This window comes from Echiichthys vipera (genome assembly GCF_963691815.1).
Source record: "Echiichthys vipera genome assembly, chromosome: 16".
Taxonomy (NCBI): Eukaryota; Metazoa; Chordata; class Actinopteri; order Perciformes; family Trachinidae; genus Echiichthys; species Echiichthys vipera.
The window spans coordinates 7,831,601-7,975,779 of record NC_139841.1 but is presented as its reverse complement, the minus strand read 5'-3'; the positions used below and the strand labels follow the sequence as shown (position 1 = coordinate 7,975,779).

Below are 144,179 nucleotides of genomic sequence, written 5' to 3'. Positions count from 1 at the left end.
TTTCTGTTCTTGAATGTAGTGTGGCGAGCAACAGAGGTGCGCTACCCAGCATGCCGATCAGCGGTGTAACAGGTAATAGAAGTCCCCTCTCAATACACCACACAGTGTGTGCACTACCAAAAAATGTGTCCCATAGAGCTCAAGAACTTACTTTTAACACTGCACTTTGGGGGGTCATCAGCAATACACCCACAAAAGTGTGAAGTTGATCGGGTGAATGGTTGACAAAAAAAATCCAAAGGACAGACGGAGACTACTTCCATTTTAGTTAGATATTATTAAGTACGATTCCAGACAGCGCTCTTTGATAAGGGTTCAAATTTTAATATTAAACCCTGAAAACAATCTTTCCCTAACTTTAACTTTATCTAAAAGAAAATGAACGCCTTTCACACATGCACTGCAATCATAAAAAATGATCTGGAGATTCTCCAGATGAGCTGTATGTGAGAACATATGTCCGAATCAGTTGGATCAGACACTAAACGGACTCAACCCTTCCAAACCATTGTCCAGAGAATTCCCAGTGAGCAAGTGGGTGTGTTGACGATGTCTATCATGGAGCTCATGAGAAACTGGAAGAAAACAAACATCTGAGTGTGAAGAGATAGGGTGATTTACACAAATACTGCAATGATGTCTGAAATGAGAAATGACGAGATTCAGGAACTTCTGTCAGTAAGGACAGACACAGAAATCATCAGACAAATTCAAGAAATGGCAAAAGACTTGGTTGTTTATGACCAAATTAAAAACGTGCTACAGTGACTGCAGTGTAATCCTCTTCATTTCCTGCCTAATGCAAGCTCTACCCAATCACTACCCCTTGCCTAAACAAAAGAGTATTTCCAGTCAGAGAGAACGCATTTGACAAGAACCACCTCCAGTTCATGCTACATGTGAGAAAGGGCAACTTCGGACAATGTCTGCACCCGATTCGTTGGACCTTGTCTGGAGTTCATATAAGAAAACAGCTATGGTTTCAACCTGGCCAGTGGTCCAGATATCTCACTCTAGGCCAAAGTGTTGGACAGATGGATGGACAGATTCTTAGGCTCTCATTCACATCATTGAGGCAGAAGTACATAGATGGTTTTTGAAAAATCCCAAAATCAAAGACATAATCATCAGCAATTGTGATTGCAGCTCTCTTCCCCGTTCCCCATGTGTTTGTTACATGTTACAAATGAGTCACTTCTATCTATCACTTCTATCAGCCTGATATCACCAATCCCACTTATTTAACTCCTATTGCCATCTCATTAATTATAAATCATCTGATCCTATTATTTTTCTCATCCCGAAAACCGTTTGCGAATGCAATTCTTAATGAAAATAACGATAATATCTGATGCATACACATTATATAGAACAAACATTGTTTGTCACAGTGTTTAATGATTTTGCTACTTGCATTTGCAAAAATCATTAGTGGTGTTATTTGCCTGCTGTGCTGAGGTGTTAGCAGGAGACGGCTAATATTAGCAGTGAGTATGCAAAACCATGCTCTCTCTATCAGTCTTTGAACAGTGTGTTGTCTTTCCTCACGCCACCAGCTGAGATGCACATCCACTGTCAGCATCAATTCCCTGCCTGATGAAGTCTCGCTGTGTGTGTGTGTTTGTGTGTGTGTGTGTGTGTGTGTGTGTGTGTGTGTGTGTGTGTGTGTGTGTGTGTGTGTGTGTGTGTGTGTGTGTGTGTGTGTGTGTGTGTGTGTGTGTGTTTGTGTGTAAGTGTGTGTGTGTGTGTGTGTGTGTGAGTGTTAATGTGTGTGTAAGCCTTTGTTTATCATTAGGCCTTGGTAGACAGCTCAATATGTTTGCTCCGGTTGACATCTCTGTTGATGAGCCCTGAGGTGATCATGTGATGTTGTTTTAGTATTTGTGTGCATTAGTAGTTAGACATCATATATCCACCCCCTCTCAGTCTCCTTTTCACTTGCTTTTTCTATTGTATAATTAATACAGAGAGCCAGATTTAAACTGGAACTTCTAGGCTCTGTTCAAGAAGTAAGAAAACCTCATTTAAAATCACAAAGACAGAACTCCACGCTTACAAAATAAACCTTCTCAAAATTTTGTTGTATGATCCACTCCACTGTTCTAGACAGGGACAGTACAATCATATAATGTGTTTGATTTGATATTTTGCTTTTTAGCACAAGCCCAAGACATTGCAGGGTATGCTTGATCATTTTAAATGGATTTGTTATTTCGTTTTCAGGATCTTATATTGAAAATGTACTGCACTGCACAATAACACATTGTATTATGTCAGTTGTTCCTAATCAAATTTCCAGCTGCTTTTAATTTTTTTCCAGCTATGAATACATACATATAAGGGTCAATTATGAGAAAATGTATGGCATGTTGGTAGTCACAGGACAAAAACTGTGTTGTCTACTGTCGGTAAGGGCAGACGCCAAAATTGTCAAACAAATTCAAGGAATGGCAAGAGTATCGGTTGTTTATGACCAAATTAAAATATGTTACAGTACATGACCGTGGTGTAATCCTTCTGCATGATCTATTCAGGCGCCACCCATCATCTAAACCAAACAGAGTAGTTCCAGTAAGTGAGAACACATTGTCCGGGGGTTCATATGAGAACACAGCTAAAGACTCCTATTAGCTATGAATATAAATGTGTTGCATATTTTTAGAAGAACCAGGGCTAATTGATGTAAATAGTTGCATTCAGAATTTATAATAGATTATATACACATAGAATTTAGGTTTGCTATGAATGCTATGAAATCTGGCAGAGGTTTTATCAAGCATCATGATCACTATCCGAGGTAACGACCCTGCGACCCTCCTGATGTGATCTGACTGCCTGTCGCTAACACTGACCTACAGGATTCCCACTAAAGCAGGGGCGGATGCAGTTTGGGGGGTTAACGAGATTACTTGTTTCAAACATCATTGTTGTCTTAGGAAGTTTTGAGATGGATGCCTTGAGTAATGGGCCATTTTTCTTGGGTCACTGATTGTGCTAATTTGGATTTCCTGTCTGTCAATAGGATCAGACACTGAAATAATGTTTTTCATTTATTTATTTATTTTTTGCCGTTCTATGATATTCTGATATCTAAACTCACACAGGCTACAATACAATCTGATGTAATTCATTTTTATTATTTGGAATCACATCATAATAAATATAATGAGGCATCTGTGCCCGTTCACGGTTCACAAATCCAGTGGATGTCAACCCATTTATTTTGCAGAGAGTGGCTGTATTCCCCCTCTTTATTATGTTTACCATAAACACATTGTTTTGAGATATTAAAGGAAGTATATTGCATTCTTCAAGTGTCAAGGGGACAGTCAAACGTTAGTACATATTTAAAAAAATGATTCAGCGCTCCTCCCCACCCCAGTAATTGTCATACAGTCCCTAGGAATATCGGTAAGTAGCAGCCCACTCTGATATATCCGAGGGAAAGGTTTGAACAAACATAGCTGCCACTGGTAGCTACCACCCTTAAGATAGTTTGAACTTTTTCCTTTAGGGTGGAGATATTGACCCCCCAGGGTCAGGTGCAATCAAACATCCCTTTTACTACGTACAATAAAATGACTTAATTTGCACTTCAGCAATTAATTTGCACCCTATGTGCTTACGAGCAAGATAGTCCCTGTCTGACTGCCTTATGTTTTCTTTTTTTTAAAACATACATTTATTGTTAATTTTACTGGTTTTAATTTGTTTTTACTGCCATTACTCTTTATAAGTGATATTTTTATTCTCTTTTACTAATCTATGAGTCTGTTTTAATGTGCTGCAAGCTAAATTTCCCAAGTGGAACAATAAAGATGGAAATTAACTGCTTTTACAAGCTGATCATGTTTTCTTTGTTAAATCTTAACTGCAACTATAGTTGTAAAATAAAAGTTGGGGAGAAAGAAGTCAAATGTGGTGGAGTAGAAGTATAAAGTAGCATAGATTTTTCTCTCTTGTACTGTCTTGCTCCAAAAAGACAGACTCACTTTGTTAAAAGGAGCATTATAATCAAGTTTGACTCAACTTGACTTCCATCATTCTCTTCTTCTCTTTCCCAGCTGAACTTAATATCCCATTTATTTGATCAAATCACAGCAGAAACATTAATGAATTCCAAGGAAAGGTTTATTTTACAAAACCCTATGCCCTGCTGCTTGCTTGTTTTGAGTAACTCAATCTTTGAATTTACATTCTTTGTTCTATTTGGAAGTGAACAGCTCTGTTTGGCTTGATCTCCACCTTTGCAGATTCTGCTGTTACACCCATGAGCCTTGTGATGACATCATGTGGAAAAAACTCAACTCGCTTCCCAAATAACAGTAAAAGTCCAAGCCACTCATAGGCAGGACCTCAAATATCATACTGTACCTCACTGAATCTGCCCAATAGTCTTGGTGAGAAAACGTGGACCTCAGGGTTAAAGAGGTTCATCCATTCTTTACTAGTTATTTATGGGGCGTCGAGATGAGCAATTTATTAGCCGGCTGATCTTGGCTTGGCAAGTGGATCAGGAGTCTGCCTACCTGAAGTCAATTTTTAGCTGCCATCCTCCTAAAAGTATTCTAAAATTCTAAAATACAATCTAAGCCGTCCGGAAATTAATGTGGAGTGTCCAGGATGATACGGGCCCAGTGGATTTTTGCAAAACAAACAACAAGCTCTAGGTGCACGTAGAGGCACATTCTTTTTTTTAAACTGGATGATTTATGTTGTTTTATCGGAGCAGAGTGTCAGCTTCAGTGAAACAAATGTTGCCAACTGCGACTTTAAATACAGGAAGATGTAGAAATGGCCCTGCTAGCTGATGTGTCCAAAAGTTTGAGGAGCTGCTGGACATGTAGATGCATCTGTCATGGGGAGAGGGGAAGCAGGTGTGCAATGGAGAGATCTCATTGCAGCCGGATGAAGAGAAGTAACCAGGGGTGAAACTGTCAATCTACCTGGAACGTTGGCGTGTAGCCAATAAGATAACACAAAACTGAGCAAGTGTTGTGTGTTGACCAATCAGGTAGCCTATCATTGCTAAGCAAGCCCCGCCGTTTTCTTGGACTTTCAAAATAAAAAATGAGAAGAAGAAAATAAAAAATGTGGCTGCATATTGCTGGCGGGAAGAGGCCGCTGGCTGCAACAGAACAAGATGAGGATGAGGAGGACGATTTAAAAAAAATATATACATAAAAAGACGTTTTAATACAAAGTGGAAGTGGAAAGAGATGGCAAGGTTCGCAACTGGCTTGTGTGCGACGCCACAACAGAGGAGATGCACTGTTTGGATTGCCGTGTGTTTGGAGAGAGGAGGAAGCAGAGGGAAGGGTCTGCTCCTCCTCCTCTTTAAGGACTCAGAGCCTCAGTCTATGTTCTGTGCTCTGTGAAAGGGTTTTTTAATCAGTGTCTGACCTCCACAATACAGTGTGATGGAGTTTGGTTTCTGTTAATTATTATGATTTTTATTGTTGTTGTTTATCTAAATGTTTTTCATTTAAAATAGTCAAAATACAGTATGTCTTATCATGAAAGCAACATAAACTCATAAGTCATTATGATTGTAAAGTTTATTGTTAACCTAAAGTTTAAAAGGATTTTTGAACCTGGATATGAAATGACACTACAGTGACAAAGACAAAGTGACTAATGGATTGCAATAAATGAGACTAACTAACTAGATGAGTATTATTTTCTATTCTAAATGCCTGCCACACCAGGTCAGATACAGTTGTAAGTCATTATGTAGGTCTAGTCATTAATGAGATTAAGTTGGTTAATAACTAAACAGCACTTTAATGTGTATTCTGTACAAGTTCAAGAACCATTCTTATGCATGTTCTGAGTTGTTCAGCTTTATTTTAGGATAAAAAAAAAACTTGGCTGCTAAAAAAACACTGTGGCTGGTGGATTGTGAAATCCGCCTGCCACAGTGGCTGGTGGCCAACAAAGTTAACTTCAGGCCCTGGAAGTAACATTGAGTTAGTGGGTAATTCTAGTAACATGATTTGACCTCTGCTTTGCTGCGGAGTTTTGACTTACATGTTAATGTAACGTTAATGCTATCATCATCTCATTCATTGTAAAAGCAAGCATTGGCTGCTGACTTGTTATCTAGCATGAACTGTGATGTTGCCGTGAACATCAAGCAGTCTAATAGCATAGCTAACTGTTTTTGTTAACTGCTGCAGCTGCGGCTGACGTGAGGTCAGAGGCTAGCGGTTCAGGGGCTGGCCCTGCAATGTGTTTTCTTGGTGTTTGCTTTCTTGATGTAACATTTTAAAAAATGCATTAACCCAACATGGGACACCACTGTACATCACTGTGACAGTCAAGAGTCTCAGAGCAATTGACTGTCTGGTGCACCGCAGGGCTACTTGTGTGTGTGCGCATACACTGCCTGTGTGGAGCACTAGGACATGTGAGGTGATGGCGTCGGCTCCTTATTTGATAACACATTGGGAGTCAGCTGGTGTAGGGAAATTGATCTGTATTTCAGGAGCACATTTTACAGCTTGTTCTACACATTCAGTAGATATTTAATGGATAGAGTACGGACAGCAGTCGGACGCTCGGTTGCTGTTAGGACACGGAAGATGCTTTCTAAAAATGTCCCTCCATGAGGAATCGATCTTCCCTTAAGGAATTCATGCTATCACTCGATCTGGGATAACTTAACTCATGCCCATCCCTAGTGAACAGTGTGGCTAAAGGATGGTTTCTCCAAGGGGGTGGGTTTTAAAGGGTTAATAAAGGGAATAAATGAATTAGTAAAAGAAAAAGAAAAGCAGTGCGTCATCTTCTTTAAAGCGCCCAGCTCAGGCGTGGGGTCATGCCCCTCTTTCTGAAAACTCTTTGGCTCTAAACAGAGCTGAGTGTTAGGGTCGGGTAAACTCTCAGGGAGAAAAGACTCTTTTGAAATGGTGACGAGTCACAGCTTTGGGTTCAATCGCTAGGATATAAAATGTAGCTAGCGTCCTCTCACGGAGCTAACGAGAGCCAGGCTACGACCTCTGACCCTAGTGTGCTAAAGTTCACCACGCTCATGTGAAATTAAGAGCTATTAACACGGAGGTCGTTGCTAATGAGGACCCCTGTCTAGATGTCTAAGGAAAGCTCTGCCTGTGGAATGTGGACTCCTCATGTGCTCTGTGAGGAGTGAGCACCACTAGCTCTTGTGACACGGGACAAGGAGACACTACATTACACAATACGCTGCTTTTCAGGAATTTTGCCACCACCACAGGACTAGCAGTGAAGGCAGCATCTCATTACAAACAGCAGTAAGGAGTGTGAGGAGTATTACCATCATGTTGGAACAAAAAAAACCCAACATTTTGATCAAGAAGATATCTTGACGGCTACTGGCCAGATCTCCATGAAAGTTGGTGTGGAGGTAAATGTTTCCCAGCAGATGATTCCTAATTCTTATGGTGACCCTCTGACCATTCCTGTAGTGATATCATCATCATCAACATCATCATCATCATCATAAATTTCTCTTTGACCAGCATTACGGTCAATGACTCGGTATCTCAAAAATGAATCATATTCATCGTGTCCAGAGGTTGACTAGTTCTTTTGGTATTGTATCCTTCCTGTAGCACTATCACTGAGCCAAAGATATCAGTGTACAGGTTTTGATAGGTCCACTCGTGTCCTAGTAACTGAGACTGTGTCTATTTTATCTATGTCTTATAACTGAGTGGATCCAAGGAGACTCTCCTTCAGCTCCAGTCACAAGGTGCATCATCATCATCACAGATGGCAGACTGCAACTGTGAAGTGCAGGACTAATGACTCATTGACTACTGGAGCATTACACTGCCTCAAGTTGGTGTTGTCTCTCTTTTAGCGTCAATTTGGGTTTTAACTGTTTCGGACTCCGGCTGTTCTTGTATCACTTTTGCATTTGGTCTCCCTCTCTTTTTTGGTATCTTTTATGCATAGTGCATTTGGGTAAGTTTTCAACTGCAGCACAAGGCATGTCAAAGTCATCTTTGATGGCCAGTTTACTGGAGACCACTTTTTGCACATTTTACTACTCTTGGGCCTGACTCAGCCCCTTGCTGCTTTGGTCTTGGTCTCAGCCCGTCATGGTCTTTATCTTAATACACAATGACAGTCGTTTGCAAACTGGGCAATATAAATATAATATTAATATAAATGATCCATGGAGGTATGGTCTTAGTCATGACTTGGTCTTGGTTTAGGTGGCAATGATTACAACACTGCTGGTGGCCTAGGTGTTTAAGGTGCCGCTCTATTATTTATCATTTCTCTTAAGCCAAAAGTGCAGGAAAAACACAGGAAAATTGTCATTAAAGTTGCAAGCATCCATCCTTCCAGGGTGATAAACCATTCTGATTTTAATAATTTCATAGCTTGTTAGGTGGTAACATCCTGTATAGTTCATGTTTGTATTGTCGGGTGTAATAACTGGTTGCAGACTTTAAGGTTTCAAGTTTTTTTTCTAATCAGGAAGGGGACTTGGTCAGGGTTGGGATGATAACCAATTTGATGTCAGAATAGATGATCATAAAACGGCTTGTTGTGTTTGTGGTTATGATTGAATTTGCTCCATCTGAATGTGGCTGAATTTGGCTACTGTCTGTGCTGATATGAGTTAACTGGATTCCAAGTATTTCATCTTGATTATTTAATTACAGTTCATTATCCTGTGAACTCATGCATCCCGTGCTGCTGAGATTCAGGCAGTAAGAAGCACTGCAGGTCATATGGGGGTCTATAGCAGGATAATGACGATGTCATCTTTCCTGAAGGCAGCGGACCTCTGTTGTTTTAGAGAGTTCACACAGCAGAGAGGGAGGTTATGGAAACAAATGCCACAGATTATGCCATAGAATTATACTTCCTGTAACAGTCAAATGCTATCAGCACATATATGTTAGTGCTTAGTAACTGAAACCAGAAATACTGGTTGCTAAATACACAAAAGTCGGTCTGTAATTGTTTGTGGAGTTGTTTTTTACTTTTTGCACTGATGTCGTATGTGGTGTACTGAAATTAATTCCACCAGGCCAGCTGTGTGAATAAAAGAAACTTGACACAGACTGTGCTGTTGCTTCTGAGAAAGAGCACCTGAATGTGAAAACCCAGACAATGAACTTTTGGCAAGCTTGGCTTAGTACTGATATGTAAACAACTGCAATGAGCCAAAAAGATGACACCACACAATACCCTGCCTTTAGGCAAAACAAACACATGACAATTACTGCAGAAGGTCAAACAGGAGGCCCCTGTTCCTGAAGTTTGGCCAGGTTGGCCTTAGTAAGACAGAAAGTAAATAAAGATCTTCCTGATTGATGCTACTTTAATAGTGAAAACAAATAGCCAGAACACTGTTATGGTCCCAAAGGCCAATCACATAAGACAAAATCAGGTTCAAATGCAAAAATGATTTATTGTGTCCTGACAAAAAGAAATAAACCTGGAACAAAATAAACAAAAAGGGTCAGATGGGCTGATGAAAAAAGGGATAACAGGTGCTCTGGCCAACCACACAATGGGCCGTCAGACCAGAGACTCTGAACTGCCTAAATGAGGAACTAAACTTTAAACAAAACCACAAAAACACTAATGCCAGTTCCTTCCTTCCCAAGCAAAAGAAGATTAAATTAAATGAAAACTACATAAAGAAAAGTATGCAATGAATCCAACCAAACCAAAACACCAGGCTGCTGCCATCAGTCTGAGAAGGAAGAGAGTGACCAGACTGTGAGAGCCCACAGCTCTCTTTATAAGCTGAGGCCTCATTGGGCCAACATGGTGCAGCTTGGGGCAGGAGCCTTCATCAGCCACCTTTACCACTCTTCAAAGAGAAAAAATATAGGCTACTATGTATAAATTATATAGCTTTCAAAACATCAGATAATGAACAGAGCTTCAAAAGGCCAAGCTTATTTGTGCCCAATCTACAGGTGAAAAAAGAAGAAAAATTGGATATGTAATAGGCCCATAGGCTACTGCAAAGGGCGTTGAAAAATCCTGCCAGGCATGAAAGCTAATATGACCCTTTCTATGCATCAGTGTTTGGAATTCATTTCAAAGTTGGCCAACTGATTCAAACAGTTTTTTTTTGGTGGAACATGCTAGTAGTAGGAGATCTGGTTCATTCCAATCACCCGTGACTAGCGAACCACCCCATGAACAACTCTTATGGTGTTAGCACCAGTGTCCCGGCAACAAGTCTTAAATCATGGGGCGGCCGGTGGCTGAGTGGTTAGAGCATTCGCCCCATGTACAGAGGCGGAAGGTCCTCGAGGCAGAGGTCCCCCTCTCTCCTGCCCCATTTCCTGTCTGTCCTATGTAATAAAGGCTTGATAAACTGTCAAAAAAGAATCTTGAAACACACAGATAATACCTGTATTACTGCCCCGGGTCCATGCCTATGTTCCCACAGTCCTTTGTTCCCACAGTCCTATGTTCCCACAGTCCTATGTTTCCAAAGCCTTATGTTTCCACGACCTTATGTTTCCACAATCCTATGTTTCCACAGCCTTATGTTTCCACAGTCCTTTGTTCCCACAGTCCTATGTTCCCACAACCCTATGTTTCCAAAGCCTTATGTTTCCACAGTCCTTTGTTCCCACAGTCCTATGTTCCCACCGCCTTATGTTTCCACAGTCCTATGTTCCCACAGTCCTATGTCCCACGTTTGAGATCCATCACACGGTGTGACGGATTAGGGATGGCTTTTTAACCCTAACCCTAATACATAGGACCTAATTTTGAAAATAAATCTTATAAATGTGGGAACATAGGAATGACCCTATTGCCCCAAAGAATAAATTGGTAAACTTTTGAATGTGCAAATGCAAAGTGTAAAAACAATGCTAAATGGGTAAATAAAAACCCTGTTCAGAGGGAAAATGCAATACAGTTGTACAGCAGTACAGCAAAATAAGCTAACACTGGCATTGGAATGCTTTGGGGAAAATGCTAGCATGTTAACATGTACACAATTCCAATGCTAGCTTGCTGATGTTTAACAGGTATAATATTTTATTGCGTTTACTATCGTAGTTAACCGTGCCTGCATTTGCATATATTCATTTTGAGCACCAGAGAGCACTCTGGCGCAAACTGGTAATGTTTTAACTCTACCATTCATTCATTCATATAGATAGCTCTATTTCTTCTTCTTACTATTTTATGTAGAGCGTCAGACTGGATTTGTGAACACACCCCTTATTAGTATGCTAACATTACCTAAGTAGCTCTAAGCCCAGCTGAGAACGGTGAATGTGAGTTTTGCTAGTCTTCGCTAGTATCAAAAAAGATAGAACCCAATTTACAGTCAACTTTTCAAGATAAATATAGTACAGTGTAGTGTAGTGTAGTAGTGGAACAATCCTTCCTCATGATCCGTGACAGAAACCACTAATGGATGAAACATGATTAGAAACATCTTCATAAGTCTATTGTGTAAAAGGTAAGGAGTGTTTAATTGATGACAGCAGTGCCCCTCTTTAGCCACTAGATAAGTCACTGTTTTCATTCTCCAGTTTTCAGACAATCAAGGTTCATTAGTTTACGTGTGTGGGGTTAGATATCAAGAGGAATCCTTCAGTAGCTTTAGTTTTGTAATCTCTGCTTCAGTTACATGTGGGGCTGAATTCATTTGATACAGTAACATGTATACAAACAGCAGCACTGTTTTTCTGTCACTTTTCAGCAAAGCTAATGTTTAAAATAACTGGGAAGGCCTGTAAATTTATTATGCTGTTGATTTTTCTTTTCATATTTTCTTCCTTAATGGTCTTACTTTCCTCTCAGGAGTATTTAGTGCTTTGGAAAGTTTTTAATAGCTTCCCTCCAATCATAGAGCCTAAGCCAACCACCTTGGAGCTCATGCCCATCCAATTGGCAGCATCCATTCAGATGGCATATGCCCACCCCACAATATGTTGTCTGGCCATGCTACTAGCTCCATGACTAGCACTTCCCAATAGCTGATGCAGATTCTGTTCCTGTCTCTACACAAGTTCATTTATACGGGATAATATTCATTTGCAACAGCAAATACACAGATTTTGTTGCTCTTTATACTAGGAGTCACCACCTAACAATACAAGTAAATATGGGCCGTAATAAGCTATAACATTTCATAACATGCGCCTGTCCCTGTTAACAACAGTCATGTTATTTTGGGAATCATTGGCAAACAATTTATTTCTGTCGTTTAAGAAGATGTTGGAAAAAAAACCCCGCTGCCAATGAACATAAACTACAATGTACGTTTTAGAACGTAATTTTTAGGAAGACAGGTTTGCGTTCCCTTAACCTTCCTGAATAACCAGTAATTAGACCCTCCAGATACAGGTGTATTTCACATAACTCCATTGAACTTGAAATACAACTTCCAAAAGCAATTGGCTGAAGCAGTGATCATTAAGCAGTCCATATCCACGCCCAGGGTAATTCTGACTAGTGTATTATCAGTGTATTTGCTGCTGCTGCGTCTGGCAGTTGCCACATAATGGATAGCCTGGGCGGCAGAGTAAACAGTTTGGGGCGTGAGCTGTGTGCAGGGGAGGTCAGACATGCTGATTTATGTTCTCTGTGATAAATCACCTCCTCTTTCAGGAAGGAGGTCACCATCAGCTCCTCCTGACCGAGGAGCATCTGTGGATTCAGCTGTGGCCTCCATGACCTGCAGGTTGGACTGTCGATGCAGCCTGGAGCCTCATTGCCGATCCCATATCCCTCATACACCTCGTCACTCGTCTCCTCTTCATCCTTATTTTCTTCCCTCTTTCGCCTCCTCCCACTCAAGTACTTTCCTTTTGCCATTTATCTTTTGCTCTCATTCTTGTGTTCCCTATTCTCCTCTACTCTTCCATCTTTGTCCCCCTGCTTTTATTTCTCTGAGGTTCACAAACCTCTTTCTTTCTCATCTTCTGCTCCTTCTCCTCTTGCTCATTTAATCTTCCCCTCCTTTTAAAAAAAATACCCCCCCTTACTATTTTACCTTGTGCCGCTCCTTGTCCTTTCATTCCTCATCCTCTTTCACCAGTCAGCCTCCTTCATCTCCTGCTTCTCTTCTGCCCCCTTCTCTTTCTTCCAAATACTGTAATTGGATGTATTAAAGTTCACTCTGTCATCATTTAAGTGCCTGTTGTAAACACCTACTTAAAAACAGACAGGGTGGGAACATGCAACACAAGGATATTTACTAAGCCTCTCACAAATTATCATGAGGGATGCAACGTTTTGCAGTGCAATTTTTCAATTCAGTGGAATATTCATTAATAGGCCCAGATGCCGTTCATCTGATCTGATCTTTTTTTTTTCATTTTTTGACACTTTACACTTCTGGAAAATAATGGAGCACAAAAGAAAATGTTTTCTGCTGTTGAACTTGGAATATTGCTTGAGCTTGCAAGTGTGCATTCATCACTCAAGAACAAGGCTTTGTGCATGGCAAGAAATATTTAATACTGTAGCGAGATGTTGCCAGCGCTGACTTTTGGTAAAACTTTTCAACTTTTTTGACAAGACCATTTCTGTAATAAATAACATTACAACAGCCTAATTAATTACTTCAATCATATCACATCGGACTGGAACTGCTGTGAGCTGTTGAGAAGTCAAGAAATATAGTAACTTTATAATGTGTTGGTCTCTGTCAGTGTCTCTTACACTTATTCGACTTGGCTATAGTCTCTCTCTTTCTCTGTGTATCGAACAAAAGAGTAATGCAGATTTTACAGCTTTTCCATCCACTAATAATGCTCATGATTACACCAAACCTCTGCAGTAGCATGATCGTACAAGCATACACATTAACTGAAGCAGCAACAACGTAGTTAGTGAACCCAGAGTTTATTAAAAGAGTGTTTTGAAAGACTTACCTACTGGCCCCTGTAGCAGCTCCTCTTGTAGGAAGGTCCATTCAAGTCAATTAGCAAAGTCAATCCAAAAAGAAAGAGCCTATTGGTGCTTTTTTTATGTGTAGAGACTCTCGTAATGCCACTGCAGAGGTTTGGTGTTATTTTGAGCAGTATTAGTGGTTAAAAAAGCCATTTTAATGCGCTCCCCCCAGCTATTCAGTGTTAGTCGCATTTGGCTGTTAGCAACTGTTAGCGACTTTCCGGGTCATCTCCGTTAATAGTTGTCACAATATAATAATAATAATAATAAAAATTGTCTTGATGGCTTATTTGATGAGTGTTTTTGCCGAAATAAAAGACCCTGGGATGATTTTAAGAAGTAATTTCACTTTTAGTTATGTGGTTTGAGTTAAATATTAAAAAAGCAACTATTTCTGAGAATATTAACTGTAAATGTAACACTTATCTTGTCTTGTCTTATCTAGATTTTGGCAACTGGGCAGTCTGGACATACAGTATATTGATTTGGAAAAAGTGGAAATTACTCCATTCCCAGTGGAAATCATACCGTTGAGAGTATGGCATGTTCACACTTTCTTGGCAGTCCAGACTTGGACAATCAATTTGTAACTGGCCCAAAAGCAGTTTGGGGGGGTGTCAAAGATCTATTTAACTTTAACTACTAAGATTTGTACATGTATGAAGCCAAGAGGAAACTACCATCAGCCAGTCCAATTTGGCAGCAAGTATCTTCCAAAAAAATGTTGTCTTATATTTAAAAGACTACAGAGACAACAGTTCCACTAGTAAATGACTCAAGTGCTGGTCTTGATAAGTTTGTTCTTCCCAGGGATGACCATGGATGATGACCAGTCGGGCATTTGGGGAAGATTTTCAAGTAAATGTTCGGCACAGATTGCGGTAGAAGTATTATTTAGATTAATCAATTAATCTACACTGCAGATCAAAATTAGAGAACAGGTTATTAATACTTGATTTATTCTGAAATACTGTAATTTTTTGTTGTTCATCATTTCATAGAATATCTGCACTTCAACAAAAACCTTTATTTTGTGGAAAAAGAAAAATCTGTGATCAAAATTAGAGAACTCTTTGAGATACCTTCCAGTGAGTGCTGTTAATCTGGCACCTGGTGACAATTTACTTAATTGTTGAACACAGCCTATTTACAGTATTTGGCAGCTCTCCTGGTCACTTTGCAAGATGGCAAGCTGCTCTAAGGTGACTGAATCCCTGAGACAGCAGGTTGTCCAGATGAAGGTCAAAGGGATGAACCTCTCAGCCATCAGAGAAAGGTTGGGAGTTCCAAGTCTGTGATTTCAAGAATATTGAAAGGACAAAGATTAATTTTAAGTCCCTTAAAAAGGCCAGTCGTCCACATAAAACAAGTGCATGAGAGGAAAAGATTATGCAACGACTCTCAATGGAGAATTGGTTTAACACTGCAGCTGGAGTTGCTCACCAAGGATCTGTCTCTGCACACAGTGTCTCATGGTTTAAGACAATTTTGACTGAAAGCCCACTCTGCAGTGACCAAACCTCTCTAACCTCCTTCGGCAACATGCAATACCTTCACTGCAATTGCCCCTGTCACACTGCAAAACAGGTTATGCAGTTCCTTAAAGCTCAGAATATTGAAACAGTGAAATGTCAAGCCCAGAGTCCAGATCTCAACCCCATAGAGGATCTCTGGGAAATCCTTGGCGACAAAGTTTTGGCTCAGAAACCCACCACAATTACTGAACTGTGGAAGAGACTGAAGAAGAATGGACCAAGATCAAACCAGAGCAGTGTGAGAAACTAGTGATGTCCTGTGGGCGCTGATGTGCTGAAGTCATTCAAAGCTGTGGCCTCTACACTTCCTGTTCATTTTGAATCCTATAGCCCTAAGAAAACATTTTAAAAATATTTTCTTCTGACACAATGGTTACTGTTCTCTCATTTTGCTCACTGTTTTTTTCACAAAATAAAGGTTTTGGTTGAAGTGCTAGTACAGCATTGCCACAGTGGATATTCTATCAAATTCTGAACAATAAAAAAAACAGTATTTCAGAATAAATCAAGTGTTTATAGTTTGTTCTCTAATTTAGATCTCCAGTGTAAATCGTTAATTTCTCACCTAAAAAAATGTAAACTTCGTTTGGTAACACAAAAATAGTTGTAGTTGGAAAATGCCACAGTAACTTATAGGATACATTTCAATTCCCTGATCTGCATCCACATCCGCCCTGTGTCTTTTCATTGCATCTTTTCAGCGAGAGGACCGAGGAATTTAGCTTGTTTTTGAGAAATGACATGAACCATCCTCCCAAGCGACGGCCATTTTTGATGACAAAGGCAGAGCTGGATGAGCCATCAGTTAAATTACAGCTCAGTGGGGACTTTTGTTGGTTTGGAATTTGTATTTGCATATATATTATACAGTATATTGCACTTTTCCTATACAGGGGCGTTTCAGGAAAAAATGTTCTGTTAGAGCTGGTCTGGTGGATCCTCGCTTGTGTCTCAGGTCCCCCCTCGAGCCTCGCTCCTCAGAGCAGAAATTAAAGCGTTGAAAAAGCTTTCATTATGGGTTCTGGGTTAAGCAAGGATTAAGGGACGATCAACCTACATCAAAGTCACTGGTTCATACATACTGGGATACTTGTCTACCCCAAGTCCACACAAGTCCACTCCCAAAACACCCTTGATAAACAGATTAAAAATAGATGAAATGGATTTGATTGTACTTGCTTGAATACGGAAAGTACTTATTGGACATGTCCCAAGTCCATGAGAACAAAATACAAACACAGATTTAGAATGGCTTAATGTAAAATCAAAGATGCCGTTTTGTTCCTGTGCTCTGCACAGATCTCTTGCCTGGCAAAAGGCAGTGGCAGTGTCTGCGGTACAGAGGTCAAGGTAGACAGTAACTCTTATATTTTTAGTTAAATAAAATGTACCCAAATTCACAAATATGTAGGATTTAACTACATACATTCCTGTTCTTATATAGCAATGTTTGCTGTTAAGGCCGCCTGTGGATAAGCAAATTTAATTTCCTATAAATTCTTCACAATAAAAGTCCCGTATTGCTTTGTTATTTAAAAGTTTTTATTATGAAGCAGCAAAATCATGATACGCTGGTTTATAAAAAGCGTTTCTCTTGGGTTTCTAACACAGACATGAGTTAAGTCTCACAACACTCTCAACTCCACTCCTTTAAGTATCGACTCAGCTCTCATGGAACCTCCACCGAAGTAGTTCTAAAAAAAATATCCAAAACTTTTGCAAATGGAAAACCAAAAAAGAGCAAGTCGAGTTGAGCCGCACCATGCAGGGGAAAAATGCCAAATGCCTAACCTTGACCATCTCACTGCCCAAAAACATATTGTAATCTTAAAGATATAATCTGTACAATTTTAATCCATGGTAGTTAACGCCCCTGAACACCCACACAGGTGTTTTCAGTTATTCTGGTGATTAGACCTCTGCTTGAGGTTAAAGGTGGGCAGGGCTTTGATGGGAATTTATGAGGTCATAAATGTCCGTCTGACACTAAGAATGATAAAGGTGTATTTTGTCCCGCCTTAACAGGTGAAACAAAGCTTACAGGAGACTCTGGAAGATGTCAGTCAATCACAGTACCCACACAGTCCTGAGAAAAGGTCTAATCAACTATAGTTAACTGAAAACACCTGTGTGGGTGTTAAGGGGCTTTAATTGTCTTTTAAGTTACTATCTATCAGAGAGGGCGTTTAACCAACTGTGATTGATCATGAAAACACTTGTACTCACGTCTTTGCTGTGTATTCCACTGCGTGTCTGTAGCGTCATTCCCTCTCTAGATGTTAATATGTTGCATCAGTCCGCAGCCATTGGTCTGCACAGCTGGGACTCGTCACTTTCAACTATGCTGCGTTCATTTTTACCTGGAAATCGAGAGATTCCAACTTATGAAGTAAAAGTGCAATCAAAGAGAACGTTCAAGTCTGTATACCAAGTCAGGCTCACTCTTATGCGTCTGGGACATCCCAGAGGCACGCCTACAATTACATCTTATCGCTAGAAACAACTATCTCAATTCTTACAGATTACAACTTTAACCATTCAAGGTCAATGCCTAACCTCAAACATCTTGCGAAAGTTACGCTATCTAGGGTTCTAGACACGACCCCGAATGGAGTCATCAAGTGCGCTCAGTTCCGCCATAATGAACTAGAGGTGCTTGCAGCAAGACTGATTAAAACTGATGTCTCATTTATATCATCTTTAGGGGTATGATGTTTCTGTGTAAGAGCCAGCGTCATTCATACTGTGTGATTTAAACAATGTTGTTAAAGATAATATTCACTTTATTTACTTATGTGGAGGCTACTTGGGATCCAAGTCAAGAATAAGGGTAAAAAGCACTTTTTATATCTCGTGGTGTGTTCAGTACCAGCCACTCAGCCACTAACAATTGAAAGTAGCATTCTGTGATCAATGTCCCTCATCAGTATGGAACAGGTGATCTCTTTCTCTGTCCCATTCTCCACTTTCTTATTATCTCGCATTCAGACAGAGACACAATAATGGGAAGTATTCACCCAGGAGATACATGTTTGTGTTCATGCTGTATAGTATCCCACATATCTGAGTGTGTTGGTATGAACATGTGATGTTGCGTTATGGAGAGATGGGCAAAAATCACCCATCGGTGTGTTTGTTTGTGTGTGTGTGTCACCGGACCCTGTCATTCGATTACAGGTCACACTAATCTAATCAGCCAGCTGTGAGCTCAGTGTGCAGGCGTTTATGAAAGGAACTGTAGTGCTGCAGAGCACAGACCCCAGTCTGTCACCATATTACCTTTTGCTCATTGACAAACTGAGTCTGTGCCGACTCTGATAGCCTGCAGCTGTTTCCCAGACTGATTGCTGTGGGAGTTGCTTCAATTTAGATACCTCACCAGCTCTGGTTAGCCATGTACGTGTAAACAAGGGGTCACGTCAGGTCTATCTGAAACCTGGAGGATGTCCAGGTGTGATGGAAGACAGAGGTATCACAGAGATAAAGCTGTTATCAGTGTGACTTACAGGACTGGACAGGACAAGCGCCTCAGCTCTCCTCTCTGAAATCATATTGACAGGAAATGCAGCTCCCTCCGATGAACTCTGATGCATTCGTCTGGTTTATCATTCTCCAGCCTGCTTGTGAGGGTTGGCAGCTGATACAGATTTTCTCAGGCTCAATCAGCTGAGCGGCTTGAGGTAAAAGAGATCAATACTTTTCATTTTTAACACAGAGGCCATATCGACCGCCTGAAACAGCCTCTTCAGTGGGCACAGAGAGGCTTTCTGCGCCATGATAAGAGGCATATTATTTTAATCATCATCAACTTTCATCCGCATCCCTCTTTTCTGTCGCCATTACACAGGAAGATGGTTGAGGAGACGGTGGAAAGGTGGAGTGCTGCAGAGTCACAAAGGCAAAGGCAGATTGGCTGACTAATCTCTGTTGTTGAATTAAACCCACAGCTAATAGGATGACATGCTGATGCCAGGTTGTGAAAACATGCTGGTATTCATTCATGAACATAAAGCAGCTCACAAGAGACTAAATGTAACACACTTATGTGTTAGCAATAGTACACAACAAAAATCCACCCTGCCAGAGAGCTGTTTAGCAAGGCACCAAATGGTGCCCACTGGGTGAAGAACTGCCGCTGACAGCATGTTGACCTGCCAGTGGATGGGGGCAAGTGAAGAATAATTTCATTGTCATCATTAACTTTAATAACAGAAAGATGCTTAAACATGGGACCATGTAATGGTCTCATTATCATAAGGAAAACATAAATGTATGTATTCATGACCACATCCATACTCACACTGTGATGAAGCCATAATGTTAGAGAATAAATCATGCAATACTGCACCCTGATGGAGATCACAACAGTCGAGTTTCATCACTGGGAAACAAACAAACTTGATATTGTAATTTTATTCATTGACCAAATTGGCAGATGAAATACAAACCATATTCATAAAGTGGCAATGAAAGGCAGAGGCAATACCAAGCTAATGGCTCTGCTAGCGCAGCAGGGTTTATTGTGGCACTGCAATAATAGATCTCAAGGACAAACTATTGCTCATAACTGGCCTTAATGTTGGCAGAAAATCACACGATTATTCTCAGAGATCAAATGATGAGAACTCCAGTCTGGGTATTTTTGCATTTTTCTTAAATTTAAAGTACTGGATAAACACAACAAGCCCATAAAACCCATTTTAAACTATTATTTGTCTCACTGTGATATACAGTATAAATATATATATATATATTTTTTTTTTCTTTCTTTTTTTTTTCTTTTTTTTTCATTCCTGAAAAGTTCCTTAAGTCAACTGACTTGCCTTCCAAAACGATCCATAAACATGTACAATAAAGATTAAATTAACTTTCTGCAGATACCTTTAGGGTTGATTTTTAATAAGTTAACTTGGTTATGGTTGGTGACAAATCTTACACATAACAACACGACTCTGTGCTACTGTAATGCATAAGGATACATTGTTTTATTTATTTACGTTGAACAAACAGTTGTGCAAGAGTCAAAGACAAACACATCCTCTTACTGGCTGAGCTAACATTTTGTCCACTGGAAACTTTGGCAAACTATAAAACTAGAGTCCATCTTGTGATCACACCATGTGATGTTGTATGATGGAAAATTGGGTCATGGTCGTAAATGGCTCCTTCCCTACTTCCTACCCCCCTACCAGAATCTTTTCTCGGACCATGCCCATGTTTGAACGCAGCCTAATTTTGAGCCACACACCTGTGAGGTTTCGTGACTATCCTGAACAGTTGCAAAAATACAAAATACCCAGAATAATAGCTATTAAAACGTGGGCATGAGGAGTGTTTCAGTTCCACCATGGTTATATTTAAACATTCAAAGTTGGTATCATTGTAAATGTACTTTTTTGAGGGTTTTGCGATCGACATTTTAAATATCTGGGAAAATATTTGAAAAAAATATACATTTCCAATACTACACTGCAACATAGAACTGAACATGTCATTTTGAAAAGTGACAATATGAAATAAAATTGGACATCAAATAAAGAAAACTGTCAGTGAAAAAAATGGCGATATAAAATACAGTACAGTAGTAGTAGTAAGTTGCTCAAACAAACTTTTGAAAGATATTTTTTTCCCATTTATTTAAAAAAGTTGCTTTTTTTAATCTATATAATTTACAAAACTCTAGACATGTACAGTAGATATGGCTTAAGGGAATTGCAACAAGAGAAAAAATAAAAAATAACACTCATTTGGTTATTTGTTTCCACGAGGAGACAATAGAGACTAATTCTATTAGCTTAGTAATCATCATTACATTTGGCTCATGTCTTCACCTCTCTCATCACTCCATGGGAACGAGCTTTCTGGAAGTACAAAGATTTGAAAATGCTGCTGCTCCAATATTTGAACACAAGGAACTTTCCATTGTTGATGGGATGGACTGAGCTGTGTTGTCTTATGACCCAGCTTCAGTCCATTATGGGAATCTTTTGTTTTTTGTGACAAGGTTACAATAACCAGGCACCTCAATGCTGTGGAACACTGATTACCTCGAGCTATCACCGCCAGCTCCCATTCAACCTTTCTATGAATCACGTCAGGCGCATCCATTGTGTGACACAAACCAGGGCCTGGGAGGAATTTACTTACTTTCTATGTTCCTGCTATCAGGTAAATGTCAATGTCAAAGTGTCAGTTTTTGTGGGAATGGGAAAATGTGTTATTTTCAGATCGATGATTTTCTTTCTTGAGTCCAAAGGTGGTGAAGATGCCTTTTAGTCTTGACTGTAATCATTCCGTTTAAACATGAAAGCAAAGCAAAAGCAAAGAATTAAGACAAGAGACCTCTCCTGACCCCTACTTCCACTCCAGGCAGCCTCTGACAGATTTGCCTAATAAACCTAGCTGACAATTCAACAGCGAGGGCTTTCAGGATTGTAAAGGAGATTAACTAAACAAATACATCACCTTTAGAGGCTAAATCTCTCTTCAAGGAGACTGGCGAGGGATGAGCCTTGGTGCAGGGAAATAAAGGCAATGAAAGAGACCAAGGTGTCCGTTTGTGACAGCAGGGTGATCTGATAGCTACTGAGGGCATCTGTGACTTGGAAATCACACATTTCATCTTTACAGCAATCAATGTGTCACTCACTGTTGCACAAGTGTCCTTGAGCAAAAGCTGGAAAAAAAACTCCTGTGATTTGCCGCATGAAAATAAAGACTTTATTGTGCTTTTCAAAGTGCTATAAACTTCAGGAAAAGAAATACATAACAATGAATGAAAGAATCACAATGCTTGCATGATATCCGCCACCTGGTGCTTGAAAGGAAGCGGCGGCTCTGATGGAAAAATGCAATTGAAAAGTATAAAGGAAAAAAAGAGTGTAATCAGTTCTCACACAAGCTGCATGGATATTAAAAGATATTGTCCTGTTGAAGAGTTCGATCAGATGTTTTTGACATTTTGGGAAATAAGATAGATAACACCACAGAAATAGAAGTAGAAAGGACATTCCCATTCAGATCAACAGCAGAATGGTCAGAGCAGCTGCCATTTTTGTACCATTGTAGTGTTCCAACTTCTGCACAAACTCCTGCTTTTGAGGATTAAATTGAGGATTGCTGGATTTAATTGCTTAATACGTCGATTGGTAAGTCATAAAATTCAGTATATTTAATGACAGGCCGACATTGACTTCTCATACTAGTGAGTTTGAAACACTTGTCATTATTTCGTCAACAACTAAAGATGTTCTGATTCCATTTTTTCCTTCCTGATACTGATTCTGATACACAAGCTTGTGTACCAATCCGATACCAGTGTGTTTAAATAAAATATATAATTAGTTCACGACTGAACTGTTAGCTGGAACTGTCTGCTTTTGTCTTCACTCTGCATTTGTTAATTAAATACTTGGAGGTATAACCTTCAATTCAAAACGTAAGAATACATCATTATTTTCTTTCCAGGGCTCTTTTGGAGGCCCTTGGCTGGTGGGGGGTCCCAGGTGAATGCCAGTATTGACTGGCATTTAAGTCTGTCAGTGCCGGATTTTGCCATTTATGTGTCAGAGAACTTTTCTGCTTGGCAGCTACATTATGGAGCGGGTAATTACAGGCACTTAAAGGCTACACGAATAAAAGTCTAATAATACTTGGGTTTGGTTTCAGCCCCCATTGGAAGTAATTGAAAATGAGTGTTATTAGTGCTAGGGCACTGATTTGGGCAATTAGTAACATTGCATTACAATAGAACATAATGTGCCTGCTCAAAAGTTTCTAAGCCTAGCCCGCAAGATCAACACTTAGAGTTTAGAAATGGAAGTTTTGAAATCAAATCAGGTATAAAGCTTATACTCCAATGGCACATAGATATAACTAGCAACTTGACATCAGCCTTCACTCTGACTCCTGACTAATGACGTGAACATTCACAGCCTCTAAAAGATTGGCAAGGCACTGACATTTCTGTAAGAGCATGGTCGGATTGTTTCAGCTTATATTGCTGTATTGTTCTTGTATTTAATGATTTTTTTGAAAACTCTCTTTCAGAAGTCCAAGATGATAACATACACTACAAGATGGCGCACATGCATATATTTTATGGCTCTCTCTCCACTGAGTCCTGGCCGTGCTGCTCTGCTGGGCTGGCACAGGCTCCTGTGATCCATCATTAGTAGCCACAGGCAACGCAGAGTCACCTCAGCCCTACACTTCTCTGCATGTCGTCTGCTAATTAGGAGAAGCAGAGAGTTGCCTGCGTGCCCAACGTGGAGCAATGATATTTTAGATTCAGCTCAGTGAGAGGATGTTTCAGTATGCCGTTACATCAAAAGTTTTGCCCCTAAATGAGGCAACTTCCAATGGAAAAAGCAAAAAATGAAAATGAAATGTGAACGTTTAATCCAGGAGATGTATGTTTCATATTTTTATGTAGCTCTTCACATTTGTGAAACTGCACAGATGATGTTGTGTTGTTGTATGACGTCTGGGCGCAGGCTACATCTCAACAAACCATCAATGAGACATCCATTTATTTTTCACCAGAGCAGAGAAATGTCAGTAAATGTTGATGACTGCTTTCAGGTGATCTTCAGTGTGACATCGTCTGTGTCGCCCACATACCAGTGTTACCACATGTCGCACCAACCGCTGAAATGCCATCGGTGCTACGTCTGGCAGCTGGTTCCTGTTGGCTGTGTGACAGTTCTGTGATGATTTGGTTGCTGGAAAGATGCTGTGCAGGAATGATTGGCCCTGCGCCAAACTTTGGAAGCCACAGATACACAAATAAGGAAGGGTAGAGCTGACAACTCATATTTGGTGCTCCTTCGATTTGATTGAATCCTGTTTCAATTCACATTCATCAGCTCTAAACAGTGTCATTTTAATAAAGTCCTGTGTGAACGAAACAAGCTGCATATTCTTCATTTACTATCATTCAACACTCAGAGGCAGTGCAATGATCTATTTAGCACCACAGAAACAATACCAATTTCAACATTCTTACATTGATTTATATATGAATGATCTACAGCTATACATTAGATATGAATATGCTACATAAACAAGATGTACTGTCTCTAGAGGCAACATGCAGTGTTTGTGCACCTGATACTGCCAGCTGACGTTCAGGATAAACTGGATCCTAATACGTCAGCTTCTATTTGATGTGAGGTTTAGTGATGTGTGACACCGGGCTCCTGACATCCTCATGTAGATTGTGCTGCCATTCTGAAGCTCCGTTATCAGATTGTGTTCTCTTTGTAGGAACAACAGTCATTACTGCGGGAGGGCCGTGTTTTACACAACATGGCAAAATGTATGTGGACATGTGAACTATATACCCTTATGCAATTGTTGAACATGTCATTCCAAAACCATTTGCTGCTAACAGGGGGGGCCTCTTCATCCCAAAGGTGTTGCATAGTGTTAAAGTCAGGACCCTGAGCAAGACAGTCAAGTTGCACTCTAAACTTGGAAAATGTATCTTGTTCAATGTATGTTTGTTATGTTAAAAGAGCAAAGGGTCTTCCCCAAACTGATGCCATGAATTTAAAACACACTGTTGCTTCTACAATGTTGTATACTGTAGTATTAAGAGTTCTCTTCACTAATAGGCCCAAATGGAAAACAGTCCATGTAGTGTTTCAAATGTGGGGATTTTTTGCCAGGAAAAAAAGAGTTTGCAAGGTTTGGGTGCTTGGTGAGCTTTTCATAAAATGCATTAAACAACATACACATACAAAACATTTGGAACTTGGTCTTAACCACTTAAGCCTAAATTATGGGTTCAGATACATTTTCAAGTTTGTTTTGGAATGTGGTTTACTTGAGGGGCTGTCCCCGAAGTATCACATGCCAAACTATGATACTTGAGTCATTTATAAGAAAATTGGATTTTTGTCTGCATTTTATTTTATAGCAAAGGTTTTCACTAGGTATCTTTAGGGAAAATGCTCATACTCAGCATGCAGAGTTGCTGTATAGCCCCTTTTTTTTCTAAAGACACATCAAATTAAACACCAAACAAAAACAACACAAACACTCTTGCGCCCTAATTTATTATTAATAAATTAACAAACTATACATTTATATTACTTTTTGTACATCCTGTAACAGTTAGTTGATTAATTAATTTGTCACTAGCAACAATTGTATTGATTTAAATTGCTGTAATTTTAAAGCAGGTTCCAGCTTCTCAAATGTGAATTTTTGCTGATTATATTATTATATTATTATTATTTGTATATGTGCTATTCGTCTTAGTCTTTATGATAGTAAATCAAATATATCTTGGTCAGTCAAACAAAACAAGCTCAATGATCATTTAAACTTGGCTTTAGGAAATTGCTATGGGCACTTTATCATAATTGTCTGCTACCTTTTAAACAAAACTAATACTCATTAGCTGAACTGATAATGAAAATAATCATAAGTCTTGTAGGGAAGATCAGTTTGTTTTCCAATTGTTGCTCTCTTTATGTTTGAATCTCAAGTCACTTATATAAAAAGTATCACATACTTACATCAACTCTCCGTATCGCAGTAGTTTATTTGTGTAACTGAGTGTCTTTGCATGCTCGACCCTGACATTGCTCTTCAAATGATTAACTGTTTAGTTTTTGGGGGCTCTTCCTCTGGCTGACTGCAGCCCAAGTCATTTATTTTCAAAAGGCCAGCTTTATTGAAAAGTGTCTGTTTCATTTTCACACAGATTTTCCCAGAGGGGGATCAGATATCTGACGGAAGCAGAGCTAGACAATGTATTCCCTCCTGCCCCGTCCCCCCTCCCTTCCATGACCCTGTCAGGTCGAGATCATAACCCACCAACGCGTGACCCCCCTGCCTCATTTATCCGCCGGAGAGACACATGAGCTGATGAGTCCTTCGATCATTGGTGTCAGATCAATTTTACCATGCTCTGAATGATTTTGTTTTGCCATTTCTGATCTGCAGCTCCTGATTTCCTCTTATGATCCCCACTTCAGCTTAAAATGTCTCGGATCAAAGGCCAATGATAAAAGCTGGCGAAGCTAATTTCCAGACCTTTTCATTCAAGGAAAGTGTAAGTACTGTGTGTATAATTAATCACTCTGATAAAGAGTAACTCAAAGAGCTACTCCATAGGGTAATCTCTTGCCAAGCTTTTGGATTTGTTTACAGGTCCCACACACTGTACATGATGTTTCCCAAGGGGGTGCTAATACTGGGCATTGGCTACAAAATGCTCAGTATATGTACATTTCTTTAGCACTTTCATTCTGTCTAACTTCTCACAAAATCAAATCTCGACTCCTACAGTTTTAAGAATAAGCTCTTTTCAGGCTGACCAAATTGTGTGATGAGAATGGGAGTGAGTGAATTGATCGAAAAGACAATATAGGCCGATCAATGAGCAGATGAGTGCTGGACCTTCAGCCCCACAGTGTGTGACTTCCTAAGGCAGGTCTGGCTTTGATTCAGATAATGCCCTCTCATTTAGTCGCCCACAGCTGTGACTCTTAGCTCTTGGTTGAGTCTGGACTGATCGGATCCTGGGTCTGCAATGGTCACCTCCACATGAACTGAATGAATTTGTGCCATGTACCGATTATAAGATCGAGATACAAACATAATTAGGCTGAGGGCAGAATGAAAAAGAGGGGCACCTCTTTGTCCTTGTGGAAGTTTGGGTTTTTATTCAGGCATTTGGGCATTTGAGATAACCACAGGGACAATTGGGCTTTCTAAAACATCTCTTGGCCTGACCACAGGAACGCTGATGGGCACTGGTCAACCAGGGCTGACTAGAGAGCACTTGGGTTTACCAGAGGGGCATTTGGGAAACATGTTGGTCAGTCAGAGGGGTGTTCCAGTTGACTAAAAGAGCCACATGGGCTGGCCAGAGGGGACTTGGGGATATTTTAGTTGACCACAAGACTTGGGCTGACTAGAGGGGAAACTTTTGAACTCTTTTGGGTGCTACAGGGGCTAATTGTGTGGTTGACCACAGGAGCATTCATTCACCCAGAGTGGCACTTTGGGTCACGTTAGCCAGCGAGAAGAACAGTAGGTTGAGCTGCTGGAGATGGGTCTCTGTTGGGACAAAGCACACAAGCTGCTAATGACCGTTACAGGTGGAGGACCATTATTGATTCCTTATGTCTTGAAGGGGTTGAAGAACATAAGTACAAAGGTACTTGGGGGCACTTGTGAAGTGACAATTGTGGACACCCAGTGTCAAGCATGAAACTGTCCCATTAAGACAAATGCATACACATAAAAGGGCACACTCCACCCCACCACAACAACCCTATGTACACGTCACTGTATAAATGTACAAATTGGGTAGGCACCTCCCCCCATCAACATAGCTAGCATTCCAGTGTCAGCAGCCCTCTGTTTGAATGACTTTAAGCAGGGCAGGCTCTACGGGTCACAGACATTACTTACCTACATGCAGGGAAACATCACTATGAAAACACTGATGGAGAGAAGTTTTTCCACCATAAAAACACATGAGGTGTTTGTGTGAGCGTGTGTGTGGATGTGTGGCTGTGTGTGTCTTTGTGTGAGCTTACACACACTCACAGGCTTTTGTGTGCAAGTGTGAGTTTGTGTATTTGTGTTTGCAGAGGTCATGTATACAAAAAGAGTTCAACCAGGTGCCACACACAGACCTACAAGTGCAGATTGAACAGAAATAACTCAGACCTCCCATATCTTTCTGGCTCTGAGTCAGTCTGTCATCATGCATCTTCCTCACACCCCTCCTCCCTCAACCCCTATTTCACCTTAATTTGTATATTTTTCACCACGGCCAAATCTTTTCTAAGCGAAGTTCTTCTAACCTCAACATCCAAGCCCTGTAAGGGGGTGCATGTGAGGCCAGCAGGGAAAGTTCACACTGGAGTTTTAGACAGAGCGATGAAGAAGGAGAGACAGAGGAATAAACTGCTCCCTTGGGGGAGAGATAAACATTTACTTTTCCATGAGGAGATGGTGATAGCATTACAAGCAGGAGGAAAACGGGTGAAAGAGAAAAGAGGTAAGAAAGCAAAATGGAGTCAAATGGACAGTGAGAGTAAAAGAGATAGATAGAAAGGGAAGTACATGACTCATCAATCTGTATCTAATGCAAAATGTGCTCCAATAAGAGTGGAGCACATTTTGTCCCCCATAAAAACCTTTTGAAAAGAATGTTAAGTGACCATAACCACTGCCAGGCATTAATCTGCAGTGTGGACAGGTTACTAGAACCTACTGTAGGTTTTGGGGAGGAAAGATGAAGCATTGCAAGATTTTGCTTTAAATGGAAAATTGAAATAGCAGCTGATCCCCCAGAAATGGCCTTACTCCTTGACAGTTAACCACATCATTTACCAGCAGTCACTAATGTGACCTTTATAACTGTAATTATAGATCAATAATTAGTGTCTGGCTGTACACTAAAATGTGTTTTCATTGAGGTTTTTTTTTTTTACAATGACAGGAAGTGAAAATTAATCAACACATTGATTTGTTCACTCACTTTACAACTTTAAGACCTAAAAAAACAAGTGGTGATCATCCAGTAGAAGTTTGTGGATAAAGTCCACAGGAAAAAAACAATGTTTCTAATCGAGACAGCATCTGTCGTCCACAGTGTGTGCGTTTACATCCACAGCAGTAAACTGGTCTTTCCCTGGTTCAGGGAATAATCAGATTATTGAAGTGCACCCTGTTTACATGAGTGGGGAGAATGGGAAAATGACAGAGTAACGCTTCCTCCGGTACAGTAGGTGGTGCTCCGTCTAGATACAGCTAGTCGGAATACAGCTTTTTCTTCCGGTTCACCTTTGTCAAAATCTCAACAGCTTGGAAAGCAGGGGGAAATGGCTGACTTTTGGACATAATTATGACCGAAACAGGTCTTCTTGGTAGTGTTGTATCTTACCATGGTGAAGTCCTCAGTCGGTTTAAAGGTAATGTTCGTGTTGTTATTGTTTTTTTTCTTTGTGTTGTTTCGGTGTCATTGCTTCCTGATTTATTCTATTTCCAGGTCAAAAGCCACTGCCGTGGAGTTTGGTGGTGCAGTTATAACCCATGGAGCATGCACAGATGCCGATATTACTATATATATCCTTTGATTTACTGCATTTTTCATTCATTTTTTCGCCACGTCTCTAATCATCCTCCTTACTGACAGAAAGACCTATGGTGCAATTTTCACAAAACTTAAATGAATCAAAAAATATATACAACTCAAATGATTACAGCAGGTGTTTCACTTGTGATAAGAAAAAAATAAACAATTTATTTACTTGTCAGTACAAGACAGAAATATTGAAATGGATATTTCTTTGCCGAACATGATTACAGTGTGTTTACCAGCTGCTAATGGAAGAGAACTAAGGGGCTGTAATGCCTGTGTCACAACAGAAACACTCAGTGGCACTCTGATGGGACTGGTTTATTACACACTGCATTCATAAACAACAGGGGGAAAATAGGAACAATCTGCAGCCCTCGTTGCTGCCCTCACTCTGCTCACTGTTGAGAACATCTGTGATTCAGTGTCCTGTGATAAAACAGTGTGTGATATATATACTTCATATAGAGATCTCATTCCTCTGTGTTGACTCATAAGACCATGAAAAACATTAGGATGCACCGCTGTGCTGGCAGCCCCACTGACCCTAATTTATAATGACTCCATTGTCTTGGGGAACACAGACGTATATCAGCCGTAAATGAACTAGGACAGGCACTTTAGCCGGGAAGATGAGGTGATTATAGCTCATGGATTAGTCTGCCTGGGTGAGGTGGATGATCAGCCTGACGCACACGCACTTTGCATAAAAGTGCACTGAAGCTCACACACAAAACTCTCAGACCTGCATGTTTGTGTATTCACATTCATACATTTACGGGACACACACGTGCATTCATGCAACCACATACACGACCTCACCACGGCACCCAAACAAACATGCTGTCAGGTGGATTTACTGTAAACAAAGCCCACAGGAAGATGATCATGCTGCAGGCGAGTTTGGGTTGAGCTCGCTCACCGGTTGTTTGATGATTCACAGCGTACAGCAGGTGCACGTCACTGCGGTTTACATGTTGTTTTACATCGGTGCAGGTATGGACATGTTCAGAGAGGGGATTTCAGTGAAACCAAGCTTAATCCAGACTTATTTCCAGGACCCTCTGTTTCATAAGGAGGGTTTAAATATATTGGACCTGTGTTACCTTGAGAAATCATCCCTCCAGACTTGCCTTGTCCAGGTCAGGTTAGTTTTTAGGCTAAGCTTAACCTCAGGATTAACCAGCGTTACAATCTGTCTAGTCTTTTATAGTCAGACCTATCTCCACAGTACTGTGTCAGCGTTAGAGTATGGTCTGGCTCAGGCTGTCCTCTTTCACTATTCGTACATATATCTATGAAAAGGAATGCACTGTAATTAATATGTAACCCACATATTTATTACTGTAGAAATCGGGTGATGTAGTATAAGAGTGGCAATCTCTGCGTAGGGAGGAGGTCAGGGTAGTACATTGGTTCCAAAACACAGGACTTTAACCAGGGGGGAGGGACGCTGTGTCCCGGAAGTACCAAGCTTTTTTCTTATCTTAACCAAGTTGTTTTGTTGTCTAAACTTAATTTATTTAACAGAAACAGTGAATATTAATGAACATTGCTGTAAATATGCCAGAAGTTATCCAAAAGGCTAGTTTCCATCTGTAGCCCCTGACCAGATGTTACAAAAGACTGCCTACGAGTAAGAACTACACAAGGAAAGGTAAAGATAAAACAACATTATTGGAAAAGGGTGCAGGCAGCAACTTGTGGTAAACCATTAAAAAAAGTGATATGTTACATTAGAAAATAATGACGTTGATGATGTGAGGACGATGGATGTATAACTGAGAATATAGCCATATCTTATTGCACATTTAGTAAATATTAATAGAAGCGTGCAGGCAAAAGACAAAGCAAGAAACACACGTTACTGAGAGAGCTACACAAGAAACAGCCACAATGGACAGCACATGCAAATACAGTAACTGGACAAACATGACACAAATTCACAAGCACACTGACACTGATAAGAGGGCAGCAGCAGCAGAGAGAAAGTAGTTAGACTGAAATTAAATATTAAAGCTAATATTAAACTGACCCATGGCTGTGTGCTCCAAGTAAGAGACATCTTCATCCTGTGTTCTCCAAACACACACCATGAAATCAGTTTATTAAAAATACAAAGGGGGCACAGTCAGTCTGAAGCTATTTAAACCATCATATGGAGGCTGTTATGCCACCATCTGAGTACTCCAACTGACGGAGCACTTTAGTTTTTAAAAAATAAAAAGCTGAGAATCTTAGTAGTCTCGTTGGTTTTTGTTTTAATATTCTATTTATATTATACACTTCATATGCTCTGTGGCCACAATCATCACATATTTGTCCTGAGGCAGCAGTGTGAACCACTTAGCCTGTGCCACTCAGGGAATAAAGCGTTTGATATGATATATAAAGCATTTCATATATCTACCCAGTGCCCTTTCTATTTCACTTCATTTTGCAGGCAATGACCCCAGAGCCTAGTAAAGTAAAAAACCTTGTGACTTGAAAAAGTATGTACCCATCTATTTAAGAAGCTATTACATTTGTTGCTCTGAGAATAGTTTGGAAATAAGTGTATACACTTTGGCGTCAGGGACTTAACAGATGGAGAGGAACTGTGAACCAGGCGAGATGGAGTTCACCAAGCCTGTTCAGGTGAAATAAATCAGGCTGTTTGTGAACAGGAGCCACAGTCTGAGCAGCGACGGCGACTGTTCAGTGTCTCTGGAAAGTTTACGACCCTCCTGTTGAGCCCAGCAGCCATCAGACGAGCTCCCTCACTGGTACTGCTGTTATGAGGAGGATTAGTTCTCAAGTCTGTCTCTATCTGCACGGACTCACTAATGGACAATCTCCAAACTCCGCCTGGCGATGTTTATGCTGTCTAAATACTTTTTAAAATCCCATCCAAACAGAGAAATAGCTACGATGTTCTGTTCTTTGATGCACAGTGTATCTGGTTCTCACAGAGTCACCCTGTGGATCCTCAGTTGATTTTCCCATGGCCACCACTACGTGGCGCACTGAGTCATGAACCCAAACCACTGCACGGCTCACTGTAGATCTACAACCATGAAACCTGAGGGAGGCACAGCTTGAAATGCCTGAGACAAATGTAAGGCCAATAAAAATACTTACAATTATGAAAAACTAGAAGAAGTGAAAGCAGTGTTGCTTTTGTGCTGACAATGGAAAGTGTGGCTATCCTCTGGTCATGTGATGCAGAATGGAAACTTTGTCTTTTTCCCCAAACAAGTGAAACTCTGTATTAATGGTTTGAAGGAAATATTGCCAGTTAAAGGCCCGTCTGGAAACCAGTTGGAAACTATTTTTTTGTGGCAGGACAAAAGAATACTGCATTTATTGACAAACTAATTAATGTTAGTGAATTTATAAAATGAGTTTTAGAGCATTTCAGTGTTAGAAGAAGTACTCAGATATTTTGCTTAAGTAAAAGTGGAAATACCACAGTGTGAAATACCCTGGTACAAGTTAAAATCCTGCACTGAAAATGTTACTTAAGTAAAAGTACAAAACTATCGGCATCAAAATATATTTAAAGTACCAAAAGTAAAATGCAGAATGGTCCATTTCTGAATAATATTTACTATCACATAAATGGACAGCCCGTTTTAACATTTAAATATATATATATATATATATATATATATATATATATATATATATATATATATATATATATATATATATATATATATATATATATTATATAAATGACTGTACATGCACTCCTCTGAATACAGACAGACTTATTGATATAATAATATCATAATTTATTTACTGATTATATTTTGCAGTGTTAATCTGAAGCTGTCAAATAGTGAAGTAAAAACTATCATATTCCCCTCAGATTTAGGCTCTGGAGTAAAAGTATAAAGTAACAGAAAATAGAAATGCTGAAATAAAGTAAAAGTACCTGCATTTTTTTATTTTTAAATAATACAGTAATAAATGTACTTACTTTTACCACTGGTTAGTTTGCATTACAACAGTTGAACTGTGGTTCTGGCACGTTTGAATTAAAAAACTTTTGACCCGTTTTTCATAAAAGTGAAAATAAAAGGGTATCCGGTGAAGGAAGCTTGCTGTGCATCGTGTTTATGAAATGATCTACCGGCCTGGGAAGCACAGATACCCCCAGGAGGAGGGATGCAGTTTTTATAAAACGCCCGTCATTCAGAACCCAAGCCAATGAGACCGTGCGCAACCGTGAAACTGTACACTGCAAGAAGTGTCTGCAGCTGCGCTCACTGTCTCATATGGATGGAGTCAGCCCGATTACGCATCCTCTCCTCTCGGTGCGGTGAACACGTGTGGTGTGTCCATTCTACACAAGCCGGTAAGATTCCATTCCCTCTTTCCGAGTGCACTGCTCTGGTTTGCCTGGATTTTCTGCAACCTGTGAAGCATCGCAAAGTGGAGACAAAGCTGATTAATGCATTTACATAGTACTTCATTGAGCAGTCTCTGAGAGGGAACGCATCAACTGCCAAGGCGAACATTTTTTGCAGTGTGCCCGGGCTGGCACAGTAGGAGGGAGGGAGGGAGGGAGGGAGAGATCGAGGGGGGCTTGAGGGGTTGGAGGTGGGGGGTTGGTCCGGGAGAGCATGGCCGCAGGAGCCACAGCGCTGCAGACTTGGTTGGCTTCCTCCACATTGATGACACCGCTTCTCGTGCGCCCTCGGTGATGTTGCGGAGCCGCTCGTCAGGGGACATTTAACCCGGAGATTGTGTGCGTTTAGAGGGGTTTGATTGACTGCGTGCGTATAGTTGTTCGGCAGAGCAGAAGCGCTCCGGCAGCTGCGGGTTCAACCGGAGCTGAAGCTGCGGGTTTGACTCTGCTGTTTCTCGGTTGATTCGCACCGAACAGGAGGAGAGGAGATCCTGAGCTGGAGAGAGTAACGGCACAAGGACTGTCTTTCTGCTCTCTTTATCTTCGGAACATTCACTCTGGGGTTTATATTCCCCCACCGCGTATTCCTCCTCTCTGGCAAATTGAAGGCTGAGTTGAAGAAAACTGTTCGCTGCGCTGCGCGGAGTTGAGCCGGAGGAAGATTGTTCAGGCAGAAATACTGTGGATTTACAGCGGCTGTTCACAGCTTGAAGTAGAACTGTCTTTCATTCAAGCGAGTGAAGAGTGAGCGCTTGGTGCAAAGTCACTGATCTGACTGTCAAAACGCAGACTGCTGTTTTCAAAAGAAGAGAAAGATTTTAAGCGCCCGTCGAGGAGGGAGCGACATCTGTGCGGGAATAAAAAGTGGACTGATCATAATATTTCACCACCACTTCCATCAGAATCTTTAAACCTGAACCAGAGGACGCGGACTGTTATCAACTTGGCTTCACCGGAGTTCCAGAGCAAATATGCCGCAGGTGGAAATGATCCTCTTCCTCGTCCTCATCATTGTGATGTGTGTGTACGGCCAGGACCCGGCTTCCAAGGTGGTGTCCGACCGTTACGCCGTCTACTGGAACCGGACCAACCCCAAGTAAGTACCCCGCTCTCCAGCAGGAACGCAACGGCACGGGGGCTCCCTCCGCCCGCATGAGGCGGCGGGCTTCACCCTTGACGAAGCTGCACTGTAACCGGTTGAAAGTCGTTTAATTGTTGAGTGACTGGATGCAGAGTGTGTATACTCTGAGCCCCGTTTGAGGCATCACAACTAACCCGCTTAGAGACGCTCAACAAAACATCACTGCATACCTGTTTATTCACAATTTAAAAACTAACCTGTTATTACATACATTTTCAATAACGTCTGTTATTGTAAATATGGTATTTACTTGGGGTTGCCATCATTATGAACTCTTCTCAGACACACACACACGCTTGACAAGCCGTGTTGTTTCCATTGATGGATTGTTGTGATGATTACAGTTTAATAATCCTCCATCACGGAACCATCCCTGTGATCAACCGTGCACACCGAGCAGCATTAATCATACCTGACATGGGCACAAGTTATTTGCACGCAGGCTTTCCGCTATTACGCGCCATTACGCGCTATTACGTATTTATGTTCGGTGTTCGCTGCACGTTCAGGTCGAAAATGAAATATATGAGGATTGGTACGCGACGACATAAATGCATTCGGCTGAGTTGCGCCGCTGCGTTGAAATAACTCTGAGTTGCTTTCAGTCTGCTGCCATCGATTGGAATTGACAGAATTGTTTTTGTGCCAAATGAAGACTCATCCTGTGAGACTCGCTGTCGAGCCGGAGTTTATGTGGTTTATTATAGACACGCTGTTTGCCCAAAAAGTGCTGATAAAGTCTGTTTTGTTGTGCTGGTTGACGAAAAAGTTGCTTGCTGGTTTTAATTATTACAAGTTTCCCTCAAAAAAGTCTGTTCATATGAGCTCAGATCCTTTTACTTTAAATACTAAAGTGACATTTCTTCCCAAACTCCCTCCTGAGTGTGTCAGGGCACCTCCCTGGGTGACTCAGTACCTCTCCCTTGGCACTTAAGCACATAGTGATCGAATGAGTGTGTGTGTCACTTTGTTTAATTTGGACAGGGATACTCTTGCTGTTCTCTGGTATTAGCTAGCTACAGTTTTGGCATGAGTAAAAAAAAAAGGAAAACAAAAAAGAAAATTGTATCAACATTTGCTCAGGGACAAGAAACTGGTCTGTTGGGCTTCAGAGGAGTTGAACAGGTGATACAAATGCAAATGTGGTGGTGACATCAAAGGCTGATGCAGTTCCTGTTAAACTAACAGACAGATATGTGAGTCTGATAACAGCTTTCTGTCCCTACTCGCAGGCTGCAGGTTGTTCTGTCCTTTTTCTTTTGGCCCCCAAACAGTTCCCAGTTCCCAAGTCTGGTTTCTTGGTTGCCATGCTCCCCCATCCAAGTGTCCTCCGCTACACCCCCTCTGCCCCCCTCCCAGCCCACGCTGGGGCAGACAATAAGGGGGTACACAGGAATATTTCAGCTGCAGCCAAGGCTCAGCGTGGTGCAGGGTCTTGTGAGAGATCTACACATGCTGAGGTCACACACTTGGTAGTAACCAGGCGAGTTACGGGTTAAGCAGCCCAGAGGGGACCGTTGTCAGGGTCAAAACCGGGGCAGTACCACTGACTATGGGGCCCGGTGACGGCCCCTGTGCAGCACCCCGCCTGGGCTTTGTCTCTGCAGAATAGAGGCTAAATAAATGAGTAACTCTAAATGACTGTCTCCTTTTCTCATTCATGACTTTAATCTAAACCTGACCCCGGCTGTATAATGTAAGAGAGGACCATGCTAAAAGCCTCGGGGCCCCCTGACCTACAGCAGAACCTAACAGTATTCCATACAAGCACGCGGGCCCCGGTCCCTGCTGTTTAATGTTACCATACTCAGTATTGGAGCCCTGGGATCCTGCTGTGGTACAGTCCCAACTTCCAGATGAGCTTTCTTACCCCCCTCTTCTGCCTTCTCTGCTGCATATTTGACCAAAGTGGGGAGAAATGGCATCCGGAGCAGCAGTCCATACTCAGCCATTCATGAAATCCCCTACAGGAGCCCTGGAATTGAAATGGGAAGTGAGCCGTAAAAAATGGAAATGCAATGACATTTTCATTTTTTTCTATTGTTTCAAAGGGCTGAAAGGAAGCTTTTTTGTAATTTAGATAAACGTGCGGCCATGTTTGCTGTGCTTTCATCTCAGGGAAACATCTCCCTGCGCTGATTCTTGTTGCTGATTAGACTCAGACGGGCAGGACTCTGAGCAGAGGAGGAAGCATTTACAGCCCTGAGGATGGTTCAGCTTTGCCTGGAGTTTGAAATGCTTTCACAGTGACAGCGAGTAGCTGTGCTTGTACAAGCTACTCAATGAAATTAAACTGAGCTCAGTATCAGACGGTCTTGTTAGAATTAAACTGCTGAGACACAATTGATGTAATGACCCTTAGTTGTTTTATTGATGCCAAATCCCCCCAAAACGAAGCAAAAGGGCCCCAGATAATTGTGCCATTTTGGTATTTATCTGTCAGATGTAATTCACTCTTGGTAGAGGCTGCAGTGAAAGCATTTGCATTGTCTGGTCCACTCAGAGTCAGTCCATTAGTCTGCACATAGTTGCTATGCATGTTTGTGAAGTCTGAGATTGCTCCACATTTGTATATAATCCTAGAAAAATGTACACACTTCGCAAAACACTGTTGTGACTCCTTTTAGCTTTATATCCAGAATGGTTTCAGACAACGTCATAGAAGAATAATGAAGAGTAGTGCATAGCGACTGTACTACAAGCTTTTGTTAGCTGTGTCTACAAGTTTATCAATTGTAAATACTTGGTTCCACTTTTTACTTTATAAAAGTTGTTATGAATGGATTTATTCTTGTTACTAAATCATTTTTTCATGTTTATAGATCGGTAGGAAGACATTTCTCAGAACAAATGTTTTTTTGGTGAAAAAGTAGACCCTCACCAAGGGGCTGCAGAACAAGTAGAACAAACAACTTATTGGCTTTTATAACTGCAGACTTGACTGATTACTTTGATCGAAGAACTAGGGATGTTAGTGTTGGTTGATTTTGCTTTAGATAGCCTGCCACTAATTAATTGCTAACTGCTAGTTGTGATGGAGCTTTCCTTTGTGAAAGCTATAGCTGTTTGTGGTCGTAGGTGCAGGGTTTCCACCAGTGTATTGTAAGTTGTAGATACGTTGTGGTTTTACTGTGATGATGAAGAATAATTATAACTGCTGTTATACTGTAGCCTCTGTCATATTATCAAAGATGCATTTAAGAGGTAACAAATAATTAATAACTGTTCATTCATATTGAACCGTCACAGGACAGGGTTACGGTCCAGTGCACGCAGCTGCATGCAACTGCACGCAGAATACAAAATATGTAGATCGATGTACGTAATGCACCTGGAAACTTTTAGCCATATGCCTTTAGCAACATATGCTGAGGTTAGCACTACAAGAAGACTGGTGCGTGAGTCAGTCACACAATGGTGAGTGCAAATGAAGCGCCGTAGCTGGAAGCATTGCCGCCTCCTGTCATTTCAGTGAGGTATAAAGCGGTTGTCGTCCATGTTGAACGGGCACAGATTCGGCTCTGCTGCCCACAGTTCAGTGTGCTTAAATTCAGGGGGCAACTGCTCTGCGTGTGTTGGAGTTGTCGGCCATTTTAGGGGCTGTTAATGGAAACATATCCAACATGCTAACGCACATTTGATGGCATCTCCGAGGTGCTTTGAATGTTTAACATAGCCAAGTTGGAACTGAAAAGCTATTAATGCACATGTTTTATTATTCGATGTATTTTGTATTTTCAGTTTCAGTTTTATAGCCTGTTGTGAGCCGTTAAGTATGCTTTATGAGAAAGTTGTAAATCTTAAGAAGTTGGTAGCAAATGGCTTCTGGTACAGACGCAATCCTTGTTAAGGCCATTAGTAACAATTCATAAAGCTTTTATAGTGTTTCTTAGATTAAAGGAATCCAAATATATGTCCTGTTTTTGTGATCAATACAGTGCTATTAACAATAGTCAACCATCAATTAATTCATTAGTTTCAACTTATAAAGTCTGTATTAAGTAAGCTTTGTTAGAAAGTGGCACCAAGAGAGAAACCTCCCAATAAAGACAAGAAATCAAAACCCGTAAAATAAAAACTCTAGTGTGGTGGAAAAGCTCATGTAAGAAAAATGAGCCACAGATGTTCCTTGTCAGCTTCGCCGTCTGCGTCGGCAACCAAATGATGGAATAAAGTGTATGAGCGGGGTATTTACTGCTGCTCTGACAAGGAGCTATTAGTGAATTCCCTGCTCACCAGCTATTTAGCTGCTTCATTAAAACCCACCCGGGTCCATATGGTCCGCACGCAGTCGTTGCCGTGGCCCAAGGTGTTTATTTGTTGCTGATAGGTGGGATCAACGGAGAATCAGGGCCGAGTTCCGTCCCTAATCTCCCAAGCTGTTTGTGTCTCCGAAGCCATGGAAACTGATACCCCTCGTCATCAAAGAACCTCATTGGGTGGGACTAAGGACCTGACAGCTGGGGAGAGAGGGATTCCACGATTCAGGGAGAGCACTGTCACCCCAGGGGTTCCCTTTAATCCTTGATAATTCCTATCCAAAGCCTTCCACGGCAGATGCAACATATTTCTCCATAAGACAATCAAAGAATCGTTTCAGTGGCCTGTTTTGCATGTGTGGTTATTGACTTGAAAGACCTCTCTGATGATCCAAACCCTCTCAGATTCTGGATGTACTTGATTGTTTTTGGTTGACCTCAGAAACGGGAGTAAGCTCCTTGACTTGACACTTGCACACATTTCTTCTCATAGTAGACCGACCTTCGCTATTTGCTTTTCTTACTCTGCTCTCTTTTTAATCTCCACTTAAAGAAACAATACTCCATTTTTCACTTGGTGGCGAACTGATGTTGTGATAGTTTCCCAGTGGCATTGTGAGTTGCCCCGTTTGCATTGTTCCCAGTGTTTACCCTAGCTTTCCCCTCTCAGCCTTGCCCGGGCTCCCTGCCGCTTGGTTCCGCTTGGATTAAAAACGGACACAAAAAGGCAACCACGTCCAAATATTGACTGGGTCTCAGGACCGTGGCCCTCTCCCAGCGTCGGCACAGAGCGCCTGAAAGGCAGTCATTGTTCCGCTCGTATTCAGCGGCCCATAGCCAGCTTTTAGCTGTGCAGAGAGACAGACTGGGAGAAGGAGGAGACGGGAGAGCCGGTTGTGGAGAGTGTGCATATGTTATCTGAGGTGGGGCTGGGGGATTTTAACAGGAGGAACAATACAGTCGCGGGGGTGAGAGAAACTTCCTCATAATGAGGCCAGAGGCTACGACAGAGGAACACTGTCCAGGCCGCGGAGTCCCAGGGTGGGGTCAGAACCAATGTGTCCACCCTGAGGAAGTGTCAATCTCCAAAGGCATCAAAGAGAGCTGACAGAATGTGATTTCCTGCAGAGGGTTCAGACACTATCAATAAACTGAGGATGAGAGGCTTCTTATCTGAGGTTTACCTTCCATTTTATAACAAAGTGCCGGAGCATTAAGCTTCCTTACAGCACTTCAGTCTCTTAGCTCCTGAAATGAAAGAACATCACATCATAGATAGGATATCTCCCTCATGCACTTTTTCATATCATGGCTGTTTCCTACCACTCAGTGTACTTTAATCAGTCGTACCTTACAGAATGTACTTAATAAGACTTAGCTTTCTGCAGGGTGGGGGTGGGGGGGGGGGCACGTCCTGTGTAGACGCCCATCATTCCCCATGCTCTCTACGACCCTGCCTGCAGAGAGGAGCAGCCCCAGCCCTCCCTTTACGCCCTGACTAATAAGGCGAGGCCCTCAGGCTGCCAGGGCTTGATTGACAGGAACTAGTGATGAGAGGTTACAAATAACTGCGGCCGCTTTATTGGTTTACAGGAAAGTTTCTTTCAAGTTCTGGCACAGCAGATGCACTGCGGTTGCAATCACTGTGTTGTAAGTTGTTGCATTTTTTTTTAATGTGCTATTTTTATTTTTTATCATAAAAACTGCCATCTTGCATGTAGGAGTAGTCAACCAGTTTCCAGAATTTTCTATAATTTATTGTCAGTATTTTTACAACAGAATAAAGTAAATCAGCTGGAATGAAGAAAATTCTCACTTCAATCTAGAAAATTGACGTAAAAAAACATTGCCCCTGCAGTATGATTCTTTCAAGTTTCTGATACAAATCATCTTGAATCTAGAAAATTCAGTTGCAGAAGTGAAATGGCTGCTTGCACAGCATGGTAACTTCGACATTTTACCATTAAAAATCAACTTCTTTTAAGAGTTTTCTAGAATTGAGTGTCAGTGTGTCAGGAAGAAAAAGACAGCAGATAATCAAGAAAAATCACTCTTAAATGTAGACATTCTTACTTAAAATATGTGAAAAATAAGAAGAATTTTCTAGAATCGGCGTTCAGTATCACACTTGAATCTGGAAAAGGCTTAAAATCTGCCCCTGCAGCACAAAATCTTCAACCGGTTTTAGATTAAAGTGAACTTGTTCCAATCATTTTCTGGAACTGAGTGTCTTCTTGATCTAAAAAATTAAAGTACGGTTAAAATAAATGGGAGAAAAAAACTCCAGTGCAGTATGAGGAGTTTTCTAGAAATGAGTTTCAGTATCTTGAAAGACAGAAAAAACAGAACAAGGCAATTCACAGCACTAGAATCATTTCTTGATCTAGAAAACCTGAAGAAAATCCGTCAGCAGTAGGATTATTTCAGGCTGTTTCAAGATTGGAATTGATCCTGAGTTATTCAATTGAAAGAGAAACTGTCACATGTTGACGGATGGAAACAGGTTGAACTATACTTTCACTTATTTAAGAAAATAAAACTTTTATGGCTAGATAAGATCCACTGTGTTTGGATCAGATACTGTGTGAGTTTGCTATCCTGTGTTTGATATGCGCAACAGTCAATGGATTAGCGGGGCACTCTTCAGGCCTAATCTCACAGTCTCACTCCGCTGCACAGAGGTTCACTTTTCTGCCGTTTTAATCTTTTTTTGTGTACGCTGTTTAAATGTGAGTGGTGAAATGGCATCCCCTGTGTCTTTGTAGGCACCGGTGAGGGTATTAGCAAAGAGGCTCTAAGGGGCTTAAGAGGTCAGCCATGCCTTTGTGTGGAGACACAAAACACTTCCTGTGGGACCCTTCACCCCTCTCTGTTCTCCCCTCAGAAAGCCAGGCCCTGCCTGACCATTCACATTAATCAGCCTTAGCTCCTAATGACTGCAGTAAAGCTTCTAAAAAGTGCTTCTAAAAAGGTCCTAAAGAGCCACTAAGCTGCTAACAGACAGGGCAAGGCTGCTGCTGTTTGTAGGCCATCACACAGTATCAAAGACTGCAGGGTGGGTGTTTGGCCATGCTACAGTCCATCTACAGTCTCCTCAACACCACAATATATGAGTTTTGCCAGTTTGTCAAGACTTGTTGTGGAGACTGGAGTCCAGGGAAATGTAAAAAACTAAATTTCCCCAAGAAATCTCTATAGTATTTTCTTTTTCTATGTTCACAAGATTATTTTGACTTGCTTCAAGCATTTTCTACATTTCCCCTGGCCTTTGTTAATGTCTTTTTCTTACTAGGAAATTCTTGAAAACAAGTTGATTTGTATTGGAGACGGATTGAAATAATGCTACACTTTTACAGGGTTCGTACAAAGCCATGAGGATTTATAAAATGCTTTCTTTTCAACTGTAATGTTTTATTTTTAATATGAATGGAAAATGCTTTACTTTACATCTACAGTCCCTGAAAATCTTTGAATATTTGAAATGACGAAAATCCCCACGTGATAATAAAGGCTTCAGGAGCCTGGGTATTTTTAACTTAGGTACATGGAATAATAGTTATAATAATCGCTAGGATTTTTTTAAAGCCCCATTTAAGGCCAAAGTGTTTTAATTTTAGTCCCTGCTTTTAGGAGTCATAATGGATCAAATTATTAGATAATGGGGAGATTTTTTTGCAGTGTGTAAGATAAAGGTGCTTTCTAAGTAAAGTAAATATAAAGGATGAGTGGATTCAACAGGACTGAGTGTTTGGATTATTTAGAGGTGAATATCTCCCCTCACTGTATGTGATTGTTAGGCTTCACGTTGGACTAAAAACCATTTAAAAGTATGTGGTTTTGACTTGTTAGCTGTGATGTCAGTGCAGGGAAAGCTTCGCTGTCTCTTCTGCTTTAAGACAAATGGAGGTAATGAGAAAATTGGCACGTCGGTAGGTTGAAATCATATATGATTACGGCAGAAATGTCAATTGGCCCAGATGTGATCATTCTGACAGCGGGGGCCAAACCTCAAAGTAATTGTTTCTGGAAGTATATTTGGGTCAGTGCGGCTTTGGAGGCAGGCCTGAAACTAAAAGTATGTGCACCTCCTCATCGGGGCGATATTTCCCGATTTTAAATGGCTGCTGACTCGTAGCTTTTTGTGTATCTTGGAAGAAATAAGACTGAGCTAACGCGTAAGCCCATTGCTCCTCCAGTCAAGGATTTGTGTATCATGTGTGATTCATAGAGTGAACACATGTGACTGGAAGTTTTCTCTCACCCACACAGACAAACCAAAACACGTCAGATGAAGCAAAATACGCAGTCTAATTGCTTTTGTTTCTCCGGTTCATGTGTCTTGTGTAATTGTTTAGGTTTGAGGGTTTATCTGATGATGGTTTGGAGGTGAACCACTACAGAGGAGAAGTTTGAGTTTGTTTTTTCCATATTTCAGCGCGGTGTGATATATACTGAAGGGACAATAGTTATGTATCTGCGTGTGAAGAACAGTTGTCGTTACATGAACTTGGTGTGACTTTGCGGGACCTTTCGTGTGGCTCTCTGGTCCATTGAGACTCAAAGTGTTTCCTCCTGTTGGATTTTCAGCACACTTGGTGCTTTGGGACTCATAAAATATTAAAAAAGCTGTTTGTGATCTCACGATAGAGCTTGGACAAACCTTCACACGCAACCAGGAGAAATCCAGGTCAGGACCGCCTTGACTTTAAGAGAGGGGTCGACACTATGTGGGCTTTTTCTTTTCACAACTCTTTTCCTGGCCTGCGTTCCTTTGATGATGAATGACTGTGATTAAATTGTTTTTGGTATTTTATCATCACACAACTTGAGTTGCGGGGTCATTAATTGAAATTTCAGACTGCCAAGATCTGTACACTTTCCGTAGACGTGGCTGACTTCTCCTCCTCTTCGCCTTTGCAGTGGTGTGTGGCGGAGCGGGGAGAACAGGCAGCCATTTTCCAAATTTGACTCCATTTTGTTTCAAGGAATAAAAAGTAGGTTACGAATCCTGGGATGTCACATGAGCATTTTTTGATTTTTTTCTGATCCGGCACTCAACTACTCAAAGAAATCTGTGAAATCTTCTTTCATAAATGACTCCAGAGGAAGTCAGTTATGTCTGTTATCAAGCTCTTAACGTCTGGTTTTCCTAAAATGGGAAAATATCTGGAGGTGTAGTTTAAATATTTCTGTTATGAATGCAGATCAGCTTATCCGAGGTATTTTCTGACATCACGTCTTTCTTTCTTGTGTAGTGACCTGCTCTACTCTTTTCTAGTTTTAAGTGAATATTTTACAAATCACTCATTGCTTCAGGGGACTTTCAAGACAGACATTTATTTCCAGAACATTTTTATTTGATTTTATTTTTTTAAGTATTCTTTCTACGCTGACAGCTGAGACATGTGTGAAGGAAATGTGTGTTTTAAGCAGAAAGTGATGACTGCATGACATCAACTGATGATTTTGCATTACTGAAGACTGTAAGGATCATCCAAACTTTGTGGCCACTTGTGCCTCATTTTATCACCTAACGTTCTCTGTGCAGGTAGAACGATAAAGGCTGAATATGGGGACATGGTGTGGAGCATTTAAAGACAGATTTTGGACCAGTTTTAAGATGGGATAGTGATGATTTCAGTAAAATCAACTCATTTTGTCTTTGTTTCAAGTGGATTGTTTTGCAGTGCACTGTAAAAAACAATTTCACCAAGAAATCTCTGGGTATTTTATTTTAGATTAGATTATTAGATTATTTTTGATTTAAAGCATGTTCTGCATTTTTTCTATTCTGTAGTGAACCTGTTTTGCATTTGTTTCTTCTTTCTACTGAACAGTGTTCTAACGGGTGCTGGAAATCCTTGAAAACACTTGAATTTGAATGCAGTGTTTTCAAGGTTTGCAAATTGTCCAGATTTTTAATACAGTGCTTGAAACGGCTTGAAATTAAGATGTCTTGTCTATTTACAATCCTTTAATTTGTAACTCTTCTGTAGAATGCTATCACAAAACATAATGTATTTATTAATTTATACCACATTTACATCTAATTTAATGTGATGAAGAAGTGCAATAATCAGTACACTGTAGATACTGTATGTATTGTACAATAATGTGTATTTCGCCAAAGCTTTAAGGTGCTGGAAATCCTTGATAAAGCACAGTGAAATGATAAAAAAGTGCTTGAATTTAACTTTGGAAAAGGTGTAGGAACCCTGAGTAAATTCTTGAAACAAGTTGATTTGTATGGAAAATAGGCTGAAATAATGTTTTTTTCCTCGAGACTTTTGAGTCATAATAGATAAATAATTTGAAAATAGCAAGATTTCCTTTAGCAGTGTAGAAGTTGAAAATGCATTTATGTGATTATTAAGCTTCACATTTGACTAAATACAATTACGAGTCAGTGGTTTTGACTTGTTAGCTGTGATGTCAGTGCGGGGAAAGCTTTTCTGAGAAATTGGCACATTTGTAGACTGAAATCATATATGATTCAAGCTGAAATGTCAATTGGCACTAATGTGATCATTATGACAGCAAGGGCTAAACCTCCAAGTAATTGTGTCTAGAAATATCACTACAGAACATTGTCTCATCTTAAAAGTGTTCAAAAGGACTTGATGTCAAACCACAGACATTTAAGAAAAAGTTTATTGAATTCAGTTCAGAAGTTAACAAGATCACAGCTGTGTTGCTTTTATCTTGTTTTAAGGTTTGATTTTTTTTGAGTTTTGAGTTTGAGATATGAGTCAAAAACTTTTCACTTTTTGTGTTTCTTGTCAACAAATCAATAAAAAATCAATTACATTGAAAGTTTATTAATGCAAATTGTGCGTGACAAGAGCGTTTATCTTGGATGAGGAAAAAATATTCGATTATCTTCCAATAAGGTTTAAAGACTTTGCTGAGTCGGCCATTTTGTGGTGAGCTCTGTCACTGATTGACCTACTAACACGATGATAATCGCACATGCTGCGATGTATTTGTTTATGCACAAACCCGTTGATGTGTGCCATCCCCACTGCCCTGTACGAGCTGGCACCTTGGCTCTCTCATATCTCTGGTCTCAGCAGCAGCACGGCGGGAACACGCTGGGCAGACGCTGCGAGCGCTAGCGCTGATGATCCCCTTTTATGTCTTGGCTCCATCAGGGCCCAGAGTTATTCTAGTGCATAATTGATGGAGGAGTTAGAATAGCAGAAGTAATGCGATGAGAGGGTGCAGCCGAGCGGAGCGAGGGATCGCGTGCGTGGGGCTGCAAACATTGCAGGGGACGAGAGGAGGGCATCTGGCGTAACAGGTCCCAGCGCTGAGTCGACACAGAATATGTCACAGCCCCAGCCAATCGCAGCTCTCCCCTTCCCGCCAATCAGATTTCTCCATTTGAGTGGAGTACTATGTTCTCATGAATCGGACAAGAGCACTGCTTCTCTGAGCTCTTGTCGGCTTCTATTCCTCCTCATTGGTGGTATTAAATTTGATTCTAGTGTAGAGTTGGAATAATAACATTTTACTGGAGATTCCAACTTAACTGGAAAGGAATGTTGTAAATCACCATGGGCTGTTTTTGGCTTCAGAAGGCTTTCTTTGTCTCTGCAGTGTATTTTTACGTCGACTTTGTGCTATTTGCAGTGACAGGGTGGATATCACACCTAGACGAGCAGCACAAAGGGAAACTAATGGCCCAACACGCTGGTATTGTCTGTTTAACAAAAGGGACAAGGTCACCTGTCCCGTCCTGCTTCAAAGACACTGTCCAACTCTGAGGGAACAAATAAAAAACAGCAGACAGGTTTCACCCCCAACCTCGCCCTAAGTTTCACTGTCATTTGATGTCCTGAAGTTAGCTTGTTTGAAAGAAAATATTATGTCTAAAAATTAATAGTCAGTGAAAAAAGATACATGAAACATATTGAATTATTGCAAAAAATATAAATGTGGGTGATTCTTCATGATAATTAGAAGACAGATTTTTTTTCTGTTTTACAAGTAGAAGATGAATACATTTTTAAATCCACAGGAAAGGAAAAACAACCAAAAAATAGTGAGAAGATAAGATTTAAAAATAATTAGTTAGTATTCATGTAAATATGTAAGATTTAATGTTCCTGATGATTCTCATGTTATTCTAAATTGATGGCTTTTCCGTGATAAGTTGAAGAAGAAGCAAAAAAGCAAACAAACCACATTAAAGCAGTCATTTAATCCCATACTGAACCTTCAGAATCCTAAATACAAGAAGACACTTGTTCAGTAAAAGCACTTCATTTAGGATTTTTCTATTAAAAAAAAGAATTAAACAGAATTTAATCAAGAAAAACCCAGAAAATAACTCACTTAAATATTAAAACATGTTATTTGTGTTGGAACGTGAAATTACTTTTACCTCGTTAGCAGATTATTGTCACTTATTTTTAAGAAAATATAGTTTTGGAATCAAGTGAGTTGGAAAATGTGGAGTTTTTTGCACAGCAAATCCAAAGCAAAACAAACGAAAATGTATCCTATCAGACAGAGCACGACTTCTGTTTGTTGTGTAGTCATTAGTTTTTTTATTGTGTCTTAAAATGCAAAATGTACATTAGATCTAGCTAATGGAAATGTATTTATTTCACGGGCAGTGAAAGTGTTCTTTTAATTATCCGGCGTAATGAAAACAGTGAGTTGTGCAGAGTTTTGTGTGTTGCTGGTTGTGCAGACAGTAGCCGGTGTCTGAAACGCCGACCTGTCCAGCAGAGCACTTAGAGGCCATTGGACCTAGACCGTGCCTATTAACATCATAAAATTCTGCTCATAAAGATGTTTTATTTGTTTCCTGAGTGTGCCGGCTGCTTAGGTTTCCATCAGAAGTCTTTATAGCTCAAAGCTCATATTTCTGTCTCCGAATAGAGGTGACTATTAACTTTTAGTAGACTTTTGTAACAAAAGCCTGGTCACCAAAAGTTCACTTATTATTTCTTCTTCTCTTTAATGGAATGTTTTTTTTGTGTTTTTTTTTAACCGCAACTTTGGAACCATTGTGTCGTTTTATGGCAGCAGGTATATTATCTATGTGACAAGAATAACACTTTCAAATGCAAGATTATTTTTCATTCATAGCTCGATACTGAAATCAGTCATGTTGAGGAAAACCCCTCAAAGTATCCTCAGATACAGATACACTCAGTATTATCAGATTAGCTTTACTTCAATCTACATAGATATTATTGTAATATTCTTTCGTCATGGTTTATACACACATTTTAACAATATACTTATTTACAGTGACTTACCTATAATAACCTATAAATAGTAAAGATTTGTTTAAATCAAATTTTATATTATAAGTAATCATACTTTTCTTCGGAATAAAAACACACCACAAAACATATCGCAGTGTATGTTATCACAATGTGTATAATTTGCATATTCATTTATCTATAGGCAAAATGATGTAATAATTTGATGAATTCAATCTTGAATATTGTGTTAAAATTAACAAATGTTTTTATATTAGGAAATAAATATTTCAAAATTGAATAGGTGATCTTACATTTGTCATCATTTTATTTTATTTATTTATTTTCTCCTAAAAATGTGATGGTTGAAGATCATCTAATAATCTGAAAATCATCTGATTTTATCTGAAATTAAGTCTAATGAGTGTTAAATTACTGAAAAAAACAATAATTGGTATTTGCAGGGTTGAACCTGACTTTGACGCAGCCATGTGTCTTTGGCGCAGTGCTCCACGTCCTTCACTTCCCCTCAGTTTCACTTACGTGAGCTTGTCTGATTATCAGCTGGGGTAAAGGGGAATAATTGATTGAAGAAGAAGAAGAAAAAAATGGGCCTGAAGTGTTGGAAGTTGTAGTCCTGCGACTGCTCATCTGGGTCACAAGGTTCTTCCAGAAGTAGTGGTGGTGAGGTCTAGACACGCGATACACAGGGGGGTTGGAGAAACACGCCGGCTAAGACGTCACACACATTTACCATCCACCAAGCCACTCCTGTATGGAGGCAGGCCCGTTCTAAATTTTGCCCAGCAACCCAGCAGTGTAGTGGGATATGTGGTGCTGTGGCGCTGCACCACTGCTTCAAACACTTCACGACTTTTCCAATCAGAAATCGCATTATTATAAGAATATTTTTAAGTACAGCGGAGACTCTGCATGACTGTATAGTTTGTGTTGAGATGGTTAAAATGGTTGTAATAATTATTTCTTGTGTTTAATTAAGAGATTGCGGTGCAACTGTGGAGGCCAAAGCACCAGCTGAGAGGGCTTTCTTACATTTGGTGATATCACGTCTTTGTCATTTGGAGCCAAAAATGTTCAAAAAGGAGGTTACATTTCCTTCACAAATGGATGAATATGCAAATTTGTCCCAAGCAACCCCCCCCCAAAAAAAAAACCCTAAAAAAAAAAAAAGAGAGAAAGACGAAAAACCAGGGGTGTGTCCTCTTCGAAAGTCACCAATCAGGATTAACCCATAACCCTGCGGCAGCCAATGAGCCATGGAGCAGCTGTGCCTTCATTGGCCCGTTGAGCACTGATAACCAAAACTGTGCCAGATACACCAGGGTAGAAATAACCCAGAATTCCTTTTGCCTGAAGGGAGCAAAGCTCTTAATGCAGCATGTTGAATTCATGCTGCAGCAGCCTGCTGTTTTCTGGGGGATGTAAACTGAAATGCCAACAACTATCTGAATTAATCACTATCTGTATGGTGTCTATTCATTGTGGCAAGGACACACACACACACACACACACACACACACACACACACACACACACACGTTTGCAGAGTCCGCCACAGAATAAATGTTAGAAGGTTACATGGAGCTGAGCTTGCTTTCTTTCCTGCCCCCTTGCTTGCTCATTATCTCTTCCACTGGTTCTCAACTTTGGTTCTGTGTCTTTCCCTTTCACTTTCTTTCAAGGAAGCTCACACTTTACCTAAAACTTCTGAAAAAAAGCCTATTTGAGCACTATTCTGTACAGTTTCTTTACTATTGCAACTACTAATATAGTAACGATTAGGTATGAAACATAGGCTATGGACTATGAACACCTTTAGTGCATTCAAACCCCAAAACAACAGGTATTCATGAGCATCCTCAAATGTATTCTAGCTCCACATCCAAAACTAAATAATTGTACCCACAAAATGGTTCTATTTAATACTAAAGTTTGTATACTGTACCCAGGACTTGCTGTCCAAAAGCCAAAATAGTGCATGTCATAGTGCTCACAAATCACCCAAATGTGGTTTACTGCTCTCAACGTTTATTATTTTGGATACTCCCAAAACTTGTAAAAGCGCCGCAAACGTGATGTAATAACCCCATATTTATTACAGGGCCCTTGAAACATTCTTTGCATCATTCAAAAATATGTTATAGCGCACTCAAATGTGTTATAGTGTTTCAAAACAGCGATGACAACTGCACAACTTACCCAAAGATCCCCAAATTAGGTGCTATTAAACCAACATGTATTTGTGAGGATCGCTGAATATTTATGGGCTTAAAAATGCATTTTACGGCACCAGACTCCCAACATTTGGTTTAGTAGCTCCAAAATGTGTTATAATTACAACATTTGTATCTGGGGCCCAAAAAAGCTTTTATCATGATTGAAAAATATGTTTAAGTGCATGCAAAGACCACAGATTTGGTGAAGTGTGCAGTGGTTGAAGAAGTACAAAAGTATTAGCAAGTACCAAAAGTGAAAGTACTCATTATGCAAAATGGACCATTTCAGAATCATATATATATGATATTATTGGATTATTAATGCACTAATGTGTACACCACTCTAATGTTGCAGCTGGTAAATATTGAGTTAACTTGAATTTATTTATGTATATTTTAGTCTAGATATTACTTTCCATACTGCTGGGTAGCTTGTGAATTTCCCCCTGGGGACCAATAAAGACTTATTGATATAATAATATAAAGTTATTATTGATTATATTTTGTATTGTTAATCTGAATCTGCAAAGTAACTAAAGCTGTCATTAAACGTATAATGTTTGTCTCTGAGATGTAGCAGAGTAGAAGTGTAAAGTAACTGAAAATACAAGTACAAGTACCTCAAATTAGTACTTAAGTACAGTACTTTAGTCACCATACAGATTTGTTTTCGCATCACAAAATCAGCTTAAAATATATGTTAGAAATTTAAAATTTCAATAAAATATAAAAACATGAAATTGTTAAAAACACAGCATTTATTGTATTCAACAAGAGTGTATTTGTTATAGTTCCCAAAATGTGTTATTAGTATAAAAGCAACATGTTTATAGCATCAGTAAATTATTCCAGAGCATCCTGAAAATTAGTTTTAGCGCCTCTAAATGACAAAATGTCTGCCAAGCGAGTACGCTATGGCACAATCAACACGAGTATCTTTCATATTGTTGTTTCAGATTTTTTATCAGTGACAAACAAGGAAGCTTAGAAACGCTACACGTTTTCTGCAGATTCAGGCCCCCTTAGTGCCCCGAGCTTCATTTCCACTCGGCTCTGCTAACCCCGCTGTCCAGATGTTTTTCATCCAGCTGCTGACTCCTGCAGCTCTGCTATCACATATGAGACGGGCGATTAAAGCTTCTCAGACTTCGCAGCTTTGTTCTACTCCCTCAAAAAATCCACCTCAGCTGACTCCTTCACTCTCTGCCAGGTCTGAGTGGAAGTCACTTCCTCCATGTGTGCAACATACTGTACAACCACGGGGCATACCGCCTCCAGAAAACACTCAGGCTTCAAGTTTTCTTGCAATTTGGACCTGTTTTGTGAGTGAGGACATTTTTTCTTCTTCTTTTGAGAAAATGCTTTTGGTTGTGATCCCGTACATAAAAAGGTTCAAGATGATGCACAGATGAATGTCAGCGCATTGGTGACTTTAATTTGGCAGCATGCTCTGTGGCTGCAGACACACATTTAATCTGCTGTGGAAAATGAGTCTGCAGACTTTGGGGAGACAGTGTGATCGCACATACGCGCGCACACACACACACACAAACACATACACACACACGCATACACACACACACACGCACACACACACACACACACACACACACACACACACACACACACACACACACACACACACACACACATCACACACACTTGCAAACACGCACACTAGCAAACACACAGATGCAGACTTGTGAACGGGGTGTCATATGTTTATCCTGTAAGTCAGCTGTTTGATCATAATTTGTGATTAATCAGCCATGAGAGCTTTTGAATTAAGTGCAGCTTTTCATGTCAGAGTAACTGCAGCCTAATCCGTCTGGCCTTTCCCAAATGCTTTATAGTTTGGCGGAGCAGATGACACAGAGCGGAATGGCTCAGTGTGGTGCTGGTCTGAACTGGAAAGTTGCAGGTTTTAGTCCCAGCCGTGTCTTGAGAGGACTACATTACTGACCCATCAATGAAACGTGTGTTAAGGAGGATATTTTGCACGTTGCACTTTTTTTTGTCGATAACAAATGTCTCAGGTGTGTAGGTTCAAAGATCTGCTGCAGGAAAAAAACGAAAGGAACCAAATCTCCAAAAGAAATAATTCCATAATGAGGCTAAAGTCACAAGATTCCACTTAGATTTCGAGTGTATGAGAGCAGAGTTCCTCCATAAAGAGGCAGAGGCCTTTTATAGCTTTTCATTTTACTTCACAACCATCATCAACAGCAAGTAGAGGTATCAGGACGAGCAGGTAATAAATACTAGGTGTGCTGTCTGATTGGTCAGTGTAATCAATTAGGCTGATGATGTCACAGGACTACTATCTTCCTGCTATAACCATGACCAATATATCATTTTCTGACTTTTATGAATATATAATATAAATATGTGGCTTTACTGATGAATTTTAAAAGATGGATGAAATTCGGGCTAGAGAGATCATACCACAAAAATACGCCTGATCATGGGATTCCTGCTAGGTGAAGTATAATGGACAACACGCTTGCTGTAAGAGGACGTTGTTTATAAGGGTATTATTGACATAACATTTGGATGCATTTGACATCTGAAGTGAAAATCAGTTAAACCTGATCTGTTCCGATTCAAATCCAATCTAAATCTGGGTACATTGATCGATTGGTTTTGATTGTGCTGTATTGCTGTCATAAATCGCAGGTTCAACAAAGCCTTCACTGATCTGTGGGACTGCCTGGTACTGTGCATGTTTCTCTCTATGTCTGAAAGCAACTATTTCCTACTGATCTCATGAGTATCACTGGCATCAAAATGCTTCAAACTCACCCTGCATGGCATGCCTTGGGCACGCTGTTCACTCCCGACAAATGTTTCTCCTACTGCCCTTTTGTTCCGCTCCAGAATGGAGTTGACGCGTGTGAAACCAAACGTGATACCAGGGGCCCGAGAGTTCATTATTCGCCGCTGTTCTCACGAGGCGAGTGAAAAATCACTCCTTTGTGCCTTGGAAGAAAGATCCTTCCTCTGACCTCATGGTTGCGCAGTGTAATGTCAAAAGGCCCAGAGGTTTGTGTGGTGTAGCCACACCCACTCTGTTGTGAAGCCGTCGTGGAATCCAACCAGGGTCCCCTGTCCCGGAGAGAGAGCTGAGGAAAAAAACAGCCTCTTGTAAACAAATGTTTGGATCCCACATCGTATACCACACTAATTGGACCTTGGCTGCTCACAGGATCTTTTTTTTCTCTCCCAAATCCAGATAGTGCATTTTCTGCATTCTCTCTATACTGTCCACTTCAGACCACACTCACTCTCCAATTATGCTCTCTCTTTTAATGAATATGTTAAAGATCCCTGTGATGCAGCGCTGTACAGTATCAGACTAGTTTGAATTATAGGTTTCTCGACGTCAGCGCAGTTAGGTGCTCTCCTCTGCTTGTTGACCGACATCCCCATCCGACATTTCAAAGCGGCTGTTGAAAGTAATTTCTTAAGTGCAGATCATGCACTGATGGGGGATCTGAGCAGGCTTTCTCAGAGCTTCAATCTGAATGCTACAGATGACATGATGACCCAGAGGAGCCAGCTGCTGCCTTTCTGCTGTTAATTTAAACTTTGCACACTATGCGTATACGCATGTGTTTGCGTTTGAGTATGTATTTTTGCCATTAATTCCCCTCTACACACGTACACACACACATGCAAAACTCTGTTTTGTTTATTGTTAATACATTCATTTGTTCAAGTGGATAAACCATGGTCATTTTCAGGTACTGGAATACTTGAGATACTTGTATTTTGGGTTTTCATACTGACTGTATATATCTGTCTTCACCCTGTCTGGAATGCTAAGTTCAAGCTCCTGTATCTTTAAACACCCCTCCTGAAAAAGCCTATTCTACTATGATTGGTCAGCGTTTCTGGGTCTTCCTTATCTGCGCTCTTGGCGTCTCTATCAGTATCTCAAAACAAGACTTTAGGGTCTAAAATATAAAATGAACCTGAGTGACATCTGTTTTGCAGCAGCTGCTAAAACCATCGGTACTGCTGACAAATCCAAACCCAACCCCGGACTGGAGCTTTCATAGCAAATCCCGGTAACTGTGTGACATATGATAGTCTGCTTTAATCACTCGTAATTATGACACGACTTGACCAAAGAAACACTCTCATGAGGTTGATTTTGAATGCAGCTCTGATGTTCCGTCGTCTCCCACTTCCCCAGATAGCACGGCCTTGTTAGTCAGGAATTTGGAAATGGCACATTTCTCCAAAACCTTCATGGGAAAACGTTGCTTCGTCTGTAGAGGAAGAACCCTTAATGGATTAAGTGGATGCTGTTTCTCATCCGGGGGCCAAGCCTCCATCGTACCCCGGGTTATTCAAACTAGATGCCCCCCCCTTCCATCTGCGTGCAGGCTAATAGGCATGGCTAGCGTAGCTCAGCTTTAGACCCTGGTCCTCCGCCATGAACTTGGCTTTCCTGCCCCTCTTCACCCCATTCATGTCAGCAGGTCCTGGCAGTCTTGTTGGGCTTTTTGAGTGTGTTCACTTTGGACGGCGATGAAAGGAGTCGGGGGAACACAGGATCTTAAATCATTTAATGAGGGGAGACAGGCAACGCTTTTGTCCAGCTTGTTCTGGAGCTGTGTCCAGCCAAAGGCCTCTAACGGGCTCTGACACCTTGCTCTGCTGCAGACTCGACCGTGTGTGCGCGAGTGTGTGTTGGTGCATTGCCAGCATTGCTCCGGCCTGCCTGATTTCAGCGTTCAGATAAAATTTTTGTTTTACATTTCAGCATTTTATTCGCATTTTCCTCCCCAGCTCGGCATGTTTATTTGGCCTCGGCATATTTTGTGTCTTTGGTCAGCAGGAAGCATATTTGTGTGTGGTGAGGGTTAAGTAGGAGGCAGAAAGAAGCCGCATGATGTGTTAGACAGCGGTGTTGAGGACGGGGTCGCTCCCTGCGGGTGTTTGGCCTTGGCCTACAGTTAGCATGTGCTGACTGAGCTGGAGCATGAAGGGAAAACCCAGAGAAGGAAATAAATAAACAGGTGGCAGCAGAGTTTGACATGATTGTGTTTGGTAATTGACTCAGCCTGGAAGCTTCTAACATACACTTCTGCTGATCCAGTGAACTAAACACACAAATATGTTAATGATGGGTGTATACGATCATTAAACGTCTCAATGAGCCCCAAAAGTACCTGAGCCTGTTCTTACGTTTAGAGTTTCTCCTGTTATCATGCCTGAGGAGCTTTCACACATTATTTCAAGATGGTGTGCTGCAACTAAATGTTAATATTGGATTTTATTTATTTATTTTGGTCACCAGTTGGTTGCTGTTTTTCTCACAGTCGAAAATACCATCTGACCTCAATTACAACAAGGAGGCTACCATGGTTTTTATCACTCAGCTGCTCTTATTTTTACAGCCTGTATTAAATAACTTGCGTGATACTCTGGAGAGAGTTGTTCTGATGTGTATCTGAAATGCCTCTAATAACGCGTAAAATGCTGGTACTGTTATCAGCGAGTACACCAGTCTATGCACCGATCAGATACCATGAAATTTATACCCCTGAAAAAATCAACTGTAATTTAATTACTTTTCCCGTTATGACTGACTGTCAAACTAGATAAAAAAGAAAGTTCTATGGCATTCATTATTTGTATGCATTTGTTCATGTTTTACAATCTGAGCCAGGTCATACAACAATAATAGCAATCATATCACATCCATGCACAGGGTAAGTAGTATATAGTAGGGCTGTGCGATATGGGCTGAATTTTATATCATTGTATATTGATTTATCCGTAAATTGCTATATAACTAATTCTGAATTACTGTTGAATTACTGTACTGAAGTATAAGTTTTAAGCTCTTGTTTTTTTTATTTTTATTTTTAAGTATTATCTTTTGATGCTACTTTATACTTGTACTCGACTACAATTCAGGGGTAAATATTCTATTTTTCACTCCACTACATTTATCCGACAGCATAGGTTTCTAGTTACTTTACATTCATTGCAGAGTAAACACACAGGTTTCACAGTAACAGTTAAGAACGAATACTTCTCTATCCATTCGCTGTTGAATGGTGAGAACCTTTCATTTTTTTTCAAAGTAGAGAGAAACATTGTTGCGGTGATTTAACCAGACTGAAACAATTGCAAAAGCAACAACAGGCACGGAGCGAAGCAAAATCACACGAAAAAAGGAGCCTTGTAGCCGTGCACCTACAGGAAGCGCGTCAGTAAGCCTGTATTTGATAGTTGCACAGAGATGCGAGAGAGGATAGCAGTCACCATTGGCCACTACGGCCAGAAATTACTTTTTGACCTAGACTTTCTACTCCTAGTAAATATTCCCTTGGGGGCCGGATAGGCACGTATTGTGTGGTGACGTCAGAGCTGCTCTGCAGGTTACATGGTAGAGTCAAAATCCATACCGTAGTGCAAATTCCTACCGTCCTACCCTTTATACAATTTTTACCGGTTATACCGTACATCCCGAATATATAGTTGTCAAGAAATAATTAAGTATACATTTTTTTTAATGTGCTGGTTTCGGATCGGTACATGGTATTAGTCATTACCCAACTTTAGGTGTCCAAATTGGTTTGGGGAAAATAAAAATAGTATTGAAACATCTTTCACTATGAACTTGTCTTTGACCCAGTTTTGATTTATGTCAGTCAATAACTGGGTTATCTCAATACAGAAACAAGTTTGGTTAAAAAGCCTATCAATACCAGCTCAAGTACAGCTGTATGAGAGACTGTCTGGATCAGAGTGTAGTAGCACCACTGGCATGATAAGGATCAGGAAGGCCCGGGCAGTCAGGGGTCAGCTTTGTAGTCGAAGCCTCCAGTCTGTGACATCACAGTCCAGGAAATCCCCTATTCTCCCTCAAGCTTCCTCCAACCTCACATCAGCCGCTGGCTCTCTCTCAGCTCCTCGACACCCACTGCTCCGCACTCCTCCAGCCGTGAGATGAGCTGCTCTCCCTCTCTGCTGTGTCCTCCAGTCCTAGTTAAGTATATTCACCCCACTCAATCCATTTTCACTCACTCTTAACACGCTTGCACATTCTTCACTCATGCACCTTCCTCCCCCATTTCCCTTTGACATTTCAAGGTGCGTATCAGCATAGGGATGGCTGTTTGGATTTGACACTTGCTCTCTCTCACTCATTGTCTCTCGCGGTCTACCACCACCTCCCTTTTTCTATTTCGCACATGCTACACGCACACATTTCACACATGCCCGCACACACATTGACTGTCTAGCATTCTAGTGTTCGGTTACAGGACACCCTTCAGTGTTTCTTCTCTGTCCCCCGATGTGTAAATGAGTTTTGTGAACTTGTCTTTATTGGAAGAGGAGCTTTTAGGAGGCCACTGTGGGCGCCCTGGCACCAAAACGGCCTTTGTTGAACCATTAACATATCAGCTGTAAACAGTTGTCGCTGCGGAGCGTGTATCTGTGTGTATGTTTGTGTGTGTGTGTGTGTGTGTGTGTGTGTGTGTGTGTGTGTTTGAGAGAGATTGCGTGCTGATGGTGCTCACTGAAAAGCCAAGATTTATATGGCGCTCTCAATTTAGCTTCACTGCAGCCGCTCCTTGGCTGTCAGACCTCACTGTTCTTTTCAGCTGGCTCAAGTCCGGTTCCTTTCACAGTCCTCCAAAACAAGAAGAATGCTATAAAGTTCCCATGGTAAATCACATTCACATTTACATTTTAGGCCTCATCCAGAATGCAACGAATACTATGGGAGAGGCTGTGTTCAGAACCACAATGGCACTGTATTAAAAAACCATAACAGCTTGCAGTGGTGTAGAAGCAAACTAGAAAGTACAGTTGGAAGGGTTGATATCTAACACCAACACATTTTAAAGTAGTTTATACTCCTTTGAGGCACGGTTTTATGACCCTGGAAAGTTACAGAAACAGTCATTTTCTCAGCCCTCAGTGTTTGTGAGATAAATAGTAGAACTAGCTCATGATTCAAGAGAGCTTCCTCATAGTCCCTGACAAAAGAATTACCCTTGCAAATCCACTCAGCTGAGAGATAAGACAACGGCAAATATAAGAAAAACTAAATGTAAATAAGAATCTATTCTACCTGGATTGTGCACTTGTGACAATAAAATTGAGCTGGGTTCAACTTCTTTGCAGATGATGACACTGCATTCTTTACTTTGGCAGCCCCCTCCTGTGCCTACACAGTAGTCTCAACTAAATGTCTGAGGAAACTAAGGAAGTTTTTTATGCAGTTATAACTCTGCTTTATTTCTTAAAGTGATGCCCAAGAGTAGACATAGATTAGATCATTTGAATGTGAAGTACGTTTTATCCGGTAGATTATAGATATTATTACGTAAAGTATTAATGTCGGACAAATCAAAGACCATCAACGATTAAGTCAGGCTACTTTTATTTAAAAACTTTATTTAGATGTCCAGGTGAAATTGAGGATCATTTCAGTGACTTTATTTCATGGTAAAGTAGATTTAATAAACTTTTAGTACCAAAGTAAAATTTTTTAAAATTTGTTCTGCTATCTATCTTACTAAATCTCTCATTCCCATACTACACGTCTAAAACATTACATGTCTATTAGTCCATAAAACTGTAATTTTTGTATGGCATTCTGTATATATTATAAACAGAATACTTTTGAATAGAGCTTGCAAATAAACACATTTTGGACTGAATAGGACATTTGTTTCATTTGCAAAATTTTCAGCATCAGTCTTGAGAAGTTGTACGTCTAGCCTTTCTATGGGCTTATTCAATCTCACTTTAACATATAGGATTTCTTCATAGTGTAAAGTGAAACCATAGTGAGAAGATAATCTTTTTTTTTACTCTTCTTAAAAGTGGCGCAGACTTAAGAGATATAACCATGAGTGATAATTCTGCAGCTAGTACTAATATATAGTTCACTAACCCAGTGAATCAAGAATTTGACAAAAATTAAAGACAAAAAAAGTTTAAACTTTGATTTAAACTTTGTTAAAAAAAAAATCAATAAATAATTGAAACAGCTCCTTTAGATAATTTATAATTTTGAAAATCTAAAGCAGCCCTCTAATTTTATTAGCAATAAAACACCCTGCAAAAATCCTGATTGATCTTGATTGACAATGCTTGTCAACACAAAAAAAATAAATACATTTGTGAGCTATTTATTTGTTGAATATCTTATCTTAGGAACACAACACGATGACTTGTGAGTTTGCTGAATTGTGCAGGTGAAGGATATTCAAGTAAAGTTTTTCTTTATTGACAAATCAAAAGGAATTTATCTCATGACGCAGAGCCTAGTTTCTCGAGCCACTGGTCTTCTCAGGATGTTTACTGTACTAAATAACAAGTTTATGTTAAAAAAGAAAGAACATACCGACCAAACCACAGTCCACCCAAGTGGTGGCTGAGGAACAAATCCCATTTACAAAGACTGTCATTGCCAAAAAGCACTCTTGTCAGTCCTGCCACATCTGTGCCTACTCAAAGATTTTTTCAGCTACATTCCTCTCACCAAAATATGTAGATATGTTTTCAATCAGAAGACCTTGAGCTCAAAGACAATGAGATCATGGTTTTATTCATTTTCTCTCCAAGCTCAGATTATTTCAGGTTCTTAAATTTAGCTTCATTTTAAGTAATTTGACTACATAACAGTATGTGAAAACTACTTTTGACTTTTTAGACCCCTCAGGGTCTACACTTTATTACTCTTTCATTTGTGAAAGGAAAAAAAAATAGCAGTTCCCTATTGCCAGCTGACCTCAGAAAGTGCAGGAGTGAACGTCACTGTGCTCAGATAAATATGGATTCACGCTTCTGTGACCAGACTACAAACAGACATTGTGTACTTTGCTTTGCAGCAGCTTTGCATGGTGTTTGAATGGTCGGCTCGATAGGCCATGAGCCCATGAGAAACCCCCGACATGAAAGCCGTCGTCTGCACACCAAGGAAATTCTGCTGACACCTAATCACAAAAAGAGAGGAGTGAAAAAAAATCATCCGGAGCCCACAGCGATCTCCGCGGTTTATCTTGAGGGAGCGTAACCTTTGCGACATTGATAGGATTGTACACAAAAGAAGGCGCGCACACCAACACACACAACTTCACCAACTTTCTTTCATTAGCCTTCTTTGGGGTGTGTGTTGCCGGGCTCTGAAGCAGCAGAGGTGATGGATGTCAGGTTGCCCTCTGTTGCTGTTGCTACTCCACTTGCCTTAATGGACCTTTTACAGACTTGAGTGAAATTGATGGGAAAACTAAACCCAAAAATAAAGCAGAGACTCTTTTTTCTTCTGCTCTTTTTTTCTGGCTCTCAACCGCACGGCGCCTTATCAACACCCAATATTTTACACATAGTAAAACCTCTCATAAAGATCTGGTTCTCTTTACCTCACGTAGCTGGTCACGGCTGACAGAGCTGGGAGCTGAAGTCAGGCTGGAAGGCAACCAGTGCAACCAGTCACTGCTCTTCTCTCTCACTTATTTCTCAATGTCTTTCTTTTTTCCTCATCTGACAGAGCTTTCTCATGTCAGGCCAAACATGTGATTCCCTTTAACCGCTGCCCTGGAGCAGCTGATAGCCCAGAAATGTTCTCCCCGGCTGGGCAGCCGTGAAAGCAGACAGAGACACAACTGTTTATTTTATTTACTATCTATGGAAAGCATCTATTTCTGGGGAAGGTGTAAGGCCGGCTTGATGAGGTGTTTAAATCGTGGGGGATAAAGGCCAAGCTCAGGGCTCGGTGATGGCCTCTCTGTGCCCCTGATGGACTGGGTTTACGTTTCTACTGGAAGAAAGCTGGGGTTTATACATGGTGCCACATGAAAGGACAATGTAGTGATGCATTGTATCCAAGATAATAAAACAATTGACGCAGCGTTACAACTTACGCTGATTTTCATTATCTGTTAATTTGGTGATTATATTCTTGATTCATTGTTTTATCCATTCAACCTCAGAAAACAGTGAAAAATGCACATCATAACATTTACAGTCAAAAGTAATGTCATTATATGTCTTGTTTTGTCTGTCAATCAGTCCCAAACTCACACATATTCAATTGGCTTTGATTTAGCAACAGGAAACCATCAAACGTGTGGCATTTTTTCTCCAAAATGACTCAAATATTTATCCTTAATAAAAATAGTCATAATAGCCAATTATTTTTCGGTCGATCCACTAATTGATTAGTCCACTTATCGTTGCAGCCCGGAAATTAAGATTTCAAAACAGCTCGATCGAACAGGACATCAGGATATGAATAAATAATAGAAATAATTGAACACCGATGTCCTGCCCCGACTCTCACTCACTCGGTGTGAATCAAAAATACAAAGCCTGGTTTTGCAAGAATACAAAGGGTTTGTGGTGTTCAAGGTATTCTCTGTAGGCAAAAAGTGCTGATAGATGTTCCCAAGAGCCTCATTTAAAGATGGGGTGAAAAGATGGTCATCACAGAGGGTTGTGAGAGGTGATAGGCGAACTGTTTGAATATGGGGATGATGGCACACATTTTGAGACATTCTCTGACATTCTTCTCGAAGGCATTCTTAGTGTTGTACACAGGAAAAGTGTGAGAGTTTAAATCCTGCATACTTTATCACCTTCACACGCTGTAGAGTGGGTGCAAATGACAGATTGTCGCTTTTGTTAAGTTGCAGTTATTGGTTAAGCCCCCCTCCCCCCAATAAGATGTTGGAAAGGTAGGTGTGTGTGTGTGTGTGTGTGTGTGTGTGTGTGTGTGTTTGTGTGTGTGTGTGTGTGTGTGTGTGTGTGTGGGGGGGGGGGGGGGGTCCGACGAGCACTTCTCAAGAAGTGGGGGGCAGGTAGAGCTGCATCTGGTGATAGCAAAGTGATTCCACTCTGATCTTCATCTGTCTCTGTGTCAACATTTCCACTGAGACCCTGAGTCACTCTCAGCAGACAGTCCGAGGTCCCGCCATGTGCACCGAATCAAGACCTAATCTCATGTCTGCTGCACTTCACCCATACTGCTTAGCCTGTGAGTGTGTGTGCGTGTGCGTGTGCGTGTGCGTGTGCTAAGCGTGTGCATGTGGGTGTGCGTGTGGGTGTGCGTGTGTGTGTGTGTGTGTGTGTCGGATGATTTGTCTCTGTAGTGGGTTTGTTGATATCAGTGCCAGTCTTACTTGAGTCACCACCTGTGGCGAATAACTGCGACACAACAAAACTGGCCTGATTGGAGTTACCTGAATGTGTGCACAAGTATGTATACAATGATGTTGTGTGTTTATCAGTGATCCTCTGGTTGAGAGATAAGAGGACAAACACGCACATAAGGGTTCGACTCAGCGTGAATGGATGATGTGTGATGAATGTGGGGGATTTGTCTAGTTTAAATAAGAATCACAATGTTGTCACTTAAAGTTGGGACTTGTTTTGCACAATTCTTATTCTATTATTTGGGAAATGTGCTAATCCGCTTTTTTCACAGAGTTAGATAAGACGATTGATATCACGTTCATCTGTACAGTAAATATAGCCATCAGCCATTAGCTTAGTTTTACTCAAGGACTGGAAACCGCCAGATATCGCTTATATGTAAAAAAAAAAATAAAGTTTGTTACGCTTGTGATGTTAATGTTCACATAAGAGTTATTTTCATTAATGAGTAATCGATGAATCATTTAATCTAACAAAATGTCGGAAATAATGAAAAATGTCCATCTAAAGTTGGTGTCTTTAAATATCTTGTTTTGTTAGTCCAAAATCAAATCAAAAACAGAGAAAAGCGTGACATTTTAAAATCTAATCAGTATTTTCTGCAATTTTTGCATGAAAAATGATACTCCCTCTTACTTATTACTTATATTTTTACAAACGAATAAACAAATAGTGGGCGAATATTTTTTCTGCAAATTGATAAATCGATTAGTCGACTAATCATTTGGAAACAAATGTATCATTTGGAAATTACGGCAAAGCAACTAAAACAGGAACTGTAAACTTTCCAACACAACACAAACAACAACACAAAAGTGGTGTTTGAGGGTCAGAGCAGCGGTGACAGTAATATAATGTTGATGTTAAATCCCGAGGCTATCTTTGCATGTTATCTTGTGTCCTGATGTCAGCAGAGGTCACTCGGTCTTGACCTGCTGACCTTCCATTCTTCAGCCGTCCACAAAAACGTCAGATATCGCCCATTTGATCGCCACCGACAACACGCACCCCTCTCCTCCCTCCCGTCCTGCAGCCATTGTCCAAATGTCATCTGGCAAACAAAACGCCTGTTCATACAGAGCCGGAACAAAACACAGCATCCTCCATTCACACTGCGACTGTCAAACACTCTCACAAATGCGGCCACCTTCTCAAAAACCCGGCTGCCTCATTTCTTTTCTTTTTTTTTATCGGGGGCAGAGAACTTCTCACCCCAGATCAAAGAGAGTATCATAGCAAACATGGCAGAAATCCCAACCCTGTTACCCATCCTGTGTGTGTGTGTGCGTTTGTGTGAGTGAGAGAGAGAGAGAGTGTGTGATTTGTGCATGCAGACTATGAAAAAGCCCATTGTGATCGTGCCAGTGTGCCTAATTAGTGTGTACACAACTATGTCAGTTGTCCTGTGATCTCCTCTTGTTCGACTGTTTGTGGGGCTCTATTGTGAGCCGAGTGGGAATGCTGAAGGAAATGCAGAGATCCGTGTGTGTGTGTGCACTGTATGGGTACGTTATCAGTGACACCCATCAGCATTCCTGTCTGTCTGGTTGTGGTCTCGTCTTCGTGTCACCCGCGAGCTCAGCATCTTGGACGCCTCTTGATTTACAGCAGCTCCAGGATCAGGTGGCACTGCTGCCCAGTGTGCTAGGCAGGGGCCCGAGGAGTCGAGATCAACCCTGGTTTTTTACTTTATGCCCTTTAATATCTTAAACTTTACGCCCTTATCAACTGGTCCAGGGCCAGTGTGTTTATCATGCAGCTCAGAATCAGGTTTCCCTGAAGGACTCTCTTGACATTTACTTGAGTTATTCAGACAACGCTTGTATTACCCAAAATACCTTTTTTTTAAAGCAAAATTCACTGATTAAGCCCACTTGGATGGAAAAAGAAGGAATAAGGATTATCTCTAAACAAGTTTGATGCCAGTTATTTTCACAGACATAAACTAGAGCCAGAGCGATATATTAGCCAATATTATTATTACAGTATACAGTATAGGCCTATCACAGACATATTGGTATTGGTATATGTGGTCCAGCAGAGGGTGGTCAGGACTTTATCAAAACCACAAAATAAAGTCAAAGAAGCCTTGAATTTCTTTACGTCTTCTTGTAAATTTGGTTCTAATACAATAAACATCATTTTTAATTAAAAGAAAGACCTGCAAATACAGTTTATGATTCTAAAAATCAATTCTTAGGTGGATCACGCAATGTCTCGATGCAGAAAAGTTAATTATTAGAGATTTAAAACCCCAGTTCTAGACATTATGATAGCCTGTAACAATTTTGTAGACTGGGCTGTACGCTCCTTACGGCTGAACCAACATAAACTAAACGTGTTTGTGTTCTAAGCTAGGCTACTTCTTGAGTTTTGGTGGCTGAGCGTAAGCAACCACATATGGATCAAATCTGAGTGGCAATCCCTGGCTTGAAAGCTAATGTATAATTTCTCTTCTAAGTTGAAGGGGAAGGGATAAAGATGCGTCAATAATTGTTTTTCAGTTGCATGAATAACATTGTGACATACCTAGAGATTCCCACCTGAGTTATCACTCCATGGTCTATTTGGTTGTTTTGATGATAGAATTTTCATTCAAACCTTCTGTTGATAAGGAAAGAAAATGAAGAGACTTGCATTTGAAAATGTACAAATATGCATTAAACAACACCCAGGGACACACAAACCCATTTTTTCTTTTGGTGAGACTTTCTGGAAAAATACTTTGACGTGTCCCACTGTAACAAAGCTCTGTGAGTTCAAACTGTTGGAAGATTAACTTTGACTTGATCAAATGTTTTCTGTTCCCCCTGCCCTGTTTGCGCAGATGAAAGAACTGACTGAATGGGCTTTGTATTGGATGAGGGATAAGACTATTGTCTGGATTGAGCTTGTTGGTGTTTCAGTTGCTCGGTTTCCACAACAGAGGCAAACAGTCTGGATATTAATGTTCTTGAATTTCTTTTATTTATTTCCTGTTGCGAATAAAGATCTTTTACCTGCTGCAGTTGCAAAAAAAATATGAAAATATTTTCATAATCGGTATAATTATGCTTTTTTTGTTTGATAAAAATCTTGTTTTTGAGCAAAACCTTTCATCAGAATGAAGCTTGATCTCCTGTAAACACTTTGATGTGCCCCGTTGAAGCCCCATGCTGCCCTGCTCTGGTAAAAAAATAAAAGTATGTGTGTAGTGGTCGAAGACAAAGCCACATGAAGATAATGCCGAGGTGTGTGTTATCAGTCTTTGATGCTTAGGTATGGCTGTCTGAGTGTGTCTGAGTGTGTGTCAGTGTGTGCCCTGCTTTATCAGCACACAGAGATGTAAGGGGGTCTGACCTTATCATGGTGTCTCTGCCTCCTCCTACATCCCGTCATCCCCTTCTGCTCTTAGGATCGTCAATAAAAACACACACACACACACACACACACACACACACACACACACACACACACACACACACACACACACACACACACACACACACACACACACACACACACACACACACACACACACACACCTAAACAAAGCAGATCAGAGGAAATGCACCAAAACAGTTCAATACATTCGTCAGTGACGCTCTTTGAAAGGACAGGATTGCTGCCACTGTGTGGTGACCCATCCAGACAGCCGATATTGATAAAACACTAGACATCAATATGGTGAAGGGAGTGGGACAGTCCCATCATTGACCTGTGGTTACATAGAGAGAAGAGCCCACATGGGTATGTTCTGTGGTCCTCTACAGGTCAGTACTGTACCGCAAATGTGGTGAGAGTGAACACACACTTAAAATGTTTCATCTGTGTTCCATCTCTGAAAAGAATATTTCATCTTGTCAACTAAAAATCTGTAAAACAATTTAAGATTGGAGCGGACGGTGCCACAGTGGTTAGAGCAGTCACCCCATGTAAAAAGACTGAAGGTCTGCAGCCCTTTGCTGCATGCCTCCCCTCTCTCTCTCAGCCCATTTCCTGTCTGTCCTATATCATAAATAAAGGGTTGAAAAACAGCCAAAAAATAATCTTTAAAAAAAACAAACATCGAAGATCAATAAACATATTTAATTACATTTTTAACTATCAAAGATTTTGTTAAACTTTACATACGGTAAGTATTTCTCCTTTTAATATCTCCGGTTGTATTAGGACATTGTGCGCAATGTTGCAAATCAATCAGCAGGACAGATTCATAGTAATATTAGATTTAAAGGATTTCAAATGTCTCACTCACAGAATAGAAATCATGAGATAACTAGAAGGGCACTCAGAGAGTGCAGACCTCCACCAAGCCATGCTTTATCTCACAATGTTAATGCAGAATGAATTTCTCCGGTCGGAAACTCATTTTTTCAGATTATTCCGACACCACATGAATGTCCCAATGTTAACAAAAGTAAAACATAAATTGTGTATCCACCCTGTGATTTGGATCTGCTCCAAAATGTAATGGGTTCTTCCTTGGCCCATGCTGCACCCTTCAGTTTCACAAAAAAACTGGGGAAATAGTTTTTCTGTAATGTTTCTGTAATTGTGCAGACAAACAAAGATAAGAACCGAGCTGAAGACACAGCCTCGTTGGTGGAGGTAATAAGAGCTTAGATCTTGGGTGTGACTCATGATCAGTAACGTGATACGAATATTCAACAAGTCACATGTGTTGGAGATGACAGTGGCTGGTTTGTGCATTGATGTATTTTTGTATTTATAGCCAAACAGGAAACTAAAGCCTGTAGCCTCAGACACAATCACACTGGCTTCCATACTATTTCACTCAGTACATTTCTGTAGTTGGTTGTAATTTGAATTGCTTCACAGTAAAGGCTAATTTAATCTTTCTTCATTTCACGTTACACCTCCTGAAAAGCTGTTTTGCACTGGCAACCTGAATGTTGGAATCAGTCATCTGGAATATGATTTATAGGTATTAAAAAAGTATTTGCTCATCCTGATGCATATGTTAATTATTGCTAGCTTTGATATGTCTATTTTTTCTTGTTTAACTTTCATTCCTGACATGAGCTGTTGTCATTTATTCCAGTCATACATTTTGAAATCTTCTTTAATGAACCGCTTTAGACTCTTACAATTAACATTTGATCTGTTATAAATTGTTTCCTTAGAAATAACAAGATACATATTCCAGAGTATATTCCCATCATAATTCTTCATTGAATATTTGCTGAGAGATTTTAATTGAAATCACTGTTTGGTTTTATGCTTTCATTGAATAATTACCACTCTGCTCACTGAGCAAACAAAGGGTCTGTGCCCTAAAGCGCACAGTAAACATCTGAACATTTCTGCCTAATTATATTAAAGACATCAGATGTACAGAAGTCAGAGCACATGTTGTTAGCGCTGCTTTCTCCTCTGAAGCCCTTGTAAATGGATATCATCACTCTGGTGGGATGTGTTGTCTGTAAACTTTCCGCTCATGTCTCTGGTATGAATCTGTGCCATGACTTGTGGATTTCTGAGGTCTAGCTTCCCTACCAGAAATGGATAAAGCCTGCTAGAGCGTTTGATTTAAGACGGTTATTTTCACCCAACACTTCACCAGAGGAGAAGGCCTTAATTTATGTTCTGTTTTTTACTGTGTGACTTTGCGGTCACAGCACTCATCTGTTTTACAGCCTGCAGTGGAAATCATCCTGTTACCCCTACGCACGTGTGACTCGTTAGCCAACATGGCTATTAGCCACACTTAATTCCTTTCTCTGTCTTTCCTGAGAGCGTACCGAGAGACACATAAATATCCTGAGTGGAAAACTAAAAGCAAGGGCACGTGATTCCGGCTGCTTCCTGACCACCAGCTGCCCAGCTAAGCACTTTTTGGTCATGCCAAAGTCCTTGACATACCTCACGACCACAGAGAAAAAAAAGAACCTTTCCGGGTGTCACTTGGTCTTGATCAGCCTCAGATTTACGGTGACCTGACCCAGGAAAGGCCATCACAGGGTGTCTGGAATTATCCCAGGTTGACTCCTCCAGGGACGGACTACTAGAGGTCAGGGTGAGAGACGCATATTTATATAGCCAGAGCTACACACTGCACATGCTCTTTCTCCATTAAGCTAATGGGCCCGCTGTCATAATAACTGTACTTTCAGGGAGGAAGAGTTATTGCCTCATTGTCTTCCTGCTGAAGTGGTTTGTGTTTTCTTCTTGGTAAGTTGTGGGAGCTGCAAGTCTGGTGCTTATGTAAGGGGTGCTGGGTTGGCCTGATGGCCTGTGGCATCAATGTCACACTGTGTAGTTTGATTCCTGCAAGAGCCAGTGTCCATTCATGTGTAAAGGGAGAGCATATCACGGTCCTCTGTTCCCTAGCTCATTATTGGCGTAATGTTTTTTTTCCTCGAGGTCAAATGTTCAATATATGTTTCCCTTGGGTAAGTGATGTTGAAATTACCCACTTACAGCTTATAGCCTACTGATATTACACTAGCTACGCCCTAAAATTTGCTGGCAAGACAGTTTTCTTGACTTTAGACATTGAGATCTTGGCTGAGTGGATTTTTATCATTTGAAACGTCCATCTCCCTTCTTTCTTTTTTAATTTGACCTGCAAAGATAGCCCATACCATTTTTTTACTGTGCGATACATAGTTCACACAGGGATGACCCTGTGTTGGTCCCTCCTGGCACTTCCATTGAAGACACCAGGCCTACTGACTGGCTCTGACATAATCATCTGGTGGAAATAAGTGTGTCTTGGAGGAATATGGAAAGAAGAAACACCACTATTTCTTCATACTAATATTTTCTCGAAGTGCTTTTCTTTGATCTCTATTAAAGCTGTAACATTTTCCTGGGGTTTTGAGTTCACATTCGAAGAACATTGGTCTACTACAATACGGGGAAGAGAAAAATCGACACAACCATGTCATTTTAACCATGAAAGACATAATTTTGTTAGCAGTCAACAGCTCGGGCTCCCATAAGGCTTTCACAACATGCCAGTAGCTAAAGGGCAACACACACCAGCCATGTCACGTTGTGTCATGTCATTCGACGCCCTCAGCACGCACCAAATGTGCCATGAAGACAGAAGATGTAGTGAAGGTACAGCAGTATGTGCCGAATGTGATAAAATTGTTGCCTCTCTAGATTTCTGTCTGCAGTGATATTGCTGCATGTCGACGCAAGACGACAGCTGATGGTGAGTGGGCTTACACAGAAAACAACAGGCCCTGGTGGTCTGATTCATGTCATACATTGCTGGTGTGTGTTGTCCTTAGGTCAGGGGATACCATGCAGACGAATGCTCATGAAATAATCATAGTTTTATCTTAGCTAAATTGACAAGGTGCTTATATTTTTCAAAACTCCTACAGATAGTATATTTCATTTTATGCTGCCTGGGATCTCTCAATCAAAACAAAAGAAAGAGTTTTGTGAAGTAGCTTGTGATCACATAATTTGTCTTCACCACCATTGGCGTCATTGCAGTCATTTGGTTCCAGTTCGGATTCCTTCAGTGTTCATTGTTAGGCGGTTTTTATCGAATTATCTTCAGAGTTAAAAAGCTTAACAAACAGACCAGATGATTAAAATCAGTAAAAACCCTGTATAAAGCAGTTTCACGTTAAAAAGCAGTGTTCCTCTGGCACCGTTTCTCATTTGGCTCAACTCAACAAAAGATACCATATATCATAGTTCTTGTCAGTTTTAGACATTTTATTGCTGAAATGTTACATTATACCTTTAAGTTATGCTGTTCTGTTCGTCTTCATACACAGCACAAATGTACAACACCATGTTAAAATGCCATTACTGTTTGATATGGTGACACGGGTTAGTACACTGACACTCCATGTCTGAGCCAAGTACACATGCAGTCCAACAGACAGGTCCACACAGTGAACACCTGTGCCACATTCCTCTTCCATTCGCAGACAGCAGCGTGGAAGCCTCCAGCTAACCCTGAACACTACGGATTAGCAACGCCACGCTGGCTAACTGCACAAAACAAAGTGTTGAGAGCAGCTAACAGGCCGTGCCCTGGTTGTCCGTGGAGCAGGTGTGCCGGAAAAGCATGCACATGCACACATTCATTACACTCCTCGTGCACCATCAGATTCATCATGGGCTCATCACAAACCCACACAGACAGAACATACATGCCAGATGGGTGGTTATGGATCAACACGGGCCATGTGCCAGCAAGTGGCACGGCCATTAGAGCTAAGAGGGTGACAGGCAAAGATGAGGAGGGAGGAAAAAGGAAGTAAAACTGTGAGGGAAACCTACACCTCCTGGGAGCCGTTCATCTCTCTGGCTCTGTGTATCACATTAGGAGGAAGATAAAACTTTATATTGTCTTAGATGGGATTTTAACTTTGTTTTAGACCGGGGCTCGCCCAGAATTAATGTTGGCCCCTGGACAAGCATCGAGCTGATTCACCACTAAAAATCCCCACTGAGACCGATGCTAATTAAAGTCTTTCAGGCAGTGTGACATCTCAGGTGCAGGCTGCTAAACACTGAGGGGTGCTGGAGTGAATGCAGGTTTTCTGCCAACAGCTGTTACATCAGTAAGAATAATGGATAGTAATGAACCTTAGTATGTCAAATTTGTCTATGGCACAGAGATTCTTAAAGTGTCAAGAACGAACAGCTGACATTGAATGTTTAGGCGTATTCACATGTTGTTTAGGTTTTCTTTAAAGTATTGGAGTTTAGTGGAGTTGCATTCATCAAATCGATTATAATTTTCCACTTTATGAATCAAAATCTAATGTGGTTTATTTTTTAACACAGGAGCGCTAAATAACTTAAAGGTTTCTACTAGAGCATGTTTACTTGCTTTAATGCTCAAAATATACCTGTTTTCACTCTCTGAAACACTGAAACACTCTGTTTAGCGCCTGTCCCTTTAAGAACAAGCTCAGTCTGCTCTGATTGGTCAGTATTTCTGTGTCTTCCCCATCTGTGCTCTCTGCATCTCTGCACCGTCACTGCAGCCGAAGAATGACTGTAACAGCACTGTAGCAGCACTTTCTACCTATATATTGTATATTTGTGACATCCCCACTGTACAGAAGTCCTGATGGCTCGTTTAAAGGCACAGTTTCTGGATATGGGCTGTGTGCATTTCTAACACAAACCCAGAGAGAGAAAAGGTTTTACATTCGTTAGCATCAGAATTGAGCAAATCCATGTATCAGGACAAGATTTTTCATTTAGGAACTTTGGCTTCTTTAGTTAACTGTAAAAAGAATGTGATTTGTAGAAAGACAAGTTTATATCCCTTGAAGTAAGGAATCACAAAAATAATTACATTGCTACCAAGGTTTCATATTGGCTCCAGAATCCAAAAATTTCCAATGATACCCAGCCCCAGTAACACATGAAAGTGTGAATTTATTGCTTCAATTTATTTTTTTATGCGTGTGTGTTTCTCTGTGTGTGTATGTGGAGTGTTTATTTAGGTAGTAAATCCCTAGCGGCAGGGCCGAGCCTGGCAATACGGCTGTGTGTCAGGGCTTACTCATCGGTGTTTGGGGAAGGGATTATGAGGGATGAGAGACCTACATCCACACAAAACAGGATGAAGGGAGAGAGAGAGAGAGTCAATTTACTTACAGCAGGCATGTTCTCCTCCTGTCTCTTATTCTCTTTTGTTCTCCTGTGCTATTAAGTGAGCGCTTTTATCCAAAGTCCCTCACCGTACCAGGCGTGCATACATTTTTAGCATTGGTGCCTCCACTAGGATTGCACCACCAGTCTCCTCTCAACACTGCCACCCTGGCGGAGGGGGTGCCATGCTCTGCCAGTCGAGCTATGCGGGACCACACATCTCGTTCCTCCTCAGTAGTAGTCTTTCTATGCTTCTGTAAATTATTAGAGCAATGTCCTTTTTCGTGACAGCTGCCTCAGTCATGGTAACACCACATGTGCGTGTGGACTGTACGCACTGTGAAAGGCTGCTGTGTGAAGAAAGACTTGCATCTGCAGATTCAGTTTTTCTGAGTTTTAGGCGTCTGTAATAACAATGGATCAAATGACTGTGTAGTGTTAAATGTGTTGTACGTAGTGATGAGGATTACCACCAAGCCCCTAAACTCTACAGAGCTTTACGGCGTCTTTCAGCTCGTTTTTTAGGTTTTCAAGCTCGCAACTTTACTTTTCTTGGTTCATGGTAACATTTAGCCGCTCAAAAAACTGGCAACAAATGATATTTCCCTTATTCACTGGGTGGCACGACTCCAAATCTTAAACTGTATAAAATTTGGATGTAGTCTCTTCGATGTCACCCATAGGTTTATCCAATGTGAAACTCAGCGTGTGCAGCCCTAGCCATCGACGTCTTGCTTCAAAAGATCAAGGCACGATTGCTTCTTGCTCGTACATGTGCAATCGCTCCCAGGAAGTGTTCCGGGCTTTGAAGCCTATTTGACTCAGTGGCCAAACGAGGAAAATACAACTTCTGTGTCTCTGAGGCGATGCCATTGGGCCCCAAAATACTTTTCCCCATTGACTCACATGGCAAAAGAAACTAGGGATGGGTAAAAAAAAAAAAATGGATTCATGTAAAAATCCGATTCCTATCTTCTAAGATTCACAATCGATCCATAACTTCCAAAAATACATTTTTAAAACTCTTTTTCCGTCTCACCGTGCACATTGTGCATTATTGGGAGGTGCGATAGAAAAGCTCCAACAAAGTTCATGAAAGAACCTGGGGCCCTAAAAGAACATTATTTTTTCTTACACAAAATCTACACAATAAGATCCATTTTTTAGCCCATCACAGTTCTGTCAGTGGTGTCTAATGCAGCGTGTGATGAACGATTAAAGGACACTGGACAACATGCCAAAAAACATGGCAAATGGAAGGCATCTTCTCCCTCTCTATCTTTCTTTTTTTCCCTCCATCTCCTCCTCCATCACTGTGTCGCAGGTCCTCCACAGCTCACCCCGAGCTGTCAGGCCCAAATCAGGGGAACAGATGAGAAACAAATGGGTTTTGTCTGGCACACATGAGGGAGGGAGATACGCTTATCAGGGCTTCAGTGGTGGGCTTTACCCAACGCACCTCCGCTGCCCCGAGCTCACAGCTGCCCCCTCAACTTTCCCTCCCTCCTCTTCTTCTCTACCTGCCATTTTATCTGAGGAATGTGGGAATGCAGCGAGGCCATGGATGGGGGGGGGGGGGGGGGGTAAAGGGGAAAGGATGGAGTCCCTAGGTGCTGACAGACCCACTCTCCATGCTGACACCTTCTCCTGAGCACAGGAGGATTAGAGCCTCAGTAAAGGGCCCTCCCCCATGACTCCCAGCCACCCATCATCCCTCGCCAGTCCACCCTTCTCTTCTAACGGCCTTTTGGTTACAGGAGGGTGTATTGGAGCACACCTTGTGTGAAAACCTTGTGTGTGGCATTCTGGTGGATTTCAGCTGAAAAGACACTCAAGCTGGAACATCATGGCTTAAAATAAAGATGGTTCAGCAAGTTTCCTGCACTTTGTGATGGCCAAAATAGGTCATTGAAAAGACCCCAAAGTTTTTATTTTATTTTTGCATTGCTGTCGCACAGTTGAACCAGCTTCATGCTTCAGCAGCATTGTAAAGCCTCTCTAATCGTTTTTATATAGAGTGCTGAAGTCCTAAAAACCTGGAAATGAGTTGACATTTTTGCTCTTCTGGTTCTCTTGTATTTGAGTCAATGGGTTTTTGAATGGATGTTTGGTCAGCTGCCTTAAATACTGTAAGGTCTGTTTTTTTGTAATTTTAAAGCGTTTACATGTCTTAAAAAGGCGGTTGCTAACAGGTGGCTAAATGAGACTACAGAGGTTGTCAGGGACATTAAACATCATCAAGCCAAACACATGAAATCAGTTGGAAGCTAGCGGTGGTGCTTAGCATTAGCTTTTTGTCGTCTGGTGACTGCATTTATGCTTCTATAAGCACACAATTGGGGTTCATTTTTGAAGATTGGATTTTGTTCACCACAGAGCAATTTTCAATTCCACTGGCTATTTATGGAGGGAACCAGTGTGATGCTCACTTCTGGGATGGCCTATAAACATAAGGAATCCCTGCGGCGCTCAATTACCTCCTCTTTAAGTGTTTTGATACTTTTCAAAACATCTTAAAATCAATACTGATATCAGAATTCAAATGAATCATTGGTTTTCACTGTTTCCGTTCACTCCTTCCTCTCGGGCACATGCGCATTCTTTTACCACTGTCAGCAGTGTCGGAGCAACCTTTTGGACAAATACTGACGCACTGAGCTGAGAAATTCACTCGGGGCCATTTAAAAACTCATCGACTGTAATATCATCCTATTGTGCAGCGTTCACTGTCAACACCATCCACTTAGCGTGGCCACAGATGCACATCTCGGCCGTTGCTGGCACAAAATCTGTGAAATGTCATTTGCGGGACGGTCCCGCTGACCGCTGGGCCACCCCGATGCTCTCATCCATTTACGGCAAGGCAGTGAGTGCTTCAGTCATGACGAGAGGCCCAGAGGCAGAGCTGGCAGAGCCCGAGAGTGTTTGTGAGAGTAGGTTAGTGAGTGATTAAACGCAGCCCTCTGTGATGTGTGTGTCAGAAGCGGAGAATCGTGTCAAATACCGGGAGATGTGCACGCTGATTCTGATGAAAGAATCCTCATTTGCGACTTGCAAGCTTTCAGTGCTTGTGCATGCAAATATCTGGGGATGTGTGTGTGTGCCATTGTATGCATACATCTGTGAACTTCGCTTTAGTGTTAATGAGAAGCAGTTCTGCCTGGAGGTGTGTGTGTGTGTGTGTGTGTGTGTGTACAAATATGAGCTCTCATCTCCGGTGTCAGATCATCGCCTTATAGAGAGGAAGCAGAGAGGTGAATATTCATTCCAAAGAGGGGAAATTCTTCTTCATGAAGACGAATGCAGGTTGAGACGAGGCCAGAAAGAATTTGACTATTAAAGACCTTCCTAAAGATTTATTAACAGCTATTAAGATGTACTAGTTTTAATCAACGAGGTCATGATCTTCCATCTCGTTTGTTCTGCGTTACATTTGAGAACAATGCAACGCATACAAGCTGTCTGACAAGCAAGCGTTTTATGATTAAAGCATCGATTCATCACCAGGAAACATTAAATAGGAAGGAATTTGTCTTAATGATGCCGCCACAGGGACTTTCTGACAACAGTTTATACAGAAACATATGGTTAAATATAAACAGGACCCCGCATACAATATACAAAGACATGGCAAGACATACTGTGCCATGCAGAGTAGACTATACATACATTGCTACATATAAATATTCAATATTCTGTAACAGCGCGCTTATTATGGGTCGTATAAACAATTTAGTTGACAAGAGCAGCAAAAAGTCAATTATCTCTGCTCTTTCGTCCGTTATCTCCCGTTATGTTTCTGCTCCCTACTTCTGTTGTCCTCCTACGTGATGAAGCCAAGTGAGCACAGCTGCTTTGTGACCGTCCGGCCCTCCTCTGTTTGTACCTCGGGGAGAAGAGGGGACCGTCTCAAAGAGAGTGCTGTACTTACACACTAAGGCACTCATGTGCAGGTGCCAGAAGTTTGACTTTGGTTTCAAGTGGAAGTTTGATCTCGTAAATATGTGGTACAACTTTGATACCATAGAAAACCACACTGTACCGAATGCCGGGACCTGATATTTAGTGCTGATACTGAAACAATGACTCTATTGAAACAATTCCAAAATAAATGATCCATCATGGATTCAGGAGGTGACACTGAACCCAGTCTGATAGGTGAGAAAGGTCAGATAGGTAATTTACATTCCTCTTGTGCCGTCTGTCTGAAAGCAGCTTCACATCTGCTGCTGAGCTGAAAAGAGCAATGTTGTTTCTACCAATTAAGACCCTTCGACACACAGATCACCACCACCAGCGCTGCCACTGACTGATGTGTGGCGATGTGTGGTTTGGCTATGTCCACCAAGACGTCACTCTTTGTCCGACTGTACTGTGTGAATACAGGGTCATTACTGCCAAATTTCACTCAAACAAACTGATCAAACCCTGAATTATGGACCTGTTTGTCCTGTTACCAAATGTTTTATCATCGTAAACCCTTATATATTTATTTCTTTTTTAAATCTCAAGTTTTATTTTTGGTCAGACTATCCTAAGAAACTTAAATTTTTTGAACAGATAAACATTTCTGACGTTGGTGCCCCCAGTGGTAGCATCAGAACAGACACTGATCTCACATGTGAACAATAATATAAACCATTTTTTTAAAGTTGAAAACTGTTCTTAACCGCCTACACAACATCATTCCGTGTATTACGTAGCTATTTACTGAATAAATCAGTAGTTTAGCACAAGCTATTGCTTTTTAAATGATTTTATTGATTTTAAAATGGTCCTCCGGAGTCTATGATCAGACCTGTGTCCTTAGCTGTGGTTGGCTATTCAGAAATAAGAGACCGTTCATTGCTGTAATTGACCAATCAGAATCGATTATTCAACAAAGCATTGGAAATAATGGCCAGTAATTTGTTTTTGATTTTTCTTAAATATCAATATCAGCTTTAGCCTCAATAATCCAGGATATGGTATGGAACTTAAGTTAATGTTGTTTACGCCTCTGGCTACAATGATTTTATTGCTATATTTGCTGAAGCTCAAATTAAAAAAAAAGGACAAAAAGTTCAATTGAGAACAACAATTACAAACCAGACTTGGATGCTGCATGTGACTTTGATTTCCACCTTAAGATGTAGAATTTTGGAAACAAACTCAAGTCTTGCGGCTCCAACAGCCACCAGCCTCCAACCAGCTCCGGCTCTTGTCACCCGACACCATCTGCATGCTAACAGGCCTGTGAGAGCCTCTTCAGGCCGGCCTGCACACACTGCAGGGCCCTGATGTGCTGCCCGGTGACAAGTGCGGAGGAACGAGAGCCAGAAGGCACACAGGAATGTGGCAGACACTGTGTGTGTGAGTGTGTGTGTGTTTGTGTGTTGTGTGTGTGTGTGTGTGTGTGTGTGTTTCTCCCATTCCCTGTACGAGTTAAGAATGGAAGAACTGCTCTCACTAGCTTGTTGAAAGCTATTCTTTCTGTTTTCTAAGTTTGTTTGCCTCTGGCTAACTAGCATCTCTTCCAGAATCTAAAACAGCATGCTGAAGAAGCCGTCTTTCACTTTATCTCGCACCACTCTTGCCCTGTTGCCTATTCCTCCTTTAGTGTCTTGATTATTATTTATTATGGAAAGATTTTAATACTGACTTGTTGTGTAGTATCAACCTAGTTCACATGTCAAAAATCACTTTTATTTAGGGACATAAGAAGAAGGAAATGAAGTACAGTTTCTTGGTTAGGAAGTCAGTTACATAAATGTACAAAAAGGAGTTCCTGAGTGCCTTGGAAGCCGAGTGGTTAGCACATGCCATATACACTAGCTGCAATGTCCTGGGTTCGAATCTGGCCTTGAGACCTTTCTTACATGTAATACTCCTCTCTCTCCTCCTTTTCTACAGTGTCCTCTAAACTAAAAGGGAAAATACCAAAAAAATCCAGTTTCGACAAAAGAAAAATAATGGACGAAGTGCAGGTTAAGAACGCCATTATATTCAACATCAGTTCACAGTTCATTATCAAGCCTATGTCTTTCACACCTACCAATGGAAAAATGACAGGCTGCTGCCATAAATACTCACCAAATTGCATCAAATGTGTATACATCCACTGATGAAAGTAGTCCCTAACAAATACACTATTTACTCGAGTAATGTTTGAGTGATGTTAATAAACTACAGTAGCAAAATGTTTTTAAGGACGTCACGCAGCCTTTTTTTTTAAAAATAAATAAATCAAAGTTAATATTTATGTGCTGTTTTCAAAGATTTTTGCCGCCAGTAACAAACCAATGGTTTTGGGGCTGAATGTCACAGATGGTACAGTAGCAAGTACCAGTAATAGGAAAGTGTCGCAAGATGGGTAATAATGTAACACTGGCAGTTGTCTTTAATGGCATTTGTTGACAATTGAAATATAAACAACAAAAGCAGCCTAATGTGTATGTAGTAAGTATGTATTTAGTCAGTTTAACCCGTAGTTTAGTTAGTTTCACCATTTGCCACCAGTAGTAACTTGTAACTTCAGTGTCTTTGCTATAGTTATCTGCAGTTGAATATTCCTCGTTTTTGGTTTGGTTTATTAACAACACTCTTATATATTTTTAGGATAAAAGATATCATACTTTTCAGGGATCAAATGGTAAAGAAGATGGTAAAGGCTCAGACTTATTTCGATCGTAGCAGACAATGGTGGAAGCAGACAATTAGAGACTTAGACTTAGACTTCTCTTTATGGATCCCTTTGGGATGACTCCCGCAAGGAAATTGAGTAATCTTTTTTTCAAAGCAGATAAGGTAGACAGCATCCTGGACATGCCAACAGTTTATTTACATCGTGATTTAGAATAATAGTCACACTGCTGCTCAACAGGCCTATACAGTTTAATTGGATACCTGCCAACCAATCAGAAACAGTGTATTATAAGTTAATCTAAACGCTAATTCTAATGAAATTTCCATCTCTATTACTTATCATACGAATGACCTGTCGAGCTTCATTAAAAAGCTCTTCTATTGTACCTGTGTGTGCTGTCACTCCTGACCTGAGCTTAATCATTTCAAGGATTATGGGCATTTGAGTCTTTACCTGCCGTGAGAAAAGGCGACCTAATCAGTCTGGCTGCAGACCGCCTCATGTCGTATGAAACCTAACAGGTCTGGACATGTCACACACTCTGAACGAGTCACACACACACACACACACACACACACACACACACACACACACACACACACACACACACACACACACACACACACACACACACACACACACACACACACACACACACACACACACACACACACACTGTCGGACAGGGACAGACACACTGTTTATCAAATGTGTTTCCTGAGACCTCATACCACCCCAATACACACACAAATACACACCTACTCAAACACAGAGCGGTCAGTAAAGCCACCTGTGTGTATAGTGGTTGGGCCGAAGCAGTTTGCTTTACCTGACTGATGATCGCTCAGGCTGTCAGGGCAGCAGAAAAGCTTTGTTGAGGTGGATTAGCCGCCTCTAGGGGCAGGGCTCGGGTTACTCACTGGGTTGGGCTCAGCTAGCGCCTAATGACAGAGGAAAGGTGCACACTGTGACCTGTAGGTGTTAAACTGAGACCTCTTCTCAACTGTGATGACCCGGCTCTGCCATCGGACAGGTTGAATGTGCTAGATGACATCTTAACTCTCAGCACATAACTGATTTCCCATGTGAGTGACCTCAAACACCAGCAGTAATCCTACAGACGATGTGAATGCTAGGATGGAAAGACCTGCTCCTGTGTGATACTGCTCTTGAATAGGTAAAGAACAGTAGTTTATATCTATGTAAGCAAAAATGTAAAGTAGTTCATTCAAACTGAACTTTAGGGCGGCTGCTTCTCAGCCGATTACTCAACTAATTGGTCATTAGGATCTTCAATCGACCAAGAAACCCTGAGTAATTTTTTTATGGTCTAATTATAGGGAATGAGCTATTAGTCAATAGTCATTACAAGAAAACCAGATTTAAAAAGATTGATCTGTGAAAGGGGACGTGAGGTCACACTTTGTTTTAGAGCCCCAAAGTTTTCTTTTGCTTCCTGCATAGGACCCAGTATGTAAGTGTGGATTCTGGGGATGGTTTCTAGAAAAGACAATGTCATTTGGTACAAGTTATAGGGAAAACTGAGACAAGGTCAAAATAATTATTTCAAATTTCTAGAGTATCTTAAATGTCCCATGTTCCATATTGTAAAAAGGGAGATGTGAACGTATCAAAACGCTGGATCCACAGAGAAATGCACTCAGTTCATATTCAGAAGCTGTCTTTAAACGAGCTGTCAGGACTTCTTCTACGAGTATGTACCTGACATGTACCTAGCATGATATGTCCATTTTGAATTAGCGCACAACCGGTCTGCTGAAATAACAAAAATGTGAAATTAGTGTACAGGGAAGCATACAATTCAATATATAATACATTTAAAACAATAAAAGAATAATGCTCTTTTATCTAGGTTTGAATAGTGCATCAATTGTCAGAAGGAACAACCTAAACCGAAATGGTCTCAACTATTATCCATAATTAGTATCAAATCATCTGTCTTGAAAGCTACAGGTTTAGTGACTGGTTTGTGCTAATTTTTCTGAAATTTTGTTTAGGAATCTTGTTTTCACCCAGTGCCTTACACATAGTGTAAAATAGTAGGTTTAATAAATGACGCAACTGACAGACTTCAGGTAAAGTTTATGAAGTGTATGTAAACCTCAGCTGAAAAACGTTTTTAACAGTATAGATAAGTCTACACTGAGTGATGTTGCTCACTTTGATATAATTTAATTGAACACAGCCATTCTGTGTAGAATAACATGAAAAATGTCCAAACATCTGTATGGCTGTGATCAAAATGGCTTTGGTTTAACCCTCAAAGCCTCCCTGTCTGTGTAATTGGTGCTTGTGCAGAGAATAAACACTATCTGAGAAGTGTTGAGCCCGTGAAGTGTTCGTGTGTGTATGTTTATCATAGTGAGTGCTGAGTAGTCTATGTGCTGTGTGTTCAGCAGTGTGTGTGTGTGTGTGTGTGTGTGTGTGTGTGTGTGAGTGTGCTGACTGATGATGGTTCAGAGTGATTTTAAACCCTGGCCCTCTTACCCAAACTGTCTCTTTCATGCGCACATCGTTTTCTTTCAGTGGTCATGGTTCACTTTGTGGTTTTTGAATGTCAACCAATCTGCAGAAAAGATGGTGGCATTTATGTATGAGTTGAAAAGCAACAGATATTCTGGACTTTTCAGGAGTTTTATTGCTAACTTCCAGTGAATAAGATTTGAGTGTTATTCTGGACTTTGCTGTGTGTTTCCTCAGAAGGGATAGCTCTCCCTTTTCTGGTTCTAATTGGTGATTAACTCATGTTGACACTGATGTTTGAGGACACTTTTGAAGGTGTGTTTTTATTATTTTTGCCCTTTTGGAAAGGCCCTCACCCACTAAATTATTTTAATTTTGCCAATCAAAGTGATGTTATTTGCACTTAGCAGGATGGAATTAGGAAGTACATTCAAAGCCAAGTTTGAATAGTCTTTAGAGGTTTTATTCTGTTCAGATGGAAGGAATAACTTTGTGTTTGTGATATTCTGAATATCCAGGTGACCCACCTCACCCAACTGGTGTGTACAGTACTCATTTGGTTTGAATTATGGTCATACCTTTTAACTCTAACCTCTTCTTCCCCAAACATTGATGCTTTTCATCTAATGCTGTCATCAGGTCAATATTCTAATTAGTTATAGTCTAATCAGCATCAGGCGTACTTTTGTTTAGCACTTATTAGCAAGGGTTAACATGATAACTTATTAAATTAAGTTGGTGAATATGGTAAACATCAACTGCTTAACATCTATTCTGTATATCAACATAGCATGGGCATGTTATCATGCTAAAATTGGCATAGCGGAAGTACAGCCTCACAGGTAACAAGCCTCCACATCTATTTATCATTCTTTCTCAATGTATTACAACACTAATTCCAATGAAGTTGGGATGTTGTGTAAAATATAAATAAAAACAAAATACAATGATTTGATGATATATATATATATATATATATATAGATATATATATATATATATATATATATATATATATATATATAGATAGATATAGATATAGATATATAGATATAGATATAGATATAGATATAGATATATATTAGTGCACTCACACAAAATGTCCAATGGCCATGCTCTGGATAATACCACAGCAGAAGATTCATAAGGACTCTTCTTATAAGCACAGTGAACACAAACCTGCGTGAATGCACTATCAGCATTTTATTTTGTATTTATATCAATTCGGCAACAGAATCATGCATCATGATAAGTCGACACCAGCACTACACCATGATTTGCTTCTGTTAAAACATGATCACCAGTTTATTGAAGTGCTGCCACACCCTTGTCAATTAACATCTGCATGGATTCAGCTTAAAAACAGAGCTCTACTAATTGGTTCAGAGATCGAACCTGTGGCTGTTGTGAGAACAGAATGGGCTCTCCCACCACTTATTTGCCTTCCCACTTTGGGTTCCAACACTGAAGGACAGGAAGGATGTACATTAAGGGCCAAAGTACTCAAAGTCGTAAAAAATAATGACAGCGTCTGCTGATGCTGGCGAGCAGCAGTCCAACTGTGTGCCTACTCTCCATTATTTGAAGACGCCGCCGAGTGAGTGGTCGTATCTTTTTTTACAACGCTCCTAATGGTAATGGATGAAAATGATGGCACACATGATGACGCGGCTCTTTCCACAAGGCGATAATGGCAGTCACATGCCATTTAGGATGAGAGAGTTTAGTAATAGCAGTGAAAGGGCAGAGAGAGGCAGAACGAGACAGAGGGTAAGGGGTTTTATTAAAATGATTAGAGACGCAGGGTTAAGATGGCAGTCTTGAGCGCAAGTGAAAGAAGAGCAAGCGCAGAGATGAAGAAAGGGATCGTGGTGTAAAATGAGCAGAGAGGAAGGGTTAAGATGGCAGGTCCAGCCCTGCTCCGCTTGCTCTCTCCCCAGGGGGTAGATGAGAGATGAGAATGCCTGTCATTCAGTGAAGGGGAGTATATTTATCCAATCCCCCACCCCACAGTCTCCACTCTCCCTCTGAATTTCACTATCCCTTTCTTTGAGCTCTTTCCTTTCCTCTCTCCTCTTTTAAATCTTTTATTTTCAATTTTCACCCTTCATTCTTTTCTCTTTTTTCACCTTCCAACTCCCTTTTGTCTCTTTGTCTTTGAAACTGCACTGTTCCCATCACGAGGAGGACTGATTTGGTGATTTGCAAGTGCAATGAAATCAATGTTATAAAATTAATTTGGGTATTTTTCGGACAGTAATGAATAGCCATTTTCTCACATGACACATGCAGCACACAAAAGGAGATTGTCCATGTCATATGCATTCTCAGTGTAAATACTCTGTTTGGTTCAGATGAGAAGTGGTGCCTGCCTCCCCCACGCTCCCCCCTAGAGCGTGGGGGAGGCAGGACAAGATGTGGATTACACAGCTTCACATAGTCGGTTCGTAATTTGGTCATAAACAACAGAGTCTCTTACCATTCCTTAAGACGATTTTAGCATTTCCATGGAAATCATCCTTCTTCATTCGCAAAATTTTGCTTTCTTCCAGTTTCGCTGTGAGTTCTTCAATCAACAATGAGCTGCTCTATTCACACATGAGACATGAGACATTTCACAGACATTGTACTAGCTAGCAGGGTAACGTCTGTTTAATGTCCGGTCCAACTGACTTGGACATTCATGTTCTCACATACAGCTCCTCCAGATAATCTCTAGATAAGCTCAGGGTTGCAGTGCATCTGTGAAAGGCATCATGGCCACAATATGGCAGAGGAGTGCAGAACCACATACAAACAGTCACACGTATGTTCAAAACAGTGAGCAGTCTTTTAATCCTGATATTTTAAGGCCTCCATTCATACATTTAATTCACTGTTAGAGCTCTGAAATGCCCTTTTTTTTCTTACTCTAATCTTTTGACTCACAAACAAGCCCAGGTGGTGATGGTGTCGCCAGCAACTGTCAGAGTGAGAAAGAGAGGAGAGAAGTGTTGCAGTTTGAACAGCAGGCTCGTATCTCCACTCCAATAACAATTACATCAAGTGGTGTGTTAAATGAGGTGGCCCATGGTTCAGCGGCTGGGGCTAATCGCTGCAGTCTGCTCCCTAAAACACAGCGATAATGACGGGCAGAGGGGAGGATTCGGTTGCCTCAAAATGCTTCATTTAACGCAGGCGCATACTGCACGTGTAAAAACACACAGTGGCGGACGGTGAATGATAAGAAAAAGGATGTTTCCAACACTGAGATAGACAGAAAATAGATACACATCCGTCTTGTCTTCGGCAAGTTATGGAGGCGAAGAAGTCGTCTGCTTGCGTTCTCAGAGAGATGGAAACCGGCCGGCGGTGAAGTGATCTATCAACAGCGGCTCTATCTCTCTCTTTATGGCCCTCTCCATCATCAGATTGGAGCAGTAAATCCTTCCTCAAACTGACCTGCAGCCGCTTACATGTGGTTCCCATTTCGGGATTTCACAACTGGCCTGGATTCAGCCGAGGTGACGCTCATCGCGGCGAGGAACACTCTGATAGCCGATCTGGGTTCAGTTGTGGAGTTCAGAGAGCGGCGGATAGAGACTGGATATGTGTCAGGTGTTGCAGAACATACGAAGAGGACGTGCCCATGATGTTTCTTGGATGTGATAGGGATGTGAGTTTATTCAAACACTTCAAAGGCATGTTTCTGTATGTGAGTGGGCTTGGTTTGGTTTAATGCTGATCAGCTGTTGGATAGCAGCTGGACATATTTTGTTCAGGCCCGTCCACCCTGTCGGACCACTCTGTTTTGTCCCGGGCCAGATTTCTGCTGCTCTCTGTGGCCTTTTGCTCAGTAAATATGAGCTGTTCTTGCAAAGTGCGTGTGTACACATGGGCGGATGGAGTTGTATGTGTGTGTTTTTTCTAACTTTTATTAATCCAGGGAGATTTTTTTTGTTGGAAACGCCCTGCTGAGTAGGATTCTAGTGTAGACGATGGTGATGAAGGTAGTGTCGGGTTCTGAGGTAGAATATTTTTTCCCATGCTATCTAGCCATACAGATATTTTTTTAGGTTTTGAGACACCTGTCTCTGATATTTATGCCTCCACCCAAATGGAGGTGGAGGTGGATGGAATTTATTTTATAGAACATTTTATTTGATTTATTTGGGTTTGAGTGGAACTACTTTCTTCCAAAGAAATAGTCCCAAAGAAAACTTTTGACAAAGAGGTACCTGGGGGAAATGTTTTTCTAATTTGAAATGACCCTTTAAGGTCCTACAAATAATCAATCTGCAATATGTCTGTTGTTCAAAGCATGTTGAATTATGTTTTGGTTATTTACAGCTTAATTATTACTTCTGTGACTTTGAATATTTGAGTAATTAAATCCTTTTAGATTGGACAAGGATTCAGGAGGATTAGGATTTGATGACTGGATTAAATATTGGATAAACAGGCAATACAATTAATTAACTGTCTGGCTGAAGGCACTAGTTTGTTGAAGAAGTGTTTGTTCTTTTTCCATCACATGTTGTCCCATTCTGTCAGAGATTCAAACTAGCAACTTCTCAGTCATAAGTCTGAAACTTTGAGCTCCTGCTGCGTGTCTACAGGTACTGTATGTATTCACATGTGTTTGAAATTTTGGGGCGCCTCCCAGGTCCATTTATGCTTTGTAGCAGTGGGAAACCGTTTTATATGCATTGAAATTTGCCCAGTGGAGGTCCCAAAAGATGGCCCATTACCTCACTGACTGTATGCCTTACTCTGTACTGAATATGTGAATGAGGAACGTGGCCTCCAGCTGCACTGCCAATGGTATGCTAAAGCCGGTGTGAATATGAAATACAGCATCTTAAGGTGAAGCGCGTGAATCTGAGCTCCGGACCTCTAAAGGTGTCGTGTGTGAATCCGAGCTGGGCCTCTCTTAAGGCGGTATGTGCAGATCTGAGATAGTCTCCGGTTTGCGGGCTGATGGACGAGACTTTGACAGACAATCTGTGTCGATGGGGCCCTTCAGGGGTAGATTGAGCGGACCAGGTGGTAGAGCTTGGCGCTGGCATGCGGGGCACTCGCAGGGCTTGTCTATGTTTAGCCCTTACATGATGTTACATGTGCTGTTTTTTCTTGGCCTGCTGTGGGATGTAAAGGGGATAGAGCCGTGCTCCTAAGTGGTTCTCCCACTTTAGCCCTTTACAATGGACACTTTAGACTTCTTTTATTAGACCTATAACATTAGTTTATATACCTAAGCGCCGCACTGGCAGTGTAAAACACCATACGGAAATGTATCGTTAAAAGGGATATTATTATGCTATATTGAGTTCCAATAGAACATGTTTACATTCTTTAATGTTTAAAGAACATATTATTTTTCTCAAATTGAATATACCTGTATTCAGCCTCTCTCTGAAATGCTCTTTTTAAGTGCATGTCTTTTTAAGACCTCCTCCTGAAAAAGCCCAGTTTGTTCTGATTGGTCCACATCTGCACTCTTGGCATCTCTGTACCAACATTGCAGTCGGAGAATGACTGTAATAGCACTGTAGCAGTATTTTCTACCTAAATATTACATTTGTGACATCACAACCGCCCCTAACTGAAGTCCAGACGGCTCGTTTAAAGACAGTTTCTGCATACAGGCTGTGTGCATTTCTCTGTGGATTGAGCGTTTGATACTTTTACAGTATTTCTATAGCACCTCCAGCTAATTCATATTAAAACAAGACATGGAAATCTCACTTTCTCCACAATATGCTACCGTTAACTTCATTAAATGACACAATTTTGTTCATTTCAAGCTAATTTAACTCAAGTTCAGACTAATTTACAACATGACTTCATCTGAAATTATCAGTTGAAAGAAAGTCTTTTGAGGAATATGACAACATCATCATGGAAACATGTGTATTAAGGACACATTAAGCTAAGCTGTGGTTGTTTCCTCTGACGGTAATAAAAACAATGTGAACCGCGATGTAGGAAAGGAAGTAGGCAGGAACACACTCTGGCTGGCAATTTGACAAGTCTAACTATTGTAAAAAGTTTTAGTGTCTTCACCAGAAGAACGTTGAGGGACCACCATGATGTGTGAGTCATAGTAATCACTGTAATTATAGAACAAGTATAGAGGTAAAAGAGGTTGTTTAATAAACCTCTTATTTTCTGTTTCCAACGTTGTGCAGTTAGTACTAAATGCTGGATTTCAAGTAAAGTTTGGATGTCCAATTCTCCACTTATGGCCTTTATCATACAGTATTACAATGAAGCTGCTACTGCCTTCAGCTGCTGGTTACGTGACCCTTGCCTTGCATGTCGTAGTAGAATCCCCGTAGCAACCCCCGCTGTGCTGTCATACCAGAGCGCTGCCTTAAAGTTGAGTTGTTTTTTTCCATTTAAAATAACAAACAGGGAAAAGCATTTCTCCAGTGAGTGTCATATCTGTGTGAATGGACAGCAAGGTTTTATTACTCTTTTCTCTGTTTCTGTTTATTTTCTTTAAGAGGTCGTGCTGGGTTGGGCGCCATTGATGCCTGTTCTTTGTGATACTGGGCCATACAAATAAACACAACTGCCCCAGGACCAAGCTTGCACACACACACACACACACATGCATAGACCTCCTAGCTCTTATACAGGACCAATGGGACTTCAAGGATATGCTCTTTCCCACTCCCTTCTTTCACATCTCTCAACATTTCTCACATCATTTTGGCTTCTTCTTTTACATTTCTCTCTCAAGTCTTTCACTGCCATCTCTCTCTCTCTCTCTCTCTCTCTCTCTCTCTCTCTCTCTCTCTCTCTCTCTCTCTCTCTCTCTCTCTCTCTCTCTCTCTCTCTCTCTCTCTCTCTCTCTCTCTCTCTCTCTCTCTCTCTCTCTCTCTCTCTCTCTCTCTCTCTCTCTCTCTCTCTCTCTCTCTCTCTCTCTCTCTCTCTCTCTCTCCTTGAACCTTGAACACAACAAATTTTCCGAGTCTAAGTTTTTAGCATTTCAACATCTCCCCACAGAACGCCTATTACTCAAGTCAGCTTCACCGCACTTTGATGTGTGTGAGACCTCACTGGTGGATAAGTGCTGGTGTTGGTGTGTGTGCATATGAGTTTGTGTGCATGCAGTGGTGGTGTGTGTGAAAGCTTTGCAGGCTTGTCATGGGCGGGTGATTGAGTCCAGACGTTGTGGGTTCCTCTCTTCACCGCCGTCCCCTCCCCCTCCTGGTTGTGGGTTCAGAGTGTGTTGGGCCCGGGGCAGGCGGGGCGGGGGCCGCGGCTCCCTGGGGTGCAGTAAAGTGATAGGGCAGTGCAGGGGGCTCGGATCGCCCCTGGGGAGGGAGGTCAGGGGTCAGAGTCTCGGCCCTGCCGGGCGAGGATCAGGGCCATGTTAGTTAAGCACACTTCAGGTGGGGCCTTCCTGTAAAATTCACTGCTGCCTAGGCTGGCTCGCATCTGTGTGTGTGTTTGTGTGTGTGTGTGTGTGTGTGTGTGTGTGCATGTTTGGGGGGGGGGTGCATGTGTCTTTTTTCTGTGTGTTAACTTATTTCTGCCTTTTAACAGTTTAAAAACAATCTTTTTTTAGTGTTTTTCCTTTTCTTTGCCAAATGTACAGACCAAGTATTATAACCAGGACCACATACAGAGCCTTTAGTTTTGAATAGCAGTCACTCGAAGCAATATACTCATTTAACATGAATGCAACAGTACAGCAAGAGCCAACTGAACATGATCACTGGCAAGGAAAAATATGAAAATCCAAAAAGCGGCAACATACGGAAGCAATTTTAACAAATAAATGTTATTTATGAACTATTAAAAATGATGATTGAAGAGAAAATTAGATTAAAGAAAAGATCATGTCAGACGATATGTTTTGTTCATTACCTGCAGCTGTTTTGCTGTGTGCAGTTAACAGTGCTTTGCAACAGGAATCAGAATTGATGGTGATTGATGAATGCAGCGTTGGGACATTATGCTGATACAATGAGAAATACCTGTGGTTTTAACTGTATTGTAATACAATGGAAATCATAGAAAATCTATAGTCACAATATGTATTATATTAAAGGATATATTTAGTATATAATTATTATTAATTAATATTACAACAAATCACAAACAAAAAAACAAAAAAAAAGTTCCCTAATCTTCACAGGTGAAAAACAAAGTTACTTCCTTTCTGGTAAGACATTGTTTTTCGCCTGTTCTTAAGTCATTCTTCCCAAGCCCCATATCTCCTGAACATTCTGAAACTGAAATGGCATTTTTCAGACTGACAAATCAGGAGAAAATGAACTGTGTTTGAGATTTGTTTTTGTCCCAGTCCCTGACAAATTATCACCAAATCTGGCAACACAGCTAAGCTCACGTTTACTAACATATGTGCATGCCTCAGATAACTAACTTGTATTATGCTTAATATGGCTATTAGCTATGTTTCTAATGTAAGCAAAAAGAAAATATAAATACATTATGTACTTAAAAGTTTTCACCCACTTAGGAGACCGGAAGTGTATACCATTCCATTCCATTGATGCAGCTTGAAATGCGCTATCTTTAGTTATAGAGAACCTTTGGCAGCATCATGCACTTCACGGGGAATTGAGGTTTTTTTTTAGACTTTTTAAACTTCACCTTCCATCCCTCAGCAGCTCCTAAGATGGACGACAGCGAGGTCAGTCCGTCACCTGGGCTCAGACACCGACCAAACACTGGCTCTCAGGCTGAATAATGGGCTGTCACTAACCCCTGACCTCAGCTCAGAGTCTAAAGTGTCAGATCGATATCAGCCGAGCACGGCGAGCAGCTCGTCTGACGTGAGGCATCCTGGGATGTTCAGCCGCTGGTAACACCAGCTGAGTGTCCATGTTTAGTTAAATTAAAAAAATCAGTCTCATCATCACTATGTGTATACAGAGATCTGCAGCATCCTGCACACTGTTCCAGCAGGTGCTGATGGGACATATTTTAGTGGGGTTATTTTAATAGGACCTGCTCTTGGCCTCTTGGAGTTATGTGGCATTAGGGGTTGTACGTGTGTGTTCCTGTGTCTTGGCTCATGTTTATGCGTGCCTGCATGTATACACCTGCAGGTATGAACACTATGTGTTTGTCAAAAGTGCCGATTCTGTGGTTGGAACATTGTGTTGTTGTAAACTGCCGTCATGGAAACCTGAACAACCATCTTTGGCACAGAGGGGGTTTATGACTCGCTCTGTCAGCCCCTTAGGGTTTTACACTGACAGAATGACAGAGCCCTGCTGTGTGTGTGTGTGTGTGTGTGTGTGTGTGTGTGTGTGTGTGTGTGTGTGAGAGAGTGTGAGTGTGAGTGTGTGTGTGTGTGTGTGTGTGTGTGTGTGTGTGTGTGTGTGTGTGTGTGTGTGTGTGTGTGTGTGTGTGTTTGTGTGTGTTGACTGACACTAACCCCATGCTGCTGTTGCTGCTTTGACCTTTTTGACACCAGAATAGCGTTGTCAGTAATTAACCTGCCTCATCCATGTAAGACAGAAGGAGAATCTCTTGTCACACTCAATATGTAACAAGTCAGAAATATTCATCTTAAAAGGGCCATGTCACTTAAATAAAGTAACTCAGCTCTAGTTGCCTTCTATGTGTTTGTGGAAAAAGACACACTGGTCACCTGATAATATTAGCCGAGTGGGAAAAAACATGTTTTATAGTCTGGAAGGAAGAATGTTTTTGCACCTTCCACAGTCTGTACTTTAAGGTCATTTAAAGTGAAGTACCTAATTTAGTTCTCCTATTACTTTGCAACTGTATTCAATTTTATTCAGTAAACAACAGGTCTGCTGGACATGCAAACATTTAAAATGTGTCTAGCAAACAACTTTATATATATATATGGTAAATGATAAAGTTTCCAGTAATAAATTAGTAACGGAAGGAAGGCACTCGGAGAGCATAGACCTTTCCCAAGGAACGCCTTATCTCACAATCTTAATGCAGTGTGAATTTTCACAGTCAGGAACTCAATTTTCCAGTTTTTCCAACATCACATGCATGCAGCACAATTGTCCTGTCTTGCAATGTTAACAAAAGTAAAAACAATTTGTGCATCCGCCATATGACTCAAATCCCTTCCAAAACGCAACAGGCTCTTCCTTGGCCCATGCTACGCCCTCCCACCTTTTTTCATGAAAACCGGTAGGTAGTTTTTCTGTAATCCTGCTGACAAACAGACAAACAAACAGCGCTGGAAACACAACCTCCTTGGTTAAGGTAATGAATGTTTACTTGGATTTAAAGGGGCACTCCACAGACTTTACACTCTGGGATCAGTTTACTTGTCATGGTTAGGAATAACCTACTCAGCCTGTGAAAACACTCACCAAAGTCTGGGAAAATAACCCTGATGATGTCATAGTGATGTCATCAGGGTCGTCTTGAACTGGCTAATTATAAAAAGGGACCATTAAGTTTGAAAGAAGTGAACACTTGCCAGGAAAAGGGGGTTTAATGAAAGAAACTATTTGGTTGCATTACGGGAATTGTAGGATCGGGTGTTTTTAGTGACTGACCCATGCTAGGGACTAAAGGGTATCTCAATCTTGACAATTCCTTTTTTTAATCTCCCTCTTGTGAGTCCACATCTTTGTGTGATACTGAATCTCTGGAATATTTTTGAACATGGGGCTTTTCTGTCAAGGAAATTACTATAACAATTAAATAAAATTACATATTGCTTTCCAGGAAACTGGCTCAGAAAGTAAATTATGGGCTAAAGCTAAAGACTAAAGCCATACCTCGGGTTCTTGTGTGTTTGAAGAACATCAACTTCTTTTTTTAAATGATAATATGATACTAGTTGTGGGGGAAAAAAACAAAAACGTTATATATCTTGAAGTAAAGTATTGAAAAATATATTGTTTTTGTCAGTTTTCAGGTTCTCTCAGTGCGCACTGGCACACAAAGCACAAAGGCAGCAAGGCCTGATTTGCAAGAGATTAGAATATACATGAAGCCGTACATAACACGTTCTCTGTCTGCGTGGACTCACTTTAGCCTGGCACACAGTCAGCCTGCAGCTGCATTGAAGGACGAGTTAGCGATTGGCACAGTCAGGACCACCAGGATCCATAAACAAGTCCGTCAGCTCTCATTCTTCCTCCTGCTCTCTCTCTCTCTCTCTCTCTCTCTCTCTCTCTCTCTCTCTCTCCAGCCCCGGTTTTATTTTTTAACTATCCGAGGTGCCTTCCCACAAGCAGCAATGTGTTTTCAATCTGAGGTCAATTATTCACCTCCCCTGGTTTTGTTCCCAGCTGAAGAAAAAAAACAGAAACAGTGAGCTGTCTATACTTTACAGGCTCCATTTTTCCCATCTCTTTGCTGTCAACGCCCCAGTCGAACTGAGCCCCCTGGCAGACACATTATGTGCTTAAATACGTTCTCTGTGTATGTGTGTTTGTGAGTCCATGGACAGATGTGTGTATATAATTAGCCAACTATAAGTAATAATGGCTTTAACTTCCCAGCGGCAGAAAGCTCTGAATGATGGGACAGGTGGAGGGAGGGTGATCGAGACCTCCCAACCCCGAGGGCGACAGGATGGACGGACCCCATCTGGTGACATCACGTCACATAACCAGGGCCTGATTACCCCTATTTGGCCCCATAAACAGTTCCCCCTAGAGGCTGCTATCAGGAACTACAGACTGTGCTGTTTAAAAAGACAGTTAGTGCACATGGGGTTGTGGAGGAGTAAATTGAGGGACTTGATATAGCAGCAGCATGAGGTCTGTGGTTTGTGTGCTCGCTTGTCTTTCAATGCAGACATTATATACGTGTGTGTGTGTGTGTGTGTGTGTGTGTGTGTGTGTGTGTGTGTGTGTGTGTGTGTGTGTGTGTGTGTGTGTGTGTGTGTGTGTGTGTGTGTGTGTGTGTGTGTGTGAAGACAGGGGCTTCATGTGTTTTTGTGGCCAGAAACCATCTCCTCTTTTCTCTCTTTGTGGAATAACCCTGGGAAGCTGCCCCTTGTCTGACCCAACTGTGTTCATGAGGAAAACAACAGGAGGGCTTTATCCTCTTCTCCTCCTCCCTTTTGCTTTCCTTTACCCTCTTGTTTTGTCTACATTCTTCTGTTTCTATCTCTTTTTGCTCCTCTTTTCACATTGTACTGTCTGCTTTCCTCTTTTTCCTGCTCTCTTTCTTACTCCCACCCCCTCTCCTCTTCCCTTATTTTTCCTTTGTGTTCCTCCTCCCCTTTTTGATGCCCTCTCTTCTACTCCTCATTCATCTGATCTCTTTCCCTCTTCCACTCTACTTTCTTCTATCATCTTATCACCTAAGTTCGCCCTTTCTTCCTTTCTATTCTCTTTTCTCTTCCCTTGGTCTCCCCTTCTTCCCCATTTTACTTGTGTCTTCTACATTCCTCTAGCATGTATTCTCTTTTGTTCCCTCTCCTCATTCTCCCCCTTGTCTTCTTCTCTCTACTCTCTTCTACCAGCTTGTGTTCTACACTCCTCTCCTTCTACTTTCTCATCATGTCTTCTCTTGTCTCCTTTACTCATCCTCAACTCTTGTTTTCCACTCCTTTCCCTTGTCCCTCATCATTTATTCTATTTGTGGCCTTTCTCTCTTGTTCCTTCTTCTTCTCATTCCCTCTTGTCACTGGCACTTTTCCAACTGTTTGTATTATTTTAATTAGTTAAGATATGAAAGGACCACAACTTTCTTCAGTCACAGCCTCCTCTCTTCTCTGTGGTCCACTCATATGTATCGCCTTCTTTGGAAATTTAAGCAAACCTTGGGCGATGAGTATTCTGCAGTTCAAAAGTAAATAGTTTTGGCAACAATAAAAAGGAGAAAAAAATGTCTTCACACTTAAATGTGAAGCACAACTTCATCAAGTGCCTGATCTCTGTTGAGCAGAAATATTTCCTAAATAGATAAATTCACCTGTTGTGATGCTCTGTTAACCCATCACGAAGCGTCAAGAGTCAGGCATCAGTTTATAGTTTCATGTCCACAACTTCCATTGAAAATGGCTTGTTTTCTGCTTTATCACTCACAGTGTGTGAACACCATCATTTACATTTTCTGGGGAATGTGCAGAGGAATTTAAAATCTGGTACTAGACATAGAGTAAATCGAAAACAAAGTTGTCACAGATGTTTGAGTGAGAGTTTATGTAGTTGTGCAAAGGTCATAAGCGTCTGTTAATGACCCAGAATTTTAGATTATTTTAGGGGGTAGTCAGGGTCTTGAATCTAGATTTTTTTAACTCTACAGCTGCGTTCTTTCTACCTCTTCCCGCCCTCTGCTGCATCTTACTTTCTTACACTGTCGTGTTTTCTACATTCTTCTCTCCCTACCTTACCTGTGCCAGACCACAGAGTGACAACAACAACAACAGAAGGGGATAAAGAAAGCAAACAAGTGAGGGAGCTCACTGAAAAGAGGGATTATCCATAGATGTGTGCTTTGTTAAGAGCTCCAGTTACTGATTCATTGATAAGCCCCTCCAACTGGCCGTGAGTAATTCAGCCAATCAGGGATCATTAATCCCCAAGACAAATGGATTCAGGATTAAGGTGCTTTTATTTTGCTAATGGCTCATTATGACACATTTATTTATGACACAGAACTGCTGAACTGTGCTTTTGCTCTTTGTTCTGATCGTTTTTCCTGCTATCAAAACCCCGAACCCCTGAACCCTCGATCAGCCTTCAGTGCGTCCTGCTGCTCAGAACAACGCCAAAAGGAAAACACAACTGTTGAAATTGCCTCGATCAGCCCTGTGAAGGCTTAATGACTCACTAAATAGCCTATAACAACAAAGCCATTTAGAAAAACAGATGAATAAATCTTGCTGGTAATGAAAATGAAGAAACCCCGATGCTAAAGATTGCAGTACTGCCAACGGTTTATAGCTTGGTAAATTAATGAAACTTTCTCACGCTTCAGTCCGGCCCCTGGGAGGGGGTGGGGGTGACGGATGCTCTCAGAGTCTCCGGGTACAGATAATACAGATCAGGACGGAGATCAGCAGGAGAAAATCTTTGGTCAGGCTTCTCAAAAGGAGAAACCAGAACACATTGAGAGATAAAATGTCATCTATTCCACCACATCTTGAGTCAGGCTCTGTGTTTATGGCTCTGTGTCTTATCAATATTTCATTTCAGCCACTCAGCAACATCCTTATAGCCTCCATCTGGCAACCATCTGGATCATCTGTTGCTGCTCTCGCTGTTCATTTTATCGTCTTTTGTAACAAACACCTACAGTCCATATTCTTGATTTACGCAGCCTCTTTGCTGCATATGTTTGGCCACATTTGACCCTCTTCAGAACTGCAATGCAAATTCATGTCTGGTGAAGTGATCATAGATGGAGGGGAAAAAACATATGCTTCCAAGGTAGGAATGAGAAACTCATCGCAGGCAGACAGGGATGTGAGATGTTGCCCTCAGCCATAGGTGCAACCCTTACCTGCTGATATTTAGGGCTGGGTTTAAAATATCCATTTTCCAATTCAGATCAATTGGATATCGATTCATAAAATCAAAAAATCTTGGCATGCTAGCTAGTGATGGAGGGTAACCCCCTCCCTTACTAGCTAGCATGCCAAGATTTTAACGCTCCAAAATTAGGCTACATTTTGGAAAGGGGAAAACTGACATGGCCATTTTCAAACACTTGACCTCTGTCCTCAAGATATCTGAATGAAAATGTCACTCAGTACTCACTGACTGTAGAGTCTTAGAGTTGCACATTATTGGTGACTGCTGTGGTGTGTTCATGTTAAATAAGAAGGACATTAATGCAACTGCTTTGGGGTCAATTCATAATGTAAACATGAATATTTTTAATTATGCACCAGAGTTTGAGGGTTCTTTGTATAATTTACAGCATTAGTTATCTGAGAATCTCTTTCATATCAAAGCAAAATTAGTTTTGTAACTGAAATATCCCCAATAGAATCAACATTTAATCATATCAAAAATCAAATTGTACTGGGACCTTGTGAATCAGAATGCAATGGGGAAATCAGTGGTGATATCCACCCCTCTACTGTAGTAATTTGTCTGTTTTGATCTTTTGTGACAATAATGTTTAGACTGGATTCGAACCATCTTTCCAGCAGGACCTAAATCACAGTTTGGCCATGTCATGAGTGGTTACTGTGCTCTCAGTATAGTTGTCTTGATGACTTCTACTACGCATTTCCCTTCCTATTGCCTCACGTACCTGTAGTGGTATTCAGCCGTGCAGGTCCATTGTTGAGATTTGTGCCTTTACCACACTACAATGGAGGACCAAAAAATTGCAATTGAAATTCAAGGGCAACTTGTCCTTTCATAAAAAAGCATCTCTATCCAGATACTCACTGTCAGCCTTTCTGAAGGAACTATTTCTTTGGCAGGAAGTAGTTTTAATGTCTAGAGCAACACCATTATGAAACTTCATGTAAAGCCTGCTGGAGGCCACTGTACTGTTTTGATTTTTTCTTCTCTGAAGCACGTAAATATTTCTATTGAGTGTAGAAGTGTAATCCAATCAGATGTGGTGACTGGAGTCTGATTATAATTCGGTGTTGATGCCAGGAGTCAACTCTGTTCACACTCCAGACACTATATGGACGCATAGTAATACAAGTATTCAATTTTGAAAAGGGTCATCATGACTTTCACCAACTATTTTCCACGTCTCTCTCACAAAGGCTTTAGTTACAAACTCTGCTTAATCCTGACTAGTCTTAACTGTTACCCCTGGGTCAGGTTTGATTGACAGCCGCTGACACTTGCCAGGTTGAAGCTAACATTTAAGGCTTAGTAAATACACAAGAGGACAAAGCAGGCAACCCCACAGTCCTTCTGGCTGAGTACATGATACTGTGGAGCCGGTTGACCCCTGGTAGTCATAATATCAGTGAACAGCTCTGAAACTAGAGGCTGAGGAAGGCCATGCTGTGCCTGCCTGGAGCCAAAGCGCTCAGCTGGTGCTGAAGGGAAAAAACGGGGAGAGAAAACAAGGGCTTTGGTTTCACGTTTGACCAGACTATAATTAGAGAAAAAGATTAGAATATGACTGCAGAAGCCGTAAGACACCCACACATCCTAGTATCACGCATACACATCCACACATCCGCTGATTTGTGGGCCCTGCAAACCCAGTAGGATGGCCACTAATCCTGCAGCACATTTACAATCTGTGTAACAACAACATGATATCCCCAGCAGGCCACGGCAAGCACACACCTCCTTTTATGCTACTCACGACCCTCCCCAACATGTATGTGTCAGCGGTAACAGCTGCATCTCAATCCCTCCCTCCTTGTCTCACCTGGCCTCAGATCAGCTGATTGTTACTCTCATTCCCTCGTCAAAGGAGCAAGAGTATGTGTAATATCTGATCCGTGGCCAGCGAGGCCCGCTGAAACGTCAGGGTAAAAACCCCTGCGGTGCTCTGGTGAGTTCACCCATATCGGATCATCAGCCTGCTGCATGTTCCAACGCGGTCTCTGGCCGGTCTCCCCTGACGAACTTCACTGTGTCAATGAACAGAGATTGAGTATTAAAGACATCCGCAGAATGTCAGTGACACTGAACCGCGGGCCATTAGCAGCTATAGAGACACAACCAGCCGGCCGTCCAAGCCTAATCTGTCTCCGCTAAAAGCCTCAGAAATGCAACCTTATACGCCGCCTATGGGAATATATGTTTCCAATCACTCTCCCCAGGAATGAATACCTGGCATATCTCGCCGCTGCACGTTTTTCCCCCCTTCTCCTGTCCACTCGTTTTACAGTAAACACCAGGCGAAAAATAACGGGGCTGTTTCAAGGCAAGTCCTGAGAACAGGCCTCACTTTCCCAGACTCTGAGATTTCACGAGGGACTCCTACATCAAGCTGTCATATTGGGCTAATGAAAATCTCATCCTGCAGAGGGATCCTCCTAAAGCTGCTAAAGGCACATGCTAACCAGGGGATTAGCCCTGTAACGCTAGGGGACTTTAATTTCAGCACCAGCATAAGTCATCGCTGCTGAGCACCAACATTGATATATGGCTTAGGACTGACTAGCGTGTGTCGTAAGAGGTTTCTGTGTTGCAGGGGGGAGTCGGTGGAGTCTCACAAGAGGCCCGGGATGATTGAGACTGACATGATGAGATCCTGTAAACAAAACCAGAGCCGTAGCCTGAATGTGTCTCTCACAGTGCAGCCTCAGTTTCCAAAGCACCCACGGGAGCTTTTTTTTCAGCTGTGGCTTCGCTAAGATACCCAAAGTATCATCTCTTGTCATCAAGTGTTTGGAGCACTCATAACTCTTTGGAGAATGCATCATTGAGGAGCGTGATGGCGAGAGACTCCCCAAACAAATCAACCAGTAACTATCCTCCCTCTTAAACAGCTGCTATTGTTGTACCCTTGAGCAAAGCACTGCTTCAGGGAATCTGGATGTTAGACGCCTAGAAAACACAAAGCAGGTTTGCAGTAGAGAGAACATGCATGCTCAGCAGATTCTCATTAAGTAAATAAATCATTAAAAGGGTCAAGATGAGTGATCGCATGATGTTATTGAGGTAATTACTGTTTCAAAAAATAAACATATAGAACAGTTGCCTCACTAATAATAGATTCATTCAAATACATGTATTGCTGACATAAAGAAAACTGCCCTCAATGTGGATTATGAACACAGTTAAATTCAGTCACGTAAGTAGAAGTGCTCACATGCTTCTTTGGTGTAAATGCAAACATGATTTTATTAACGTATCTTTCAAAGCATCTTTGTATCTTTTCATAGACTTAAAAGACCAAAGCACTTTGTGTATCGTTGAGGTCTAACAAATGCAAATGCACTGCTCTCCTCAAAACAAAGATGATTTTTTGAAGCATTGTTCGCATCAGTGTTGTCTTTGTTAGCAGTCTTTCTTCTTTCCTGCCCTTTGCCAGCACATTGCTGTGTTTCTTGGCGTGTTAACACCACCTGTCAATCATGGGAATGGTGTGAAACCACTGGCAGGTATAAGCTTCCCATCACCCACATGCTTATGTTTGAAAAACAAAATGGGGACCCAAACATGAAAAACATTGCTCCATAGAGCTGGAAAAAAACCCTCAATAGGGTACCTTAAAGTGTAAGTCCAGCATTAATGGACCCTGTGCTCTTTTTCGGCATGAATATACATCAAATAAGCCATTGAGAGTTTTTTTATTAATCAGCTATTAACAGAGAAAACCCAAAGAGATGTTGATCAGCACAGCATTTTTTTACCACTAATACCCCTCAAAATGACACCAAACCTCTGCGGTAGCATGAAGAGTCCCTACACACAAAATGAAGCACCAACAACGTAGTTGGTGAACCTGGAGTTTATTTAAGAAGAATATTTTACAATGCTACAAGCCTTAGCACCGGGCTACATCAATATTGACAGGCGGCCCAAACAAGTTGATTACCGAATTCACTGGAGTTCAGTTCAGTACTTTCCTTCTTGAAAACTTCAGTTGGTAAAACCCGAGAAGTAGAAGTCTTAGAGGAAGAATATTTAATTGCAAGACCTAACATGGTCAACAAAAATAAATGAATTGAAAGCAGCATTTACAGGAGTGAACATATACGCAGATTTGATATTATTCTGCACAACGCACATATTCACATGTCCCTCTTCTCTCTCTCTTTCAGGTTTTACCGGGGTGATTACCACATCGACGTCTGCATCAACGACTACCTTGATGTCTACTGTCCGCACTATATAAGCCCTGTCTCTGATGATCGGGCCGAGCGCTACATTCTCTACATGGTGAACTATGACGGCTACAGCTCCTGCGACCATACCGCCAAGGGCTTCAAACGCTGGGAGTGCAACAGGCCTGTGTCGCCCAATGGCCCGCTGAAGTTCTCAGAGAAGTTCCAGCTCTTTACTCCCTTCTCCCTAGGCTTTGAGTTTCGCCCTGGCAGAGAGTATTATTATATCTGTGAGTATGCACTTACCTCACTGTATCATTTACAGAAATTACAGAAAAATTGTACTCTTGATACATACCACAGTATTGAAAACTGTCATATACTGAAGGTTTATTTATTATTATATTTATTTATTATTCTACTTTTTGGGTAGATCATTTCTGACTTAAATCAGGTTTGTACAAGCACTTTATCTTCGTTTGTTAATGAAAAAGTAATGTTTTGGTATCAGTGCTGAACCTCAGCACTATAGCAAAGAAAAGTTTATAATGATACCCAGCTTTAACTAGAGTTATACTAGAAGATCGATCAATCAATTTCATCTTGGAATCTTGCAAAAACACACCAGCAATGTTCGGGTTTTGTTTCGCAAGTCCTTGGAATGAAGACCAAGCCAAAATACAAGCCAGAGGGAGCAAAACATCTCTACTGTTAAGGTCTTGTCTGAAGTGTCTTTTGTTGCTTCCTGGCTGGGCTCAGCTTTCTGCTCCTTGCGAGAAGACTCGGGAAAACAAACAGCTGGGAAGTAATGTTTTCATAAGTGAAGTCAGTGCCCTGCAGGGGCAGAAGTGAGGGACTAAAGGGGATACAATGATCTCCATGGTAGATTTTTGATATTTAGCTGACACTGGTAAGAGGAATTTTATCTTAAGAAGTGCAAGAGTCAGTGAAAAGATAGGCAATTATTGGTTTTACAACAAAGTACAAAATAAAGATATCAAATCCAAAGAGACTGATGACTGGATAGGGGGAAGTAAGGAGAAAGTTGTCTGCTTTCTGAAGTAACTTTTCAGCCTTACCTCCAGACCCAAAGCAGATGTGTGTATGTTTCAGAAAGTTGCCTAAAACTCTGAATTAATTTAAAGACACACACACTTTGGCTCATCTGATCAATTTCAGAGGGTGTTTTTGTGTTGACATGCAAATCAGGATTTGGTGTCTATCACTGGTCTCTGATTTAACCATTTGGACCAGGATATACTTCTTAATTCCATCATGACACATTTAGTTTCTTTGGAACCTTTGCGACGTGTGCTAGAAGCTAAAATGAAGTTTGGTGCATTTATAATGAAATTCAGTGTAGTTTAAGATCACAAGAAAGATTATATGTAATATATTAAATAATAAAAAGTAGTTAGGTGCTAAAATATCAGGCACTGGAGAATTTGTTCTCGCGTCTTTCAACACTTCCGTCTAACTAATCTTGGATGGTGTGCGAGCCATCAAACTATCAGCAAGATCGTCCTCATGCGAGTTCAACCAAATCTAAAGCCTGCACTACAGTAGATATTTCTGTTGGATTTCTGTGTCCGTTGGCTCGTCTTCTCGACTCTGTTGCATAAATGCGGTTGTATTGTTTAGGGAAATTGTGGTGTGCTACTAGTCGTGCCAGAGAATTGTTGATGCTGCTGCAATTCCTTGGATGCTGATAAGAAAAATCCTAGATTGCCTAATTCAGCTTCATTTGTTAAGTTGGCTCTGGTTGATGTGAAACTCAGTGAAAACGATGTTCTTGTAAACTTTGATGATGATGGATCATCCAGAGAGAGAAAAAGAGAGAAGGGCAGAGAGACAGTCCATATGGCTTCGAGCAGTTTCAGGCCATATGGTCCATCTCTCACTGCCTCAGATTCATGAGTGATCCATCAGATCCTTCACTAAAGACACCTTTTTCCCCTCTGAGAACACATGATCTGAGCAGGGAATGAAATAAAAAAGACAGAGACACTTCTGGGAAAATACCAAGACCTTTTTGTCTGAAGTTTTCTCTGAACCGTTCCTCCACGTAGAAAGACTTGCTTCACATAGATAATGGAACAATTCTATAGATTTATGTTGTGGCCATCCATAGCATATTCCAATTTATGTTGTGGTTGCTGTGGAGGAGAAGGTAATCAGAATCAGTACTTGTAGCAAATTCAGAATACTTCATGGTTACAGTGATTTAAGCAGCATTGAGTAGTTTTTTGGCCATGGAGGAAGCTTTGTTACAGCAAAATATGTTTTCAGCTGCTGGTGTCAGTGTCAAATCACATGTTGACTTTCTCAAACAAAGCCTAACAATAGCTGATAGTTAATACCAGTGTTGTACATATAATATGGTTTTGGATTCTGTAAAGTGGACATGTAAATGACACACTGAAGGGGGATTCATGTCTGCTTGTCTCAATGAAGACAGACACTCCTTTGTCCTCCTCTGTGGTGATCATCATTCGCCCCAGGCGGTTGGGGGGAGCGAGCGTGGGGCCACGTCAAATAGATGACACCTGCAGTTGGCTAAGGGCCTGCCCGTCTGGCAGACAGACAAACACCCGGAGGAAAGCCGCCCTGGTGTGGGATCAGTATTGCGGCTGGTCCTGGAAGGTCAAAGGTCACAGAGATGACGATGAGGTCTGTGCTGCGAGCTTCTCGTAGCCTCAGAGGGCGCGTGTTTTTCTAATAGAGCCTCAGCGGAGCGGGGAAAGCCTGATCCTAATCTCAGGGGATAGAAATCCAATTTTCAGAGGAGACAGTTGAGAGTCTGGCTCTCCCTGTGTGAGAGAGATGACTGTCTCCCTGTAAAGCCCTCGCCCGAGTCCCGCTCCGTACAGCCAGTGCAGATCTACATTGATAATGACATGAACCCCACCAGCACAGTGCCCCAACAGTTTCCCTTTAGCTTTTCACGGCTGAAGCAAAGACAAAGGGCTTTGTTCCCCAAGATAAACTGATCATCACAAGAAAAACATGTGATCCCACAGTATTTCAAATCAGGATCTGTCTAATTTACCTCACAGTCACACCAAATCCTGGCCTTACACAGGCATCCCAGCCTGTTTAGTGATCTGTGATATGTGTTGCCAGTCCCAAAAGTGCCATAGCTGTGATCACGAGTCCCGCAGCACATGGCTGAACGTGTGACCGAAAGGTTTCCCGTTGTCATGGTGAGACGGAGGCCGGATGACCTGACTTACGCTGGGTTTAGAGTTGCAGGCAGAGCTGGAGTTACAGTCACGGTGAAGCACGGCTGTGTTGCTCGAGGATAGAAAACCCAGACTCTGACCTCAGTGGCAGACATGAGAGAAAGGGAGAGAGACAGTTGGGTAATTGTGTGTGCATTGGAATCTGTGAAGGGGAGGTGGTTTGAGTAGAGAAAGAGGGTGAGAAAATGAGATGACACAATGTCACAAAAAAGTTGAAGAACAAGATTGAAAAATAGAGAAAGAAGGAAGAAAAGATTCTGCAATGTTCAAAGCTGTAACTAGGACAGACAAGAACACACTTTGGAGGATGAAGGATATAAGATATAAAAACCAAAAAACACAAGCAAATAACTCAACTGAATAATGACCATGGTAAATGGACTTGTACTTATATAGCGCCTTTCCACTCTTCTGACTACTCAAGGCGCTTTCACAGTGTTTGTCACATTCACCCATTCACACAGACATTAGCACTGATGGCAGTGGACATCTACATACCATCTAATCTAATGTAACCATTCACACCACATTTACACACGCATGGGCAGCACAGAGAGCAATTCGGGGTTCAGTGTCTTGCCCAAGAACACTTCGACATGTGGAGGTGGGGATCGAGCTACCAATCTCCCGAATGGAGGACGATCCACTCTCCCACTGAGCCACAGTCGCCCCAATTGTGACAATTCAACTGGAAGGTTACATTTGCCAGCATATATTTCTGCACTGCAAAGAAAAAGTAAAGTCTGCCTGTAGCAGCTACTTGTAGTAAATTAATACAGACTTAAGCAGATTCTGAAGAACATAAAAAACTGCCCTTATTGACAAATAAGTGAACTTGTGACGGACATGTTTCGCTACGTTGTGTCATTTTATGGACTAAAGTGGTTCCACATTTGTATCAACATTTTTCCAAGTAGATATTGCGTGGCTTGAACTTTCAAATACAGAATAAATGTATTTAGGCCTAATTAGCTTACCGTTGTTTAATATTTTCATGTTCTACCAAAATGTATCTTATTTTATGCAGTGAGCTCAAGTATTTTTCTTTTTTTTTTAAACTCTCATCCTCATGAAATGGTTACTATGGGTACTAACATCACACATAAATACAATTGGGCTCATTGAATCCTCAAGAGTCTCAGCTTTCTAGTCAGACCAAATTTATGCAATCCCAAGACCCAAGTATGCAGAAATATTCAAATACATTTTAGAATAGGCGAAAATAACACATCTGTACTGCATGAGAAAAAAACTGCACGTTCCTTTCCCCCAAACTGCATGGGATTAGCATGAAGTGGACATGTATGTAAGGGAAACTCTTGGGTACATATAGAACACATTTTCATTCAGATATCTTGAGGTCAGATGTCAAGGGACCCCTTTAAAAATGGCAATGCCAGTTTTTCCCTCACCAAAATAAACCTAACTAGCCCTTTTATCAGCAAGATGACAATACCTTCATTCTAGTAAACGCTAGCTTTAAAACAAGCCTTCTACAGCCTCTTGTAGACAGTTATGTCACCCTGATCCCAATCACTTCGTAAGATTAATTGAACGTGCGCGTTCAGAGCTTTCTTTGTCCTATAATATGTCTTGATATATCTGCCCCTCAAGATGTTCGTGCAAGAGTGCAGAAGTGCATTTTTTTATAGCAGTAAAAGAAAGTTAGAGCGTGATAACGAGGAGAAGGAAACAGAATGAACATAAGAGGCATAAAGAAAGACAAAGACGGGCTGCTGGCCAGACGAGTTCAGAGACAGCTACTGAGACATCGAGTTCTCCCGTCTGTTCCAGCCACCGTCGAGTCGTGAGGTAAGTTACTCGATACCTGCTGACACAGACAGAAGCAGCTTGAGTGACAACGATTCTCTCTCATTTATTTCCTCCCTCTGCTGCTTCACTTCCAATATTCCTCTCATGGTGAAGTTTTAAAGATGATTTTTATCTCCTCTCCAAGCCGCACGGCATCTGATAAAGTGCCTTTTGAAATAAGAGCCAGAGTCATCTGCAACAGTGGAAACACTGACGTGGTCTACTTTTATCAGAAATGCCCGCACGGCCAGAGTCCATCACACAGAGCGTCTGGGTGGAAGGATAGAGAAGTGTCTGTGGACAAACTACGGACACATCTGCGCACAGATGCATCCACAACTACATACGTGTGTGCATAGGAATACATACCCATCACACAGTCAGGGATATACTAATGCACTCCAGGTTGTGTGTGGTCAGAATAAAAGCAGTTTAAGAGACTTGGCAGGCAGCAGGAAATGACAGAGGTCAGAGCATTGAGGCCCATGTGAAAAGTCAGAAAAAGGAAAGAGAAATCGATAGTGGGATGAACATAGGGTCAGACCAAACATAAAAATGTTCTTGACAAAAGTGCAGACAGCAGTTGAAGTCATTCGTCACAGCTGGAGACACCCTGAGTCCTCTATTAGCGACCTGGTCCCTTGCACTACTTGAAAACTAATTAGTTTTGTTAGCTCTGCAAAACAATCTCAGCAGCCCACACAAAAGTTTTTAATCTTTGCTTTTTACAATCAGGAACCAGAGGAAATTAGATTTTGTAGGTGAGCATTACAGCATGCCACTCATCTGCAGAAATGACTGCCCCTGGCTGAATTAGACTTGGAAATATGAAGGTGACATTGAGTTGTTTCAAATCATGAAATATGGAGCAGAAAGGCTTTCACATCAGGATGAGAGGGGAGTTGTGTAGGCGAGATACAGCTCTTCAGATTGTATTTAAAGGAGATAAGTGTGGAATACCTCTGGTGGAGGAACAATCGACCTTGTCAGATTGTTCATTTCTACTGTTTCGCTGATGTTTATGAATGAAGGTAGATTTCAGATGAAGTTTTGAAGTGAATATTGAGTGGGTTTGCAAAACTAGGGCCACACAACTTAGGCTCGAAAGCAGACTACACTATATTTTTCGAGATGCACATTAGGAGTCGTGACTTGGCCTAAGGACATGGCAATCTTAAGGTGTTTTTGGACTAAACAATTATGGGGACTTCCTGAAAAGAACTGTGAACAATAGAACTCATTCGAGAATTACAGATCTTGTGTCTTTTTTTTTTAACAAATTTGTATTGATTTATAACATACTGTACATACAAACATACATACAACACACAACAGCACATAAGACAAACCATAACCTCCCTCAACCCCTCCCACCCACAGGACTTGCAGACAAATAATCCATTATAGGAACATTTTTTACCCTTTCCGCGGCATCAACTAAAACATCACAATTTTTTGGTTTTGCACAGTGATCTTGCAACCGACTGTTCCATGTTGAGAATGTCCAAAAACGCAGGAAAGCCATTGTTGTCTCTGAAGAGACTGCGGCGCCTCCCAATGTAATCCAACCAGCCATACTTGCCTTTGTTGAAAAGAAAATGTTAATAGAGAGTCATCATTCAAAAGCAAAATCAACGGAAAACATGGTACAGTGCGTTCCATGATTAGTGATAGACATGATGAGACACATTTCCAAAACTTGAGAACCTCTGGACATTCCCAAATCATATGCACAAAAATTCCCGGAATTTCTGGACTTCACTGTCAGTCAATTTGACCGTGTTTTGTTACAAGCTTCTCTTGTCTGGGCGGCTAACAGGTTATCTGAAATAGCAGTTTCTGGTACCTAATCCGCTAATTTTTTTAACCAATCAACACACTTACGTTACTCAAGGTTCCTCTTGTGCTGGGAGAGTACGCACTCTGAATTAGAAGCTAAAAAGGTTAAAAAAAGCTATGATCCTAGAACTATGAAAAATTCCCTCCTGTCCGTAAATACTGTATGATTGGGAGGGGTCCAACGTATAGTGTCTCGTCTTTCAAGATCTGCATTATATTCATACTGCAGTTAAGAAAAGGAGACTTTAGAAGCTGAAGTTGTCAAATTAGACCAGAAAAGGCAAAAAATATAAGGGGAAGTGTCCAAGATATTGCATTGGTTGTCTATCAATAAAGTATATCTTGTTGTTATCCTTAAGATAATTAGATATACTTTATTGTCCCAGGGGGAAATTTGTCCTTTACCTGTGATTATATATTATCGATGGATAGAAAAAATATGATAGATGTACAGATGTATAGATGTACAAATTTAAATGGCTACATCTTGGTCATTTTATGACACTCATGTGATACGATATCTGTGTTTCTGTATCAATAGCAAAACACTTTTTTTTCTATCCCTTACCTTGAGAAATATAAACATCTTGTTTTTTACAGAATCCTTTGTTTTGTCTAACTAAGATAATCAATGTTCTAAAGCTATTCTAAAGCTATTCTAAAAGAACTAGAGGTTATACGGTTCAATGCTGACTCTTTAGAGTTTGATTTGTGTTTAATTAAAAAGTTTCTGCATTTACAGCTATTTCCTGTATACTGTATGTTTATAAAGTAGAATATGGAAGTGAAGTTTATCAAATGAAAATGTTCTAATGTCATTTGTTCTGAAAAATCTGTTTGTTTGCCGAGACAGATGAATAATGATTTCATTTTTGAGCACAATACAACAACTGCCATGATCACACACCTAGATTATATCGAGGAGGGTATTGTGAAATGTAAAAGTGTGTTTAAAGTGGTTTGTTCTTAAATCCTGCGCTATGTCTCCACAGCCTCTATCACTGACGACAAAGGAAGAAGGAGCTGCCTGCGACTCAAAGTCTTTGTCAGGCCTCAAAGTGAGTCGAAATTGTTGAGTCTACTCTGCCGTTCGGTTGTGCACCAGCTTGTGATCAGGTTGTGGACGAGTGACGTTGGCATTCTCTAATCTTCGCATATCCTCTCTCCTCTTTGTTTTTCAAAGACAATTGTGTGAAAAGCCCTGGGACCGAGCAGGAAGGGGTCGGTTTTGAGGACAACAGTCACAACTCCCTAGAACCCAGAGGTTAGTGGGAATACACAGTACATTATGTTTATGTGTGTTGTGTCTGCTGATAATATTCTTTTCTTTTCCTTCCGAAATTTCTTTCATTTCATGCGTCATGATTCATGAATTGATATGACATTTAGTGTATACTATTAGTATAATCATGAACCATTATTTTTAAATACATACAAAATAACTCTGTTAAATACAGCTGTAACAAATATATAATCTGCAGATGTTAATCAAAATAAGTGTTTCTAGTCTTTCTGCTAAGCTACGCGAACCATCAATGATCATTTTCATCCCTTTCCCTGCAGACGGCATCGGTCACGAGTCACCAGAGCCTGCTCGAAGGGATGTGAACTCCGTCGGTCGGTGCCAGACTTCAGTCCTCCAGCTCAGCTCCGCCCTCATACTCCTGGCTGCCATCTTGTCTTTATAGCGGCCAGTGCGAGGAATCCCAAAGGAATGGACTGTCCTGATTGGACCATGGGCCACCCTACCCTGCAACCCCTCCCCTCAAGGAGCACTTTTTTAAATAAAAACACTGACGATCTCTCTCCTTGAAAAGAGAGAGGAAGAGACTTCGACACTGAAGCCTTCATTGTTTTTTGACTTGCCAACTAGCGTGATTCTTGACTTTCTGGTGGGTGCTGATTGTCGAGGTGAAGGAGGCGTCTCTTACTTGTTCACCTCGCTACCTTTCACAGTACGCAGATATTATACGTTAAAAACAAGCACACATACATGCTTTCAAACACACACATACACACACACACACACACACACACGAGACAAACTACACAATCAGTACACTCTTCAGCTTGAATGGCAAAGAGGCCCAGCAGGATCCCTCAAAAGTTTACAGACGTTTAACATTTTTTTTTGTGTTAAGGAAAACATCACGTAACCCCTGACATGTAACATGATTAAATCACACACCATTGTAGAAAAGGTTATGAAGAAGATTCGGGAGCGACGCATCACATACAGGCCAACGGAAATGAAAATGATATTGTTGCTAGTGGATTTTTGCCAAGGGGCGTGAGGGTACGGGGCGGGGCTTAACCTTCCTCTCAGGTTACAAAGGAGTAGGATGCATCTTCTCAGACTGTGGAAGACCCTTGTTGAGAGTTTAAAAAAAAAAAAAAAAAGATTTAAAGAAGCACTCTTCTTTTAGCGTTGGGATAAGGCCAATTTAATGATCGATTAATGTGTTTGTTTTTTAAATAAATCACCTAATTCAATAGTAGCAGCCAACACGGGTGTACAGTAAAATATTTGAACGGAGTGTAGAAGTGGATACGGTATTTTGCCAGGCAAAATGTATTTTCCTATTTATTGTGAAGTCCTCGTGCTTTTTTTTATGTTCTGGTTTAGTCTGTAAGTAGAAAGGCAATACAAAACACCCATTAAGTTAGTTCATATTACACAATTCTTTTGATACAATCATACAAAAACACTGAGTACAGTTTATGTATCTGTTTGCATTGATGGCTGATGATGGTCTTTTAATTGTTTTTAACAAAGTCCAGGAAGAAAAAAAAAAAAGTCTGATGTGTTATCAGGGTGTAGAAATCGTAGAATATTTGTGTTTCGATTTTGTCATTAAAAATGTCACAAATGTACTTTTACTATTACACTATTGCTTTTGTGAATCACTGTCATAACACAGCTGTTGTAAATAGAGACAAATTTCCTACAAAGTTCAGGGATGTGTCCATGCCTAACATGAGGTAAAACGATTTTAATCAGGAGGGTTACTCTTCCTCTAATAAAGCAGCACAAGTTTTCTGTGGCTAAAGATGTTTCAGTGAGACAGGTGGTAGTGTGTGTGGGGCAGGGACGAGGGGGTGGTGTATGATTCAGTTGCCCTCTTTGATGTCGTGTAAAGTGGCGTGTGTACAGAAAATACACCGGGGGCACCCTCGTACCGGTTATTTCTGGAATGAAAAATCGACCACCAGCAGAGATGGAATAAACAGAGCGAGGTGTCCTGTTCTCTCAGGGCAAACTGAAACTCTGCACTGTTGGACCTGAAAGGGAAAGAGAAGGAGAAAAAGGTGTGAAGCTTTGTAGTGCTCCTGCTGAGATCAATAGTCATATTTTCCAAGCAGGACATGCGGTAAACATATTTTCCCAGCTCGACTATTAACAATTAATGTGTATGAACAGATATGTGCATATGAATGCAGAATCTGTAGGCAACAGGACAGGATACTGGAAGTGTTCTGGTTTGTACCGATTACATTTGAGCAGGCTTTGTTTGGATGCAGGTAAACAGTGTGGCGAGAAAAAAATGCTGAAATGGAATCTTGGAACCCATCGGCTATCATCTGATGAGCATTTAGCTTTTTAAAATGTATTTATCTGCTATCTATTCAACTTAAACTCCATTCTTGCATCTCAAGTTGCTAATTGGACCTGGCACACAGAAGGGGATATCCGTCTGTTCCCACAGAGGCTAAATCGTCGTCAGATCAATTGCCAATGGTTTCTGAGATTGATGGACAGTTGAAGAGATGATAACTACTGTAGCTGTTTTTTCCCTGCCCATATTAAGGGACTAAACTGTTCAACTACAATCTAAAATCTGCATTTTCCAGAGACACTAGTGGAATGGCATGTCTTGTGCAGTGATTATCAATTACTGTATAATCAGTACAAGTCACTCTGAAATTTAAAACATCCCGTTTGTGTCCCATCTGCTAATCCTTACAAGTTTGCTGTGCCCCTCTCTATCCTCTATATGCCTGCTCACCAAAACTTTTCTCTGCGCATCAACGTCTAAGGTCCGTGAGCCACACGTGACCCCAGCTCTACAGTATCTTTATGCACACGGTCTGTTTTTTTGGACCCAGCTTGCAGCTCTGAAACGTCAAATTCACTTATGAATGTGTATAAATGCTTGTAATTATCGACAGTTGACTTCAAATTAATTTTGAGTTATGCATTTCATTTGTTACGCACTTTGAATACATTTGCAGCCAGCTACTTTTTCGTGTTTGTAATTATAAAGAGAGATACTAAGAGAAGTAATCATATGTAATCACATATACTATGTTTCAACGCAGTCAAGTTTAAAGTATAGTCTTTTTTATTTACGTATTTTTCTGTTTCTGTTCTGAAATCTCATCCCGGCTCATAAATGCTGCCCTAACCAGCAGTCATTACCGGGCTGTTATTGTTTGACTGCCTGATTAATGACAGCAGCTGTACTGTGAGATCCACTATATTGACATTTAAAATGAGCGATCACAGAGAGAGTTAGAGCACCTCCCCCTATCCATCTCTAATGATCACAATATGACCACATGAAAATACAGACAATTGCCCGACCCTCTTTTCCACCCGTCACTCTCAGCAGCAGTGTCACCCTTCACATTCACTCACTGCCAGATGACACCACAGTCCTCTAGTTATACTGCTGAATAAGACCTGTGGTACCGGCTCACTGGACATACGATGGAGTATACCTTTAGGAAAATAGAAAAGAAAACCACAAACTGTCAGTCATAATAATAGAATATACATTAGAATAGTTCAATGGTGTGTAGGTTTAAAAACAAATATGGAGACAGGGGTTAACATGGTGGTAGATATACGAGAAAAAAATACAAGTTTACAAGAAAAAAAAAGATTCTCTGAGATTATAAAGTCATAAATTTGTGAGAAAGTAATCTCAGAAATACTCATTTCTTTCTTGCGTTTTAAAGTATTGAATATCTGACTTTTTTTCTTTTTTCTCATACTTTTACCACTTAATAAGCTTTACAGAGTTTCTTTCTCTTAAAAATACAATGAAATCGATATAAATACGTCATTAAGTACATTTAGTTTGAGGAAAGTTTGGCCCATGGGTTTATCATTTGAGGAATTATTCATTTAAGAAAAGAAATGAAGTCTTTTGAGGGAAAGAACTACGAAGTTTTAGGAGTGAATAATTCAGCACAGGAATCATTTTTAATTTGCGGGTAACGACCACTTTATCAAAACTCTTTTCCTCCTCACACCTACCAGCCTCCATGGATTTTAGTTCAACATTAAGAGTCCACCGTCACTGTAATCATCGCCTCTAGCCACGCCACGATGAGAAAACCCAATCAGTTAGTGTTGTGGATACTGTGTATCCAACAATTAGTCTGTTGTAACATACAGTGTTAAGATACTTTCTCTGTTTTTCACACCTCTTTTGAAGGGCACATTAATGTTCTTAGCAAGAAAAAAGTTCACTGTTTGATATTAAAAGATGCTTTGTTTCATTTTATATGTCTTTTATATGAAACAAAAAAAAAACAGGATCAACATTGCACCCTCTCTGTAAATTTGTTTGTGCAAACATGGCACATATCATGCTACAACCATGGATCAAACGGTCTGAAGACAGAACACATGGATCTCCAAGAGCTAGAATATCTGTTTCCCCTCCGTTTACCCCCAAAACCGCTCTTGTTCATTGTGCTGCTGCATCAAAAGTGTCTTTAAGGTGCAGGATGTTCTTTGTGTCTGCTTGTGGTCTTTTGCTAATCTTCACCTCCTGCTGTGTCCGAGCCGAGCTGTGGTTGCTGTGATGGTGTTGCAGGACACAGGAGACGCTTTTATTTGTGTAGAAGCTCAATGTGTTTGTGGCAGCGGGAGGAAGATTGTTTCCCACCTCAGATTTTTAAATGTTTCATGTTCTATTGAGCAAACTGTGCAACAAGGAGGGCAAGTACTATCTTCTATCTAAGGACTTCTTTACCTGATTTTGATACCATGTAGCCTGAAGCTAACACCACTGTGTCCCTGGTTTGCAGCATCCGTTTTCCAGCCTCTGTATCTTAAAAAAAGGATGTTTGCTTTTGTCAGTTCATCTAGCAATGGGAAAGTTTTTGTTACTTTAGCCACAACTGTGTTCCTTTTCCCAAACTAGACATGGATGTGCCACAAAATTGCTTTTCTTTTAACATTGTAGTAAGTGTACCTTGTGCCTATATGAACCCCATCCTGTCCTGTACTCATCTAAACTATTCTAATGTCTGTTTCCTGCTCAATCGCTTACTAGAATTTTCTACAAAAAGGCAATTTCTTTGTAAATACACGTGTTGGAGCAGCTATGACTAACTAAAGCAAACAACAAAAAAAGATTTAATAAATATTTCTTTGTCGTTGTAATTATCATGTCTGGTTTGTTTTATTAATCGTTGTGCAAATGAGTGACAGTTTGCGAAATGGAAAGAACATCAAAGAGGCGTGAAGGCTCCATCAGAGCAGCTCGAGTGAACGCTGGATGTTTGTCTTGGTTGTCACTCGATGCATAATCACACAGGCAGAGTCCGGGGGAAGTGGGTGAACAGCTGTTTCTCTATAATCTGGAGGTAATTCGCTGACTGAAAAAACAAAAACAGAAATGGCTTCAATTAATCTTGCGGGAATGTGCAGTGCTTCAGGGAACTCTGCCAAGAAAACTGTCTCACACACTCATTCGCTCCTCGCTTTACTCTGCCTCTCCTGTTTTGATTCTTGGCTTTCTGTCCTTCCCTCCGTCTCTGCAGTGACTTTGGCACCTTTCGCCAATCTGCTGCAAAAACTTTACAACATACTATGATGGTTAGATTCTGAATGTGTTGTCACAAACAAAAGTTCCTTGGAAAATTCAAAGAAAAGGTCAAGAACACGCTGTTCTTGGGGTCCAGTGTTCCAACCTGTTTTATCAACTGTAATGAAAGTGCAGCTGAGGTGTATGAATGCTTCTGGTAGGAACTGTGCCTCTTCACGGGAGGCAGAATGATCAAATAATGGTCAAAATTGATGCAGCAGAGGGTGACATATATTTATACCAGAGACTGTAAAAGAAGTGGATGTAGCAACTGTGATGTCCCTCCATTTTGAAGTCTCAAGTTTGGCATTTGGGTCATAGCCATCTTGTTTTTAGTCACCCTGAAGTGAGCGCTAACACAAATGCTTGTAACTCAAGGGCTGGCTAGGTAAGGTTCAACTGAATGCTGAAAAAGGCATTTTTAATTTGTAGTGTATTTATTTTTATTTAACCTTTTTTTAACCAGGTTAACTCCCATTGAGATGAAGAATTTATTTTTCAATGGAAACCTGGCCAAGATAGGAAGCAACAGTCAAAACTTCCAGACACAAGGCGGGTTTCCATTAGGGTAAAATGTGGCCCATCGTAAAGTTTCAGGGCACGCCCTTTCAAATGGCCGTTCACTCGTTTCCTTTACCAAAAAAAAGGCCCCAGAGGGATTTAAGAGACTCCGGAGGTGAAGTATCGCTCTGAAGTGATCAACTGATCAGATAAAGCAGGGCGCCGTTCTTCCTCAAAATGAGAAACACAGAATAGTTAAAACATAAAATTCTGGGTGCTGTAATAGTGTTTGTTGACAGACAGGCTTGCAACCCGCTTGCAGTACGGTGTGTGTTTGTGTGTAAATGAGAGAGAGGGAACATGCAGCAAAGGGCTGCAGGTCAGAATATTTGCCTGTGAAAAGATGCGCATGCACAGATAACTTTCTGTGCTGCATTCTACTACACCACTGGATAAAAGTGTCTACTCTACTTTGCCGTGTTGTTGTGGCATCTGTACTAGCACACGTTGCATCCCGCTGAGAGTTACATCCAATCAGCAACAGCCCATCTCTCAGGGATTTGAGCGGCTGTTTTTTGGCCCTCTCTCCGCTTGAGCGGCTCACATGCAAATTAGTGGTGTTTTGGCAAAATAGACCCGCCTCATTCTGGGTATTCGAGCCCTCATGGAAACGCACCTACAGACAGAAAAAACAAAATGCATTATATTAAAGAAATCACAACAAACACAAACAAAAGATGCACTTTGAATAAAACCGTGTATCTCAGAAGCAGTGACAAGTGAATGATTTTGATTCCAGATATTTTAAAATGGATTTCAAGGGATTCTAGGAAACCATCCCATGAAGTTTTAAAGCATTGTGTAGACTGTTTCAGTCTGAGGGGGCAGATTATTGCAATGCTGCTTTTATTAACGCTGGGGGACAGACAGCATTAAAAGTATTTTGACCAAGGGGTAATGTCAATCTGTCTTTTAATGAATGTATGTACATACAGAAGATAGGATGGAGGCCAAGGATTGTTGTATATATTAACCTGTACCAGTAAGTGTGTCTGCAGGTTGCCAGAACAGGCCAACCTACCCGGGAGTAAAGTACACAGTGGTGAGTCAGGGGCCTACAACTTGTGATGAACTGAAGGGAGGCATGGAAAACTGGATCAAGCATATGCAATGCCTTGGTAGGGGCATGCATATATAAAAGATCCCCATAGTCCAACGCAGGCAAAAATATCTCAGCAACAAGTCTCTGTTTTACATTAAAAGAAAAACACAACTTGTTTCAGAAATAAAAACTTAACTTGAGCCTCAGTTTGCTGACAAGACATTAAACGTACGGATTCAAAAGTGAGAGAGTCATCAATAAAAATAATATTCTGTGGCATACTCTTAGATTTAGAGAAGATCAGCTATGTCTTGATACAAAACAAGACAGGGTGTTCTGTATTATCATTAAAAGCAAATTGTAAATAGTCAATGGCTTCTGCAAGGGTTGATGCAAAACAATAAATAACCATGTCGTCAGCATAGATATGAAAATGAGCATCATTCAAATTTTGACCCACATAAAATGTTATAATTAACTTTGATGAATGGCCCTACTTCTCACTTGATATATTACCTCAATAAACATTTTCCTACTATGTTTAAGGTCTCAATCACAAGAGAAAAATACTCAAAATAGCAAAGCGTAATTTTTTTTTGTGAACAATGAAAAAACATCCAGCGATTGTGAAAAGATGCTTCTGGCAGACATGGACCTACAGTCAGTGACCCTCACTTCTCTTCCACAACCGCCAGTGACACCACCACCCTCCATCTTGGTCCCAAGGAGGCCATGTCTATTCTCAGACGGCCCTGTGGTCAGGTGCTAACTGAAGGACAAACTGTATTTCACTCTCAGTCAGTGGAGTGTCAGCAGTGGTTAAAGGAGGAAGAGAGGCCTTAGTGGTTAGAGAAACTTTACTGCAAGCACAAAGGCCCACTTCAGCCATCTTATGAACCCAAGTGTCCACCCAGCTGAAGTGCTTGAGCAATTTAATTGTTTTAAGACACATATGCTTATTTCTAGCATTTCTTGAAACAACTCTATTTTCTTCGGAAACTTTTGTTAAGTTGTTTTAGGAAAAGGGTTTTAGGACTGGGGTCACAGCTGCAACTGAGGACACAGAGATCAGTTTACACATGGTGCATTTTATAGGCTGACACTGATATGGTTTATCAACCCTTTCTCCTAGAATTGAGCAGTAGCTCACGACAGGCCGTGTTGTGACAGGACAACAACTCCCTTAGCTGAGATATAATCACAACATATCACAGCCTGAAGTGAGCTATGCTTTTATAAGGCGGTCGTCAAGTATGGAAACATAAAAGTTATAGAGACATTCCAATGTAGATAGGGTTTTATTGATTAATAATACTGTCCACAATAAAAATAGGCCCTCCTGGGCTGACTGCGCATACAGAGACGGTTGCTATGGAACTTTGCCAACATTAGCAGCTAGAAATAACCAAAGTCACATAATAACACAAACTAACTTACCAATCAAGGCAGTGGTAGACCAGCAACTCCCATGTTCTGTGAGGTAAAATGATAAAATGAGATGTTTTTGTCAAGGGAGTCTAGGGGCTTTGAAGAGAGCATAGATAACTGCTTTGGTTCCCTGGCAGAACGGGCAGCACTTAGTTACATTTAGGGAAAGATTATGGTTTTGGTTTAATGCAAAAAGTCTGCAATGACGTCAAGCATGAGACAGATACTATATGTATTGATATTTAACTGAATCCAATATTACTCTAACCAAATGCAGGATGTATTACGAAAATCCATCCCAGCCTCCTCACCACAAACCTGTGTGCGGTAAATAAACCCTGTACTCCCTGCACTCCAACGACACATTTCCTCAAAACATAATCTAAGTAGTGATTACACCTTCTAACACAAAAAGTTACATTTATATTACAACAGTAAATTGATCTCCCACTGATGTTGTGCTGACAGGGAACATTTTTTTGAATGAATTAAACACTACATTCATCTTGAACACTGGAGCTGCAGGGAGGTGGTCAGAATGGATGGTGAGCGAACAAAGCGTAGGACTTTGACATCACAGCCTGAGTCCCATGTGCAGTTAGTTTTAGGCAACAGAAGTACTCTGGTTTAAGTTATGGAAAGTTAAATGTGAAAAGATACATCTGGTCTTGTGTTTCAAATCACTGGAGACTTTTTCTGTAAAGACCTTTTGCTAGTGCCAGTGCCTTATAACCAGAGTTTCACAATGCCATAGTGAATGCAATTGGATAGTGTACTCAAACCCAAATAGAAAACCAAATTAAATAAATTGTCAGTGAACATTTTACATTTTTACAACTTAGTAGTGTGTTAATTCTAGATCATGAACACCTCAAAGGGCATTAGCCCGTTTATACCATCATGGTCACCTGCCAAAGAATTAAGACCATTTATTTATATTTTCATGCGTTTTGCAATTAAAATCTAAAGTTTTCTCAAACAATAACTCTGGTAATACTAAGACTAATACTCAGAACAATCATTCCCATCCCATAACATTTTATATCTCATCCCAGCTTTGAGCCAGAAAGCTATTGCTAATATTATGTTAGCAAGATTCAAAATCAGTAACATTGCATATGTTTAACAACAAGACTAAAAAGACAGCTATCCAGCCATGCCATTAGCCCCAAATCAGTAACGAGATTTTCACAAACAAATGATGCACCATGTTTACTGTCAGTCGCAGCCTGCAGTAAAGTTAGCAGGTTGATCACTGGACAGGATGTGGAATGATTGTTTGATACATACAAAGTCAGTTCAGAGGGGCAGTGCAACTTAGTTGTTACAGCTTGTGTGTTTCAGTTTCCATCTCATTCAGATAATGAGGCATTGAAGGACTTCCATTTGTTGGAAATGAGATGTAAACTTGTTTCGTTGCTAATACATTTTTAACAGAGGGACATTTATTTAGAACGGTGACTCGTTAGTTTCACCTGGTATGTGTCCATTAAGACTTTTGAACGAACACCCTGCAGCCAATCAGAATTGAGTATTCACCCAGACCCTGGTATTTCCTTATTATGATAAAATACAATCAGAGGAGCATTACATTTTCTTCAAAACATATTTGCTGCAATAAATTAGTTGCATATAAACTAGAGCTTCATTCTTTTACTGGACCTGATTTTTCCTCAAAATTCCCCAAGGCTTGAATCGGGTTTGCGCAAATTTGGTGGTTTTTTTTTGTGATTTTTCTTTTTTGGTAATGCAGACTTTAAAGTCTTTGTAATGTCATGAATAATGTATGGACTGTCTACCGCTGTGTGTTACTGCCATCTTCTGAATATCTAGTCAAAATATGGATAAAAAAGCAAAGAAAATGTGGGTCTTTATTATCAGGCCCAAAACTGCTGCCATAGTTCCAGCAGAAACTAAGTGGGTTCATAGGGTTAGACCTGATTTTTCAGGCCCGATCATTTGTAGGAGACGTCTAAATGGTAACAAGTGTTCAGTGTCTTGCCCAAGTGTTCAGTTTTTTGCCCAAAGACACTTTGACTTGAGGAGCTGGCGATCTTTCCTAATTTTTGATTAGTGGACAACCCAAGCTACCTCCTGAGCCACGGCTGCCAGGCTCACCATAAAGCAGGAGTGCCCACTTCCAGTCCTGGAGAGCCACTGTCCTGCATGTTTTAGGTTTCTCCCTGCTCTTACACAACTGATTCTAACAATTTTTAGACTTATGACAAGCTTCAGCCGCTCCATAATGAGCACATTATTAGAATCAGAGATCACAGATGCTAGAGCAGGGAGAAACATAAAACATGCAGGACAGTGGACCTCCAGGACCGGAATTTAGCACCCCTGAGTGTTGGCAAGGCTTTACTAAAGCACTCGACTGGCATTGGCTGGCTATCACTGTTCATTTACAGAAATATTGATTGAGTGTTGTAAATAAAATGAAAAATTACCCAAAATAGAACACTTAAATGAAATACCAACATGAGACAACATACCTTTTTAAGAGTTATAGATTAATGACTTTTTTCAATGGTGATGTTTTGCAGAGATAGAGAAAGCATTTTCAGCTCTGGGCCTACCATGCGGGGGATAGAAGAATTAATGTGAACACTTTATTCAAAATGACAGCAAACACTGGAGGTGTTTGGTTTCATGCCAATTAGCAGTTAACCACCCCATGTAGCCTTCAAGCTACACTAACCACAGATGTTTCCCCCCCTGAAACAATTAGTCAGGGGTTATAAAATGTGCCTTTGCAATGAAGAAACGTGCAAAGAAAAAGACATGTGTATGAAGTATGACAGAAAGTCAAAACACAAACTGAGTTTAAGTAAACACATTTTATTTTAAGTGAAAATATAAAAACCAAACATAACATTCATATGTTCTGTCTTTCGGGATGTTTTCGGCAGGTGCATCTGCAATTCAGAGATAGTTTGTCCTTGTTGAGCTTGTCTCTTGTTGTTATGGAAACTCACATTTAAAAATCATTGATTCTGCTTTGCAATCTACAGAACGATGCTGCTAGTTGTTATTCAACATAAAACCCCACTGGCATGAAGTTACTTCAGCATAAAAGTCCTTTCACCCTGAGCTGTTTCTTTTATTTTGGCTACCTCCCGTATATGTCTCATGTTGACAGATGTTGGATTGTGGGAATGTGTGAAACTGGACTTCCCACTGATAACCAGTCTCTTGTTATCTGTATTTTGGGTCTAAGGAGTACATTTCTGTCAGACACTTCCACGTCCAGTTCCCTCTGCTCTACTCACTGATTTAGTGACCTTATATGGTTGTGCTAGCTGTCAGTAAATCTTTAGGAAATACAGTTTAACAATGTAAACATCTTATCAATGTTATCTACCATTTTCTGGAGGATGCAATCCATGTTTAATACTGTGGGATTCCTCTCATGTTTAAACTCTTATTGTACGATTACAGAGGATAAATCCAGGTACCTGTTCACAGTGGCAGGATTCGGTACTGACAGAATCACTATGCTTTCAGATATATCACTTTAAGACTGTGAAAGCTGCTGATTGGGATGACTGATGAGGGATTTAGTTTATACAACTCATCCCTGTACCTTTAAAGAGCTTTTGAAGGGTTTTATTAGACTGGGGATTGATGTGACATCATGGGAGTGTGTGTGCATGGGCTCACGACTGATAATCTCTGTGTAATCCTGCGTTAGACCCCACCTGAGAGAGAGAGAGAGAGGGAGAGTGTGTGTGTGTGTGTGTCACGCAGCAGATGCCTTAGCAGGAGGTGGGAGTCACGAGATGCGTAAGTTTCATTTACTCAGCTGTGGAGAAACCTGCCACCTTGAGAAAATGTCAGCCATAAGAAGTAGAGTCTGCTAGTTGCTGTTGTTTGGTCTTGGAGGGCAGAGGATAAAGTGTAGACATACCAGCTGCAATGGCTTTGTTTTTTCCCAAAGATACACCGTATAAGTATGAGGACACTGCCCACAGTACTTTTGCTAATATGGGGCTGTTTTTCATGGTTGAAGCCCCTTACCTGGGCCCAGACGTAGGAATCAGTCAACAATCGGTCATCTCTTTTAGTTTCTTGGCTGAAAACAGATGAGTCAATGAGTGCGGGTGACTGATGATTTGTGGCTGGACCACTCTCTTAGTTTTTTATCTTTTATCACTGTGCCCGGCCACTCTTACACTCACTGTCACAATTGCCCCGTTTGATTACATTACAACCTGGTTTGCGGCTGCAGAACTCTCGCTCAGTATAGGACCAATTTCAAAAACATTGTCCGTATTAGTCACTTGGACACAAATACGTACATGATAGTGCCCCTATGCACATAGCTAGGTCCACAAAAAAAATATTCTCTCAATTTGGTAAGAAAGAACTAGAACGGACCTAAACCCCATCCATCATCTCCTTATCAACCCACATCACTGTTGGACCCCTAGTTGCCTTGTGGCTGAATGGGAACAGTTCCCTGCAGCCAGGTTCCAACATCTTGTGGGAAGCCTGAAAGCCTCCACGGCTGTTATAGCATGGTTTTAGAATAAGTGTGTGTACTTCTTCCAACTTGGCTTTTCTCTTGTGTATTTCTGGACAACTCTGTTACTTCAGACCCTAAAAGGATTCAAATAATACGATCTGAGAAGAAAAAATCAGCATTTTAGAACTCATGAGCAAACGGTGACCAAGGGCATTAAGTACAGTAGATATTGCTTTGGGGTCGCATGCCCAATGCTTGGAAACCATTGACCTATAATATGTTTGTAATGTTTGGAAGTCCATATACTTTGACCTTGTATTGTATATAGGGCACATACTGTATGCTCTCCAGATTGGCACATTATGAGTGTAGATGCAAAGATGGGGGGGGGGGGGGGGGCTGAGTGCTTAGAGCAGTCGCCTCATGTAAAGCGGCTGAAGGTCCTTGAGGCAGCGGCCATGGGTTCGACTCAGACCTGCGGGCCTTTGCTGCATGTCTCCCCTTCTCTGTCTCATTCCATTTCCTGTCTGTCCTATTTAATAAAGGCTTGAAAAACACACAAAAAAAGAAGCAGGATCTGGTATTGGATACCATTATTTTAATAACCACATCAGCACATTTATGTATTTGTTACATTTTGTTTTAAAGCGATGGAAAAAAAAGTCAAGCCTGAAGTTACCTTCTACATATAAGAATGATCACAGTCACGTCCACCCAGTGCGACATACAGCTTATTAACTAACCACTGGTAACGGATCAGTACTCCGTATTGCTGATAACCAATGCCCTGGAATCAGTGTTGGTAACTGAAAAAGTCATATAATTGCATCCCTTTTTTTCTGCAACCGGCCTTGGAGTGGGATTTGAGCATCAAATGACACATTGATCTGGTCGAAGTATGTTGCATATATCTGATATTTTGAGAAAAAAATCTCACAGCTGAGGGTTGACGAATGGTTCAGGCTTCACATATAATGACCATAATCACACATGTTTAATTGCTGTATTTATATAGCACTTTCATCCAAAGCTCTTTTCAAGTGGCCTGTCATTCAAATGACCATCAGGAGCGATTTACAGTATTAACAGATGTCAAACCTCCAAACCTGTGATTAGTGGCGAGCCACAGTACCTCCTGAGCCACAACCTACGGTGCTAGAAGGTGAAACAGTGCGGTAGGTCCCTGGCAACTTCCGATCACCTTGTGTAACACGCAAGAATGTATTCCTCTATGATTGCCTGATCTGACACTGTGATCATCATGGAAGCAAAATGACCAAGTAGCCTGATCCCAGTGTTAGAAGAAAACTAGAAGAGGGAAAGTAGCTGATATATGTGAATTGGATGTATTTATGTGCTTTAAAATAAATGGATTCAGAGCTTAGGGGATATATTGACTGCCACTGAGTGCGATTGAGCTGAAATCTCTGAATATCCAGCATACTTAACAGACTATGTTACCAGTTTGCCACCTTCTAATTTACAACCCTTCATTTTCCTGATTAATTTTCCTGTCGTCTTGGTCTTAAGAACCTCTCGTGTGGCTTTTCGTTAATTTAATCTCACAGGGAGAGCTTCGTGCAATATCTCCACTTTAATTTTCAACGCTTCCTCTTCAAACTTATATTCCTGTCCTCTTCAATTTAGCTGAAGGCTTGAGCAGATGGAATTGGGCGACGGGCAGCAATAAATGAATTGTTTTAGGAGTGAGGTGTAATATCGGCAGCCAAACAATTGCACCACCTCTTCAGAAGCGGCAACCTTCGACCGTATGGCAGCGCAGCCGCAAACCCCGAGGACAAACCCATTTCAGAAATGATCATGGAAAATCATGTTGGCCGTGTGTACAGACAGCGAGGGACAGGCTGTATTACTGAACTCCCCCGTATTCCCATAATGGAGACCACACAATGGCACGCCGGCCAATTCTCTGCCCCGCTGTTAAAATGAAGTCCTATTCAGTTTTATGTAGGCCATCTGTAAGTCTACTCAATCCTAAAAATAAAGACTGAGTGGAATAGAACATATTCATCGCTCTCTGCTCTCTCTGGCTTCAAGCTGAATGGGATTTTCTGAAAGGAGAGAGCTGAGCCTGAGAAAACCGAGCTCTGCACTGTGATTGACTCAAGGCCCGTGAAATCGGCTAAATCTATTATTCAGACATGTAAAGGACTGTAGGGTAAACTCCAAACCTTAGGGGGAAAAGAAAAATCAATATTTGCAAAATGGCCTCTTGGACTGGTGCAGCATGGTATAGAGCATAGTGATTGATCATTCTTTATTCCTCTCCACTACCACAAAATGTTATTTTGTCCATCATCGATTTTGTGATGTCATGTTAGAATAATAGCTGTTAAACTAAAATATTGAGTCAACACTGTGTGGTTCTACTTGAACAAAGCTAACAGGACTTGGTGCTGTGGCTTCTGTCTTTTCTAGAAGAAGTTCGTATTGACTTTAGCAGGGCCGGTCCAAGGTGTTTTGGGGCCTAGGCACCACTGTGTCTCTCAAGAATTTACGGAATACAACACTGTTCTACAAAAGGTAAAAGAACTAAGGATTTAGTTAGCCTCACTGTTTAACAGATACAGTAAATTACTACTAATTCCCTGTATTTTTCAATATCAACCCACTGCAGACACAAAATGGACGCTCTTGTGTGGCACTGGAATACCCCCTTCTTCATCGCCTCTCTGTCTACTGTACGATCATAGCAGATAGTAGATTTGAACCGTTTTAGTTTTCCTGAATCTTGCCTTTTTTCCTGAAGTTTTTACTTTTTTAGTTTAGATTTATTATATTTGTAAAGGAACCACAAACTTTAGCCTAGTTTATAAGAAAAAGGCCGGTGCTAGCTTTGTGCGTGTGTTTGTGGGTGAAAAGGCGGTACTTAAACACAGATATGTAACGTAAGAGCGCTCTCTTACTTTCCTGGTGATATGATGCATTTCAGAGTGAGATATTGAAGCCGACGCCGACATTCTGTAAAGTCACTTTGATAATGTTATTATCCTGAAGTGTAGTTACAGAGCGTTAGCTTATCTAGCATGAACTGTTAACTGTACATGTTCTAAAGTGAACAGATATATCCACTCCACTTACATGATGTAACGTTAGTGTAAAATAAAACCAGAGTATAATGCAGTCAGGTACAACTCTACTTGTCACTCTGACCTCAATGATTAACACATAATGTGAGTGGTAGTAATCCCCTACGCCACACAATACAAGAAAAATATGTTTTTAAACATGTTTTCTATATACTAGATTTTATTTTTATGCTACCTTGACTTTTCTTCTGGGTTTCTTCTGCATAATCTGTTTTTCTCCAGGCTTCTCATGGCAGTCTTGCATTTCCAGCACGATGGCAGCTAAGAGAGGACCACATCATCTCATCAAAGACTACCAGAGAGCCATGCTGCCTTGTCCTGCACCTGCCTCCGTTTCCAAACCTGCCAAAAGATCACCGGGGACGGTCGGCATGTCTCTCTCACAACACACAGTTTAACACAGGACATCAGTGTGAAAGTTTATGGTTAAGATTATCATTTGACAATGATCAAGACAAAGTCAGATTGAGGTCTACAACTCATTCATATGGATACAAAATGGTTACAAGGTTAGAAATTCAGTAGAACTAGTAATATTAGGAGATGAATTAGCAGTAGAATAACTTAGCAGTAGTAGTGGATGATGGAGTGTAATACAATGGGTAAAGTGAATGATGCTTCCATACAGCATTCAGCAGCGTACAGTACATGTAACTGTTACACAACAACAACATGAAACTGAAACACATGGGACAATACGGAGCTGCAGGCGGTGCACAGGCAGGTGTTCTCCCAGCCCGGGGCCTCAGAGGACCACCTGGCATTCAGGTACACACATGCACACACACACACACACACACACACAAACACAGTTACTTTATGAAGACACACACTCCCTAACAATATAACTGCATGAGATCCCAGGAGCCAGCTCACAGACAGGGCAGCTCTACCACACACACACACACACACACACACACACACACACACACACACACACACACACACACACACACACACACACACACACACACACACACACACACACACACACACACACACACACACACACACACACACACACAACCAGTCGCCATGGAGATGACCTTTGGCCAAGTAGAATTGGTACAAAGCAGTAAAGTAACTCAAACAGGCACTGGAGTTCTGGGAATCAAATCTTGAGCAGTGTTGATACAGAACACTGATAACTTTGTTAAACATGTAATTTTCTTTTTTTAGGAAGTATCTGCTCAAGATCTGGTGGTGTTGTGGTTAGCACTGTTCTGGTTTGAGTCCAGCTGGGGCCCGGAGTTTGCATGTTCTCTCTGTGTCTCTCTGGGTTTTCTTCGGGATCGGCTCTAGCCCCCCACGACCCCGTAGGAACAAGCGGTTGCAGATGATGGATAATGGTTGGACAATCAAGACCTTGGCATTAAAGTGGTTTCAAGTTGTAAGTCGCTAGAGCAAAAGGGTATTCAAAACAAAAAAAGAAACCTGATGGTATATGACACAGACAAGCGACAACCTATGGTACTGAGAAATGAAGCCAACGTTGACGTGACAAAAAATGCAGTTCCACGACTCTACTCAAAAATGTTTCTGTTTTTTCCCGATCTCCAATCCTCAGATAGTAATCCTGTTTATCGGCATGTGGCTGTTTGTCACTAGCCTTGTGAGACTATCCTAATCTCATGAGCTCCATTGTATTTTACTCGTAGATCAGTCTGGTATCGTGCGATGGAGATAATTTGGAGCCGTTTGCGCTTTTTTCTCTTGGATCTTGGATCTTGGAGGATGACGAGTTGACTCTGATTACTCCAAAAAGACAACGCAACTACTGTAACTTGGCTAATGTTTGCTAAAAGTGATGGATTACAGTCATGGACAAAGTGTTACAAAGTATTCAATTAACTTTAGCTACCACTCTTACTTATTGTAAAATGGAGATGCTTGCTGTTTTATGTAAGAAATTTCCACATTTGCAAAGCCTTTGCCACAGACCACATTTTAGACATTTAACCAAGCTACTGTGTGGTGGTTGCTCCTGGTTTCACAAACAAAACTTCAGAAAGTCAGAGAAAACAGAAGTTTGAAGATATGGCTTAATACTTTTAGAAGAGATGGGGGCTCCCGCAGAAAGCAAATTAACTCTGTGTTCTCAGATTTTTTTTACTCATGCTGTGTCACACGGCAACGCCACTTGAATCGTAGCATTAGTGTCTGTACAGTAACCTCATCATCAGGGGGCTGGTTGTGGGTCAAAACCTTAAGGGTTGTGAGTTGTGTGTTTGCTACTAACTGGCTAATTTAATTTTTTTTTATAAAGAGCTCCGCTTACACGATCGATCAAATTGACTCATAAAGTAGGCGAACTGTCAGCTCAATGAACAAATGCAAATTTATCATCTTGTGTAAGTGGTACGCTTTCAAAATTCAAGTATTTTTTTCTGAGTTCTCTGCAGTTATCTGCTTTTTTTTTTAGGACTCTGAATATAGAAACATTGGTCGGTAGGAAGGTTGTTTTGCAGTGCGTAGACCGTGCAGAAGATACCACAGTTGTGTTGTGATCAGATGACAGGCCCATGGTGCTGCTGCTTTTGGACTGGCAATTATATCACTGCAACCCCAGGTCATTTTTAAACAGTTGTGTTAAACGCCTCATTAGGACTACTGTTTGTTTGGACTTTTAGTTTATTTTCACTGTAATAAAAAGGCAAAACAGTAAGAGAACTGCAGGATATTATATAATCCACAGGTCCCCCTGGGCTGGACAATAAGGAATAAAGTAAATATGAAAAGAGGGGGTGTTCAGAGCAAAGAGGTATTTGTCCAGTTTTTCTGGTTTGAACGACATATTTCCTCTCAACAATTCATCATGAAACATGTTCAAACTTCACTTTCAATGCACCAGTTTAAATACTTAAAGGAAAATTATGTCCTACATATGTTCCAAACCCTGGTTATTAGAGTATATAAATCTAATAGCAGGCACATGTGTGACTTTATGGGAGAGCGCAAAGAAAAACCACCAGCACACTGGCTGGCTTACAGAACAGGAAACACACAGGTCCTAATAAAGGCCACACCTGCAGGCAAACCACCGCAATCACCACAACTGATCACAGGTGTTTCTGGAAAGTTTAACGGTTCACAGTTCATCAAAGTGTTTCTCCTTGTCAGGTTAAATAATCAGGTTAAACACCCGCTCCAGTAGGTCTATAATTAAGTAAGTGTAAAGAGTGGGATGAAGACAAGCCAAACAACGTCTGAAGAAGGAGGATATTTTCATTTTGGCATTTAGACCAGAATACGTAGTTAAAGAATATATTGTTTATTTAAAGATCCCCATTAGAAGCACATGCATGTGCCTCTATTCCTCTTGGGGTCCTTAAGAAATATAAATCATTATTTAATTATGCGCAGGTAATTAAATGGAAAGCATTTTTTAATTACGTACGCAATTATCATTCATGTAATATAATTTATATTACATGATTTGTGTAATTGTATTTTATCTTACTTTTAAAGCTAAAACAAAAATCACAAAAATGCATGTTCTGGTCTAAAGCCAGAACCGGTATTATCAGCCGATATTTGTGTTTTTTCAACTTGTATCGTATACACAGATGCAAGTTGCTGTGTTCGCCAAAAAATGTTCCTGGTATTATTTACAGACATGCGTCCAGTTCAATCAATGTTGCTTTTTTAAATTGAGACTCGTAACATTTTTTATCATCATTGTGTAATTTTAATGATATAAATTTGGGGCGCAAAACTCGTATCGGCTCAAGAAAATCGTCAGTCCGTATTGGTCATTGGCTAAGGCTGATGAAAAAAAATCGGTCTTAAAATAATCCATATCGGTTCATTCCTAATAAGAACTACCTAAATTGACAAAGGAAATTTGATTTTGTGTGTACTTGACTTTTTACTTTGGCCTCTGCACTGACATGGAGGGTTTATGACCCATACTGCAGCGAGTCACCAGGGGGCGATCCAGATGCTTTGGCTTCCCTTTTGGGGAGCCAAAAGTCCTTCTAGCGCTAGTCAGTCACAGTTAGTGGTTGTGTTTGCACTAACACACTGCCTACTATATATTAAATCAGTATGTACTGCATACTAAATGAATGATTTAGCAAGTCATTATCATAATGGCCACACTGAAGTAAACTCAAGCAATACGTCTTCTCTGCTTCACATGTCGATCATGATGTTGCGCTTAGAGCTACTGTCAAACGTAAATCAACTGATTCATCTCATCATTTGATACTTTCCAGTGTCATTATAATGCACATTTAATTATTACATTTTTTATATGTTTTTTTGATAGTACACTATATATGTGAGCTCACCCTAACTGGCCATCATTTGTAATTAGTTCATCCAATGGTTAAGCCTGTGAATGTTCTCAATCGTCCTGGTCATCTTTATCCTCAAAGCAATTTCAGTCAAAAAACAACCAGTCCAGTTGTTTTTTGACTGAAATTGCTTTGAGGACATCCAATGGTTAATTATTTAAACTGTCTTCAGAGACGCGATGCCTTTAGGGGCAGTTAAGAATGTCATGTAAGCTCTGTCATATAAATTCTTAATAATGTCGTATACATCCGGGCATTTCTCACATAGTGCATAAAATCCACTATGCAGTTGGACCACTATTAAGTTTTATGTCATACTTAGTATGTGGTTTGGTATGCTATGTAATAAAATAGTATGTGTATATGTAATTTTGAATCAATAAATCATCGAAACTAGAAGATGAAGTTGTATTAATTCCTGTATTCTGTGTTGAATTTTGTTGCCTCTCAGAACAGACACACCTGTTGTCACCTGTGCGGGTGTGGCCTCTATAAGATCCTGTTTGTCTCCTGCTCTGTAACACTCTGATAAAGACTTTCATCCAGAGCATGCTGCTGCTTTTAACTCTCGTATATACTCACACATGCAACACAGAGATGTAGTGGAATCCAGAAGTTCTTCCTGTTTTTAGACAGCCTGTTTTTTACAGTTCATTTTACAGTCCATTTTACTGCTTCACATTGTTGCAGCTGGGATTTTGTCGCAGGCAGCTTCTACAACAGATAAATACTACTACCGGACATAACTGTTCCGCCTTTTTATGGTGTGATGATCTGTAAGACAAAAACTTTACTGGCAGAACCCCTCTTGAGAAAAATAAAACCTCTGTGCATTAAAAAGTCCTTGTTATAGTTCAAATGCCTGCCCCTGATTTACATTACATTGCACCACTTTATTATGCCTCTGCGCTGGCGAGCCACGGCTGGAGGCTAATTATTACAACATTTCACAAAAATGTGTAATAGGATACATTTATGTGGAGGTCAACTTCACAACTTGACATCTTGTCTCAATCAGTTGGACAGGACCTCAAACTAGTGATGTGACATTCACAAATGAAATGGCTCCCGAACTGTTTTTTGGTATGAACAAAGGGAAATCAGTCGTATTTGAGTGCCGTACTTTGAATCATCAAATTTCACCATCTGCCCTAGATCTGAAGTGACGGGTTCATGCCGGATCGTTTTTTGCAGATAAATTTTAACCCTCCGGTCGTCAAAAAAGGTATTGAAGGGGAAATAATATACGTGTTTTCAGGTTTATAAATGTATATTGTGTTTCTACTAGAACTTGTTTACATGCTTTAATGTTAAAAAAAAATATTTTCTCTCATGCTGCTCATGGCTGCTGCGCCTGTATTCACCGTTTGTCTGAGACACTCTGTTCCAGCGCCTGTCTCTTTAAGACCCCTCCCAAAAAAGCCCAGTCTGCTCTGATTGGTCAGCACTTCCAGGTCTCCACTCCACTGCTTCGTTCTCTCGGCTTGCCTGAAACAAGAAGAAAACAAACATTTGAGGGTGAAGAAAAAGGGTAATTTACACGAAGACACCAAAGAAAATGTCTAACTGCAAAGACCATGAGATTCGGGAACTTAGAGCCGACAACAAGTTCATCAGGCAAATTCAAGGAACGGCAAGAGACTTGGTTGTTCATGAGTTATGTACAAACCAGCAACGTGACCACGGCAGTGGGGTATTATCAGTAATTAAGAATACATCTGACACAGACAATCTTCTGTTGTGTGCTACATGTGTGGAAGAGAAGCTTCCTGATTCTTCACACATTGTCCAGAGTTCATATCGATTCAATCATATCAATCAAACAATTTAGAGTTGATTGTATTTCAGCAAGAGTAACATAGTTTGGGGTAGTTGGGGAGAATAGAACGATGACTGAATTGGTTTGCGTGTCCCTCTGAGTTAAACACATACACACAAGGGGAAAAATGTTCTCAAAATACAAAATAGAGGTCAGGGCTTATCTGGCAGGTGCTCTGTGGCAGGTTTGTTTTTAAGATTTTAAATTGTAAGGGTTTTAAAAAAATGTTTTGGGTTAACACCTTGGGACTGTGTTAGAAAAATGTGTTTTAACTTTAATATGTTATTGTTTGGATTCAATGTGAATTGTAGATTAATAATTAAATAATGTTGAGGGAGAAAATGAATAATGTGCCTGACATGGCAGAGGCTCTAATTAGAAAACAGACCCCAGAGACCATGTGGAAGGGCTGGATTTTCTCAGACGTTGTGACCTCTGCCTCATACGCAAACACACTAAAACCCACACAAACACACACAAATAAAATCCCATGAAACCGTGCAGACAGACAGGAGCATGCTCAGCACACCCTCAGCTGGTGTTTGGTCTCCTACATTCCTTCCTTTTGTGAGCCGCAGTTTGAGCCCTCCTCCACCCCCCTCTTCTCCTGTTTGACATTCCTTCCTTTTATATGCCTTTTCTTTGTTAATTAGCCTGAATGTTTTTATTGCTTGGCTAATTAGCATAGCTTTACAGTGAGGTGGCACCTGGTTCTGTTTCCCATGCTACAGTACGGTGCCATTAAGTAGCCTGGGGATAAGGAGCACATGATTGTATGGTGGCCTAGACGCCTGCTCACATGGTTTGATGGATGAGTAACTTTGGTCCATTAGTCATGCACTGCCACTAAAAGGCACCACTCCCAGCATTGAACGGGTCTAGACGGCCGATTATCAGTGATGAAAAATGAAACTGCAATTACATTATTCATTTTTTTACTTCTGTTTGGAGGTCTGGATAGGCCTTTTTCTCTTTCCCTCACTCATACATCTAATAATCATATTTAATTGTAACTGCTCTGTACTATGGTCATTTTATTGATTGCTATTATATAAACATATGGCTGTTGTTAATTACAGCACATTTATTTAGAAATTGTGTTAAAAATAACCTTTTTTCAATTGAAAAAAACAAATGTATATACCACTACTTTGTTTTGCTAATTAAGCATGTAGTACTATAATATAATAATATAATAATATAATTGCTCTCTAGATTATGTCCCTGGCAAATATTTCTCTTTTGTAGAAATGCTACCATGAGGCCATAGAGGATATTATAGTGGATCAGGTAGGGAAATAGACCATTGGTAAGGCCCAGCAGGTATTTAAAGATACTAAAGCCAAACTGGTTAAACAGCTCTCCAACAACACCAAGCTACACATCTTCAATAGCGCTATGATCAAGCCTGAATAGTCAGGCCCGGCCCCTATGAACCTGCAGAAAACAGAATCCACTGCTTTTTTATCCAGAGGATGGAAGTTACACACAGTCATACACTGTCCATACATTATTCATGACATTACGCAGAATATGAGGCCAGCATTAAAGATAAGTAAATAAATAAAAACATTGAGATATTTGCACAAACCCAACACAATTCAAACCCAAGGGGATTTTGAGAAATTCCATATTGAGTTGGGGCAGAAAATCCAAGCTTTTATCTTCGGTACCAACGTGAAGACTGTCCTGCACTACAGTGACGTGGAAAACAACCAATGCACTCAAAAGCAACATACTGAACAGGTGTTGTACAGTATGCCTGTGTTACATCCTAAAGCTATGGTGGCTCATCAAAACTACAAATGAAGAACAGTGGAGGTTTACCAACGGGGAAGACATGGCTAGAGAAAGTGGAAATGGATAGGTCCCATCCTTAATGAAGTACACAAATAACATCACAAGTTAAACCCTGGACTACAATCTATAGGAATCTAAAGAGGAAACAGTAGGGTGTGAACCACAGGCAAGCCGAGGGTAGCTTAGCTGCACTTAATAAGACATAAGCTCCCCTGAAAACATGCTATTTTTGCCATGCTTTTCCGAATTTCTGTACCTTCATCATCAAGGGTAATGCATACAATTAGGCCATTATTGATGTATGATTTATGCATTTGTGATGCAGTTGTTGTGCTTATCTGTATGTGATGGGTAACTTAAATCTGAAGTTGGTAGGTTTCTATTAAAAATGACTTTTTTTCATGTTTCCCAAAACTGTCACTATATCCTGACTTGATCTAATGAACTCCAATCAAACTGTGAAACTAGACAGTACTGATCAAATATGCATCAATATTCTCTTACTCTATTGCTTATTTCTCACATGTGTTTTCAGACACATGTTTAGTGTACTGTTTAGCTGTAAAAGGTTTGTCACAAACATTCTCATTTTACAGCTAAACAGTACACTTGTTTTTATACTTGTGTGGAGGTTTCATGTGGTCATTAATTGAGTATTATATAGGAGATGAAGCAAGTAGGCCTATGTGCTCTTTAAGACGTTCAACGCTTCAAGACTTGGACAAAATTTAAGTATGATGGCAGGAGGTAAAAGCTCAGGCCCAGAAAGGAGTGAGAGGGTGAGCTGTTGTGTACCCTAAATGGCATAAAGAGGTTTAGGTCAAAGTAAGTCCAGTCAGAAACTGCTACATTAATTTACTGCATTGTACACAAGTCGTAGGGAGGGGGTTATAGGGGATTGTGGGCATATAAAGCACAATATGTACGTTTAAAAAGACATGTCGCGATATATTATTTTTTATTGTCAGGAGTGACGGTTTCTGTGCATCAGATGATGTCTGAATAAAATACTCTGATTATTGGTCTGCTGTGAGACATCAAAATGTGATAAAATGAGATGGGTGGACCACAGACACTCTCACAATTGAGGAGGGAATAATTAAAAGTTAATTGAAGGAGAAAAATGATTTATATGAAATTCCTAAGGGTCCCACGTTGCTCTCTGCCTCCCTATAAATTCTCAAATCACATCCAGTAAATTACTTAATAATGAAATAAGGACATTTCAAATAATTTTAAAAGCAGTTCAATTCCAGTGCTCATAAAACAAGAAATACATTTGGCAAGGTCTGGTGGTCAAAAGTTGAATCAGGAGGGGCGGGGGGGTGTACAGATGTTACTACGCCTTGATTCTCACAGTGCTGGAATGTTCTGGAAATGTTATAGTCTGTTTATTCTGTCTGAAGACATGAGCACATCCATGTCTCTCATGTCAAATGAAAGTGTTCTTAATGTCCAAAACAATCTTTATTTTCAGATAAATCTCAGCAGTCTACCACAGTGGCAAAATGTTCCATTGTGCTGTTTCCATACTGTGCTGTCAAACCTCTGGTCTATAATCCAAACTCACTCAGCAGAGTGAAAGTGAATATTTATCTTGGCTTCAAATGTGTCAGGAAGAAAATTAGCCATGTGTTAGAATAACAGCGTGTGTCAAAGTCCTGCAGTACCGTGCAGGCCTGCTCCTCTGGACGAGAGAGCCGAGGTGTGTTTGAAGGGAAGCTGGAAACACGTGGCGTGCTGTCAACCCTCTGGCAGTTAGGAAGCATGTAGCCAGGGTCAAAGGTCAACCACTTCCTCAAACCAATACTTCCCCCTGCTAAATAGAGACCCTCCCTCTCCAGTAACATCCCCAGGTTCACATGGGAAAAAGATCTGATCTGTAATCTGTCCTGTTAGTATACATCATCTGAAGGCTGGGAATCTGAATATACATTTTAGATACTGTGTGTCAAGGTTTTCTGTCATAAATCTGTAATAAACCTTGTGTTTTGGTTAGACGCCTATTCAAATGTTAAAAGTTTAGAGTGGCTTAAGGCAATTTTGGGTTGATAGCATTTGTTACACAGATCTGCGAAATTGAACAATTTTTGATCACTCAAAAATCTCTAAAAAATTGTCAAAAATCACTCAAAAATACCACATGAAGACACTTAATGTTGAGGAACACCATAGAAAAAACACGCTGTGATTTGATATCAAAAAGATTTCACATTTGGAGATTTCTGCAAGAATTTGGGGATTAGACGACGAGTGCTTGTTGCATAAACTGTTCAGAAACACCCTTATTGTCAGTATACCTAGAACATCCATTCTCTGAGTGCTCCAGGACTTTCATTTGTGGTTGTAAAGTTTCACGAGCCTGTTATTATCCTAGAGGTCACAACAGATCATTTTATACAGTGACAGTTTTATACAGTGACAGTTTTTTACAGTGACAGTTTTATACAGGGCAGTTTTTCCAAAATTTTGCCTTAAAACTGAGACTACTACAGCCAAGGAAGGACAATATGTTGGCCGGCGGGCCGGTGGTTAATTAAGAGGTTAGAGATAAAAAATATTTTTGCTACTTTAGATTTTCACTTTCAAATCAGGTGTAAGGGAAGGAAGGAAATAGGAAGGAATTGAAGGAACATGCAAATGAGGCAGGAGTAAATGTAGCACTAAAGGAATGCAGGAAAAGAAATAAAGACAGAAAGAAAGGAGGAGACAAAGGATGGAAAGAAGGAATGCCAATGAGTAGGGTGGAAAAAAACAAGATATCGGAAAAGAGGAAAGAAAAAACAAAGAGGGAAGGAAAGAACAGGGGTACAAGAAAAGACATAACAAGGGAAGAGAAAATTAAGCTGAATGACTGTGATTTGTTTTTACCTGTGAATTCACATGTAGAAGTTTCAAAAGAAAAATGGAGATACAAAGAAGTGAAAGAAGGGGAAGGGATGTAAAGGCAGGGATGGTGAAAGGAAAGTAAAGTCCTGTAAAGGTTCTGAAAATGCCCAGAAGTTTGTTATAAAATGTCAACATCACATTGTTTGATTAAGCTGAAATACAATATTTATTTACTTGATTTTGATTTCATGACTTTCATGATTTCGTTTCCTTTCAATTTCGCATAAAAATTTATTTACAGTCTTAAACAACAGCCCAAAGACGGAACACCGTATTATAGTAGCTCCATAAAACTCGAGATTACTGAAAAAACCACTGAGCCAGTTGAATTGCTTCAGTCCAACATGTGCTGCTGTAAAGGAACCCACTGATGTCTCGCTCTAATGCAGCTGCCGCGGTTCAAGATCACAACTTCAAAAAAACACAACCATGTTGAAGGTCATGGTTTATGGCAAGTGAAATAGTCTAGTCATCCATTTTTTACAAGTTATTTCATATTATCTGCATTCCCATGCACACAAGAGAGAAGTCAGTGGAGAAACTGAAAGGTGAAATGTTGGAAAAGACTTGATCTGTGTTGGAGGAGGTAGTGCTGAATATCAAAAATGAAATATTCAGTCATGACACAGAGAACAGTGGATTCTTAGCAGGCCGTCACTGTTACGTTGAATTTTTGTATGTCTTTATGTTTCTATGCAGATGAGGATTGTCATGTATTTGTCATTTTCAAACATCACGTTCATATTTCTCTGCAAATATATAGGGAGCTGACACGTCACTTTTCCATATGATCTATATTCACCGGGATTTGACTGGATTTCTGCCTTTCATTCTGGTCCAATTTCCATTCACACTGACTTATTACAAAAACAAAACTATAGAAGCAAACAGGAAGTCACATGGACTGGCGGGTAGGTTGGTTGGATAGTGATGGTGATGATGTTATTCTGCATCATCAGGCTACATGTACCCACTTTAGGAAATCGGCCCACCTCTTTTACAGTAACTTCACTTCCTGATGTATCACGAGCGTGCTGACAGTGGTGGATAGCAAACTGGTACTTGTTCTTTCTGTAAGTAATTGTCTTTTTTTTTTGCTACTTCATACTACTACTTCATGGAGGCAAATATAGTTTTTATTCTACTCTATTGATTTTAGAACATTAGTTACATTTCCTATTTAGAATATTAAGGACATTTTACTTTATTAGGTGCGATTAATTCGTACTGTGCGGTGGGTATGATTGCCCTACTCCCTCAACGCTCAGCTTTCACATTAGTGATGTTGTTCGGTACTCAAGTTCACTTGCCTCATCATCTCTGTAACATTTGCTTATGTAGTCGCCGCAGTGGAGAAAGCTGCCTCGGGGACCGTTATCAGCAGTGAACAGCTGAACATCGAGATTGCCGCAGGAGTTTCGACTGCAGGTTGAAGGTGGCAGCGTACCTTGATCTGGGTCCATGCTCTGATATAGAAGTGTTAATATTAAATTGAGACTGTTTCATAACAAGTTAAACCCTCCTTGTAGTCTTTGGTACAGTTGGTTTTCATACCTGATGTGAATTGTACTCTAGTACACATAAACTGTACTCAAGACCACCTTTTCAAGTGAACTTGGGCATGGATCGACCAACAGTACCCCGGAACAGTACGCAGTGTTCACACTAATCAAACGAAATGGACTTTGGGGTCAAGTGTCCTCTGATCGGGGCCCAGGTCCCTGATGTGAAAGCTCCCAGATACAAAATATACTCAGCTAATACATTCAAATGTTTTATTATAAACTATCCAGCAGTAAGTCGTTTTCATTCACCATGTGTGACATTAAAGAGATGAATACATGAACACTGCTTCAATAACTATAACTCAATAATATAGTATGCATTATTCTAAAATAGGCCTTTCTGCATAAGGAGTACTTTTGGTTCTTTATGCGCATACCTTTGTCCTTTTAAATGTTTGAATGCAGTACTTTTACTTGCAATGGAAAAATTCTCTCACCACTGTGAGCTGACATTCATGTGTCGCTCACCATGGTTACCACATGAACCTGCATAAATATATCAACCGTGTATATATATATATATCACTTTGAGTTTCCATTCTCAGACGATGGACTTCACAGAGGTTGACTTTTGAATGCAGCCTGCTTTCACACCACAAAAGAAGCGCACCAAGTGGCCTCAGCCCAGCTGTTCAGTCTGCACCAGAGTTTGATTGACAGGTTTCACACCAGCCCAAACAAACTGATCCCAACGAAGGTTTAGTGAACGGATTTCAGTAGATTGTGTGTGACAGGACTCTAAGTGTACAAGAATAACATCTAACAGTCAGCAGAAGTGCCCCACATCCTCCTGAAATCGATGAAACCTCATTGCTAAACAATTTTCTGTCCAAAAGTCTAAATTCGGGGCAGCATGCTTTTTCTCCCAAAACACAACGGCTAATGTAAAATAGTTGCATTTGGATGTAATTTGTAGAAGACACTGCTGGTATTTTCACCTCTGGTTGTTGGTCTGGATAACAGATAGATCCTTGATATGTTCAGGGAAGTAGGCAAGACTCCCAGCCACCAGCATCAGAGACTCGATAGCAGATTTGGTGTCAGTCTCAGGTTGCTTTTATCCGGCCACAAAGAACAGAGGCAGTGTGTATGAGAGCAGGTCTCCCTGGCAGTATCAAAGATGCTGCTGGCTCTTTGTCAAGACAAAGATGTAATGAGATCTTAGCTGTTCTGAATCAGCCCCTGAGACTTTCCCCCGCCAAACGTCCGGGGCCAGCCGTGGGTCAAGCCTCTCCCTGTGATTTATGTTCTTCTTTATCAGATATAATGAGAGTTCTCACAATTAGCTAGAGACACGCAATCAAAGCGTCAGCTCTGACCCACGTAGATACAGCTGCCTCGTGACCACGGCCGGGGCAAACCCGGGGTTTCAGTTTTAATGGGCGGAAATCGCAGCCTGGCCCGCTGCGCCCGCCGCTCGTTACGTCGCCTCACGAGAACAGCTCTCACCTCGTCACTGCAGAGCATCGGTTTAGTTGTTTCCACCTTCATCCTGCTGCGATCTTTGAGGTTTTTAGTGGGCTAGTAAATCACCTTTCTCAGTACTTGCTCACTACTCATAGGTGTCAATGATGGGGATTTAAAAAGAGTGGGAGACATATTACAGGTGTCCTGCGTCAGTCTAAATCATAAAACAGCAATAGCACGCGTGGAAGAGGTGTTATGACCTCTGTAGGTATCATTATTTGAATTCACTGGAGTGGCTAATATGCTAACAAAGCTTCTGTCTATATTTTTCCTTTTAAAGCATTAACATGTACATGAGAATGATACAAGTAAAAAACATCTACAGTAGTATGTATGATATATGTCAAATAGGACATGACAGCCACTGTGTTGAAAGTTGATAGTGTTCTAGTGACATATCTGGATATAAATAAGAGTTTTTCTGACAGTCATGATTCTATCTTTCAAAAGTATATGCTTCTTTACCTAATTAGTAGGTTAAAGGTCCCTAATTATGCACATCTCCAGTTTTATATTTGTATTTTGAGCTTCTACCAGAACATGTTTACATGCTTTAATATTAATAAAATACATTCTTTTTTAAATGCTCCATTTTTGCAACTGTCTCTTTAAGACAAGGCGGTAGTCATAATATAAATTGGGGAACACATCCTTCTCAGTACTCACAAAAGCTTTAAATGCCCCCATCAATTTGATGAAAAATATTAACACATAAACAAATGCCATATAAGACAGGCAACCACAAACCTCCATCTAAAAGATCTTAAGATCTTTCCATTATTATGACTAGCAGTTCTAGGTGTACTGCACCTGTGTTTTGTCCCAGTGGTGTTGCCGTTGCTCACCTGTTGGTCAGTACAATTAAAGACAGGGCAGACACAGGTTAGAGTGAGAACGAGCACCTTCTTTGAAACCATGACAGAATCAGTATTAGACTTTGTTTACATGTAAATATGTTGTCTATGTCTACATTTAAAAGAGCAAACAGTTTGGGGATCTGTCCAGGTCTCAATGTCCTGATCTCAAGGGGGGCCAGGTCCAGGGCCTTGTCAGCTGTGGGTAATGGTGGGATCATCCCATACTATTGGATGATGTGAAGTCTGAACATTGGGATGCTTTTTATCAAGGAGCAGGTATTTCAAGTTGTACTGGGCTATAAGACGCATTAGATAAAGGTATATTTTCATCAACAGAAATATAAAAACACATACAGACCTGAATTGTTAATTGTTTCACCCTGATCAAGAGGCATGTGAGTAGGCCTTGTAATACTAAACATGACAGCAAAAACTATAATGCAACATCACTTAAGGGGAGACACCTCAGGCCAAAACTTAATTTGGTTCCTTCCTTAACATGTCTTCTTTCAGACTGGTGGAATGAAAACATCCAAAAAACACATTTGAGTGTTAATTTTACTACACGTCTATTTGTGTCTGTAGAGTTCTGCTAAATTTACCAAGAGTTAGCATTAAAAATCCTTCATTTGCATATTTAAACATTAAATTTCAGAAAACGTGTAATACAAAAAGTTAATGGAAGTACTCAACTGGGGAAGTTTAATGGTGACATCTATTAGTTAAAAAAGTTACCCTATTCACCTGTCTCCTATAAATCATCTAGGATTTTGAGTTGAAATGCTTTAAAATGGTCAGTTTAGCTTTTAAAATTTGAAAAAATTCAACCATTCTCAAGGAATATACAATGGTACTACCAGACTCATCATGGTGAAAATAGAAGAACTTGCAAGGACCACTGAGAACAGAGAAGCTAAATGAATCGTTGGCAGGTTTGAGGAAACAGCTGTTTGTAGTCGTAGCTGTAGCTGAGAGATTAGTGATGCAGCTGTGAAAGCTATTGCTACCTCACCGCTTACGCATCAGCATCAAAGCTGTACTCTGAGGGTGAGTTTGTGAACACATGCTGAAGGCTGCAGGGATCGTGCGCCCTGACAAGTGACAGGCTTTTGCCAACATCGGCCTCATGATACATTTTACATCCTGTAGGACAGGGGTGTCAAACTCAGGCCCGTGGGCCAAATCTGGCCCGCGGTGTAATTATATTTGGCCAGCAAGATCATATCAAGGTTCTATGAGAGCTGGCCCGTGAGTATAAAGCACATACACGTCTACTTTTCTGTAAACAAACATGAGCATCCATGCTACCAGTCTCTTCAGACAAACTTAATCCACCCCTCCCCAAAAACGGCCAAAGGAAAGATGGAGAACAGGAGCTTTCAGCACCGGTGGGAGGCAGATGATCTGTTTCTGAAGGTAAAGAGCTGTTTGTCTCGTCTTCAGAGCCACCGTGGCTGTAACCAAAGAATAACACATAAGAAACACCACGACAACAACAAGGACCTGCACTGAAAAGTGTTCAACATTACACATCTGGAGAGAATTTTTCTTAGTAAATATTGGGTTTGGTCCGCAACTTTGTCCCAGTTTTTAAATTTGGCCCACTGTGAATATGAGTTTGACACCCCTGCTGTAGGATGAGTTAGAATTAAGGTAGTGATGGGACATTAATACTGGACCAGAATCACTGATATCAATGCGGATAAAGATATTGATACTCCAGCTGAAGCTGCAACGCTTGAGCATTCTGAGTCGGACCCAAATGTCCTGTTTGTGTCTCTACAGACAGTGTTTCATCGCTAAGCTGCAGCGTGACATAAAGATAGAATGTTATACTAAAAAGACAGTAGCATTGGAAGACTTTCTAGTCATCTGACAACTCAAGGCGCTTCACAGTGTTTGTCACATTCACCCATTCACACAGACATTAGCACTGATGGCAGTGGACATCTACATACCATCTAATCTGATCTAACCATTCACACCACATTTACACACCCATGCGCAGCACAGGGAGCAATTTGGGGTTCAGTGTCTTGCCCAAGGACACTTCGACATGTGGACCGGGGGGAGATGGGGATCGAACCACCAATCTCTCGAACAGAGGACGACCCACTCTTCCACCAAGCCACAGCCGCCCACTGCAGCCCAGATGTCTGCTTGGCTAACTCAGACTGATGGGTCCTCATATTTGCGTAGGTTGAACACTGGAATGTTTTATCACTTACATCGAAACTGCTTCAAGGAGGGAGATTTTTTGGTAATATGGAGAGCAATCAGCAGTTCTTTCAATATACACATGGGTGTGTTAGTGCTGTTCTTAGAAATGCTTGGAAAAATGTGAACCAATAAGAAATGCACACAATTGTTAGTATTGATCCAGCCACTGCCAGGAAGTGTTATATGATCTAGAAATAAATAATATTTACAACAAAAATATTTGGGGAAGAAAACAAATGTTTGCAGTCACTTTTGATTACTTATGCTTTTGCTGTTTCATTTTGTGTTTGTTGATGATTTCCCACGTCTTAATCTTAATAACATTTGAATAATAAATGTTTAATATTGCTGAGGTGCAATGAGACACACTGGAGGAGTGGGCAATAAAGTTTTATTGTCTTTATTATGAGGTAGACAAAAACAGAAGGATGACAAAGCAGAAATAAATAAATAAATAAAACAGAGAGATACTTATGGGACCCTTAACACGGAATGAGACTTTTAAAAGAAATCTTGATTACATGATAAAATTGTATTTACACAATCAATCAGATTTAGAGGAATATATTTCAAATTAATAATTCCCTACTTAACAAAAATTGCCATCTTGACCTTTACTTATTTTTGTACTATATTTTCTAACTGATATTATTTTCTAGTGGTACAAAAGTAACTTTTATCCCTTAACTGAGGGAATAAATGAGTAGTATGTAACCCTCAGATTGACTCATGAATGTGATATTTAATTAAAGGCTGTTTATGGAGATCTTAAACACTGCTCAGACTGTAAACTGATTGCATAGTGTCTCCACGGTTATGTTTTCCATTTATTATTAACTCCAGAGGAGCAGAAAAGAAAGGAGAATAATTCTCTTTTCTCCACTAAAAAGAAACGAGCACTGATGACAGAGTCTCCTTTCATATTAATGACTTACATAAATAATAAATTAATGGCCATGTTGAATGTATTCACAAATAATTGAGAGCATTTGTTTCAATAACCCATGATTCTTATCTCTTTGTGAAAACCTAATTTATTCAAAATCAATCTTATTCAGTCATAATTCAGTATAATAACATCCTCATTTACTCAAACCAAATGCCTGACAGCTGAAATGAAATATTAATGTTACAAAATAAAGATTCATCTAAATATCACAGCAGCAGATTAAAACATGATGATATGTTTGAATTTGCTGCACAAAGAATTACAATGAGTGTTTACTGCCTGATGGGAAACCTGGGGTCTAATGCCAAACCCTCTCTCGTTAAACAATTTAGAAACTAGTTCTAAGTTCCCAGGCCTTGTCCAAGTGTCCCGTGACTCTATCGCTGCCGTGGGAAAGTTCTATGACGGTAAAAAAAAAACGAAATACAAGCACTTACCCCCAATTGAGTTGGTGTAACAGCTGACTCTTTCCTACAACGAGCTCCAGTACAAATGCCGTGGTGCATTGATCGATTTTTGATGAAAACAAGCTGTTTGATTTGTTCAGGGATCTCTTCACAGAGCGGCATTTCCTGCTTTGTCTTGAATCATAAATGTAATATGAGCTTTTCATACTCGACCGCAATAAAAATGACAGGTGCTTGCATATGTTTTTCATCACTATAGATAAAAGACAGTGCTCTGTTCAAATCTTGGTATGTATAGTATAAGAGAGTCCATTTAGTTCAAATGTTCAAATAGTACCGTTCAAATCTCGACTGTGCTCTGCTCTCTCTGTTAGCCAGTCATGTATTGTTTCCTCTGAGCTAATTACTATCTCCATGCCTCAGGCTCCCAGCATGCATCACTGCATGTTGCCTGAGCAAGACTTCCAAATTGGGAATACACAGGGACAGACATATTCTGCAACAGACAGACATTTCCTTGTGAGTCCTCTGCAGGTCTTCCATGAGCAGCGCACATCAAAGACTGAGAAAAGGTTTAAATATTTCACATTTATATCAGACATTCAAATGCAACGCTTGTCATCACACACAACTACTTGCTTGGCAACCATGATCCCTCCTAAGTTTAAAAAGCAATTTTCATGGACAAGAGCAGAATTAATTTTCTGTTGTAACTATGTTTGACCTCTCAACAGCCTGTCATTTATCCAGTAAACTAGATTGTCATGGTTCCCAGGGGTTAATCCCTCATGTTCTCTGTGACATCCTCACATTTGCTCTAGTACCATCACCCCAAAACTTGCACCCAAGAAATATCCAAATTATACACGCTCATAAAGTTCCCATGACATTTTCTGAACACATTCATACTCCCCAGTGGATGAGCTACAGGGTTTTCAATCTGGACCCTCTAATATTTCCTCTAGTGCCACCATCAGGCTTAATCATGTTGAATGTTGCCCACAACAAAACAAATATCAAAATCTAATATATTTTGTAATGAAACTTGTTGGGTGCATTTCTGCTGCTCACAGGATAAAAACTTCATTCAGCTGCTATGTTGTTAAAAGAAAACAACAGAAGAGCAGCTGGTGCATCTGTTTACAGCACAGCTAAACAAACTCACATTGTTTTAATAAAGAATTCATTCAGTAATCACACTTTTTCCATCATGTCATGAGCAACCACAATCTAATTTCATAATGCACATAGTCTTTTTCCCCACAACATCAGGGCACAGTTCCGGTAAG

The 144,179-nt window shown here is 40.7% G+C and overlaps 1 protein-coding gene across 1 annotated transcript; it reads left to right on the top strand.

The window, feature by feature from the left end:
• The first annotated feature begins 34,135 nt into the window (after nucleotides 1–34,135).
• On the top strand, nucleotides 34,136–109,466 carry LOC310958332 (ephrin-A5b-like). The gene is made up of 5 exons (XM_083929232.1): nucleotides 34,136–35,021; nucleotides 100,291–100,583; nucleotides 108,179–108,244; nucleotides 108,370–108,450; nucleotides 108,750–109,466. Exons 1-5 carry the CDS (start codon nucleotides 34,897–34,899, stop codon nucleotides 108,872–108,874), a joined length of 690 nt encoding a protein of 229 aa, XP_083785358.1. The 5' UTR covers nucleotides 34,136–34,896; the 3' UTR covers nucleotides 108,875–109,466.
• Nucleotides 109,467–144,179: the final 34,713 nt, after the last annotated feature.

What these genes read in the sequence shown, in the direction of transcription:
- LOC310958332 (XM_083929232.1), top strand. Translation starts at nt 34,897, where the DNA reads ATGCCGCAGGTGGAAATGATCCTCTTCCTCGTCCTCATCATTGTGATG. An exon ending in TGGAACCGGACCAACCCCAA is followed by an intron (nt 35,022 to 100,290) that starts GTAAGTACCCCG and finishes TCTCTCTTTCAG; the next exon opens with GTTTTACCGGGGTGATTACC. An exon ending in CAACTCCCTAGAACCCAGAG is followed by an intron (nt 108,451 to 108,749) that starts GTTAGTGGGAAT and finishes CTTTCCCTGCAG; the next exon opens with ACGGCATCGGTCACGAGTCA.